Source organism: Cynocephalus volans, chromosome 12, assembly GCF_027409185.1.
Source record: "Cynocephalus volans isolate mCynVol1 chromosome 12, mCynVol1.pri, whole genome shotgun sequence".
NCBI lineage: Eukaryota > Metazoa > Chordata > Mammalia > Dermoptera > Cynocephalidae > Cynocephalus > Cynocephalus volans.
The window spans coordinates 88,625,765-88,769,943 of record NC_084471.1 but is presented as its reverse complement, the minus strand read 5'-3'; the positions used below and the strand labels follow the sequence as shown (position 1 = coordinate 88,769,943).

The following is a 144,179-nucleotide window of genomic DNA, read 5'->3' as shown; positions in this document are numbered from 1 at the left end:
AAGTCATTTCTCTTCTCTAAATATCCTACTCAGATATCTCATCATTTGCATGGGTTTTAATACCATTTTAATTTTGATAACTCCAAAATGTTTATCTTCTATCTAGAGCTCGCTTCCAAGCTCCACGCTCACACACGGCATCTCTTATTGAAATAGGGTATCTGACAGAAATTTTAAACTTAAAATCCAAAATGAAATTCTTGATTTCCTCCTCAAACCTCTTCCCCCATCGTAAGCCCGGTCTACTCAGTGAAATTTAGACTAGTTCACCTTGTCTCATGGCATGGACTTAGGTTCAATTAATCTCACTTTTTCCATTCTTATCCCTCACCAAACTTATACAGTTTCCATCACCAAACCATTTTCAATTTGTTTCCCATTGTTAGGAGTACCATAGAAGCCAGGCCCATTATAGCAGCAATCATCATCTTACTAAGACATAAAATTTGTCTGATGTCACTCCACTGCCTCAGTGTCTTCCCATAGCTCTTGGAATAAAATCCAAAGCTTTTATCTCTGAGGTCCTGTGCACCTCCCCAGTGCCAACTCATACTGCCCAACTCTTACTCAGTATGCACCGACTCTCTAGTATCCCAGTTTTTTTTATGTACCAAGTCCTCTTCCTGCAAATGTTTCAAATGGCTTTCCTCTGCCTGCTACGCTCTCATCCTTTCAGCTTCAGGCTAAATATCAACTCTTTGGAGATGTCCTTGCCAACCTGTCTATTTAAAATAGGTCTCTTTATTTTCTATCTTAAACACCCTTTCCCTTCACTTTATAACAATTACATTGACTGTAATTGTTTTCCCTATTTGTCTGTTTGTTTTTGGTATCTGTCTCCTTCACCACAACATAAGTTCCAATTTGTATATTAGATAAGTCCTGACCGTCGTGTTTATTATTATATTCCTGAAGATTAACAGGGCCTAGCATATAGTAGGTACTCAAAAATATCTATTGATTGATTACAAGCATCACAACAGACGTCAAGTTCATATGTATATAAGGAAGAAAGAGAAAAGCACATAAATGTGTAATTATCCACACTCATCCAGTGAGATAGTGGCTATGCCGTAAGTACCTGTTCATGTAAAAATAATACAGTGTGTGATAACATACATACCAGACACCCTCTCTTATCTACTGTGGGATTTGTTTAAGGGATGATCTCCAAAGTTCATCTTTATGTCCATAACACCAAAAAAGTGTTTCAAACGTTGTCAACCTCGTCAAAGGGATTAATTAATCGGGACCCGATAATGTGTGGCATTATAGTAAGAGCTCAATTATATATTTTTTAATAAATTTTTATAAATCATATTTTGAATGTTTATTTGAATTTTATTTTTTCATTCAATTGATTTCTTTTGGAAATGGCTTGCTTACTTCAAATTTTGGGCTTGGTGGGTTTGTATATGCACTTGTGTGCTATATGAGAGTGTGTGATCACTGTGTGATGTTAATTTACCAGTGTTCCTATTTCCCATGATGCTACTTTCTTTGGGGTATGAAAATTATTCCAAGTGACTTTCAGACAACCTCCCACCATAATCGATAAAAAGGAAAAGTTTCTATTGCCACCAGCGAATATATTTGCCTATGTCCTGTGCGATGTACTGTAACAGTGGCCAGGTCTCCAGCACCCAGCATTTCCAGGATCTCAATACTTATCCTGTCTGATTTCTGTGATGATTAATTTTATGTGTCAGTTTAGCTGGACCAGATATTTGGTCAAACATTATTCCAGATGTTTCAATTAAAGTATTTTTATAGGAGATGAACATTTAAATCGGTAGACTTTGAGTAAAGCAGTTTACCCTCCACAATCTGGGTGGGCCTCATCCAATCAGTTGAAGGCCTGAATAGAAAAAAACTGACCTCCTCCAGACAAGAGGTGGTTCTGCCAGCCGACTGCCTTTGGGTGTGCACTGCAGCATCAGTTCTTCTCTGGGTCTTTTGGACTTGCCAAGCCTCTACAATCACATCTGCCAATTTCTTAAAATAAGTCTCTGTCTATATATACATCCTATTGGTTCTTTCTCTCCAGGGAACCCTGACTAATACAATTTCTGTCACCAAACGATTTTCAATTTGTTTCCCATTTTTAAGAATATCATAGAAGCCACTAACAAGACTATCTCATTTTTCCTACTTGAAAACTCACTCGAAACACTCACAAAGAGTAAGAATAACTGTAATTTGGGTAAGTGGAAGGACTCCTTTCTCTGTGGTGGAGCTTGTTACATTAGTCTCTATGACCTGGAGACACACCCTTGTCACCCTATTCGCCAACTCAAAGGCATTGGATTCTGTAAGTGATATCATAACAGAAAGCTCGGCAATGCACGTTCTCCTCTCCGTTCCATTCCTCTATTGACTGGACTTATTGACTTTGGCCAGGTCAAGAGCTTTTCATTGCTTTGGTTTCCCCATCTGTTTGTGTAATGCTTATTTCTCTGATACTTTGAACTCCTTCTGTAAGCAGGTGCCCCAGAAGAGCAATTGGTCTATTGATCTGGTCCTAGGCTCCAAGAAAGACTCCGCTTAACATGTCTGAACCCATTACCGTGCTTTGTCACACATTAAAAGGCTGGAGATTACCAGAAGTATTTGGTTTGGGTTGTTCTTTGAAAGATATGACTGTACCCACAAATATGCACAGAATACTCGTTGAGGACTCTTGAACCACAAAGGCAAGTCCTTCTTTCTTCTGGCCACAGTCTTTGATGGTGATGAAGAATGTGTTTACTCAAATGCACAAAAGAGAAACCTGGTTTGCTCTGTTTTAGCAACAGATTAGGATTTTCAAAGAAATACTGGCAATGTAGGTCATTTTTTTGAAGAAGCTTTGAAGCCATGCTGAAATCTTATCAGCATGTCAAGATTTAAAAACTCCCACCTGTACATCTCTCTCCCTAGCACTCTTCTGAGCAGCTGCCCCTGCCTCCTTTGTTGATTACGTGTGAACAGAAACGTAGCATACACTCAGCTCTAGGCACTAGAAACCACCGTAAGCCATTTCTATCTCCTACAGCCTATCTGGTAGGCAGATTCAAAGCACCCATGAATTCCTAGGGATATATTATAATACATATTATGTGATTAAATTGTGCTGGCTCACCTGCAATGGATTTGTACTCGCTCTCTCTTAGAGCCCCCATTTTTCCAGCAGTAATCTTCCCAAAGGGAAGATCTGCTCACTGGGCTCTTTTTAAAAGGCGTGCAAATCTCCACACCACAACCATTTAATGCCACAAACGTGATTGTAAAGAGAGCACACAGAATGAAAATATTGTATTTTCAGCATTCATCCACAGAAGGCTTATGTATAATATACCCATTGCAGGCGGGTCTGGTGTGTATGTTCATTTGTTAAGAAAACACATCAAATTACTTCATATATAATACCTTATTTAGGTCAAAAGTCAGCTGTATTAGTCCATTTCTGTTGCTTACAACACAATACCTGACTTGGTGATTTATAAGAAAAAAAAATTTATTGCTTACAGTTTCAGACGCTGGAAGTCCAAAGTCCAGGGAACACATCTGGTGAAGGCTTTCTTTGGTGGTGACTTCAGTGACGGCAGGGTATCACGTTGCCAAATGGTGGAGCAGAGAGAGAGATTCTCACATCCTCTCCTTTTGAAGCCCTCAGAATCATGCCCCTGACCACCATTATTAATCCATTCACTACAGTGTGGTCCTACAATCTAATCACCTCTTTAAGGCCCCACCTTTCAATTACCGTAATAAGATTCCCCACCCTCAAAAGTTACAGTGGGAATTAAGCTTCTAGTATATGAACTTTGTGGAACACAGTTCAATCAACCCACAGCATCAGCCAAAAAGTAAGTTGTGAAGAAGAGGCGCTGCAGAGAAAACTCTGCCTCCCTTTTACTTTTGACCATCACAGCTTTGTCTCTTGAAGGTAATTTCTATATGAACCAACCCATAAACTAGTTTTTATAATAACAGCTCAGCCCATGTAGGATGATTACATTTTAAGGCACTCTTAGAATATGCTATCATATTTTAACTGTAGAGCCTTCTTTGAGCTGAACAGGATTCCTCTTAACCTCCCTACCTGCATCCAACCCAAACTTCAGATGGGCGTAATCTGCAGGCTGCTGAATTTCAGCACAGTCCCCATCATACTAAAACCAGAGAACTGAATCCAGAGAAGCAGACAGCAGAACTCGTGGACAACGAAGTGAAGTCACACCTCTGATCTAACTTAATGCTTACATATATTTTCAAAGGGAAAACTTTGAGCAAGCACAACATAGAATTTACTTCCTGGCCCACACTGCAACACTCTCCTGGAAAGCTGAAGCAAAACCTTTTTAACAAATAACACCCAAGAAGAACTCGCTGCAGAAGTGTTATTTTCCCAGCTCAATGTCACAATTATTTAGTGTGTTGAACACTATATGTCTTTTAATTTCCTATAATCCCTACCCATAGTATGATGTGGAATTCCATTTCTTCTATTTTAAAAGGGATGAAGTCATCCAGGGTGGAAACTATGACCTGATTGAAAGTAGTGAAATGCTGCTATGTCTCAGACTGGGCTCTGGCACATGGAGAAGTATAAATTAAACTCTTCTGCAGACATTTGATCTCTTGCTATGAAAAGGGATATTGTGTTTCCTCTGTTTAACAGTATTCTCTGTCCACTGTGAAAAGAAGCCTGTTTGCTTAAAAAAGTGTGGCATATTTTTTCCACTATGAGTGGCATTGCAAATGAAATCACAGCATGCACCAAATATAGTTCCAATAGTCTATGTGAATTGTACATCTATGAACAGAAGCCAACGTTGAAATTGTAGTCTCTTAATATGAGATGAATAATTTAATAATAAGATGACTGATCACAACCACATCTCTGGATGCTGACTGGCAGCTTTTGTTGAGAACCCACCTGCAGACAGCACAGTGAAAAGCGAGTTAAGCAGAAACAGTCGTGCCTTCTAATTACAGTCCATCTTGCTGCACACCAGAGGCTGCCCACACACAAAGTTAGGATATCGCCGTTACTGATGGGACATTATTCTGAAAGTACATGCACACTTTATCAATTGAGCAGAAACATTCTCTTCCATTTCCGTCCACAGATTGTATGTGTTTTATTAAAATCCTAAGAATTCTTTCTGAAAAAATATAGACTCTGACAATTTTATGATAGCATACTATGAAAGTTACCCTACAATAAACCCTTCATTAATATCTAGCATGATGTAGGTACTGTGTTGACAGAATTAACCAAGGATATCATCTTTGAGGAAAAACTCTAGCAAAGGTTTTCAAACTCTGTTCTGCCCATTCCTTTGTATTTATTTAAAGCCTACAGCACCTGGTATTCCCAGGTGGTCTCCCATCCAAGCACTAACTAGGCCCGACTCTTCTGGCTTAGCTTTTGAGATCAGAAGGGACTGGGCGTGTTCAGGGTGCTATGGCCATAGGCTGTTCTATATACTCTGTGGAGGTGTTTTAGGAGTCACCAAAATATCATTTTTCATACAGCATCAACTCCTTGTTGTCCTAATGCCTCCAACTCTCCTCTCCTATCACAGGGAGGCTGGTGAATTAGGAAGGTGCTCATTTAGCTGATTTTTGCTGGCCAGAGCTGGGAAGACCCCGTGGACCACCCTTCTCCCAACCCCCAGCCTCTGCTGAAAACGTAGCTGCTCCTAACTTGTTTCTATATTGGGGTTTTGGAAAAAGTGTTTGGCTGTTACAAAAATAGTTTGAAAACCATTGCTGAAAAGAGTGGGTTTTTTGTGCCTTAAATGAGTTTTGTTGTTTAATGGCTTAAGTGGAGACATGGTGTGGGTGAAGAAAATCAGATGGCAGGTGCCACAGACCCAAACGATGACTTTTATTGTCATAAGCAGGCAATAAAGTGTCTTTGGAAGAAACAAAGGATTTATTTTTCTTAAATAAAGCACCAATAACAAATTTATTTCACTTTGTAATGAAAGGAAAATATTATAGCCTGACCCACAATTTTTTTTACCCTAAGCTAATTGGCAGTACTTACTTTAGTAAAATAATCTGGAGACCCAATAAAAAATTTGGCACAGTTGCTTTTTATATTGCCATCATTTCTTCTACTAAAATGTCTTGCAAAACTATAGAATGTGTAACCCCCACTATTTCCTCATTATTTCGATGTTCAGTAAGTTTTGTATTATACTGTTCCATTTAAAGCTTAATAATATATAGTGAACTGAAGAATGTTGTTTCACTCTGTTCACTCAATCATTTTTGCAGTGTTTCTCAAAGTTCCCCTAAGATGAGGAACACCTAAAGCCCTTGACAAAAACAGATTCCTGGGCCCCAAAACAGACCCTCTGAACCAAAATTTACAGCGGACATATCTGGCGACCTAGAAAGCACCCAGAATGATTCTTATCCTCATAGAAGTGGTGAAAACAATGAGACAAAAGTAAATCAAATCCAGATTCAACTAATATACCAATTTCCCCTTCTACCCTATATACATTTCTCCCATTGTAGAGTGATGATTCAACTCGAGAGGTTAAAAACTTGGAGACTTAGCAAATGCACACAACTGTCCTGCCAATCCACTAGACTAGCTGAAGTGATCAGTTTGGGATGAAAAGTTAAATATTTTACTTCTGAGTGACATACCAGATATATAAAGAAAGTGTGTTTTTCCAATATATGTAACTGCAAGAGCATTTGCTTCACCCAAATGTCCCCTTCCTCGTAATGCATTTTAAAGGGAAAATAACTGCCAGAATATGGCAGCTGAGATTGGAGAGGCCAGGTTGTGTTTATTCAGTTTTGAAAACTTTCATTGCATATTTTAAAATTACCTCTATTACCCTGGGGGATGCTTTTGAGTTTCCTTTAAACTCCCAAGGCTACCACCTCCAGACACCAAGGAACTGGAGTTATCACATATTTACCCTTTTTGAAATTCTTCAATAATATGATTGGTGTGTGTCTTCATGCATGACGAATGACTTCTTTTAACAAATAATGCATTAACTTTCCATGAAAAGTGCAATATTGAGTATCTGGTGAATTCAAAGAGTATAGACAATGAAGTGAGGATTGGCAGGTCAAGAAAATATATATTACCGGCTTGATAAAATTCACTTTGGGACCCTAAATGCACAACCGGCCAGTTAATCGCTTTGGAGCTTGGCCTTTGCAGACTGGCCAGCTATATCTGCCTCCCTACCCCTCAAAGCCCTTCAAAGGCTCACAGTCTCCTGCAGGATCTAGTCCAAACTACTTAGCATGGCGTGGGAGGGGCTCTGTGGATCCAGCTATCTCCTTCTTTATCTTCTTTCAGTCCTAAACTACATTTGGTGATTCAGCAACAGGAGCCTCTTGTAGCTTCTTGTACAGATCCCGATATTTCCCAACCTTTGCTGGTGTAATCACCTCTACCGGAATTCCTACTCTAGCCCTTGCCTTTGGGACTCAGCTTAGGGCTCGTGTACTCCAAGAAGGTGGCCTTCCTCTGTACTCCATCTTTGTCATTAAAATCATCAAGTCATGACATCGTCCAAGCTCTAAAATGTGAGCTCCAGGACTAAGGAGCAGAGAAGGGAGAGGGTTTATTGGCCTCTGTACCTGCAACGCCTAGCACAGAGCCTGGCCTAGGAAAGGTTCTCAGAAAGATGGTTATTGACTAAAAAAATGGTAATTCATCCTGAGAGTGTTTGCAAGTAGTTAAAATGATGAGACCCGATTACGCCTCTCAGTATTACTTTTCTGTTGTCTCATGTCCTTCAAAAACGACCACAGTCATTTCTTATTATGAAAGCCTTGGAAAGAAAGCCAGCAGTACAAAAAACACTCCACTTGCTTTTGATGGAATACATTTGTTTGGTATGCAATGTGATTCTTTTTCTGCCTGTTAACGTGTACATTTAAAAAATTAGTTGCACCTTTTCCCTTTAGAGGTACTTGGTAACCATGTTGTTTCAGACACAAAGGCCTATAGAGCAATACCCACTGCCCTGTGAATGGGGCCTTTGTTCTCAGTGCTGTTTTTGTAGGAAATGGTTGCTATTTAGGTCTCCAAGAGGGAATATAAAAACTATGCTCACCTAATCAAACAGACCAGTAAATACAGCAGTTAATCTGACAACTTCAAATTCCTGAGTTGCATTTTGAGAAACAATTTAACACCAACAATCATTTAAAGCTTGTGTAAATCATAAGCCTTTGGTTACTAAGAGGTTTATTGTATTTTATTCCATTTCATTTTATTAATTACTACAAATGCCTGGTTCTAAATCATAATTTAGCATGGTGATTTCTCATTGGTGGAAAAGAAAAGAAATCACATTGGAAAATATACCATTAAAGCACAAAAATAAAACATGTCATCCAGATGTCAAAGAGAAGAGGGAAACTGCATGGGTGAATACATGAAAGCAAAAGACCGCCCTATCACAGGGGGATGCTCTACAGAGAAATTGATCCTGAGGACAGGAGAAACCCGAGCGAAGGTCGCTGGTGTCCCCTTTCATTTCTTCAGATGGTTCCTTCAAACTCATCTGCCCAGTGGCTGTGGAATAAAAAGCAATACCTGTTTGTTCAAGTTATTAACAGTCTTACCATGCCCTCACCAAGGCCCCTGGAAGGTTCAGTCACCACTTGAGGAACAAAAGCAGAGCAACAATTCACGTGTGAAAACAAAATCCACCTGGTTCTTAAATGCAATATATAATCATACCTTAATCTCAAACAAAAACAGCCAAGAGATCTCTTTGTTTTAGGTGTGGGATATAAACATCACCATTCAGATCCTACCTGTTTGATTATAATTCCAATAGCCTCTTAAAACTTTGTCCTCACAATGTATCAGGGAGCCGGGTCCGGTATGTACAGAACATGTATTTAAAACACTATCTGAACTATTCCTTCCCTTTTGAAGGAAAAAAAAACCTGAGCATTTCTAGTTTTTAAAGGAGCCATTGTCACTTCTGGTAGAATGTTTATTTTACTGTCTCCTGCACAGCGGAGGGCATTTCACGTATAAAGAGTGATTATAGAGCACTGGGACAATTTGAATACTCTAATCAATGCTAGTTAAAGTAGGAATAAATAAACTGTTTATAGCACCAGGGTTCCCACCTTTCATGGAAATTATTGTTAATAAATTGAATCAATAGTCTTAAAACAATAAATTATGATGCCCTTTGTTTTACTAAGCCCTTCTCACAGTGTGTTAAAAAGCAAGGGCTTTATAAATATTGCAACAGGCCAGGAGGTGGTTTTTAACCAAGTCTTTGTATGTGGTTGGTTATGCGAGAGATTGGACTATAAAAGTTAAAAGTGTGTATTAGGTAGGGAGGGGGATGGATTTTAACATGAGTAGACACTAAAATAATAATAATAATAATAATAATTAATAATAATAATAATAATACCTTTACTGCTTAAAGTGGCTGAGCAAGGAATTTGGATTCTTTTTCTCATTAACCATCCCCGCTTGGGGTCATTTGATTTTACTCTTCAGTTGTTTCAGAATTGTTACTTATTAAGAGCAAATTTATTACAAATCAAAGAAAAGGATTTTTAGTTGACACAGGCTGGAGGCTGATTGTCCAGAAGGAATAGTTGTCCTCAATATTTTTCTCCTGCCGGAGGAGCAGAAGTCACTCTGCGAGTCGGTGGAGACAGTGGCTGCCAGAAACTGTACAAGTTTGATGCCTTAAAAGATGATGATGGTGGGGACCATGAGCAAAGTGAAGAAAACAGCACAGATGACAAGAAGGAAAAAACGGAGCAAGACAGGAGTCAGAGCAGCGGCAAGAGGAAGGCTGTTGTCCCTGGACCAGCCGAGCATCCCCTGCAGTGCAACTACACTTTCTGGTACTCCAGGAGGACCCCCGACGTCCCACCAGCTGTCCCAGCTGCCTATGAACAGAATATTAAGCAGACTGGCACCTTTGCCTCTGCAGAGCAGCTCTGGAGGTTTTATAGTCACATGGTACGTCGCAGGGACCTGACAGGCCACAGTGACTTCCATCTCTTCAAAGAAGGAATTAAACCCATGTGGGAGGATGATGCAAAAAGCATGATAGCAGGTGGATTATTTGGCAGCAGAAGGGCTTGGCCTCCGTGTGCTGGAAGAATCTCATCCTGGCCATGCTGGGGGAACGGTCCATGGTTGGGGAGGAGATCTGTGGGGCTCTGGTTTCTGTCTGCTTTCAGGAGGACATTGTTGCAATACGGACTATGATAGCCAGCAACCCAGCAACCACAGCCCGAATCCGGGATCCCCTTCAGCGAGTGCTTAAGCTACCCCCCAACACCATTATGGAACACAAAACTCACACTGCCAACATCAAAATACCAGGCAGTCTGGGCCCCCAGAAGCTCATTTTTCAAAACCTCTGAAAAGCTCCATTGAATGTGCCATGACCCTCTCCCTCATCCAAAGGAGTGGCACCATCATTGAAACTGGTGTCTTGCTCTGTTGGCATGCTACCTGGAAGATCCTCTGTCCTGAGCAAGAGGAATTGGAAGAGCATTTTATGTTTTGACAACAGGCTGACACACAGCACTTATAACAGCTACTGAGATCACTTAAATGTTGCTAAACTAAAAAAAAAAAAAAATTCTCCTAGCCCTGTTCCCATGTTTAATATGTTCACCACCAAAATCCTTAGGGAAAACAAAACTCCCAGACTCATTTTAAATTTTGAACCTCCTACTATCCTGACTTAGTGAGGATAAGATAAAATGCCTAAAACATTGTCTGGCACATGCATGACTCTAAATAAAATATAACGTTCCCTCTCTGGGGCCATCTTGGAACTGCTTCTCCACCCCCCACACAAGTTTAACAGGTCATGAGAATTGTATCTTTAAAATCTTTATTAGTTTTCTCATTATGTTTTTACCTTTCATAGCTATCAAAGTATCTTTGGGGTACTTATTCATCCTGTTACAAAACTGTACCCAAATGCAAACTCTCTGGCTTTAAAAAATAAAATATAATGGGGAAAAGTGCACATTTGGGGTAATATCTGCAGATGAGACATTACTGTAGAAGCAATGTCCCAGAAGCACCTAATATCCAAAGCTTTCTGTGTAGATTAAGCTCCTCTAATGGCTCTGCAGCTACTATATACAATTATCTGCTCACTAACAGCATCCCTTAAAACAGACATAAGGGATCTTTGAAACTGAGCTCTGCATACCTTAATTACGGAACCAATTTGGGACACTATTTGTTCCAACATTTTTTAAAGGCCTTCCCTAGATTATAAGAACACATCTAACTCAGGATTCTTTTTTATGCTTGGAGACTACAGTCCTGAATGCAGGCCGTTGGAACGTCCCCCCAGAGTGCCGGCATTTTGCCACCACATTCTGCTGGGGGCTTTACAGTTTTTGTTATAGAACTGACCTAAAAGTACAAATATTATTCCCTGGAGCTAAACTTGTGACAGGAGTTTGTCCTCGTTGGGATCCAACTCTGAGTATGGGACTGTAATAATTTAGCTCCTGAAGGGCCCAGCAAGGAAACTAGAAACTGATAATTTATGGAATTTCCGTCCATCATTGATATAGGAGTGCTTTGAGAAACTCCCTGTGAGTTCAGCAAAATTTCAAGAAATCATCCTGGGATTCTGAAGAGTTCAAAAGATGTACTGGAACAAAGGCAGGAAAGGAGACTCAACATGTTTTGAACACCTACCACATGCCATAGGTGTTGCTAAATTAACCAAGTCCTCCTAGAGCTGAATAATTGGCAGGTAGCCTTAGTCTCATCCACATGTAAGAGATTGCTCCAGACAAGGAAATTCCTGGCCCCTGTTAATTTACTGGGAAGGCTCTAGCTAAGTTAATGATTTTATCTGGGTCCATGATTTCCCCCCCTGTAAATTCCCCCAAACAGCTCTAGAACCTCTGGAATCTGGCTGCAGGATAAGGAAGAACCATATACATGAGTGTTCATTACACTTAATCTCTAGGCAAGACTAATCAGGATTCCAAGCAGTCGGTGAGGACTGGCTATAATAAACATAGAAGGATGGCTACTATGTACAGACTGGCTACTATGTGCCAAGCTCTACCACAGGAAACTTATATATGATGTCATTTAGTTCTCACAACAGACTTTTGGGTAAAGTATTGTAGTCTCAATTTTAGAAATGAAGAACAGAGATTCAGAGTGGTTTAGGGACTTGCCCAAGGTAACACGGTGGTAGAGCCAGAAGTGGCAGATGTCACATCTAGGCCTTCCTACCTCCAAAGGTCATCCTTATGCCAATAGGCAATGGAGACAGACTTCCTCTAAAATTATTTTGTCACTTCAGTCTGTGTGTGTGTTCAGGGCATTGGCAAATTTCTTAGCATTATCTCTTACTCATATAAATTAATCCAAATTTTGCCCTCATGGCTATTCTACATTCTGAAATTCTCATAAAGAAAGAATCAATATCCATTATGTAGATACAGGATTCATAGATTTCAGCACATTCATTTAAATAGGAAGGCTCTATTGATTTAATGTTAGTGGGTCTATTACTATTAAAACTGATTATATTAATTGTATTCTACCAGCATTAGTCCTTTAATCATGGTGCTCTTCTACTTAGTGCTGATTAGAATGGATTCTTTTCTCACGCTACATAAGACACCCAAGCAACTTCTAGAAATGGGAGATCTTATTACATGGATATATATGCAAGAACTAAGACAGGAATCTTTGGGGAACCCAAGAACAGCCATGCATCTGGACTTCATAGAGATAAAAGCATAGTTTAAAAACAAGAAGGATCTAAGTCAGTGCTAGAAATTGAGTTATTTTGTCACTTCATGCTGTGAATACCAGGGTTTGATGCTCAGACCTCTCTTTCAGGACTGAGGTTCTTATCTCCTCGCCCCATCCCCCACTGAGTTTTGGCAGTAGTTCCTGATAGTTGAGACTTTCTCAATGAATTGCCTTTGGCCAAAGAGAGCCACCTTTGCCACAGGTTTTGCACCTTCTTAGGAAGCAGCCTACATACAAGGACTGGTCTACACCATTTACCGCACGTAGGCTGAACTTTGATGGGCCACAACTAGAGAACTCCCATTAGATCAGCTGAAGCTCTGTTACATCAGAATTCAGTCTCTTCCTCCACCTAATCCTGCTTACTTTTTTTCTTTGCAGCTAGTTTTCCAGAGAACTGTCCCCAGTAACCCTCCTGCACACAAATCTCTATCTGAGTCTGTTTCCAGAGAACCTGACCTAAGGCACCTCCTAAGGCACATAAGTTTATCAAAGACACCATAAGTCACTCAATCCTTTTCTGTCCTTGTTTCACCTGTTCTTGTCATTACCAACCAAATTTGTCACCCATGACCAAATAAATGCCTTTTCTTTACTATCTCATGGCTTCTATTTTTGATTGCTTTTGCATACACATAACTTTAGTTTTCTCTTGGCCATTCATGGTCTTCCCACCAACAATCTTCTTAGGCAGTTTTTGTGCCTAAAGACACATGTCATGTGCTACTGGCGGTACTACAGGTTTGGTTAATTTTAGTTCCAGTATCTATCCTTGGTCTATCTAGATGAAAGACGGAGGAGGTCTCCATCTTTAAAACACGGCCACGTCTGCTGAAGAAAAAGCTCAAGGCATCTCAGCAGCGGAGCTGTGAGTGTGACAACTTCTTTTAGAAGGAGAGGTGGGCTTGGCCGGCACTATGACTAGCCTGTCATTCATGACTCAAATCTAACTATAACCAATACATGAGTGATACCTAGGAATTCAATCAACAAACATTTATTGAGCACCTGTTAATTAGACTCTATTTTAGGTAAGGAAATAGAGCAGTAAACAAAATGACAAAAACTCCTGCCCTCATGGAATTTACATTTTAGTGTGAGACACAGAAAAAAAGATGAATAATTGAAATTCCAAGAAAACAACAATCTTAATAAATTTATACCTGTTCCCTAGCAAAACTTTCTTCCAGATCCTCAAACAGAAAGGCCAGGCAAGCTAACCTTTCGCCTCCTTTCTCTCTTCAGCCTCTCCTGTGGTATTAGTGAGCACTGAAATGGCCAGGGAGATAGAAGGACAAAGGGAAGAATCCAAAGACTTAAATAATCCACTTCCTTAATAAAGTTAGCTTTACAGATGAGCAATAAAAATCTCAGCCTGAGAGAGAATTCTTTTTCCTCTCTTCAGACTGTTATATCCAATCATTTACAATTTTTAACATTTACATAGCATTTTTATGTTTTAGGAAGGATTCCCATTTAATCGTTCATTTAGTCTCTCATTCAGCTAACGTTTATTACTTAATTATGTATGCCAGCTCATACATCATCTTTTCTCTTCCAAATGCAACTCTGAGAGGAGAGTAAATATTGTTAGCATACCCATTTACTAGATGAGGTTGGAGGGAAAACAAAGCCCAGAGGTAGACAACAAACCAAATAGAAAAACCTAGGCTTTACAGACAAGCAGACTCAAGTTTGTTTCTATATATATATGTCTTTAGGAATATCCTTGCACTTGCAAAAAAAAATTTTTTGAGATGGCTTACAACAGTACGTGAAATACAATAAGGTTAAAAAACGGATTGAAAGAAATTTCATGAAGACAATAGGAGTAGAATGGAAAAATGAGAATAGATAACAAATAAAAAACCGGATATATGTGTTAACTATGTTAACAAGATCTTTCATAATTGCTAAGGTTGAACCTCAAATTTTTTATGAGCTTTGTGGCTGTTGGGGAGAAAATGGAAACAGAAAAAATCATGATGTTTTTTCAATGAATAAATTGCAAGGGGGGGGATGAAATAGAAGTAGAATTTACGGATTAAAGAGAATTAAGAGACACATCATTCTACTGCCACATGTGCGTCCTATTGGATCTTGACGCAAACAAGCCAACTGTAAAAAAGCAATTTATGAAACAATTTGGAAAAACATTAACTGGTTTTTTTATATTAAGAAACTGCTAATTGCTCTAGGTGTTATATGTTATTGTGTTTATGTTTTTAAAAGAGACATTATCTTTAAGATACACATTGAATTATTTACAGTTAAACTGAAAAAAGAAAAACACACTATATGTAAGAATCCTGTCACCCACATATTAGTTTTGTGACTTTGGGCCAATTATGTCACTTTTTCCTTCTACAAACTGGGGAAATACAATATATTGCTCAGAGTTGTTGTGAAGATAAAATGGGATATGTACAGTCGATCTTCATTATTTATGGATTCCCTGTTTGCAAATTCCCCTTCTTGCCAAAACTTATTTGTAACCCCAAAATCAATACTTTCAGGGCCTTTGTGGTCATTGACAGACATGCACATAGTGGCAAAAAAATTCAGTCACCTGACATGCATGTTTCCAGCTGTGGTTGAGCCGGGTGACACTCTGCCTCTTGTTCCAGCTCTCCTATGGTAAACAAATGTCCTTTTCATTGTGAATTTAGTGCCATATTTTTTCCATTTTTGTGCTTTTTGTTGGTGATTTCACTGTTTATAATACACCCAAATATAGCACTGAAGTGCTGTCTAGTGGTCCTAAGCACAAAAAGGCTGTAATATGCTTTACTGAGAAAATGTGTCAGATAAGCTTTGTTCAGGTGTGAGTTATAGTGCTATTGGCCGTGAGTTCAGTGTTAATGAATCAGCAATGTACATTAAATAAGGTGTCTTTAAACAGTAGCACGCATAAGACAAGGTTAGGTATTGATCAGTTAACAAAAACGTTGTGACCAGGAGCTTGCAGGAACCTAACCCTGTATTTCCCGCTAGGAACAATGATTCAGTATTTGCTCTTTCAGTGTTCACAGCAACTTTATAAAATATACCTAGTGTGAATAACAAGAGTCAACTACAGAAAAGGCTTAGGCTAACACCTTCCTTAGAGCACATACTCAACAAACATATTTACTTCTGCCCTAAAGAGATAGAGAGCAAACTCAAGCTGCCTCCTTCAGACTCATCTCCTGGGCTCTTTAGTCTTGCGATAGCTCCCTAGACTGCGAATAAATTGGATTGTGTGTAGCCCACTATTTGATCAAACAGACCTTCATCTGAACATAAGTTTTCCATCTTGCAGACAATTTTTGTTTCTCTTGGGTAATCCTGGCTCACAGAAAATGCACTGGACTTGGAATTAGAGAGGCTGAGTCAGGCTTCTGATCTTCTTATGAGCTGTATGATCCACAGTCGTGTCTCAAGCACTGAGGACTACTCAGCGATAACTCCATAAAAGAAAATATAATAAGACTTCAAGTTCTATAGTGAGATCTAAAAGAGAGAGATTAGTATAATCTGGAGAAGCTGAGGGAAGGCTTAAGGGAACAGATGAAAAACAAGTTTGAAGCTACCTTCTCTTCTTCTGGCCTCACTGAGTGCAGCCTGTTCCCACTAACCCTGGAAAATTCCTAGGCAAGTTGCATATCTCCCACTATGATTTCCAAATAAGCATGTATTTCTGGGCTTCCAAATGGATTTGCCTGGACTACTCAACACTACAAGGAAGAGCATGTTTCCTGGGGCATCAGTTTTACTAGAATGTTCATTAAGAAAAATAAATTAAAATAAAATTTTTTCAAAAATTCTACATAGGAGGATGAAGTACATTCTTTTGGTGTCCACAGTGTATCTGCAACAGTGAAGGGCAGTTCTCATACAAGCCAACACTATCCTAGTCTGAGTGCCCACTGCATCTCTCAACTTTTCTGTCTCAAGCCCTTTCCCAAAGCCTCAGGAGCTGTGTGTAGGGCAGACCCAGAAATGCAAGAGAGCTGATGCCCCCAGGGACTATCCACAAGTAATGAGGGAGAAGCTCCTCAGCTCCATGTCCAGAGGAACAACTCTGAGAAGCAATACACATGGTTCCTCAAAGGGGTGAACCGCCTTTTCCTACAACAGTAAGCAGCTCAGTAATGCACACTTTATTGGGTTTCCCTCCTTCCTGTCTCACTCTCCCTACTCTCTCACCTTCCAAATAAACTACACATATGCAACTTTTTGTCTCAGACCCTGCTTCTGGGCTGAGGGGAAGCCATTTGGTCTGAAGAATGAACTTGAGCTGCATTTGCACAGCACTTTATGTAAGACTAAAGAAACCCAATTGTCTGTTTAAGACATTGAACTGCAACAGTTACATGATTGACTTGAAAGTGCAACTGTCCTGTGTTAAGAAGAAAAAGATGTCTGCATCTGGGCCAGTGACAACTGAGCTGCTGCTGGAGGCCCCCCGGGCACCTGAACTGGGATGGTGGGGGCCAAGGGCCTCAGCCATGCCCCCAGGTATCCCCATCCAGTTCCACGAAGGAGCCAGCCATGGGCCAGTCCTTCCCCCTCCCTTCTTCCCCCCTCCCCAAATCCACTGCAACAACATATTAGAATGTAAATAATAATGATGATAAATAAATAATTTTTTTTAAAAAGCACAATTTTCATGTATTAAGAAGAAAAAGATGTCAAAAAATTTCTCTCTTGTGGTAGCTACTTTGACCCATGCTTCTAAACTCCAATCTATTCTTCTCTCTGGTTAAGATTCTTGAGTAAAAAAACATAATTCTTGTCTTAATAATCAATATGCCCCACTCACATGACAAGTCAGGAGGTGACTATAATTGAATGCCACTGCCAAGCTCTACAAAGCTGCATTTCAGCAGGTGGAGCTTAGAGCATGTTAAGTGTTTAGACTACTTCGTTATCTCACTATGAGGCTCAAGAGGAACCAGGTTACAAGGACAGTCTTCCCTGCTTCTCAGGCAAAAGGACATGGAAGTTTGATGCAGTAACCTGGATAACTGTGGCCAGATGAGTCACATTAACATAAAATCAACTTCCTTTCAAAGGATCATTTGACCCCACAAATCTGATTTTAAAAAAGTGTTATGCTCAAGAGTATGTTGTTGGTCTGCTCTGGAGGATCTCAGGAGCCACTGCTTTAAAAACTACCATCACAATCAGGCTTTTCCTAAAGATAAAAATTACTCATCCAAATGGGGTAAATATATGTATTTGGACACTATTTCCCTTACTCATCATTTTCCTCGGGAAAGATGTGTTTATACCCAGTGTTTACACATTGTTGCTGCTATTTCAAAGTGAAACTGAAGAAAGGACTGAGTGAAAGGAAATTAGCAGCTGCTTTTTAACTTTTCTAAAAAATGGACAAATAAGATTGTATGTATTTACCATGTACAATATGATGTTTTGATGTGTATATACACTGTAGAATGACTAAATCTAGGTAATTAACATATGCATCACCTCCCATCGTTATCATTTTTGTAGTGAAAACACTTGATATCCACTCAGAATTTTTCAAGAACACATTATAAACTATAGTCACCATGTTGTACAATAGATCTCTAGGACTTATTCCTCCTACCTAATTGTGATTTCTAACTTTTAATCACAGGATAGAATTTCAGCTCATACCTATGAAGCTATTCCCCAGGATGCCCTGTGCCAGATTGTTGGAATCATCATCCTTCAATTAATCTTATGATCTGCATTGCATAAATCAGGGTCTACGCTAGGTTTTACAAGACAGATGTAAGCACTGACTTTGGCATGAAGATCTAGATTGTTTTTGCCCCATTTAAGTTCAAAAAAAGCTGTACTGTTTGTATAAGATTTCCATCCTCATCCTCCCTGGGTTGGATTTTGTTCTGTTTGGAGAGGCATGACAAATAAACAAAGCCCTCTATCAAAAGCAATGAGGAAGTAACAGTTTACAATATATTCTCTTTTAAAAATGTAACATGATTACTTTTATTCCTTATATGGCCAGTGATGTATCCACCCCTGCATCCTTGAATGTGGAGGACTCAGCAGTGAAATCAGATTGACCCCCTGCTGCTGAGATCAGGCAACAAACTGAGCAAGTTTATGAACATATTATTTGTGCTCTGCAAGTTTGCTGTAAATGAGTGCTAGATTGTTTTTGTCCCCTCCTCTTTTAAAATAGAGCCTGGACCCAAGCACTACTATTCAATGACAAGAAAAAGCACAGCCATACTGCTGCTATTCATCCATCAGTTCCTTCCAGCATGCCCTGATGTTATAAGGTGAAAAGTGTGATTCTTCTCAAACCTGGAAGATGGAATAGACATGGTGACACAGTAAACCCTACTGAACCGTACCTCTCCTTTGTTCTATCAGTTTGAATCCATCACCAGAAACCAGGTGTCCTTGGCATCAACTATAAGTAACTGGCCCAGGAAGAAGTATATACATAGTTTTGACTTTATTTTTCCTTCTTTGAAATGAAGGAGAAGCAACCAGAATCTCGGTGTTAATGCAGAAATGTGTCATTTATACTGATAGACACCTGACCATAAGTGCTTTTCTTTGTGAGTGAAAGTGGTTTGAAAATGGTAATGGTCCATGCAAATGTACTATTTTGATTCTGGAATTTTTCACTGCTTGTTGGTAGTCATGCATTAAAGTTTCTTGCAAGCCGACTTGATGTGAATTGGTATGTAGTTGATACCTTCCACATATCACCCACTGCTAAAATGCAGTATGGAGTTTTCCAGGCCAATCCACTGAGGGAGCAGTGAGACTATGCAGTCCTGGGGCATGGTGACAGATGGTGTGGCCTAAATTTAACACAGAATTGAATAAGAAGTATATTCTAATGTAACTCATTCATTGATAAAACATTTACTCACCACCTATTATGTGATCCGCTCTCTGTAAGCCCTGGGTATTCAAAGTAACTGAGATAACCTATTCTTTAAAAACTCATAGTCTAGTGAGGAAGGCAGGTAAATAGTTATAATCAGAGAGATAAGGGCTGATATAGGGTGTACAAAAGCTAGAAATATGGATGATGGATGATGAGGGAGTTGCATTTTATAGTTCCATGAGAAAATGAACTTGTCATTGCTTCAAATCCACATGGCTTTCCATGGAAATATATTCTCAGTAAATTAAGAGAATTCAATAAGGATTTCTACTTTTTTAGACTCTGATGCCCTAGTGTAGGGAAGAAAAGGGAAATGATAGATTTTCACTCACACGCCTGCCTGATGGGCTATTATCATGGTCAGCGTCAACTCTACAGCATAACTCACAATTCTTATCTCCACAGCCGCAAGCAGGGCTCTGAATGCTCACACGGGGAAGTGGACAGATGATGGAGATCTCGTTCTAACAGGAATGTAGGAAAGATGAACTTTCTATTGCTTTAGATTTATTCTACTTTGTTGGCAATTTCTAAGAAGGATGCTCTGTAGTCTCCTTAAAAAGCCTCCTATGCAGAAAGACAGCATTTGAGAAAGAATAGAAGAGAGAGGAAGGAAGGAAGAAAGGGTGGGAGGAAGGCAGGCAGGCAGGCAAGATAGTATTGTATTTAGAATGAGAGAAAAATTTTTTTTCTACTGCATAAAATAACTACAAGTCACACAACATCAATTAACATAGGAAGTAAAGAAATGTTATGGGGGAAGCTAGCCCAGTCTATTTTATCACTTTACAGTCATCTATTGTCTAGTATAGTGGGTCAATTCTCACCTTGCCTGCCTGTCTACCCATTAGCAAAAGTTGTGTCTTAATTTTTCTGTGACAAATTCTGGAGTGTGGAGCTTGGTAGACTCACTGGAAAATGACTGGATCTTTGGAGGCAAAGGCTCAATAACCACCACATATAATTCTCCCACTTGTAGAGTTCAGTTCACAGGAAATGGTGAAAGTCATTACATTCACTTGAACTCTTGGTAAGGACTAAGGAGGTCTAAAAACTGTCTCTTAAAAGCCCTTTCAGAAGGGAGAACAGCCAATTGTGTCTTGGGTCCAGGCTCTGAGTACACCTTCCTTCTTAGACATGATCCTAAATCATAGCAGTTCTTTATTGTAATCAAGGGGGGAAAAAAAGAAGAAAAAGAAAAAAATAAAGAAAAAGAAAAGGGCATTAACATGCTCTAAGAAGGGAGAGATTAACTCTATTGAAATAAGAGACAGGTTTCTTTTCTTTACTAAATGTATATTGAATGTTTCTTAAGACATGCAGTTTGCTGCAACTCTGTCACAGTGAGGAATTAATACAGTTGTTAAGCACATCAAATAAATTTTTCTCGTGGAGAGAAATCATAGAAGAGGAGAATTGTTAGGAAACTATTTTGGAAGCTTACACTGAATTGAAGTCATTCGTTATTGCTGTGCAGAGTTAAATAATGAAATTTAAAATGGTAACCATTCTTCAGTATTTTCATTAAATTGATATCTTGTTTTGGAATGTTATTTCTAATTAGAATAATAGTGACATTTAATCATTCATTCAATGGATATTTATTGAGGACCCACTATGTGCAAGGCACTGTTCTAGGCTCCGGGGAGAAAACAGTGAACCAAGTCCCCACCTTCCTAGATGGAGTCTACATTTCAGTAGGGAAAGACAACCAATGTATAAAAAAATAATTGTGTAAGATGATTTCAAGTACATGTAAGAGCTAAGAAGATAATAAAATACAGTAATGGGATAGAAAATGATTGAGTCGGTGTCGAGAGTGGGGACCACTTTGACGTGGACAAAGGAGAACTCTCTGAGCTGAGACAAGAATGATAAAAAGGAGGGAGACGTGCAAAGAAACAGGGACGAGTACTCCAGGCAGAGGGAAAGCAGCACGAAGGGCGGAGGCCGTTCATACACAGGAGCATCAGGGTATGTTTTGTACAGCTCTTCATAGCTTGGAGTTCTTTCATGTGTGTTGTTTTAATCCTTGCAACAATCCTGGAATAAGGGCATTACAGGTAATATTATTGTCACTTTACAAATGATAAGTCACACACCCAGGGGAGGATCACAGGAGGTCTTCTGATGCCTGTGCTTCCCAGTACATCACGATGCTCCTCTATGTTTCACTGATTATGAAAGGTATATGAATCGTCCGATTGGGTGGCCTGATGTGATGATTAGCTCCATTTTTTGGCTTGCTTTGGTGTAATGTAGTGGATGAAGCTTGAGTTCTGAGTCCAACAGACCTTTATTTGAATTCCTGAGCCACCTCAGTTACATATGACACCTTCCTACCATAGATGAATTGTTCAGTCTCCTATTAAAGCCAAACCTTCCTCTTGGACCTCTGACACTTGGAACACTCTAGCCTACTCGAGGACACCACTGCAGAAATTCTCTGCTCTCTCCTGCATCCTTAAATTTTCTCTCTCTGCCGGACCATCTCATCAGCCCATTAACATGCTGTTATTTCCCCCACCTAAAATAACATTCTCCTGACCCCATATCTCTTGTGATTAGAATGACATTTCTTTGCTCTTCTTTCTATTAATACTTCCCAAAGGCTTATTTGTACTTATTGTCACCAAAGTGTTTCTTCCTATTCTCCATATTTCCAGCTGATCAGGAAAAAAACCTGGCATAAGCTTTCACTCTCTCTCACACAGCCCTTATTTAATCTGGAAGGAAATCCTATTGGCTCTACATTTAAAAGATATCCAGAATCCAAATACTTCTCACCATCTCTATATCTACCGCTCTGGTCCAAGCTACCATCACTTCTCATCTGGATTACCAAATAGCCTCCTAATGGGCCTATCTGCTTGTACAGTTTATGCTTAATACAGCAGTCAGAAGGATCCTTTTCAAAAGTAAGCCAGATCATATCATTCCTCTGCTCAAAACTCCATAGTGGCTCTCATCTACCTGAGAGTTTAATCAAAGTCCTTACAATGGCCCATGAGGTCCATGTGATCTGGCCCCTCAGGCCCCTTTGACTTTATTTCCTCTTTTCCTCCCCTCATTCAATCAGCTCTACCTATGTGGGCTATCCCCTGATTCTTCTGCTAGAATGTAAGTTCCATGAAAGCAGGGATATTTATCAGTTTGCTTCACTCATGTAACTCAAGTACCTGGAACCGTGTCTGGCACACAGTCAGCATTCAACATCTTTCATTGAATGAATAGATCATACCTATCTAACATAAAGTTAATGCATATTTGCATGCTTTTCATTTAATCCAGTTAGTGTATAAAATTCTACCAGATCATTACCAGAGGCCAGGGGTGGGTGGGGGAGGAGAAGTAGTGGACTAACAGGTACACAACTATGCTATCTCCCCTAAGTGAATCATCATGCAATATGCACACGTATTGAAACGAAACACTGTACCCCACAAATATGTACAAGTAGATGTTTAAAAAAATTCTACTAGGCCACATCACAATCTTAATTACTGACAATAGTTCTTCCTTAAATAAATAAAGATGCCAGGTGTAAAACTCCACTTAGCTACCTATTGGATAGACTTTGCCATTTACTAGTATCTCGCATATATGAAAAAGCTGCTCCATTGGCAGCTACCTTAGTTTAAGTATCCAATCTCCACATCAAGGGAAATATCATTTGCTTCTTCAGATTATTGGTTCACCACAATTTAAAAGCCTACAAATGGTTAGGAAATAACCTTAAAATAAGCAATTTACTCCTTTCCAAACAGAATCAAGTCTACTATTGAGTTTCTTTTTGGATCAATGAAAGTTGTCATGAGATTATACACTACCTTTTAACTCCTTCATATAACATAGAAAATGATAACAAATAAAATTTTCCTTTTAAATGTTTTGTGTCTTAGTAATTGGGCCAGAACCTTCTCTGGATTAATTAAGAATCTTTCCATACACATCAGAAGTAATAACAGAAATAAGGGTGCTCGTATAGAACCATGACAGAGGAAGAAAATAATGCACCTTAAATAAATGAAAAAATGAATAAAGTAAAACATTTTAAGCAACAAATTACATCTCTAACTTTGATTTTTAAAAATTATTGTATTGAAGTTTCCTAATCACTTCTTTTAACTCTACAATCAAAAACTGCTATGGCGATTTTTTGGGGTTGTGTTTGCCTAACATTCCTGAACTGAGTTCAAAGTACAAGCATTTCCCTATACCTCCTGCCATTCACATATCTAAGATAAAATCAAATAAACTTATTCTCAGAATGTATTTTACACTCTTCCAAAGTTCTTTTCCATGGAACTCTCAGAACTTTGGAATCTGGTTATTAGTCCTGATCCTTCTCTCCCTTTTTTTCTCCCTTGAAGAAGAAATCAGTAAGGAGATTACAAATCCTGGACTCAATCCTGCTGACTTCTGCAGCCATTTGAGACAGAGCACAATATTCAAACACGAGTGGGTGCAGGCTGTCTTATCTGGTCTCTCCGTGCAGAGTTTGTTTTGCTTTGTTTTAAGGAGCAGAATTCTCGATTTTTCCACAAAGCTCTACAGAGGCTGTTAAAATTGGTGACCGAAGAAAATCTCAAACTGATTGCCAAAGAACTAATTGGCCCATTTTTTGGATTATCTAGTCTTAATTCATTTCATTTTAGTTGAGTCCTACAGACATTTATTCACCATCTACCTTGCAGGCACAGTACCAGGCAGTAGACAAACAGGACACGGCCTTGCTTACAAGACAAGAGGTGCAATGGCAGAAATAAGTACAGGGTACTTTGAAATACAAATGAGGTTCTTCCTGGGAGTCAGGGAAAATTTTCTGGACAAAATCATACCCGGGCCAAATTTTCAATACAAGTGAAGCATAAGGTGGGCAAAAGTATGTGGAAAGGGCATTCACAAATTCCATTGATCTGTTTTTACCAATTTGGTAAAAAGAAAAAAAAAACAAAGGAGGAAGGCTGACACCTAGTATCTGAAAGGAGAGTGGATTATCTATGCATCTTAGTTTATTCTTGGTTCGTTCACCTTTGCTGAGTTAACTCTGGCTAAGCTGTAGTCCCACACTGAATATGCTTGATTTATTTTGCTTCCCGTGGTACAAACAACTTCGTAAAAGAAGGGGGAAAAAAATTAGTTGTCCTGGTCTGAATTTTAAAAGTAAAATTAATATATTCTGGATTAAGTTGGAATAAAATTACATTTTAACACAGTTAAAAGATATTCTTTTTAATAATCAGGTAAAAATTTTTGAATGATCCTGTGCGATTTTTCAAAGAAGTATTTTAAAAAGAATTTTGTTTACCAATATCAGAAAAAAAAAACAACTAACGTCTTTTAAAAGGAGGACTGTATTCCAGTTTCTTTAATCCTTTGTTAGTTTATCCTCCTTAATGCACTCACTATGTCTGTTTCTATAACATATGGGATCTTATACATTAAAGCAAAGCTGTGTTTATTAAAAAAAAAACAAAAAAACTGCTAATTTTAAATTCCAGTTCTTATTCCATGTATGTTATGCTCTGTTATAAAAAAGTTACAAATCATTCTATTTCGCCCAAATTTCACCCTACAGAAGTCTCTTTATTAAAAAAATGAGAGTTAATGAATAGAAAAGTAGGACTACTGTTTATATGGCTGCAAATATCACTGGGGAAATATTTCGTGTTTACATTTTGTTGAACTATTTATAGTGGGGACACATACTACAGTAAAGCCCTCTTTTCCCCATATAATGAATATCTTTGTGCCTGAATTCTATATACTTACACAGTTTACATTTTTATCCAGTCTGACCACATTTCATTCCACATTACTTTGTCCTCCAAGCCCAGCTATATTATAGCAACACCTTCTGGCAGAACAGAGACATTGAAAATCTAGATAAATAAAACAGGGCTTGCCTAACAGTGTTCTAAATCATTAGCAGGGAACATAGACTATGTTTAGCTATTTAACAAATCTTGCATATTGCATTAGGTTCTTTTTTACCCCCACCGTTTATAAGCAGCTGAGTTTCTCTGAATTAATTGCCACCACCTATCGCTGTATTTTATCTGTATTTAAGCTATTTAGCCTGGTGTACTCATACACTCTGTATAAACCTTCTGAATCTTCTAAAATAGTTCTTGCCTGAAGTGCAGTACCAGTAAGTGAAATTTGGAGTCCCTCTGCTGGTCATTTAACTCAGTTTTAAATGAGACTTGATTTTTTCATAGTCACCAGCCTCCCTCATTTGCCCTCTTATCTCTGCAACCCCCACAACCCTGCTTCACTCCTACCCTCACCACACACAATTTCTCACCCCAATCCCATGAAGTGTGTGAGTACAACGTGAAAAATTTCCATAAATTCTGAATATTTGGTTGTGAGAGCATTTTGCCCATGACACTGAATTTCCAATAAAATGCTCTCACATTCATGACACTGTTGAGAACTAAAACTATTGCCAGTTTCCTGATTCCTCAATTGGAAATAACAGCTCTTCCTTTATTAAGCAGAATTTAGAAATTAATTTTAATTTCTAAAGCATATCTTTCTTCATGTGCATGGTCCTTAATAACGTGTATTTCTTGTCAGTCACATGATTTGGCCTCTTTAAACATTTCTTTAATTTCATTAATTCAAGAGTACAAGTAGAAAATCGTTGTGCTCAGAATAAATGGTGACTTGGAGTGGTCACTATGCAAATGTGCCATCTTTCCCTTGGTTCCTTTTTCTACCTATATAGGAGAGAAGTTTTGGGGGAGCTGGTCCGTGTGTGACAGAGGAAGCTTTCAAATAAAGTCTTAAATTGTGCTTCAAGGAGATTAACAAATTGTTTACCTAGACGGATATGAGATGTCTCCTTTCTGTCATTATCTGTGGATGTAGTCGGTGGTCTCAGAATTTCGGCACATTCAATGTTCAGCCCCCATGAATTTGTGGTTTGTCTGCGTGGATATATATCATTGCCTTCACTCTCAGTTGAAAGATATTCATCCTTCTGGGATGTTTGCTTTTATTCAGAAAATGAGTGTATTTAATGTACTGTTTAGAACAGGAAAAGGATGAGGGTAGTGATTGCATTCACATTGAGATCATCGAGTGCTGCTAAATCTTTCCAAACACATCACTCCCTGGATGCCCAATGCATGGTCTTTCCCTCGTATTATAATGTGTTTGCTTGAGTATCAAAATGCCACAATCTACAACATTAATTATCAAACCCAAGATACCAACCACCCCTTTTAAATGAGATGAAGAGAACTGAGTAGAGATCTGTGGCTGAAAATAATATTATCATAGCTCAAATGAGGCTTTTAAACATTATGCTAATCAAATATTAAAAATCTACATATACACATACTTTATATTATTTAAAAATAGTCAAACAGATGTAACCTTGTCCGCTAGGAGCTAAATATAGATAATATTGCATTTGGTGAAAGTTGGCACTAATAAGAAAACATAGTGAAAAATGTGCAAAAAAAAGAAAATGTGAATGCCACCTTTTGCTGCCTTTTCTCAAGTGTTGTACCACACCCCCTGTGAAAAGCAAACAGCAGCATAACTTCTTTTGCAGACATCTTCTCCCTGTAGTTTCTAATATCCAATTCACTTTCATATGCTGTCTGGCTTCAGGGTGTCCAGTGTTTTTGAAGGGGAGTTGTAGTTCACATTTTAATATTTTTAAGAGATGTAAGCAATTCGATACAGCAAACAGAAAATAGGTTTCATTGTTCTCTGGGTTTTTAATAAGTAGTTACTTTTGAATGATAGCAACAAAATTTCCAGTTTCCTATCCCCCATCACTATTCGGATGCAGGTTTTCTGAATCTGTAACAATGTAGACTTTCCTGAATAACTGTGTCAGCTGTTGTCATATGCTCCTAATTATTCTAAATTAGAGGATCTGGCTGACAACACTGAAAACATGGATGCTTAGCACCATCTATTGTTCAAGAACAAAACAACTGTATGGTAGCTAAAGGAGAAAGTCATTCTAGAGGTAGGACTTTTAAGGGGAGGGTTTGTATTAGTTTTCTATTGCTGCTATAACGAAGTATCACAAACTTTGTCACTTAAAACAACACACGTTTATTATCTTTGGGTTCAGTAGGTTAGAAGTCTGCAATGGGTCTCACTGGGCTAAAATCAAGGTATCAGCAGGACAGCATTCTTTCCTAGGGTACAATGTTTCCTTGCCTCTTCTCGTCTGCAAAGGACCCAGCTTTGAGAGGCTACCACATTCCTGGGGTCATAGCCCCTCTTCCTTCATCTTCAAAGCCAGCCATATTGCACCTCTCTGACCGTTCACTCATCATCACTTCTCCCTCTGATTCTGACCTTAGCTGGGAAAGGTTCTGTGCTTTTAAGGATTCACGTGTTAAGGTAGACCTCACCACACAACCTATCCAGGATAATGTCCCCGTCTCAAGACCCTTATTCTTAATGATATCTGCAAAGTCCATGTAAAGTAATATATTCACAGGTTCCAGGGATTAGGACACAGATATCTTTGGGGGGCTATTTTCTGCCTACCTTAGGAGATGAGAGTTAGAGAGCATTCATTAAAAACTTTATCCAAATATCCAAACTGTAAGATCTTGACTTGGTGGAGTCAGCATGTTGGCAGCAGTATATTATCATTACATTGGGGACAGGAAAGAAGAAGCCTACATTTTAGCAATTGCAACATTGGTCATTTTTATCATTTTTCTTCTTATGAACTTGGGCTATAATTTGTTAATTTTCTCTCATGATTGCATATTATATAAGTATTCTTAAAATGGCCACCTCTTAAGAACCTCCCAATTAATATTGCTTTGGGGATGGATCAGTTCTTATTTTTTCCTATCTTCAAAACACCCAATCTCTGTCCCTCACCCTGCCCACCCTTCTACTTGGTGACCAATGCACATGCTCACACACACAGATGTGCATGCGCACACACGCATGTGCCTACACACATCTACCTGTACTCTTACATTAAAGAAATGTCAGTATTTTCTAACGCTTGATTTCTGTGCTACTGAGGGGATCAGCTTTGAATGTTTCTTTTAGAACATATAGATACCTTTGCCACCTACCCTACAACACTAAAATGCTGTTTGTGATTATTCTTATTTCTTTTCTATAGTAATGCTTTTCATATGTTGTTGATAGACAATTTTGATGACCGGTACTTAGCATCCAGTTTTATTGCATTTACAGTAGCAATACGGACATGTGAGCTGCTGGACTCTCAGACTGCTGCTGGACTCTCAGACTGCTGCTGGCATTTCATGAGTCATCTAGAAGAAGGAGGAAAGGACAGGTGCTAGAGTAATGCCCAACAGACTTGCTTCCCATTAAGCCCAGTCCCTCTTCTGGCCAGAAGACACTGGGAGCAATTGGAAAGAAGAGGCAGCTTTTGGCTAACAACATAGTTCATGATTTACAACCTACACCCATCACTTTAAGATCTCTGGAAGAGAGGAAATCCCTAGAGAATAGTTTTTGCTGGCCACATTCTCTCTGGCATGTGTTTGATGTTTTTCAGTGATTGATGGGAAGACTGGACATTTTAGATAATTTCTCAAATTTGGCACTGAGAGTTTGAAAGGGCTTGAAAATGAATGTCAGCTGTTCAAGGTCCATCAAATCTTTCTTCTCAAAATAACTGGAAAGTGTATAAAGATGATCATTTGTAAATCATGTTCACAGCCATGTAACTTGATAATAATACCAACACTGTGGGACAGATATCATTTTACAGTTGGAGAAATCAATGTTCAAATCTAATTGACCAGGATTCTGAAAAAGCATACTTGTTGAAAAGGATATGGAGGAATGATCACTATTATATATCGTTGGTGTGAGAAGAAATCAATCCAACTTTTAAGAAGGGAAGTGTCAAAATGTCCTACAGTAAGTCTTTGATCCAAAATTTCCACTTTAAAATAAGATACTCTAAGGAAAAGTTTAGGAATGTGAACAAAAATGGAAATAAGGTGGTTCATCTCAGAGTTGTTTAAAACAGCAATGAATTGGAAATAACCTATGACAGAAACTGCTGGTATTCAGCCAGATCTGTTTCCCCAGATTCCTGGACACATTGTTTAACTACATTTCCCAGCCTCTTCTGCCGTCAGAGATGACCATGGGACTGTGTTCTGGGAAATGGAATGTGGGAAGAAGTGATACAAACAAATTCCAGTTCTAGTCCTTAAATACCTCCTGTGTAATCCTCCGTGCTGTATAACTCTGATGTTGGTGAGTTACAGAGAATCCCACAAAGAAACCCAAAGCCCTGGATGATGACAAAACTACTAGATGAAAGAAACCTGGACCCTCCTCTGGAATGACCATATGGAAGACAGTCTTTGACCAGAAACATACACATTATGCTTCGTGCGAGCAAGAGATAAACTTTTACTGGATTAAAGCACCAAGATTTTAGTCTTTGCCCAGTACACCAGCTACAGTCAACCCTAATACAAAATTTAAGTGTCCAATGATAGAGAAATTAGCCAAATAAACTTAAGTGAATTTCTTGCAACATAGGCTTTCTTTGGATGAGTTATTGATCACAATCTGGGCAGTAGTCAAACAAGAATAGATATAAAAGTGCGTGTTTTCATTTTTCTTTATCATCATTAATTTTAATTCCAGGCAACTAAATGGTTGCACTACCCATGTGTGGTTAAGTTGGGGTCATTCTGCTTTACATCTCTGTTTTTTGATGCTATAAGAAGTAGCAAAAAAAAAAAAAAAAAAAAAAGGAAAATCACCTGTAATCAAATCCTTTAAAAATCAGATAACACATACTGATCAGTGATTTGCCATGGAATCATAGGATTGGAAAGTTTAGATGAATTAAAGATTGGTTGAGCCGATCTCCAAAATGGTTTCTATTTTTGTCACATTATTCAATCAGAGTCATCCATTCCTTCATTCTACACCTTCAATTATGGACACTCAACGAACAGAATAAAAAGCAACTCAAGGTTTTGTGTCTTTCTGTTTCTTTTACAGAGCTAATAACAAAGATAAAAAGAGGAGAGTAAGCAGACAAGCCTAACGTTTACCGAATGCCCATTAATGAGGCCCTGGGTATAGCCCATCTGTGCATGTTATTTTATTTAATCTTCATAACAACTCATTGTGCCCATTTTCAGAAGACCCAAAGCTCAGAGAGTTGCAATAATTCATATATTTTCCCAGCTCAGATATCTGCCAAAGTGACAGAGGCAGAGCTTACCCCACCAGGGCATGCCACCTTCTGAACCTCTAAAGAAGGAAATAGGAAAAGGCAGATGATCAAAGAGATTTGGCTGGTGATTGGTGAGCTGACTTTTGCAATTCGTTTTACTGAAGGACTGGGCAATATAGCATCATGGTAGGCACCTGGCCTCTAAAGTTAGACTGCTGTGGTTTCGATCCAACCTCCTCTATGTCTCAGCAGTATAGCCTTGTGAAGTTTTCCTAACATCTCCAGCCTTGGCCTCTTCATCTGTATAATGGGATAATAAATGATAGCTATATCATACAGTCATGTTGAAGATGGTTTGAGATGATGCCCATAAAGTACTTTGGACAGTGATCACAGAGAGTGGGTAGAAGGCATTGGGTTTTGAGCACAGAGAAGGGGAGTGAAGCAATGGCTGCCCTAGGTGAGAAGTTACAACACTTCAGGGTGCTTGCAGTCTTCTCAGGGACATGTTAACAGTCATGAAGTCATATAAACACAAGGGTATTTCCAAAAGTTTGTGGAAAATTAGAGGTAAAACATAGTGTGAATCTTTCTGTGAACTTTTAAAAGTACCCTTGTACATATCAACGTATAGTCTTAAAATAGTATATATTTTATTTCATGTCCATATCATTTTCACCAGGCAAAAATTCTGAAACCTTCTGTGCCTTCTAATGAACATAATATTGTAACTGTGTGCTTTGAATGGTACATCTGAGAATCATTAGAAATTTGCCCTAAGTAATGTCCACGCTCATTCCCTAGACACTCCCTAGTAAGTTCCCTAGACTAACAACATGGAATCCTAGGGGTGCAGTTTATAATCGTTGAACACAGAAAAAAAAAATGCCTGATCATTCCATTAAATGCAGAAACCATTAATTTAGCATAGTGATTGCAGCTTCCAAATATGCCTGAATCAGACTTTGAATCTTATATTAAACAAATTAAGTACATCACTCCTGTTTTCCCCGAACATATTAATGTAAACAACAAACACAAAGAAGGTCCTATAGATATATAGAAATCTGTTCGATGAAAAGCTAAGAAGTTTTTTTTCAGTGTTCCTGTTTTGTAATTATTGTTTATTACTGCGTGCAATGATTGCAGTGCTGAGAAAAAAGTAAAGGACGGTATGTCTAATGGAAGGTATTTCCAGCTCAATTCCAGTTGACTATGAGAATCAGGAGGAGATGGGATGCAAAAATTATTTCACAATGGAAAGAAGTATCCTGATGAGCTGGAAAATAAAAGTGTTTGAAACTTTGTGGTGCTGCTGAGGAATTAGACAAGAAAATGTAAGGTTGAAGGGAGCTATTAGATTAGAGGATGGTCGTGGTAAAAACCAAAATGAAAACAAGCAGTGGAACTCTTATCAAATAAAATCTAGTGGAACCCCAATGTATAGATAAGATAAAAGACGGAGCTGCTCTTCCTGAAGTAGGGTATGCAGAACCTCATCTAATAGACCACAGTTTGGAGATCAGTGCCTACCTGAATACACAATACATTCCTGGGTTGCTTGTTAAAATGCAGATGCCTGGATCCCAACGCCAGAGATTCAGATTCCGTCACTCTGATGTGGGATACGGGAATGTTTATTACTGAAATATCCTCTAGAAAATGGGATGGATAATGAGGTTTGGGAAGAGCTAATAAAGCAACTCAGTGCAAGTCTTTTAAGCTCAAGCAGTTGAATAAATTCTGCAAATAATGTACCCTCTTCAGGTATTTAACAAGGCAAAGCTGTGTTACAGGTCGATGTGACTGACAAGAAAAGATAGATTTGTTGTTCTCTTTAGCCTTAAAAGAATAATAGAGGCAATGGGAAAGGTTAAAGTTACACAGTTAAGGGATGACCAAAGCTTAGCCTGAGGATCTGGCAACGATGAGAAGAAAATACAGGTGCATGAAAGAGCAACCCAGCCTCACCTCCAGCACGTAACAGTCTCTGCAAAGAGTGTCGAAAAGCTCAGGCTCCGCAGTTGATTCCCGAGCTTAAATTCATGATCTTCCACGTAGCTGTTTGACCTTGGATGAGTCATTTCATGGTTTAGCCCCATTTTCCTTCCCTATAAAAAGAGGCAAATAATAGTACTTACTCTGTTAGATTGTTTTGAGAATTACATGAGTTAAATTGCTACTAGGCACATGAAGCTCTCAACAAACTCTCAAATGACTATACCTTCATGGGCTAAAGTCAGAATGTCCGGGTTTGAATCACAGCAACTCCACTTATGGGCTATAAAACCTTGGATAAGTTTTAATGCTTTTGTGTTTCAGTTTCTTTATGTGTAAAATGGGGATAAATAAGTGAGTTAAATATAAAAGAACCCCAAAAAACACCTGGCACACAGTGCTCCCTCAGTAAGTGTTTACTCTAATGCTTATTCTTTCAAAATGAAAAATAGCAGGAAACTGAAGATAGTTCTGCAATTTCTTGCTCAAGAAGTAGAATCATCTTTGTCTTTATTGTGTTATATTTGAGTAGCTGTTGGTGTTGTCAATTAAAGAGAACATGGGGTCATGACTGGATGACAGATTGCTGCAGATGCTGTCTGTGGGCGCCCACCCCAAACTTTTAGGGAAATGAAGACAAAGTGGGGGAATAAAGAGGGAAAGACTGCTGCAGAGTTGAAAGCTTCATGTGTTTGGGGAACTGTAGCAGCCACCGAGGTGTGCTGCGCAGATCGCAATTGAAGAATTTGCCATTCAGCTACAAAGAGCCCATTTAGCTGATAGCCTCTGGCTTCAGCACCTTTGGGCTCACAATCAGCTTTTGATTCTAGACCATTCTCTTTCTGGACAACCCCCAAGAAAAGACTGAGCACAGCTGGGGTACCAGGGCTTGATCGATCCTCCCCAGTGCAAGACTGCTCTCAGGGGAAATCTTAGCTCCAGAGCACCCCATTGGAGTGGCTGAGACTTTGTCAGACTTCATGATGGTCTGAAGCTCTGCCTGTCCAATTCCAACCCTTCCCCCTTTCATGGGAATTACTCCCCACCCCAAACTACTTATATTCTTAAATTCACCTAAGTATCTACTTCCTGGAAGATCTATTTTGCAGTTGTCTTCATTAACAGATGGAAATCAGGACAAGAGCTATTTATCAAATTGGGTATTTATAAAACTAAAATGGATCAATTCAATGTGGTTATTTACATTCGTCAAAATGTGAATGTGATTGCTTTTCAAATAATTTATTATTTCTCTAAGGATACTACAATTGGCACATGAATCAGTGTTCTGTAGTCTGTTACAAAAGTTCAGGGTAGTGGGTATCCAGCTTGCGTCTATACATATAAAGTGAAATTTATAGCGGTATAGTCCACCCCTCCAGTTCAACCACCGATTCATGTAAATTATCTTGGGATGGAATTGGTCATGAAAATTAGCAGCTTCTTTAAAGCTAAGCAGAATAAATAGCCATATGATGGTAGAAGGAACATATTATATAAATACAGAAATTAGTCTATCTGTTGAGGTAAGTCAGGATTGAGTTAAGAAAACAGAAGTCACTCCATATTGTTTCAAACAGAAAGGTTTCTAGTACTGTCCATTAGAAGTTTACAATACCCGTGGGAGGACTGAGAGAGCAGAGATCAGGACTGCAGCTCTCAGGACACAAGGAAGACAGGGATTACAAGGAAGCTTCCACCAGCAACCATCGGCCACATAGAACCACAGTGGGCAACTCCCCGGGGAACCCCAGAAGCCCAAGGAGGCCACCATGGATGACCTCAGCTGCCACTGGAGAATAATGGTGCTCCCGCTCTACACCTTTCCAACCTTATATAAATGTTTATCATTGGGCAGAATATAACCCAGAAACATATTGGAAAGAGATTTTGAGAATTGCATGTCTAGAGTTTTCCTCTGTAGAGAAGACAGGGGTGATGCTGAGTTGCTAACAGACAATGTGGGGTCGGGGCGCCTGTCGCCCTTGTCTTCTGACCCTGCTTACTCACCCACCTTATTCTCTCCTGCTGCTGGTTTCTGCCAGGCTATTCAGAATCCGGCATCTGCCATGGGCAAATATTTGCACTTTGTCCACCTACCACAAATATGAACACCACAGCAGTCTGGCAAGAATACAACTGAAAAGCAAGAACTATCATATTGTTTCAAAAGTTGTTTACTACTTGATTTCTGTGAAGATGACCTGATTTCTCTCTGGGCTCATAAGCACGTAGTAATTTCCTTAGTTGACTTACACTCCATTATTTTACTCTTCTCAGGCAAAGAGAGGTCCATTTGGAGAAAATGTTATAGCAACGTTGCCTTGGGCCACCTCAAATGGGAGTTGATGGTTCCTTAACCATGTTTAATTTGTAACTTAACTCACTCCTCTATGCCCTACCCACGACATCCCATCATCACACAAATACACACCAAAACTTTTAGAAATGAGAGAGACATTATTATTCCATAAGGTTTTTAAAATAAGTACAGATCCTTATCTCTTCCTGGGTTCATATTCTAAAATAAAATGGAGTTAGGATTAAATTGATACCTTATCCCTTTTGGAAGAAGACTGTTGTACTTACTGATACGTGGTATGATGGTACTGTGTACATTTTAGAAATATAATCAGGAACTAATAAAGCCAAGCTAAATTTCTACTTCAAGTAGTTAATTGGCAATTAAGACCTCTTGGGAAATGCCAAATTTCCTGTAGACATTTTAGAGTGTAGACATAAATAATGAAACCATAAAAAAGGGTGAGCTAAACCATGTCAGTATTAAAAAACAATTTCAAATACATTTATGGACACTTATACAAAGTGTCCATATAAAAATTTTACAAGATATATGTCTTCCTAAACTTGTTTTCACTAAATATTTAAAAAATAGAAGACACTTCCAGAAACTTGTGCATGTGGAGCCTGGATACTAAAACTACCAACAAAAATTACAATGTTTTTGGAGATGTCTCATATTTCTACAACTCATTTAAAAGATTTAATAACAACTTTAAAATGTTTTAAAAGCTGCATAATAAAACAATAAAAGAGAACACACCTATCTTGAAAACCAGCTACTGAAAGGGGGATTCAGAGAATGTAATTCTTATTTGTGAGCAATGGAGAGTGTATGTTCATTTTTAAATGTTTAACTTCTTACAAGAGAAACTGCACATCCTTCAACCAAAATCAAGGAATACGACTCCTGTGCGTTTAATCATTGTTTGCTTCAAAGGACATTGGTGATGGCATTTTCATTGGTCACGTTGTCCTTGTTTCCACCCCAAAGGTTAAGCACTATCGAATCAGTTGAGAAGTATAGTTACATGATTTTAGAATTTGCTTTTTCCCCTTCTTTTTCTACTAGTGTAGTGACGTCATGCAACTTGGTATCTATATCATCAAAATTTAGTTTAAAAATAATCAAATCTTGACTCCTGTAAGTAATTTATTTATGATACAGTATTTCAATTTTAAATGAATTCTCATTTATTTTTATATCAATTGGGGCAATGGCTATGACATAGCAATGAACAAATTTAGCATTTCTTGGTATAACCAAAAAAGAATCCCTAATCTTTTTGTAACAGCCAAATGGGTCCTATTTATCTTCCTCCAGAAATTAATCAATGCTCCTGGTTTTTAGCTGAAATATTTCTAAAACTTCTTCATGATTTGATTACTCATAAAAAATCTTAAACAAAATTAAGGCTGTTTGAGGACAGAGATCATGTATGTATGATCTTTGGGCTTGTTCAATACCTGGTATACAATGGCTACTCAAAAGAGAGTCAAAAAAATAGTACAGACCTTAGAAGATACACAGAAAGAAGAATGCTGAAGAGAGGATATTTTAATTTTCATTAATTTCCATATATCTCAAACACTCTTAGTGAAAATCCATTAGAGAAAATATTTTCTTTTTGAAGTATTTGTCCACAAAACATTACAAAACTTGTGGCTGTGGTCATTAGCCAAGCCTTCTGTGCAAGAATTTAATCTCTCATTTTGCATGGAAGTAAATAGTAATTAGGTTAACACCTAAACACAGCCTAAACTAAGGAGAAACAGAAGTACCTTGTCTTCAAAATCCATCAGCCATCTTTTCCAAACATTCTTTCACACATTTGGTCCCACCTTTTATTGCCCATTATTTTGTTTCTCCTCTGCCCATCCTGACATCCATTTGTTCTTCTCATCACCTACATGTTGCATGTGACAGTCTGCTGTGCTCCCTGGCTTACTGTGGAGAATTTCACATGGAACAGTATCTGGTAGTCAGATGTTCAGTTCTTTTGTGTGTCAGTCACCTCTCATTGTAACCTAGAATGAAGGAAATTAATTTCAACCAACATGAACGTATATAATCACATTGATAAACCAGAAGATTTTCTGAACTTCTCTGCACTTCCCAAAGGAGGAAAAAAATATGCATTTACATTAAACTAGAAGTTAGTTAATTTACATTAAACTATATTCAACCCACCAAGTACAATCATATCAGTTATTTCCAGGCCCACATTAGGGTTGTAAAGTCGATATTGATACATACGAGAAATAAGTTCAACAAGACTTTTAATATTGCTAAGATAATCAGAAATCTCTGGAAAGTTATCTGTCCAGACACTTCTAAACTACAGCTGTAAATCCACATAATTTAGGAAGCATTTCCAAGTTAATCCTACTCATTCTTAACAAACTAACTTTCTGACTTTTCCCATACAAAATCATAACTTTCTTGAGGCAAGTATACCATTTTCTCTTTAGTAGACTGTAAGAATTCTCAGAGACTTGCTCTCAAGAACCAGAACTTTGGGCCGACCCCGTGGCTCACTCGGGAGAGTACGGCGCTGGGAGCGCAGCAGCGCTCCAGCCTCCGGTTCGGATCCTCCGGTCCGGTGAGCTCACTGGCTGAGCACAGTGCGGACGACGGCAAGCCAAGGGTTGCAATCCCCTTACCGGTCACAAAAAAGACAAAAAAAAAAAAAAAGAACCAGAACTTTAAAGATAAAAAGGACATCGAGGGAAATCACTGATTGGAAGGCATGAAAACTTAGCATGAACAACGTTCCTTTGTATTGGATAGAAACAAGTCAGACCTCAAAGGTAATTTAAGATAGGAAGAAAGGCCTGTAGATGGCTTTCTGAAGGTAAAAAGTGATTGTGTCTACCTCAAAAAACAAAAATCTGTGCAAAGACTGATGTAAAGAATAACCTGCATTGATCCTGGCAGCCGAAATCAATGAGGACATCTCTGATCACTGCAGACAAGTTTTAGACATTTAGTAAAACGAGTATGAGCTGGAAAGTACATTCTATCTGGGAATGTATGCTACAGGTACACAAGCAATGAAAATTCAATTATCTCAGAAAATCCAAAATAAGGACAAGATAAAAGTGAAAATACAGGGGTTGCCTACTGTTGGGAAAATAGAATAATTTAATCAGGCCCCTTTGCCTTAGGTCAGGTTGGGGGTGGTGCGGTGCATTCTTTGTAAGCAAGTTGTGTGTGGGTGGAGTTAGTGCACATGGGTGACACCACAACTTGGCTGGCGTTTACTGTCTCAGGTGGCCACCACACACAGAGCCATGCTCTCTGACCTGTGGCTTCCAAGAAATTGTTTGCCGGGTGCCTAGCTCATAGACCTGACTGTGAGGGGTCTGCTGACCCAGCCTGGTGTGTGAAGGGTTTGTAACCCAGTCTGTGAATGGGTTTGAGGAGTCTGTGAGCTCCAGACCCTGCCCTAGCTCTATAATTGGTGTAGTCAGCAGGATTATGGGCAGGTAAAAGAGCTCAACAATTGACCCAGTCGGCAGGATTACGGACAAGTAAAAGAGCATGACAGCTGGTGTAGTCAGCAGGATTCTGAGCAGGTACAGGAGCCAAAAGCCCTTGGAAGAAGGAGGAAATGTGGCTACTTTTGAATATGCTGTGCCCTGTGGCCACTTTCCTGTTGACTGGAATCTGGTTACTGCTCACTATGCTGCAAACTCATTGAGATTTGTGACAGAAAGCAGAGTTGTTGGAAGCATGGATAAATGTTCTGGAGGATGACATGCAGCGACTGGCCACTCCCTCCTCTCACACCAGGGAAGACGACCGACCCAGTGGTGAATTGAGGGAAACTGTGCGTCTTCAGGCACGACCTGTTGTGCATGAGAAATTGAGATACAAGCAGCCTCTGGGACCAGATGGACAACTGGTGGGTGATCCACAGGTGACCGAGTTCACCACCTGTGTCCCGTATACCCAGGTTGAACTGGCTGACTTGAGGAGACAGTTCAGGCAGAAACATGGGGAGACCTTGGCTGCTTGGCTGCTGTGGTTATGGGACCTAGGGGTGGATAGTGTAATGTGCTCTGGTGAGGAGGTGGAGAAATTGGCCTCCGTTACCATATACCTGTCCCTGAGGCAGTGGCTACAGAATAGCCACAGATATGCACAAGGGCGAGGTAATCACTCCTTGATGGACTGGGTGAATGCAGCTGCCTGAACCATGTGGCAAATGCTGGAGAAATGCCCAAGACTGTGAGTAAATGGCAAACATATGTGGAGTTGGTCCAAATCATTCAGGAGCTGGGGATACAGCAGTCCGTGTTTAATGTGAATACCTGTGGCCCAGATGATGAAAACTTTACAGGCAGCATGAGAGACATAGTGCTGTGAAATGCCCCATCTATGTCCTTTGGGTCACCGATGGCCATACTGGCCCCATACATTGGTCGTCCTATACATGAGGGAACAGCCATGATAGACAGCTTGGGTGAAGTAGAGGATAGCAGATAAGCAAAGGGGGTCTGAAAGGTGGCTAAGACCAAACCCCCAAGAAATGCTCGGGATTTTATTCCAAAGGGACCAAGCAAGACTAGCCATAAGCAGATGCGGTTTGACTTGCTTGCAGCAGGGGTTGATAAAAAGAACATTGACCGGCAGCCAAATACAGTCCTGTTTGCCTTGTGGCAGCAATTGCGCCCTGAATAGTGTTTTTTACCAAATGTCTAGAAACAGGTAGCAAGGTACGCTTAGTGGATTTAAAGGACTTTTTGGTTGCTCCTGAGGAGGTGGATGAACTCTTCCATTCTGATTAGGAAGCAGGCCAAGGTACTTGTCTTCTGGAGGCAGGAGAGGACCAGAGGCCTCATGCTGAATTGGCAATGTATTGGTCAAGGACAAATGTACGGTGTGTTTTGCCATTGGTGGATACACGTGCAGAATGTAGCCTGATATATGGCAATCCAGATAAGTTTCCAGAGGCCACAGTTCATGTATGGCAATGACACAGCTTTGACCTCAGTAGTATGTCCTCCTTAGCCATTGGGCATAGGAAGATTACCTCCTCATGTATATAATGTATATATATCCCCAGTAGCTGAATACATCTTGGGTATGGATGTACTTTATGGTTTGCACCTGCAAAAAACAGTTGGAGAGTTTCAGCTGCAAATACCAACAGTAAAGCCTGTGTTATGAAGATATGCTAAACATGACCCACAGGTGTTACCCAAGCCAAGACATGTAGTTAATGCAAAGCAGTATCACCTACCAGGAGGACATGCAGAGATAAGTGCTACTATATTGGAATTAGAAAAAGTTGGCATTATTTGTCTGGCACAGAGCCCATTTAATGCTCCAGTATGGCCAGTGAAAAAGCTTGATGGTATCTGGAGAATGACTGTAGATAATTGAGAACTGAACAAAGTAGTACCTCCTTTGCATGCAGCTGTGCCTTCAGTTCATGACTTGATGGATCTGCTGATGACTCAGCTGGGGACTTATCATTATGTATTGGACCTTACAAATGCTTTTTTCTCTATTCCAATCTTGGCTGATAGCCAAGATCAGTTTGCCTTCAGCTGGGAAGAAAGACAGTGGACCTTTCAAGTATTGCCCCAAGGTTATCTGCATAGCCCAACCATCTGTCATGGTTTGGTGGCTGGGGACCTAGCCAAGTGGAGTAGGCCCAGCATGATTACAATGTCTCACTACATTGATGATGTGTTACTAACCTCTAATTCTCTTACAGATTTAATCTAGGCAGTTCCAATGCTGCTAAGTCATTTGGGACAATGTGGGTGGGCTGTGAACACAGCCAAAGTGTCAGGACCTGGGCTGTCAGTCAAATTCCTAGGAGTGGTCTTGTCAGGTAAGACAAGAGTCATCCCAGAAGCTTTCATAGATAAGATACAGGCATACCCTTGACCCACAATGGTAGCTTAGCTACAGACATATTTGGGACTTTTGGGGTACTGGAGAGCTTTTTTACCCCATATGGCCCAAATGGCACACCCACTATATACATTAACAAAGAAAGGAGCCCTCTGGGATTGGACTGAGGAAGTAGAACAAGCTTATCAGGCTACAAAATGGGCAATACAGCAAGTACAAGCTTTACAAGTGGCCAACTCCACTAAGCCATTTGAGTTAGACATACATATAACCCAGGAGGGGTTAAGATGGGATTTGTGGCAGAGACAGGACCAATTCTGCATGCCTGTAGGATTCTGGTCTCAGCTCTAGAAGGGTGCTGAAGTGAATTATACCCTAATAGAAAAGCAGTTAGCAGCTGTGTATTCTGCCTTGATAGCCACTGAAGCTATCACAGGAACTGCCAAAGTCCTAGTAAGGAAGACATACCCCATAATAGGTTGGCTGTGCACATGGGCAACCAGCCCTAAAATGGGTGTTGCTTAGACTCCCACTTTGTCTAAATGGGGAGCATATACAGAACAAAGAAGCACTGTGTCAATGAGTCCTCTGTCCAAAGAGTTACAAACCATGCTAGGCCCAGTAGAGGTTGTGGAGGAAACTTTGACACAACCGTTACCCACACCTTTCCACGAGGGACAGGGACCTATCACAGAACAAGCTTGGTATACAGATGGCTCTAGCATGGGAACTTCAGCATCGTGGATAGCGGTTGCTGTCTAGCCCTTAACAGGCACCATGTGGTATGAAAATGGTACAGGGCAAAGCAGTCAATGGGCTGAACTGAGAGCAGTATGGATGGTGATAAAAAATGAGCCTGGGCCATTAACCACCTGTACTGACAGCTGGGTTGTGTATAAAGATTTAACCCTTTGGATCTCTACTTGGAAATATACATGGTGGATGGTAGGCCACCGACCCCTGTGGAGACAAGCCATGTGGCAAGAGTTATGGGAATTGGGACATGAGAAAGAAGTAACTCTTTTCCATGTCACAGGACACTTCCCCTTAGCCAATCTAGGAAATGATGAAGCCGATGGCTTGGCTAAGGTAAGATGGCTGGAGAAAGCCCCAACTACTGCTGCAGTCCAGTGGTTACATCAACAAATGCAGCATACTGGCAGTAAAACCATGTGGATGGCGGCTCAAAGATGGGCCCTACTTATAAAATGGGAAGATGTAGTGAATGCTTGTCATGCTTGTCCAATGTGTGCTCAAGAGAGTCCACACCCCCAGTGGATGCCCCATACAGATGGGCAAATAACTCGAGGAAGGGTGCCCCTGACTTGATGGGAAGTAGACTCTGTTGGACCACTGCCAAGGTCAGAGAATTTCAGATACATCTTCACTGCTGTTAACATGGCTACTGGTCTGTTTGTATGGCTTTGCAAGACCTCAGACCAGGTAAACACTGTGAAGGCATTGAATAGCCTTACTGCCATGTATGGCCAGCCTGCAGTTATAGAGAGTGATAATGGAACCCACTTTACTGGACATGGGGTTCAGAGATGGGCCTCCCAGTTGTCCATTCAGTGGAAGTTACATGTGTCATATCATCCCCAGACAGCGGGAATGATTGAAGGGTACAATGGTCTTTTAAAAAAGGGACTAAGGCTATCTGCTCAACCCCCATCCCTGAAGGGGTGGACACGACGTTTATGGCCGACAGTCAGAATTCTAAATGAGAGAATTTAGAGGTCCACAAGGGCGGACCCTCTGCAGTGGAAACTCTGTTGCATAGGGCTGCAGCACCTATACAGTTACAAACCACTACTAAAGATAAGCTTTTGAAGCCAGGATATGGCAAGAAAGGAAATATTCTCTTACCGGCCCCAACCTGTTTGCAACAGGGACAAACAGTACAATGGGAATGGCCTTCAAGAATAAAAACCCTCCATATATGCTGGGTAGGTCTAATAGGGCCTTGGGGGAAAGGATTAGAGGAAGACTTGCAAATTTCACCTTGGGTGACAAATACCTGGCCTCCTCGAGTAAAGGTAACATGGCCTGGAAGAGATGAGCACTCTATTCCAAAGGGCACAATTGTATTATCATTATGGCCAATTATGAGTTCCCCATACTGTTACATGTAGAACCTACAGATCCCACAGTGTTGGCAGATAAAGTATGGTATCGTAAGCCAGGTAAGATACCTATTCCTGCAACCATCCTTACTCAGGATGGCAAACTGGCATGTATCTTACCAGAGGGTTGAGAACTTCCCCTATTGGTACCAATAACTCTTCTGTCTTTCACCCATACTGTTCTGGCTGTAGGCACTGCACCAGAGTTGCATGATCGATGTGTCGGTCTACTGAATATGCATTGAACCGCCCATCAGTATGACTGCAGGATTCCCATGGAGGATCACACCAATGGTGACTACTAACCAGACATATGTGGCTAATAGTTAAAAGGACAGAACTGCAAGCCTTAAGGCATATTGAATGGACAATAGGTTATGTACATGTAAGGGTCATTTATCCTCACTAAGGGAACATCTCGGAAGATTCTGAATGCGTAGATTGTATGGCAAGGGACCCTGAAGGGGTGGATTGTTGGGAAAATGGAATAATTTAATCAGACCCCCCTTGCCTTAGGTCAGGTTGGGGGTGATGCAGTGCATTCTTTGTAAGCAAGTTGTGTGTGGATGGAGTTAGTGCTCGTGGGTGGCGCCATGACTTGGCTGGCGTTTACTGCCTCGGGTGGCTGCCGTGCAGCCATGCTCTCCAACCTATGGCTTCCAAGGACCTGTTTGCCAGTTACCTAGCTCATAGACCTGCATGTGAGGGATCTGGGGACCCAGCCTGGCACGTGAAGGGTTTGTGACCCAGTCTGTGAACGGGCTTGAGGGTTCTGTGAGCTCCAGACCCAGCCCTAGCTCTACACCTGGAAAGGCTGCAGAGTGAAACATAAATTTAAACTCATATGGAGGAAGGTACAAAACCTGTACTCCATGAAAGCATTCATCTTGTTCCCCATGCTAAAGAATGCAGGTCCCTCCACTACAGGACTGATTTTGTCTGAGAACAGACTTTGCTCTTTGAGGAGAATAAAATTACTCTTTTACCTTTAAAAAAAGTCCAAAATATTGAGCTGTAAGGTAAACTGTAGTATTACCTAACGCGTCCTCAGTTTTTAGGAATTTACATCTAAAATCAAGCTAAACTAATGTAGTAAAAGTGACACTTAACGAAAAAAAAAAACAACACCTAATAATGCTCACGTTTGACTATGTAATGAACAAAGACTAAATGAGACCTGGCAGTTCAACTAATGCCATTAAAGGGTCAATAGTAAACACAGAGACAAACTGGCCCACATTTTTAAAATTATAAATGAACACTCTACTAGGTATAACTATCTATCTATCTACCTATCTATCTAAAAATACATTTTATACTACTCAGCCATAACAAAGAATGAAATTGTGCCATTTTCAGCAACATGGATGAGTCTGGAGAAAATTATGTTAAGTGAAATAAGCCAGACAGGAAAGAGAAATGCTGCATGTTCTCACTTATAACTGGGTGCAAAAAAGGGAAAGAAAGAGAGAGAGAAAAAGAGAGAAAGAAAGAAAAGACCTAAACAATTCCTTGAACTTTCAAAATACTAGAGATAGGGGTGGGGGTTGGGGGAGGGCGAGAAGGATTTGGGAAGGGATAGGTTGGGTAAAGGGCGTAAAGAAAAATCACGATTTGTAATAATAATATGCTTTTAATAAATAATATTAAAATAAAATAAAATTTAATAGAAGAAAACAAAGCAAAATAAAACAAAAAATAAAAATACATTTTAATCCAAGTGTTTAGTTTCTAAGCAATACTAAAGAAGGGTGTGTGTGTGTGTGTGTGTGTGTGTGTGTAGATGCAGGGAAGGCCTCAAATTGAGTGCCCTAAATTAGAGGATCAGAGAAAGCTCTAGTTATCCCCCTTACTTTCAACTTCCAGAGAGACATATTTTTCTCAGCATAACTGATGCTGGTACTATGTTAGAGAGTTTATCAAAAATTCTTAATGTAGTTGTAATGCAGCTGACTGAATGTACTTGCAAATTCCACCTTTTCCATCTCTGAGAGTAAAGTTTCATATCTGTTTATTTATAGGTAAAATGATAATTTTATTTATTGGAAAATAAAAGCCTTCAAGCTTCAGTAGGTTTTAAGAAAAAGTAAGCTAATATTTACCAAAACAGCCTTAATTTTATGCCAGGGAAAATTTAAATATGGGGAAAGCTAAACCAACTGGAACATTTCAAGTTGAGAAGAGTAGTTGGAGAGATAGAAATTATCATTTTTAAGCAGATATTAGATGTAATTATTCTCCTGGGTATTATTCTGGACTAACAATAAGTCGATTCATAGAAAATGGAATATGAGGTGATAGAGTTTGGATGTGTTGTCCCCCCAAAACTCATGTGGAAATCTGATCCCCAATGTAGCAGTGCTGGGAGCTGTTTGAGTCAAGGGGGCAGATCCCTCATGAATGGATTAATGCTCTCCCTGGAGGGGGGGTGAGGGAATGAATTATCGCTCTATTAGTTCCCACCAGAGCTGGTTGTTTCAAAGACCCTGGCACTTCCTCTCTCTGTATCTCTCTCTCTCTCTCTCTCTCTCTCTCTCTCTCTCTCTCTCATCCTCTCAGCATGTCATCTGCTGTACCCACTTTCCACAGGCTGCCTGCCGCTTTCCACCATGAATAGAAGCAGCCTGAGGCCCATGCCAGATGCAGGTGTCCCAGAATAGTAAGCCAAATAAACTTCTGTTCTTTATAAGTTACCTAGTCTCAGGTATTCTGTTATAGAAACACAAAATGGACTAATACAGAAGATATGGCTTGTTAACAAATCTCCTACCTCCCTTATCAGGTAAGCAGTAAAATAGTGAAGGCTAAACAATCAGCTAAACAAACCTCTCAGGGAAAAAAACACTTTAATTCATGAGACAATATTTTCATTGAAAAAAATAAGAAATAATCCAGAATGTATGAGTAAAGCTGCTGGAAAAAAAAAAAAAATACTAAGCAGGGGAAAATCTAAATTTGGTGGCTTTGGTTATGTGTATGTGATTCAACTGTTTACTTAGTCTATTGGAAATATTCCGTAAACGTTCAGAGCCATACGTGGGGATGGTACATGTTCTATCTAGATGATCTGCAAAGCACACATCTAAAAACAAATTTTATAATTTTAAGAATAAGAGAAGAAAAAAAATAGGAGTAGGAATACATATATTTATACTCAGTAAAAATTTCCCACAGGAGCTTATTCTCATAATATTTGAATTCAGAATATCTTTAAAAATTTGGTCTAACATAACAGTTCCAGGAATACCACAAGCATGTTCGTGCTGGCAACACTTCTGTCAGAAATGATGAAGGAGACAGAAGCCTGGTTGACAAAAGCTCTTTAGAGAAAATAAAAATGCGTATGTTATTACAATTCTTTGAAGCTGAGATAGAGTTCTTTATGTAAAACTTCTAAGCAATATGAGTATCTTCAGTAGGTAAAAAGGCGTTCCCCAAAATTTCACACCTGGAAATGCACTCATCATGTGCAAAAAACTAGAAAGTCAGACAATAAGGAAATTCCCAAGATACAGCTGTTTATGTGAACAAAGTGTTTTAAGAACAGAGACATTAAACGCCTCTGCTAAAGTCTAAAGGAAGCTGCCTAAAACATACAGGGCGTCACTGTGCTGAGCAATAGTTACTCGATCATTTTTCTTGCTGGAAATACAACAGTGGCATTTAAATGCAAGAAAACCAAATCCTCAGTAGAGCCGGTTGTTCCACTTTATATCTGGGTAGTTCATTTTGGAAGAAAGCATGTATATAACGTATGATTAACTAATTTCTTGTTGAGAATGTGTCCTATGGAGCCGGTGATCCTCTTACAGACATACTTTTTGTTTGCTGTATCTAAAGGCTTAGATCTTGGGCAAAATAATGGCCTGCTTTGGGTTATTGAGTCTCCCTGCTAGAAATTTTGAGCAGATATTGAGAATGTGATGGTTATAAGTCAAAAATGACAAGTCATGTAAGGAGATTTCCTAACAATTAGCTCTTTGTGGGTTTACATGGAGAATTGAGGCACTAAATTCATTTTTCCCCTTCTATAATCATAACACCTACATCATTCCCAACAAAAATGAGGGAAAAAGTTCCCCAGGAACATTTAATTCCCATTCCATATTCAAATTTCTCCAAGTTTTCCCAAAGGCCATGAAAACTGATTTTGACAGCTAGGTTGTGATGGATGACTCCATGGCTGTTTGTCATCTCTAATGCCCTTGTAAATCTTAGGCAACTTCTCCAACACAGCCTCTGGCTGCTGCTTTAATTGTTTTCAACTGGAATTTTTATTGAGATAGTATAGATTCACATGCAATTTTAAGAAATAATATGGTACAGAGAGATCCTGCCTGTACTTTACCCACTATGTTAGTCCATTTTTGTGTTGCTATAACAGAATGCCTGAGACTGGGTAACTTATAAAGAACAGAGGTTTATTTGGCTCACAATTCTGGGACAACTGCATCTGGCACAGGCCTCAGGCTGCTTCTACTCATGGTGGAAAGCGGCAGGCAGCCTGTGGAAAGTGGGTACAAGCAGATGACATGCCAAGAGGATGAGTGAGAGAGAGAGAGAAAGAGAGAGAGAGAGGAAGTGCCAGGGTCTTTGAAACAACCAGCTCTTGTGGGAACTAATAGAGCGAGAACTCACTCACCGCCCCCCTCCCCCAGGGAGAGCATCAATCCATTCATGAGGGATCCGCCCCCATGACTCAAACAGCTCCCAACACTACCACATTGGGGATCAGATTTCTTCATAAGTTCTGGGAGGACAATACATCCAAACTCCATCACCCACTTTCCCCCAGTGGTAACATTTTGCAAAACCATAGCATACTATCACAACAAGAATATTGACATTGCTACAACCAATTCATATTATTCAGATTTTCCTAGTTTTATTTGTGCTCGTGTATGTGTATTTAGTTCTATGCCTATATATTCATTTTGGGTAATAATAATTACAGCTAAAATGTAGAGACCTGCTGTCTGCCTGGCACTGTTCTAAGTTCTTTATACATATCATCTCATGTAATACCTCATGCGTTAAGTAATAATATTATCCCCATCTTATAGAAGAGAGAGGCTAAATGACTTGGGGGTGGAAGAGCAGTCTTGCAGCAGGGCCAATTCATGTAACTGCGACTGCCACACCCCACATTTCTCATAATTTCAGAGCACCTCTTGGTATAAGATGCAACCTTGTGGAGCTGGACTGTATCCCCAGGGGAATGAGGATGGAAGCCCCCTTCTAAAATAGCTATAAAAGTCAATGACTCCTACAGGGGAAATTTAGGGTGGTGAAATTACTCTATGTGATACTATAATGCTGGATGCATGACATTAAGCATTTGTCAAAACCCATAAAATCAGGCAACACAAAAAGTGAACCCTAATGTAAACTAAATCCCTTATGGACTTCAGTTAATAATAGTACATCAATATCGGTTCATCAATCCTAATAAATGTACCACACCATCTCAAAATGTTCGTAATAGAGGAATCTGGAGGGGGTGAATAGATGGGGACGCTGAACTGTCTATTAGATTTTTCTATAAGCCCTAAAACAGCTCTAAAAACAAAAGACTATTAATTAAAAATTTTTTTCTTAAAAAGTTAATGGCTCTTTCAGGCCAACCAACAAAGTAACTAAAAATACTTCCAATCTTTGGAAATCTTCAAACTTTGATCACTCAGCATTTATATTTCGCCAGCTGCTTTGCATTATCTCAAGGGACAGGAAAATAGTGACAAAAATTCAGGCACTTAGAGGGTGCCCTGGGGATGTGTATGGCTTTTTTCCTTTCACATCTTCCTCTGATTTTGCACTGACCTCAGCAGCTGAGCAGAAGCAGGACAGGCAAAGTGTCTGTATCTCATCCATTTCAGGCCCTGTGGAATTTGAACTTACGCTTACTGCGTAGTCACTAGAACCTTAAATCTTAAATGTCAAAACATTCCTCAAGACAGAGAAAGGATTTCAACATGGTTTTCCAAAATCTCTTTTCCGTACTCTTTTTGGCAGCTCTGAGAGAAAATTTTGCTACTGCTTTAAAAAAATATTGTTTTTATGTTCCCATGGAAATTCACAAAGGAATATTGTATTTAATTTCTACCACAAGCAGAAACAATTATTTCTGATGGAAATAATTTTGGACATGAATATCATGGAAAATATTGACAAAACTTTTACATTAGGTAAAAAATTCATCCTGCACCTCAGGAGTATTGTAGACCCAGAGCAAGCAGGAAAATTGCCAACAGCTACCCACTGTGGAACTGGTTCCTTTGAAAAACATGCTATGCTCCCAGGCAAATTGTACGACCACATATCATCATATAAAATCAGAGAGACAAATTAATCTTAGCAGCTATTTGGGGGAAGATATCAGAACATGCCTCACCCTCCTTCACCCCAAAACACAATCCAAATTTTTTTTTTTTTTTTTTGTCTTTTTGTCTTTTTTGTGACCGGCCGCACCACGCTCAGCCAGTGAGCGCACCGGCCATCCCTATATAGGATCTGAACCCGCGGAGGGAGAGCTGCTGCGCTCCCAGCACTGCACTCTCCCAAGTGCGCCACAGGGTCGGCCCACAATCCAATATTAACTCATAATCTTTTTCATTGGCTTTGGTAACTGTACCCTTTGATGACAATCTATGAATATGCATAAAGCCTTTAGGCACTTTTATTGCCATTTCATCCAATTAACAGATAATTAAAAATGCTATGTATGAGTACCTTTCCCCCTTCCCTTTCATCACTGAAGGGTGCACAGTGCTGCAAGGGTGTTGTACAGGAAGCAGTCCACACCAACAGCAGGTCTCAGGAGTATCAGAAGCAAACAAACCCCGTCTCCTTCCATCTCACTGAGTCCTGTTCACTTTGTGACTTGATGCTCTAGGTTTGGATTTTAATAATCTGTTCTTCTCCTTTAACTAGTTCACTCATTGTTAATGGACTAGTTATGAGATGTTTCCAAAGTTTCAGTGTGTTGCTAGAGTCATTTGCATGTAGAGTGTCATAGGGAGATTCTTTTTTAGAGCACACAACGAGTAAATCCTACTTACAGCTAAGTAGGTGGGGAGATCCATTTATAGATATTGTAACTAGCCTTTTTCATAGTCTTTAAGAGGAGTAAATGTGCACACCCAGCCTCCAGAAGTACTATTTGACACTGTAACCAGTGACTTTTTGGTTAAAACTTATTCCCTGTTTAAATTGCTCGTTCCTTCAATAAATTTCCATAACTAACCTCTCATTCTGTTTCTTCCTATCTGCCTTTTAAGATAATGCCTCTGGCACAGAAGTCACACAAGTTGTGTGCCTACAGTGTTTTTTAGGACTGTTGGAGTTAGCCCAACACAGACAGGGTTAACCTGGTTGAGCCTGCAGACTCTCTATAGAAACTACATGAAGGTCCTATGGGTGACCTTTAGATGTCAGGGGGCCAAAAACTCCACCTCCAGATCCTGCTAACGTTGCCATATTCTAAACATTCAGAAGCATGCAAATGGCCTGTGCTTGCACAGATTGCTGAAGTTCTTCCTCAAACCCTTAAACCAATCATGATCCCTCACACCTCCTATCACCTCTAACCACTTCCTCATAAATATCCTTTTTTTCCCATTGCTGACAAAGCAGATTTGAGATATATTTCTCCCATCTTCTCACTTGACTGCCTTGTGAATAAATGTTTTTCTTTTCACAGAGACTGGTACTTCAATGTGTGGCTTTCTGTTGCATGCAGGCAAATGAACTCCATTTGGTTTGGGGACAATAGCATAATCAAACAAATATATTTTAAAGGATTTCTTTTTTCTATACCAACCAAGATAGGCCATGTTAATCCATCATAATGAACAACCCTCAAATCTCAATGACTCCACATATGTTTTTTTCTCATTCATGCAACATGTCCAACATAAATCAGCAGTGATCTCTGCTTAACTTAGCCACTCATAGACCCAAAATATCAGAGGCTTCATTTAACTAATGATTCTATGATCACTGAAGCAGGGAAAAGGAAATTTGTAGTTGAGCACTGCCAATTAACTGCCTACATTTGGAGGTGACCTATGTCACCTCCACTTTTATTTTATTGGTCAAAGCAAGTCATTGGCCAAGTCTAATTTCAAGGGGGCAAAAAATCACAATCTAAACAGGGCCCTAGAAGAAGGAAAACCAGAATATTTGTAAATATCTCTAATTATTACCATACTGTCTCTTCCCTGTGATTGACTCATAGGAGTTTAATAATGCAATGTAATTTGGTGAAGTTTGAGAATTTAGCATGGAGTGTTTCAACTATATGTGAGTGGCTCTAAAGATCTTGATAAGGTCTAATGTCATGGGGAAGGTAGATATGTAGCTCATGTGTTAGCCTTGTGGTTCTCTACTTGTCACATTTACTGTAACTCGAGGAAGGTGGTAAAATGGTATCTCTTCTGAGCATACTTAGTTGGTCCTTATGAAAACATTTTATTGTTGTAGGAAGTAAGAAAATTTTTCTCTCCCTCTGAAGATTTGGCATGTTTCCACTTGTAAATTAATCAGAATCTGTTGACTTTGCAGAAACCAGGTTATAAACTTCGCATTAGCCCCAAGAATTAACATATTTTTAACCTGCTTTCAACCTTGTTTTCTCCTTTGTAATTAATTTTAAATAATTGCATTATATTTCTTCTTTTTATAAACTACCTCAAGCCCTTTTGTGAATAAAATGGAGTGTGAATTAGAAATAGGAATTGAAAAAAAAATTGTCACTTTGTTAAAAACAATAGTTTTTCCAGTTGTGACACTGTACGATAATAATGCAAGATATTATCACTGGGGGAAACTGAGTGAGGAATATACATGATCTCTGTGTATTATTTCTCACAACTGCATGTGAATCTATAATTATCTCAAGAAAAAAGGGTTTTCTTAAAAAAAAAAAATCTACAATAGCCCCCCAAAGAGGGTTAAAACTGCTAGTGCTGGTGCTAGAAATCTCTTTAAAAGACATGAAAAATGCCAAGATTCTCTTCCAAACTGATAATTTAATTAAAAAATTTCCAATTTACCATGCAAAAGAAATCATTGTGGCTAAAACTTGGGACAACAGTCAAGAGACATTTTCATGAATTAGTAAGAAAATGGCAAAAGATTTATACATAAAGAAAGGTGGCTTGCTTTTTTCTATCTCTCTCTCTCTTTCTTTTTTCTTTCTTTCTTCTCTCTTTTCCTTCCTTCCATCTTTTCAAAAAATTTTTATTGAACTCCTGCTACTGCTGAAGCCTATGGTAAGTCAGTAAGACAAAAAGGTGTCTGCCCACATAGTGCTTATATTTTAATAAAGGTGATGGTAAATAAGCAAATAAATAAAACAGTTGCAATTGTGATGTGCTCTGAAGAAGACTAAGAGTGTGCTGAGATGGGCATAATGGCATGAGGTGCCACTCTAGACAAGGTGGTCAAGAAGAACTCTCTGTGGACATGAAGGTGGAGAAATGACCAAGGTTATGAAGAGCAGGATGGGATCATTCCAAGCAGAAGGAACAGTGTGTGCGAAAAGCCTTGCAGGGAGGTGGGTCTGAGTGCATTTGAGAACCAGGAAGTTGCCAGTATGGCTGGCATGTGGTTAGCAAGGAAAAGGCATGAGGGGACATTGAAAACATCGTAGGCAAAATCCAGACCAGTAACTCCAAGTGTTGTTATAGGTGACGGTCAGCTAAGTTTGACATGGGTATTTGTAAGAAAATAATCTGAGTGATTCATTTTCAGAAATGACTTGTCTGAGGGTGCTTTATTGAGATGGTAATTAGTTCCTAGCCCCTTTTGTTTTCTTCATTTTCCCAGAGGGTCTCTGAATAGATAAAGCTCTCCTGGAGATGGTAATTAGTTACTGGCCCCCATTGTTTTCTTCCTTCCCTGGTGTTTCTCCCTTCACAGGGCTTAGGTAGGCCTTTTTTGTGGGCTTGTCCTGAGCCCCCAGACAAAGAATTCCTTGCAAGGCGGTAATAAATTTTAGCCGTCATTCAGGAAGATTGTGCACCCTGCAGTACTCAGCCAATGAGGAAGAGGGGGGAGGGACTTGAGTACTAGGAAGTAAATTGCTCGCTCCAGCCCTTTTCCATGTGCCTGCCCTTCAGACACCCGAATGCTGTAAGGCCATAATTAAAGTCTCACTTTGCTGTACCTTGGGTCTCTGTGTCCATCCTTTGGCATTGGATGGGTCAGGGCATTTCTCACAGTACTGATGTTTGTTTTAAATTAATAAATTCATTATCGAACTAATGGAACTTAAAGTAGTTACTCTTTGTCTCTCTGCTGTCTATATCATTGTCATTGCCATTTTCTTCCATATTCAATTTCCAGTAAGAAAGTTAATGAACATAGAGGTTACACAGATACAAAATGGGAAAGAAAAGTCAGAATTAGAGGCTGTTGTTAGAGCCCTACATATGTAAATAAAGCACCACCAACAGGGAAACTCCACCTGGTTGCTGTACACAGGATAGAATGTAAGTATGTTATGATTCTCAGAGCCAGGTATTACCACTGGGAAGGACTCTCTGCTCCTCATGTTTTTTCCATCTGCCAAAATTTATTGCTTTATTAGAGATGAGGTTGAATACAATATCCCTTGCAGGGGTAACACTGTGACTTACATTTCACATTAAAGATTAAATGATTATCCTGGAAAAAGGTTATCTCCTAGGGGTAGGGAGGGGATTACACTAGATGAAAAGATATCCAGAGAATTAAACTTTAACGGTAACATCTTACTTATTATAGTTGTGAGTTGGATGCATGGATGATGGAAGTATGACTCTTCCTAGTGTTTTGGACTTTGTATATGTTTCTCTCCACTGTCCTGGTCCACAGTCTGAATGGTGAGAGAAGCTGGGAGCTCTGGGAGGCTTTAAGAGAATAGGCACAAAAGTTAAAGAGAGAAAATGAGGCACAAAGAGGAGATCATAGGATTTCTCCAAGAGAAGCAAGGATTATTGGCAAATGAATAATAATTTATTGTACGGAAGGAAGTTACATAGGGAAAACTAGATTTTCTTCAGTTTGTAGGCATCTGTCTGTAGGTAGAATATGAAAATGTTTTTGTTGGATTTACACTTCAGGGAAAACAAATCTTAATGTTTTAGACATTAGAATGATCTCCTGAAAGGGCCAGTTGCATGAATCTGTTGCCCAGCTATAATTAAAAAGGAAGGAATTCCTCATATCTGTGCTGGTTTAGATGCAGTCCATCCTGATGTAAGAATTACTTGCAGTCTTCAATAGAACAAGGAGCTACGATTCTGACTCGTAGTTGAGTTTAGGAACTAAACTCAACTGACTCGACTCTTAGCACCCTAATTTCAGGCGCTAGGAAACCTACTACACTCATAAGTGGGGAAGGATAACTCATGAGACCACTTGGGCAGAGAACTGCTGCTGAGGTACCTCGTTAAGAGGGTTCAAGTCCCTCAGGTTATCAGCCAACCAACTGTCATTGGCAGAGAACTTACTTTAATATGAAAGGAAACACTTATCTAGCTTAGTATTCCAAGAAATTTAAGAACAGCTGCAACTTGGCTGGAACTCTTGTTTATCTTTTTAATTGTGTATATATGCCCAGAGGCTCTACAATGGCTCTAAATATAAAGAATAAATTGTGTGCAGGAATTCAGTAATTAAGAGTCTCCTGCTATTTCCTGTGTGGTAATATTCACAGACCACCACGATAATACACTCACAAGAGGCTGAGATACAAAGGAAGTGCCAGGAGAAAGCTCAGAAGAAATGAGCAATTTAGCAGTAATATTTCATAATCAAACCTGCCATATGTTGAGTTCTTAGCAAATTCAAGGCTACCTGGAGTATGATCATATAAAGTCACTTCAATTTTAGAACTCACTCCTTTACTTATAAAATTAATTCTGTTTTTCAAATAAATCTTGTTTCTAACCCTACACCAGTTTCGCAGTAGTCCCTCCATTTGATGTGGCTCTTTTAAACTGAGTTTTTTGATCGGCACTTGTTCAAATGCAGATTCTGATTTAGTAGGTCTGGAGAGGGTCTGAGATTCTGCACCTCTAAAAAGCGCCCAGGGGTTGCTGATGCTGCTGGTCTGGTAACAGTGCTTTGAGTATAAGGTTTTAGAGAACTTCAAAACTAGGCCAACAGGTACAATTTTAGATTTTAGAAGACACTCTATATAATAATAATAGCAAATGAAATAAAATAAAATTCAGACAACAGGAAGCTAGGATGATTTTCAAAGCTAAATGGTTATATCTCTTTGAGCCAAGGGGGAGCTCTTGCAAGTTGAGACCTCGAGAGCAAGCTGGCAGACAGAGCAGTGCAGACCAGCCAGGCAGGCCAGAGGAAGGAGGGATCAGCCCAAATCACCATGTCCAAGGGGTTATGGTAAACTCAGGTCTACTCAAGGCCATTTTCAGTGTCTAAGAGTTACAGACCAGTTGAGGGTGTCCAGCAATAACCTTAATTGAGCAAGAGGTAATGACTTTATTCCAAAGGTGTCAATCTAGATTGAAATTAGACCTGTCTACATCCCATCTGGGTTGGAAGAGACAAAGCCCAGGCTTGAGGAGATGTTGGAAGAGACAAAGCCCAGGCTTGAGGAGGTGGTTGGGCCCTGGTAAATGGGCTGAGGCTCTGAGCATGGTGTCTATTACAGAGAAGAACTATACCTGGGCAGAAATCCAGTCAATCAGATGGCTGGACACGCAGGCTGGGGGCTAGGGAGAAAGCTCTAGCTTAGTGAAATCCAGGGGCTCATCCAAGAGACACCAGATGCTGAGATCAGGGCAGCAAAGCTAATCTCATGCCCTTGAACCTCAGCTGTTAATTCACAGCAGGCCTGTTTCCAATTAACTCATGAATTGGGTGAGATTGAACCTACAAATCCGAAGTCTTCAATACTTGGAGTTAAGTGTTGTTTAGAGAAAGAAGGTGTGGGCTTGCCAAATATTTTGTGCCTGTTAGATGTTAGGCACTATGCTGGGTGCTTAATACATACCACTCATGCACGATTAAAGAATTTTGTCCTGGGAAGACAGGAAAATGAGTTAGATGTAATCCTTTGAAGAATTACTAGTATAGTGGGAGAGGCAAACATTGACATCAATAATTACAAGTTCTCGTAGTCACCTAGATGACTGTGGGAAATGGAATAAAAGTAAATGGAAGGGAAATATGAAAGCAAAACTATCTGTGGACTTCGCATCCTCGACTGTGAATGCAAGCCATTCAAATCAGTGATTAGCAAGAACAATTATTAAACAGTATCAGGAGGACTATTGCTATTAAAGAAAGTTTGCATTAAACTAGGGGTAAAATACTCTTGTAGAAAATGTGAACATTAACCTTGTGATCATGATAAAGGCAAGCCCAAGAGAAATACTGTTCCTTCTCGTAGAAAATTGATTACCTTTTCCTTCTGTGAGGACAACCAACTTGGTGAGCAGCTGTTGTTGATGATCTCTGTCCCCATCACTTAACCTTCTTAACCGCCTTCTAAATTGCCCCATCAAATCTCATTGAAGAAGCAGACTGATTTTCTTTATCTGGGAGTTGACAAAAGCTATCTTGCAAACTATAACTTTAATACATGTAGAACATAGGGAAATAAAAGTCCAAATTGACTGCAAAGCTGTTTCCTAAGTTCAGCACGGTAGTGGAGCACCCATAAGAATGGGATTGAACCTGGGTGTCACGTGGAGAAGTCAGCAGGGTCCGGATAACAACCCACGATGACTCCTGTAGCTGTAACACTTAGTAAAACTATGAAACTGGTTTTTATCATTCGGATGGCTGCTTACCTGATGACATCTTCCCATCTCTCAATTATACCAAAAAAGTTCTTTCTACTTTTGGCCACATTGCATTCTCAGAGGAGAGATTCAGGCCTGAACCACTAAACTAACAGTAATTTAAGGGGCATTGAATGGCTCAACATAGAAATATTTCCCTTACCGATGTCTGAAATTTGACTTGTTATGTCTGCCTTTGTTTTGTCAGTTTGGGTTGTGCAATGTTGCTAGTCCTGGAATTCTTTTACATAGTACTATATTTGCAATTAGCATAAACTATCACTGGTGCCACACACAATTAACAATTTTCTGAACTGCTAGGCATGCCTTACATTAGATACCTGAGTCAAAAGGGAATAATACAGCACATGATTTTCTTCCTTGGAGGAGGAAACCATCAGTAAGAATGTTGTTTGTTATTGTACTAGTCTGTACAGAAATCCTTCTATCATCTATCTATCTATCTATTTTAAGGAATTCAATCACCCAGTGATTGTGGAGGCTGGCAAGTCCAGAATCTGTAGGGCAAACTGACAGGTTGGAAATTCAGGTAAGAGTTGATATTGTACTGTTGAGTCTGAAATCTGCGAGGCAGGCCAGGCAGGCTGGGAACTCAGGCAGGATTTCTGTGTTGTGGTCTTAAAGCCAAATTTCTTCTTCTTTGTGAAATCTGTCTTTGCTCTTATGGCCTTCAACTGATTGGATGAGGCCCACCCACATTATGAAGGGAAATCTGTTTTCTTAGTGTAGTCATTTAAATATTAAATATTAGTCACATCTAAAAGATACCTTCACAGCAACATCTGGTGTTTGACCAAAATGGACGCCATAGCTTTGTCAGGTTGACACACAAAATTAACCATCACAGCTGTATTCATGTGGAACATGGGACTTAACTCACATTTCTAAAAACTAAAAATGTCTAACCATTGACTAATTTTTATCAGTCGCTGCTTGATCTAGTCCTGGTTTTCACCTCCAGGCTTGAATAGATCACACATTTCTAACTCACCCTAAGCAGTTTGAGGAACCTAAATTATGCCACTTGTCCTGTGTCAAGTGCCTGTGCTCTGGATCTAGAACTTTCACCCCCCATCCACCAGGTGGAGAGGGGCTGATCCCAGAAGCTTCTTCACACAGATCTCTTGTGAGATGCCCATTAGCTCCTCCCTGTCTTTGGGTTCATTAGTTTTAATAAAATCCAATCAGTCCACACTGTGCACAAGGACTGTTGTAAGCGCTTTATAAACACTAATTCATTAATCCTTATAGACTATGAGATTGATACTATTATGATCTCCATTTTTTTTTTCCCACCAATTTAGGAAACTTATTCAAGATCACAGGGTCAGCCGATGGCTCTTAACCATTCTGTTAATTATTAGGCTACCTGCATGTTTAAGAAAGGCGTTTTGTTACATCTTGGAAGAAGCCAGAAATTAAAGTGTGTACCCACCTCCACTTATCATTATCATGAATAAAATGAGAAATGTTTACTAGATTATGTAACTGTCTTTAAAACAAAAGCAGTTGAATCTCCTCTTTTTAATTTAATTGGGCCAGCTTAAAAAATTTGTGCATTGCATTTGGTATACAAATAATCAGCATGAATCTTTCAACTCTAAAATTTTTTCATAGGTTAACCTCATCAATTTTTCCCTATTGATTGGATTAGTGACAAAGATCTTTGGAGGCATGGCCATGAGTTTCAACCAACACTGTCCCTTTTTCATACAGACAATAGAGAACAAGCCCAGTGATTATTCTATACATAAGATGTGTCTATGCCTTGGCTGGGAGTTTTTTGGTTACAGAAATGCAATCCTCCAAGTTGTCGCCATTATAAATAAAATCAGGCTACAATAGCACATTTTACTTAAAAATAAGTTGTCATTATCTAAGGCACATATGATATGCCATGTATATGGAATTTGATTCTTGACTTGAAAAATATGTTTAAGATCACATTGAATCAGCTTAGCAGAAAAATAATTATAAAAGTTGAAATCTTTTTTTCCTTTTGGCTTCTTACTAAATTGATGTCGAAGGGGCACTTTCTACCCTGAAGGAGACCGCTGTCTCATCTGATAAATCATCTAAGCTCCAGTAAATGTATGCCATCACCCTCAGGAATGACAAGTCTCTCTTTGTCACGCTTATGGGAGTTGAGCAATGTCACTATACAAGAAGTAGTCTAATAACCTTCTCTCAGACCTTCCAAACTGCATGCAACTTCTTGAGAGGGATCTTGATTAAGGCCAGTGTTTTCACAGGTTAACAGGGTCTGGAGAAGAGGGTCACTGAGCATTCTGACACTTTTAAGTTCCATTTACAGTAACTTTTTGAAAATCCATAGGTTTTGCTGCACTTATAATCATTTGCCAAATAATAAAATGAATACAGAATATTTGATGTTCAGATTTATCTGCATTTGGCTTTATTCTCTCAAAGATAGGTGCTTTTGAAGGCAAAGTATACAAGGCCTGGCTTGACTAAAAGGGCACATTATTGATATTCTCTAGGTTTTGACCAAATGCCTTTCCCTTTAGTGTCTTTTATTCTACAGCTAGTGAACCACACACGGATGTGTGGCTCTGTCAATGAGGTAGATGCATTATGACAGCAAATGGAAAAGAGTTCATCTATTCCCCTTATTCTGTGCAAAACTCAAAAAACAAAGCTAAATTTTATCAAAGACAAACCCATACCCAGAAGAAAGAATAATTTTTAAATGCCCATTGTATTTCTTAACCAAATGTCTGAAAATATTTAAACTCTATCCAGTTTTATGGTTTCTGCTCTTTTTGGTGTATTCAATTCTCTTTCAATGTCATTTTGGTTTAAAACTAACACACCACATTTACATCTCCTGACCAAAAACCTTGGGACATCATAAAAAAGCTAATTAAGTATTATTATTTCATGCATCCAACAATGCTGATTTCATGAAACTGCACAAACAGGATTTCTTTAAGTTGCTTTATTGATGACAGAAACTGCAAAATTACAGATGTAATGAGGAACCTGCAAATAATAATGTATCTATTGCCAGCAAAATACAATTATTCCAGGTCCTTTCGACATACAAATATAGAGTTCTTCACACCAGATGGCTCTTGTATAACACAGCCATTTTAGAAAGTTTAATTGTGCTTCTACAAAACCTTTGAAGAATGAGGTAGTTTCCTTTACCTGCTGTGTTTTCCACATTTCCATTATTACATTTTTAGTGAGCTTAAATCCTCTTAACAAAACCTTTAAACAATCTTTCATGAAAGCCAAGCCTCATTTACAAAGTGTTTATTTCTTTCTACTTAGTTTTTCTTAAAGAGGACTTCAAGAATCACTATACAACTGTAGACATCTGAGACTTGCAGTGGCTGGCATTTATCATTACAATAGTAATCACACTCAGAGTCAGATGCAAGAGAACAGGTTCCCCAAATCTCATAGTTAGGTTGATATTCTGTCCCTATGTATAAGCTGATTTAAAAACCAGTTCCTCAAACTTCTTGTTTCCCCTCAGCCGCCATATCAAGCAGGCACAAATTCTTTGTTAAATATGTCAGGCTCCAGCTCCAAGTATTAGCTAACGGGGTTTACTGTGGGATCATTCACTGTTATAAGTCACCAGGAAAACACCTGCAGAATTTACAGATGTGTACAGCCTAGCTAGCTTCTTTTTAAGACCTGATTCAAAATCTCCCAATAGCCAGTCTTCAGAGAATTCCTGCACTGTTCAATACTTACCGGTGTAGTAGTAGAAACTGAGGCAGGTATGAGGGTATGTCAAAAAGTGCACAGAAAGATTCATATTATTTTTCAATTCTATTTTCCCAGGAACTTTTTGAAGTACCCTCGTATTTGCACTCCTTTCTTAACCCTGAGAATGACATTAATAAACCACATGAAACTAGTCTGAGGACAATGCAGCATATTGTTGCAAATTTTAGTTAAAAACTAAATATCCAACCAACTTCCAAATCAGTTAACCTTCACCAAGGAAAGAAGGGTGGTGGTAGATAGTATTTCTAAGGGAAAAAAAAGTCACGATCTACTCCTTGTTACTTATTCTTTTATTTGGCCTCAAGAAGTTTCATGAATCTTAGCATAAAATAGTTGTAGAAATGATACAATAGATCTTACAGACTACGCAATTATAAAATAAAGTCTCATCCAAATTGGTAGTAATCTAAAGTGGTTTCCATGTAACACAACCCTCAGATTATAACCTCAAGATTGTGGCCTAATTCTAATATCTGATGAACTAGTCACTATATTTAGTCACTTCCTAATGGCACTCTTTGTATTTGGCACCTGCATTGAAGGCTGAAGATCCCAATGCCCTGCAGAATAAGGAAAAAGCTTCTTTGGACAACACAGAATCAAGTTTGATTTTATTCCTCTATCATTCCTTTCTTTCTCAACCTCCACTTGTTCTTCCTCTGACATTTTCTTTCCTTAATTTTTTTCTCCATAATTCAAGAATGGGCAGCAAGGAACCTAGCCACTGTGGTAGTGGATGTGCAGATAAATCTGTCAGTGAAACTATATTTTAATTCATTCCTATACCACAGCTGACATGAGTTCTCACCAGCCCAACAGTGGGTTACTAAATAAAACAGTATGCAACTCAAGTTTCAGATATTGTTAATCGAGTCTACTGTGGTATGAAAAACATACTTTCAGACAGAAGATGACTTAAAACTTCAATACTTGCATCCAGCAGATTTTAAAGAGCACTTCAATTTCTAAGACTAAATATCATGCCTTTATCATTTCTTAAAGCAAATATGTTTACGTGTACCTGACCCCAGAAAATTATTTACCTACAAACACTACTATATCCCATTGATACATTTCATTATCAACCTCCCCTAAATAAATATCTGAGAAGTCTTTTATTATGGTATCTATGCTGAAGATGAAAAATAAATCACTGTCTTCTATCTCTACATTTAGAAGGGCTTTTTGGCAATGATAAGCATTAATCTCTTTGTAATACTTTAAGTGGCCTTTCTTATGTAAAACCTCAAACTGTGAAAAATCATAGTTTCATAAAAATTATTTTCTGAGTAGCTGGATCCATCATCTTCAAGCTAACAGTTTAAACAGCTTGACTCATAATAGACATTTTCTAGAAAAATTCATTGTAGGATCATTTTGTTTATTCAATATAATCTGGCTTTGAGTTTAAGATCAGCAAGAATGCTGTAATCTGCAGTATTAATTTCTTAGATGGACCAAGACAACTGAACATTGCTCCAAAGAATGCAGTCAACTAATGGACTAGGTTGGTAATTAGTAAACCAGAAGGAAGAAATTCACACCACATAGGCAGAGGCTGAATAACCCTAAAGAGTAACCTTACTAAGTAGTTTTGCACTAGAGGACAGGAAGGAATTTAAAAAGGATAAATTCCCAAAAATGAGATGAAATATTCACGGTGATTTCTTGATAAGAGATGTATTCTGGCCTTCCCTTCCTTATTATCTAACTATTAAACTTTATTTTTATATATAAAATTAGTTCAAGTCATAGAACAACAACTCCAGAGGGTAATGTCTATGTGCCATTTCTTTGCAAAACTAACTTCCTAATCTATTGCTGGTTTTGCTAGATGCATATTTGTGTGTCCTCAATTAACATTTATTAAACTAACATTAATCTCCATGATTTCTGTCACTTAATATGTGATGCTTACTGAAAAGCTGGTACCTTTGCCTTCTTTTCAGGGGGAGATATCTAGAAAACAGATATGAATAAATTCTACTTGTGACAAAACAAAGTGATACCTGTTATAAAACATCCACTAATATTACTCGTTAGCATTACTATTTATAACTTAAGTTTTTACATATCCACATAAGATAGTGAGTTTCATTTTGGTAGTAATGAATCTAGAGTATTTATAGCGATATCCAGTGTGGGGTGTTTTTGGCAGCTGGCCAGTAGTAGGAATCGAACCCTTGACATTAGTGTCAGAAGGCTGTGTTCTAACCAAGTGAGCTAACTGGCCAGCCCACAAATCCACATAAGAAGAATCCATGTTACAAGGAAGAGTTCTTTGATCATATTTAAAATCAGGACTTGAAATAAGGGGTTTCTCTAAGCCCTGTCTAAGTCCTTTGCCTTAGTACACTTACTGAATATTTATTGCTCTAAATACTTTAGAAAATATCACTCATTCAAAGGGAACAAATATTGTGGTTTTCTGCTGAAGATACATGTTTCCCAATCATAAGAGTAAACCAAACATACAATTTTTAAAAAAAGGAAACAGAGTACAGTGATTGAACACTGAGTGGGATGGGGGAAAATAAATAAGCTTATTTTGGCAGCTGTTTTCATAGTACAACTCCCCTAAAGCAGAACTGAAACTGCAGCTTTAATAAAAAGCTCCTACAATTCTTTTGACTAAGATATACTCATTAATTGCCTTCAAGTACCCGAGAGTGCTTGGATTTGAGGCAAGCAAGAACAATTGTTTAGGTACAATTTTATCAAGGAACAAAAATAAGATGGTGAAGAATTTTATAACCCAGGGTGTATAATGTAGGTTTCCCATGTCTTCAGGAGAGCTGACACCACGTCATCATGCAGCTGGTGTGACATACTGTGCTTTCTTGCTGCAGCTTCTCTCTGATCTTTTTTTATCTTATATCCGTCTTTTGAGAAAAGAAGAATAGAGGATGCTTACCAGATAGAAAAAACATGATTTCCTAACAAGTTTTCTCAGTCATTTATTTCTCTTTCCCTTTCCCTTTTCCTCTGTGCTTTTGAAAGCAAAGGCTAAAGCAGGTATTATCCATTCCTGCTAGCTGCATTATACTAAAGAGCATGGTACACATCCCTGACGTTGACTCTTCTTTTGGTATATCATGAGTTGAATCCTTAATAAATGACAGCAACAAAGAAAATTTCTAACACCAAATCTTTTTAGGTTTTGTCTATGTCTGAATACTTCACTTGAAAATCTTGATTTATGCTGATGTGTTTTGGAAAAAGCTGACAAACTTGGTCTGAAATGTAAAAACTGAAAAAAGTGGGAGGAAGAGAACATGCAAAATAAGTTAATCATTATTATTTTAAGTGCCATCAGTTCAGTTTATATTCAGGCACATGTGAATTGCTGAATCTCATTTGATCAATCCAATTAAACATTAAATAATTGCAGCCAATTATGCAAATATCAGCGACAATATTAATTTGTTGATCTTTTTGAGCAGATTAGCCTCACATGTTTCTAATGCTAAGACTATCTTATGCCTTAAATGATCAATTAGTGTTGCGATAACTAAGTCTTGAAGAATGGATAATTGCCTAGTTATTAGCGGCACTCTTGCTGTATTAATCCACTGCAATTAAACATGGTGCACAAGGAAAAAAGATGTGCAGATGTTCCTTTTAAATCTACTTAACAAGTTAGTGTCAAGGTCAATTTCTTGTCCTATTACTTAAACCAGAATGGCAGATTGTGTTCTCTGTATTAGGAGACAGTTTTTAAAACTGTATATCTTTAAGTTTTCACTGAATCTGGTGGAAAGGGCTTAAAAATGCTCTTAAGGTTTTATGAAAGAAATCATAAAAACATAATGTGCTCTAACTTTCACAATGGCCATGTGTTGCCATACTAAATCTAGAGATGCAAAGTATAAAATGTTATTTGTGGCAAAGAAGGGATTTCCATTTCTCACAGGAATCAGAGGCTAGGTATTACCTGTTACTTGAAAATTTAAATTACCTGAAAGTCTTTTCTAAACTACTGTATTAATAATGAGGGCAAAGGATTTAGCCAAGGAAGCAGCACACCCTTAAAATGATACTTGGTGAATGTGTGCAGGAGATAGATAAGAGCACTTAATGCCTGAAAAGAACAGACTAACCCAAGATTTCAGATCACCAATTAAAAGGCCCCTAAAAGATATTTTTAACATTCCTTTTCATCTTATACTTCTCTAATTTTCATCTTACCATTCCTGTCTAAAAAAGAGCCTATGGCTAAAAGTTTTGGAAAAGAGTCGCAGCCCATTTGCTATGTGTTGTTAAATGCCTTAAGGACCTTTTTCCAATGCATCAAACTTTTAGAATGGTTTTTTTTTTTTCCCTTGCTCTGAAAAGAGAATGAAATATGATCAGCAAGATGAAAGTTATCAGGACCGAGGGAAACTAAAATACAATGTCTGAGAGTTGACCTTCCAAGGATAAATGTTTTCTTTCTTTCTTTTTTTTTTTTTTTTTTAAAGATGACTGGTAAGGGGATCTTAACCCTTGGCTTGGTGTTGTCAGCACCACACTCAGCCAGTGAGTGAACCGGCCATCCCTATACAGGATCCAAACCCATGGCCTTGGTGTTACCAGCACCGCACTCTCCCGAGTGAGCCACGGGCCGGCCCCAGGATAAATGTTTTCTATCAAGATTTGGCTTTCTCCTAGATACAATTTTAATTCACAGCTCCTAAACAAGTAAAGTATCATCTATAATTGCTCTCCCTGTACCCTAATCATGTGCTCATCCAGTCCTGATTCATGAGAAAGAGCACATACAAAAACAGTATAAAATCCAGAGTATAACTTTTTGCTGCCAAAATAATAATAATAATTTATTTTGCGTTTAACTCTTAACATTTGTTTCCATTTAGTTGGTTATAATATCATGACTTTTCTCTCAAGCAATATCTTCAACTCCAAGACAGTCTTCAAATATGAAATGATTCCTCCAACTAACTATGCCTCTGATATCTCTAATAACTTAGCCCATAAAAAATAAAGACAATAAGAGGTAAATATACACAACGTCACAATCAATCACAAATTCTAATAGAGATTTCACAGTACTGAAACAAAGAAGGTACACTTCTATAGAAGCTAAATGTTCACTCAAAGCATTTACTGAGTACCTACTATATGCCAGGCCTTGGGGATACAAAGATCTAGAAGGCACGAGACCCTCAGTTACAGTACAATGTGGAAAGAACTACGGTGGAAACGTGCTCAGGTCTTACTGATGTATAAGGCAGGAAGAAGGAAGATATCTACCTTAATACGGACTTAGGGGACCTGCCAAAAAACAGGACAGGAGGAAATCTAGTTTTTCAAAGTCTTGATTTAAGAAAAACAAAAACATGTGTCACATGAAATGTTTAAGATGTTTCGCAGGAAATGTTACTGATGAAATTTACCCAAATCAGCTTGCAAACAAACAAACAAAAATCTCATTTGGTTGAGGAGCAAAACATGACATACTAAAGAATAAACAAACACTTTTGTATCTGAATAAAATACTAAGGGAGGCACTCTAATTACTGAGAAAAATTCTATGTTATATGGCTTATGGTGTTATTTTTCTAGGAAAAGTAAGGTAAGCTACTACTACCAAGTTGACAAAATACTGCTTGATGATTGCAATTCATTTTCTCTGGCATGAGGAAACAATCCCCCTTGTAACACACTGATAATACAAACTACATTATGCACAACTAATAACAGGTAACCAGAGAAATCTATCATAATTCAAATCCAGCAGCACACAGATGATATCCTGTATTTTTCATTCAGGATAATATGATTGTCCAGTTGCTCTCTTCTCTTCCATACTACAAAAGAAATAATAAAACATGTTTCAGTATAAAAGCTAACAGTGCAGGAATAGCTTATAAATAAACTTAACACTGCCAAGGTTATAACAGAAGGTTCACTTCTGTTTTGAACATTATAAGCACATTCACATTAAAAAGTAGATTTGAGAGAAAGAAGGAAGGGAAGAAGAGGGGAGGGCAGAGACACCTTGCAAAAATAAAAGCATACATAGGGAGATTTTTAAAGAAACAAATACCTGGATAGAATTTAACCAAATACCTGGAGAGAATCACAAATTTTATAACTATTACTAGACTCAATTCATAGGTAGTGCAGGTACTTTATATATTTAAGTACCTGCCTTTTCTTCACAATTTCTATATTTCTCTTTTGCTTTCCAAATGAAGTAACTGAGTTAAATTGTTTAGCTATTGTTCTCTTTATTTTAAAGAAGTGATGCTCAAAATGTATTCCCCAGACCACTAGCATCAGCTTCAGCATCACCTGGCAACATGTTAGAAATGCAAATTCACAGGCTCCACCTTAACCTGAATCAGAAACTTAACAGATATATATAGATATATCTATATTTTTTAAATTGACAAGCCCAATCAATCTTAACAGAGATGCTGTTCTCTAAATCAAAGATGCTTGTGCTATGTTAGCATCCCAATTTTCTTTTTCTTTCAAAAGTTATGTAACTGTATCATAATCCGAATTTGATTTTTGCATCAACAAATAATTTGCTTTAAAAGAAAACCCGAATTTAATATTTAAAACTGAATTAAATGAAACATAAAAATAGCCCATATGTCAGAAGTTGAAAGTTCTATATTCATTCATTCAGTCAGTGATTCATTTAACAATCACCTGTATTTAAATAAGCTCTCACCTGTGAAGCAATTACTGCATGCCAACGCCACTGTGACAAGATTTTACAGATTTAAATTACTTCACTGAAACCTCACAGTAACTTGAGATAGTAGGTGCCATTATCAATCCCATTTTATGGATGAGAAAACTGAGTATTAGAGAGAATACATAACTTGCTCAAGGTTGCAATTAGCAAATGGAAGAGCCCAGACCCTAGCCAAGGTCTCTCTCACACCAAATTCCAATTCTTGACGACCATCAGACTGCCCTCCACACGTTCACATAGCTGTGTGTGGAGACACTGTCTTGAAATCAACCCTGAGTATGAGGCCATTAAATCTGTCACACTAGGTGTTTGTCTAAATCACTCAAACTATGTCCCTTTACACATGAACTGGTTCTTTCAGTCCTATACAACTTTCAGTTTAAATAGAAAACCTCAGAATTTCCAAATTAGAAAGAACTTTAAAGACAATATAAAATGTCAGGGATAAGCCAGATAAAGTGGGGTTCTGGATTTTATTTCTTTACTTCAGAACAATTCCACTGTTATCCATTTTGAATATTGGGATTCCAGGAAAGATTTCCTTAGAAGACAGTTCTGCTGCTTAAAAATCAAGTGTAAAGAATAATGAATTTTATTTTATTTTTTTATGGAACGCTTCATGAATTTGCATGTCATGCTTGCACAGGGGCCATGCTAATCTTCCCTGTATCGTTCCAATTTTAGTATACGTGCTGCCAAAGTGAGCACTGAATCATGCATTTTAATCTAAGCTTCTTATTTCACATATAGGGATACTAAGGCTCTAGGCTGCTCTTAATCACAAGCATAGTTCTCTAGCCTCTGTCCAGTGTTATGTCTCCTATACTACATTGCACATGCACTGTTTTCCTCTTAATGAGTTTGAAAGACCTCAGAGAGCAGAATCTATCAAATTGGTAAAAATACTGGGAGCCAAGAATGGTCTACCTACCACCTTGTGGTTTAAATGAAAAGGAGAATGAAGGAAGCCAAATGACTATAAATTACTTGCTTAATCCTCATCAAAGAGTTGCCTCGAGTATAGCCTCCTGCTATTGACTCTATTGCTTCGTGACAAATGTTGAATGAAAAATTTTCAAATTCTGCCTAATTTATGTCTTATGTCACCATGACTTAAGGAAAGAACAAAATATGTTTATTTCCTGTATTTAGATTCCCATTCATATAAGGCACTTTTGCCATTAATAACAATTGAGTGTCGGTGCAGTGACATTTTAGCAGATCTACAGAATTGTGATTCATGACTACCATCACTTCAACTTGAATCTCATCAGTTAAAGTAAATTTACTTTCAATTAGTTGTTTCAGTTTTATGAATGATCGAAAATCAATTTTCCTTACAATGACAGTCATAGGCTGTATCACTCTACAAACATGCATAACATGTATTAAGTTTTACCCCTCTCATTTTGCAATTCACGCTTTTATGTAAAGTCATAGCATTCTGAGATGCATCCAAGAAATGTGAAATTATAGGTAGGTAATTCATAATGCCTAGACCTAGACGTTTAGCAATCAAACTGTTCATTTTTGGCTGATGGATAATTCAATTTAATTTTTTAAGGAAAAATAATACTAAGTAGAGATGGCCAGTTTTAACAGAGATAGAAATTATATATTCTTCCTGTAAGAGTAGGTGTCCACAGATGAAGGAGAAAGAGAGAAACATGACTGCAAGGGCTAGGATGTCATTCTACTGTTGTTAGTGTCATTACAAACCCACAGCAGCAGGCTCACACCTTCAACATTTGGCAGGTTCACCGTAAGTCACACTCACTTAGCTTTGTTCTCTGGAATCGGAGATGGGGCCAAGGCACTGTGGCAAATCGGGCTATGCCTGTAGGATGGCATTTTGTGCCTATGTGGAAGACTAACAGTGTGATGGGCAAAATTTTAATCTTTTGCAAGTTCCAGTTAGAACACTAAAGCAAAACATGACTAACGACAAATTCGTTTCTTCACATTCCAGATGCATATGGCAAATAACTTGATATGGCCTTTGCTAAGTGCCTTTTACATTCAGCAGGAGTCTCTTGGCAACACAAAGGACAACCTGCATGTCATATGCTCACTGTCTACATTGCCAATAAAAATATAATCGGTGCTGCCCACCAGGTCACTATCTGTCGTTGTTGCTCTAGACCCTACTGAAGAGCTCTGCAAAGCTTTGTAATCCTGTCACTTGGAGAAGGATGTCCTGGGAACAAGAGGTTGGGAAGCTGGTCAAGGGTCTGAGCCACCAAGGCAATCTGGAGATATGAAATTCACGTGCACACAAAGAGGACATCTCAGGAAGCTGGCAGGGAAAGAGGGGGCGAGGCCTTTAACTTCTCTGGTTACTAATGAAGCAGTTCCATTGAAAACAAGAAAAACACAATCTTCACTAATCTGTCACTGGAGCTGACAAAGCTGAACGCACTAGTGAGAAAATAGATTTTTTATTCTATCTGGTGACCTGCAATCCATACATATCCTACTTCCGTCCCACTCGAGCTTTCCATTTCCTCAACTGCTTAAGTCATCTTACCTCCAGGTCTTTGCAATTGCTACTTCTCTCTTTCTGGAACCTCAATAGCAGCGATGCTAGTTACTCATACAAGCTACCCTTGATACATAAGACCTAGGCTCCAGCTTTTTTCTGATTATGACAACAGTCTCAATGTGTATCTCATTTGGGAAAAATCTAAGTCAGGTTCTTTCAAGGATTTTTTTGGAAAAATAATTTGACATTATTCAAGACCTTCCTCCCATCTCCTCTCAGAATGTATTAACATATAAGAGCAATATATTTTTTGCTCTTTAGTATTTGTTTGGTCCCTCACTCACCCACTCATGTCTTTATTCATTCATTCAAGAAACGTCACTGTGTGCATACCATGCCCTAGGCCCTGCAGAGAACCCAGTGGTATAAAAAGAGAACAAAAATTCCGATAGTCAATAGCCCTAGAAGAGGGACGAGTGTGTGAGTAATTATCACTAATTTAATGCCTTTATGTGACCATCCCCAACACTATGGAAACTGGAGGAAGAAGTAGCATTTAAGTGGGTGAATGTGTATCTGGACGCAGGGAAAGGGATGTTGATCAAGAGAGATTTTTATAGGTTCCAAAAGGAGATGAGTCTTGAAGGATAACCAAAATCTTATCAGGTGAGCAAATTGCGGGAGGAGATGCAGCCAGGACAGAAGGCATCAGACAGCAGAGCTAATTTGGAGGAGAGGACCCCAAATGGTGGGAGCAAAGGTGAACATGATGATGAGCGACTGGAACAGCACAGAGTCACAGGAGAGAAAAGAAAACAGACAACACAGCCAAGGATCTCCAAGATTACGTTCGGTTAAATATGAACACAAGTGTGTTTTACTTTGTTGCTTAAAAAAAGGGGAAAAAAAAGAAGGAAAAAAAGATAGAAACTTTCATTTGAAATGTTCCCCTCCTAGGAGGTATTTATAGAGTAATCTAAGACCCAGAGAGCTATATGGATAATTAGCTAAATGAGATGAATGCTTAACCTCAGAGATGGACTCACACACAGAAATTAAAATGAAAGTCAAATCTGCGGTTAAGAAGGAATTTCCCCCCGAGGTCATACTGGCAAGAATCTTGAAGGTTCTTTTGGTGGTGGTTGTTCCCCTCTTCAATTTACCAGAGCACTTTGTAGGAAACACCCATGTTTACGTGTAATGCCAAAAGAAGTCAAATGTAAAACATGATACAGTTAGTTCTATGCTTTTTCCTCAGTAATTACTTAAATTATTTTTCTTGGAGAGAAACGGACAATGTAGTAGCTTGGCTGACAGCACCAATTTGCCATCTTGTAAGAGAATAATTTTGAGACTTTAGGTTCCATGTGCACAGGCAAAAAATAATTGAAGAAGAAAAGCGCAGTCTTAGATTCTGAATGGTTCGTGCTTTGTCACTTAGCAATTTGTAGCAGATTGGGTGCTTCTGATGTGTGGTTAAGTGGAAATCACTGGATTAGCTCACGTCTGCTGTGATTGCATCCCTTTGTTTCTTTGTTCAGTATGGAGTTCTGAATGCAACAATATTTTTCGTGTTACTATCATAGTACTACTATCTAGTACCTAGGGGGAAAAGAGAAATTAATTTCTTCTTAGCCACAAACACTAAGTTATATAGAGAATATATAAAGTTAGAGTTTGGAAAAGCTGGATTTTTTAATCATACTTTGCTTCGCATGTCTCTTTGATTTTGAAACTTTTGTTCATGGTCTCACACTTACAACACTGCATATTTGCTTTGTCCTTTTATATCAATATGCCTCCGCTTCTTTAACTTTTTCATCTTTTTCTTCACTGCAATATGACCAGCACCTGGTACAACCTCTGACTCACTGTTTGCACTCAACATGTGTATTTGTTGAATGAATTCATCAAGAACATTACCTTTAGTTACATACTTTTGGCTTCTATGATCTTACTTTAAAAAATGCTCTTTCAGAGAACGTTAGTAATGGCTTCCTATCTTGCCCAAAATTATGCGTCTGGGCTTCTCTTTTACTTAATCCTCTCAGGTTCTTTTTTTTAAAATTTTTTTTTAAAATTTTATTTTGTCGATATACATTGTAGCTGATTATTGCTCCCCATCACCAAAACCTCCCTCCCTTCTCCCTCCCCCCTCCCGCCCAACAATGTCCTTTCTGTTTGCTTGTCATATCAACTTCAAATAATTGTGGTTGTTATATCTTCTTCCCCCCTCCTGTTTGTGTGTGTGTGTGTGTGTGTGTGTGTGTGTGTGTGTGTGTGTGTGTGTGAATTTATATAGTAATTTTTAGCTCCCACCAATCAGTGAGAACATGTGGTATTTCTCTTTCTGTGCCTGACTTGTTTCACTTAATATAATTCTCTCAAGGTCCATCCATGTTGTTGCAAATGGCAGTATTTCATTCGTTTTTATAGCTGAGTAGTATTCCATTGTATAGATGTACCACATTTTCCGTATCCAGTCCTCTCAGGTTCTAACACATCTTTTGTCACCATCTCAAGGTTAATGAGTTACATTTCTGCTTTGGCCTCCTAATTTTTCCTTTCTTAGTCAAAACCTCATGATTAAGTCTGCTGAACACCTCTACTTAAATCTTTCTTCCAATTTCAATTTTTCTCTCAGCCTAGTGGATACTGTTTTCTGCCAATCCTTAACAACCAAATCAAGTAACTTTAAATGTTCTTATTTCATATAATCCCCAAAAGGTAACCCTGAAATCTGGCTTTGTGTATTAATTGCTATAGAATGTACAATTTGTTTGAGAAAATTCTGTATGATTTGTTCAAGAGAATTTTCTAACGTGATCTTTCTTTCTTATATGACCAAATTTGTCCTCTTAAAAATCTCTAAACTCTTATTTTGGATAAAGGCTTTCATACTCTAGCCAATTTTGTTGTTGTTCTATTTATGTTCTTTACTTGAGCAAAACTGTAAGAATTTATTATCTTCATATTTACTCAGGCAACTCAAAAAAATAAAAATGCCTGAACCATCCACGCAGAAATTTTTATCAGCTAAATTACTTTCAATTGTTTCTGTGTACAAAGGTAGAAAACAACTCTGAGTAAATTTTATTTCTTCCAATGTTGAGATATGCCTTTATGTAGCTTACTGAAAATTCTTATGGAAAACCTTTGTTAAACAGTGGAAGTAAGGCAGCTCATTGATTCAAAAACCACATTCTTTCCTTTTAATACTACAAATTTTGTATAAGAATTGCTGTCTTTAAAAAATACCAATTTTATCACTATCTAAGGACTTCAATTGCTTTCTAGAGGCCTGCTGCTTTCCCAACCAATGCTAAACTTTACTTAGTTTTATAATTCGGTACCATCTGACATGACCCAAACTATCAAATTTTATTTGACATTTCAATATGAGTCTCAATCCCTGTTGTATATTTTCAGTAACTAGCAATGATGGTATCTGGGCTCAACAAAATTTTCCAAAAACTTGTGAAATGTTTGCATTTTTCTAAGCGGCCCAGTATCATCTCGTATTTGATATGCTTGCTTACCTGCCTGATGAGACATTACTGTAGGTTGTTGCTCAGAAAAAATAGGCAAAACAAAATTAGCACTATGAAAAAAATAGGTGTGCATACCTTTTAACCCAACAATTACAATCCCAGGGATTTATCCTAAGGAACAAATCAATTTTTTCATCACGGTGAAAAAATTTCCAACGTAAGTTTTCAATAATGCAACTTCTTTAAAAAGTTATGGTACCTCAATATACTGAAATTCAATTGAATTTTATAAATGATATTAAGAAAACTATTTATTGATATGAAAGAGCAAAGAGTTTATTAAGTGAAAAAAGCAGGTAACAAAACTATGTATAATATAATCCCATTTTGTTTAAAAAAATAAATAAATAACTACCTAAAAGTATACAAATGCTTACAAATATTGAAGGTTAAGACATCAAAAATTAACAGCGGTTATATCTCAGTGATGAAATCACAGGTAATTTTCTTCCTGTGCTTTCTTCTACTTTAAAGTTTGTTCTTTTTCACATAGGTATGTTATACTTTTTAATGAGATTTAAAGAGGTTATAAAAATGTATAGATTTTTTCAAATGTTAAAATAGAATAAAATAAAATGTTAAGCAATTTGGAGTCCCCGACAACATTTATTTTCCTTCTTTCCTTCCTTCTTTCTTTCTCTCTTTTAAACATGTATTTTCTCTTCCATTTCTGCCTTGCTCCTGTCCACACATACTATCATTTGTCATACTTAAATTTAACTTACTGATCTCAAATTGTAATATTTACTCTCTTCTCTCCACTGAAATATGATTTGGTTCTGAGCACTGACTGAAATGAGGTAACAATCTGTATGAAAGAAGCCCTTACCTGGATATCAGTCAATTTGTTCAAGATACGGCGTGCAAGCTTAGGACCATTCTCCATAGTTGGAATGTGTATGTTCTATGAAAGAAAAAGAAATGAGCTAATCTGAGGATATTCATGTATATAGTGATAACAGGTGAGACACTGGGCAATCCTACTATGGTAAGGTGACCCCACTGAAATAGGAATAGCATTATAACCTCCTGATTATACACATTAGGTCATGCCAAAGACTCTTTCCTATTCCGAATTTGAATAAAAACTAACCAGCCAATGATAGGTTGTTCACTGCCTCTCAACTGATTTTAGGGCACAACTGTTTTATATGCCAGTTTTCAGGCTGTTTGAGAAACCAAAGGGAAGCTAGGGGTACCTAAAATAGTGGCTAAACTTAAAGAACTTCAAGAAACTTAAAGAATTTCTTCCAAGATTCAGAGAATCTGTAAGGATGAATGACTGTCCTCTACATCTGACCCTCTGGCAGGAAATGAGAATGCAAAGATATCTGGCCACAAAAAAAGCACGTCATTTCAGGGGCACGAATTAAAGCAAGTCTGTGCCTTCACAAAAGGGGCTTGTAAACCTAACTCTGATCCAAGCTAAACCTCCAGGGTCCACAACCTCCACAATATTGGAGAGCATGATTAAATTTATGGTTGAAAAATGTCATGCCCCTAATTTGTATATGATTCATGCCCACTCATGCCTTACTGGCATGTAGGCTTTTGATAGTTTGATTTTAGTAGATAAGACTGTGCTCTCAAGCACTTTCCTTATTATGATGTTTAGTATAATAGGATAATAAGATGTACCTTTTGGCTGTAAATGCTTCCTAAAGTAAAGCCATTAAAAATACGTTAATCTTTATAAACTTCTTATTTCTCAAGGTGAAATAATAATTACACTTAAAAAAAAAAATCTGACCTAGGGGCCAGCCCGTGGCTCACTCGGGAGAGTGTGGTGCTGATAACACCAAGGTCACGGGTTCGGATCCTATATAGGGATGGCCGGTTCACTCACTGGCTGAGTGTGGTGCTAACAACACCAAGCCAAGGGTTAAGATCCCCTTACTGGTCATCTTTTTTAAATAAATAGATAGATAGATAGATAGATAGATAGATAGATAGATAGATAGATAGATAGATAGATAGATAGATAGATAGATAAAAATTTTTTTAAAAATCTCACCTAAGAGATACTACCATAACAAAATACAAAACAGTTGCTTTATAACCAGTGTAAGTATTGATATAAAATAGAATAATTCTTCTCCCATGAAACAATCAATCTGTACATGGAATTATGTCAAAAGCCATCCCTTAAAAGCAAGTTCTAAATTCACAAGCAGTGAAGCAGCCACCGTTAAAGTCAGCAGAAAAATCAATCTGATCAGCTGAGGAAAAATAATTGTAATGTAGAACTTAACCAGTAGAAAATGTATTTAATAAGAGTAATTTAAGCCAATTCACATTGTAAGAACAACGCCCACATGCCTTTAAGTTATAAAGTTAGATGCTGATGTTAATCATAACTATTAAAGCTTTGTTATAAAGAGAAAAGCAAAAAAAAAAAAAAAAAAAAAAGATAAGAAAACAGAACTACTACACCACACATAAAATCAGACTGATTTACTAAGAGAAGAACACTTCTTTCAACCAAATCTTTGAATTCCTTTTGGAAGATTTTGGTAAATGCACCATGTTTGCCAAACCAAAATGTTTTGTAAAGTGGTCTACTTAATAATAACAATACCAGCAGTGACAGTAATCAATGAAGATGATCGTTCAAAAGCACTTTCCATGACTATTCGCCATTCCTAACCCAGTAGTTTGGAAGTACTGCAGGAAACCAGACACTGACGGTTGTAAAGCCTTCCTTAGTGAGCTGGTAGAAAAAGAGGTAAGCGTAGAAGTCTTGGCACAACTCCAGTCAATCACCGAATTAGGGTAAGGCAGATATGACACTTTGTTTAAGAACGAAATTGACTTCCTGCTGTGTTTGGGCTTATACAAAATCACTGGAAATATGATAGTAATATGCTAATATGGTTTATCTAGACAAACTGTCCCAGTTAATGTAACTCCAAAAACCCTTTGCATCCTGGGTGCAACTAGAATTGCATTCACACATTTAAAAATTAATTAAATTATAGGCAAATGTTTGGAAATGGCAGGAAGTAAAGAAATACTCCTCCTACCTTGCCTTTGTACAGTATATCAGAAACTGGGCAAACAACGCAGGCTGTACCAGAGCCAAACATCTCCCTCACTCTGCTCCCCTCCAGGGCAGTTGTCAAGTCGTCCATGGTGAGGTACCTCTCTGACACCTTAAATTCACCCTGTTTAGAAGAGAAAAAATAAAAAGCAGTGCTTATCTTTCTACTTTACATTCTGATTGAACTCAGATAATGTCATAATCATCCTTCAAGGGAAAAGTGGAAGGGGCACGCCTTCTTACTGGTGAACACAATGAGGTGTTACGAAACCTACATCAAGGTCACAACATTTATAAATGAGATTATCAGAATATAAAATATAAGATTATTACAAGATACATGGTATATTTTAACAAATGTGTACTTTTTTGCCTTTTATTTCTTGTCATGGATAAAGTTCCACAAAATGATACATACTGAGGGCTCCTTAATGCATGCTCCAGGATAACAGTGTCTTAAACTCTATTATAAAGGAGAACAATATGTCATATCCTATCAATAATTATAGCTGCCATTTATTGAGTACCCATTATAAGACAAGTTCTGTAACTCTAAGGTAGGTATTATCATCCCATTTTACAGATGAGGACTAAGGCTCAGGGAGGTTGAGTGGCATCGCCAAGGCCACATAATTAGTCAATGGCAGAAACTGGATTTGAGCCCAGGTCTGATCTCACTGGCTCCACATCTGGCCTTCTCTCTACTGTGTCTTTAATGAAATAAAAAACATAGATTGAGTTGAAATATACGAATGACTCAGTATTTTAAAAAATTGAATGTATATTTGAACTTTATCAAAGAAATTACAATGTATATATTTTTTTCTTCCTAATTCACCATCAGTTGACGTCACAGTGATAACCCTCTTCCTTCTCTCTTAGTATCGTATTCCATTGAGTTTCCTCATGGAATTAGTGCTACAACCTCATTAACTACTGCGATGACTTCTGCAGAGCTGTTTGAATATCTTATTTGCTCAAAAATAGGAAATGGAAAAAAAATAACTAATGCTTTTAAGCTATCTGTTTAAACTATGTTTGAATGTTCATTCTTTAATCGGTTTAATTCTCTCATTCTTTTAGTGGTTAAAGTTCAAAGTTTGTCAACAGGCTATTAGAATTAAGGGCAACAAAGAATAGATGAGCTAAGAAAAAAAATAAGATGAGAATATTTTTTAAAACCAACAAATCCACAATGGATAAAAGTAAAAATTAAAACTCTTGGCAAGATTCAAAATCCTAGAAGAATGCAGCATGCTGTAAGTAGATTTGGAAAGATAGGAAAATATGTCTGCAACAGAAGTATGGCTCAAGTTTCAATTTATCTCAGTCTACAATTGCAAAGGTAAATAAATAAATAAATAAATTCCAGAAAAATATCAGCCAGGTTAATTTAAAACAAGCTGAGTTCTGAATTCTGGAAAAAGGGGGGAAAAAAAAACTCAAAAAACCTCTCTTGTAAATGAACAGAATTGTTTTTCCTCTGCTCACCCCTACTTATCTTTGGACAATTTCCTCTGTCTGGCAAGTAGTGGTTACCCCCCACATGCCTCTTGGCATTTTATGTCTCACTGTTTTAAAATAGCTTTTAAAATAAATTATAGCTAAGGAATCAAGAAAAAACTTCCTCCATAATAACCTATTTTTCATGCTAGCAAATCATTAGTGCGAGAAAGCATTCCCACTTGCAACTTGTCATCAAACCTTCTGTACTTGGTTGATTTTTTTTCTTTAATAAAACAAAAATTACTGAGCTTCAAAAATATATCTTTCCAACTGCAAACATATTTAGGACAGGGCAAGCTGTTTGAAATTATACCAACAGTTTGTAAATGTCATGCCCAATGTGCCAGCCAGCATGTGGCAGTTGGGTCTTGTCTACTTCAGGGTTTTGTAGAATTATTTATAGCACATTTCCTCCATTTTCTAAGCCTTTTCCAGAGAAAGTATGCTACTTCTCTCCTAGATAACGTGTGTGTTTCTAAACATTTGTCCTATTAATACTGTTTGACCACAGCATGCTCAAAGCCTTTTCATGTTCTTTGGAGGCCATTTTAACACATGGGTCAAAAGTTCCATCCAAGAACCTTTGCCAAGGAAACCAACTCATTCAATATTCATCTTGAATATGTTATGTTATTTCCAAAACCAAATAGCTTAATATGCTTGCCTGTGTCACGCAGATTTGAAAGTCTACAGAAAACAATTTTACGTTTACTTGAGTGTTTTGATTTTAAAATAAGCATATATATTAATTTGGGAGGACCGGGGCAGGAAGGAGGGAGAAAGAAGGCAGTCAAACCAATAATGTTATGTTAGTAGACAATTATATGTCAGTAAAATTCTTTAATCTCTATGACAAGCATGGTTACACGGGAATAAATAGGAGAAAGGAAGAACTAAGTATCACTGCTATTTGGAAACAAACTTAGTCTTGAAAAGTTAAGGACTGGCTGAATGGAAGCACACAAAGTATAAACCAGATAAGCTGGCAGGAGATACCTTGTATATAGATGGAGCCAAGAACTAGAATACTTCTTCACTAGGACGTCTTGCTAAACTGGTTTCTCTCTGCCCTCCCTATAAACAATACTTATTTGATAGTCTTGCCAAGACCCGTCCTTCTAGAAGAGTTCTTTTCACTCAAGTTCAGCAAAAAGATTAGAGATTAGATTAAAGATTAGATAACTTTGGTTGGAACCACAGGATGTCATTTCAACATTAGACTGGGCTTATTTCGATTACTTCGTGTTTCAGGCTTATGGGAGCTGTTCATGTCAGAGGCACCCACCCACTCGTGTGCCAGGTCCAGTATGCACTGCCGCGTCACTCCTGGGAGAATGATGCCATCTAGCGGAGGAGTTGCCAGTTCTTCTTCTGTCAATCAGAAAGTGAAATATTTTCAAACTTTAACTATATTAGGCATGCCTTCTATCAACAGCCATCTTAAAAAACCATTTCTCACCACTTGGCTTTAGTAATAAACATAAAGAAAATGCTCTGTATTGTCAAATTTCCCAAATCTCTCATATCAAGTCACACTTCACGTAGATCTTTATTTTAAAAAACAAGAAAAAAGAAAGAGAGAAAACTACTCAAATAATCATCTTCAGATTATCTGTAACCATTAAAATCATGAGATGGTTTTCCACTGACAAATAGTAAGAGTTATAGAATATTCTAAAGAGAAATATTCTGAAGTTGAATTTACCTAAGGAGATACAGCTGATTGGTTAGTAATTAGAATAAAGCACATAGGGTCTTACTCAGGAACACTGGGCATTACCAGACCTTCTAAGAACACTGTGCAGTGTGCACGCTTGTTCAGGCTGGTCACTGCTTCCACGCTGCCCCTTGAGAAGTCAAGCATCAAGTATGGAGACACTGACTTTGCCCTCTGAGATTCAAATGTAATGAACTCAGGGTGAGCTCAAGCATGTATATGGCATGGCTTAAAAAAAAAGTCCAAAAACAAAACTGCAAGGCCGAGCTAGTGGTCTACTGCCAGGTGGCCGCAGGCCCCCAACCTCCTGTGAGGGCTGGCATGACAATCTGTCTGTAGGTGTCAGGTGTGGTCCGTGAACTGCACCAGTTCTCCTTACAAAAGGCTTTCTCCGGGACTCCATGTTTCCCTTTCCTCCCCACCTTTGCCACCCAGGAATCTGAATCTAGTAAAAAATTCAAACCTCACATCATCACCTTATAAAGATGCTGACTCATAACAGATGACATGTTGCCCATCACGTGTCTGCAGAGATATGCTTGAAAGGATCACCAGGTAGTAAAAGCTGCGAAGAAATCTCACTAGTGTTTCTGAGCTCCCTCAGGCGACTTTATGCAGCTAAAAAGAAGTTTAGAACTCACCTAATTCAATCCTTATTTTACTGAAGAAGAAACTGAGGACCTATAAACATAAGTGGCATGCCAAGGTTGGTGACACTGGGGAAAAACCAGGACCACAGCTCAAGTTGCTTGACACTGAGGCCACCGCCCTCTCCCTCAGTACACAGTGGTTCTGGGCTTGCCTGCTCTGCTGTGGTTACATCAGTCATGCCCAAAAAGCACTGTCTGGAAGACTGAAACTCCACATTCATCCCAGTAACCCCAAAAGCCAGCATCGTGCCTGGCCCAGACTGGTATGTAATAAATGTTGTTTTTGAACAAAAAATGAATGAATAAATGCTCTTCGCTAGGATATGCAGTATGGTTTTTTTTTTTTTTTTTTTTTAAGTTTGTTTCTGAAAATCATCTGTTGAAAATTGCTTTCTGGAAAGAAGAAAATTTGTTCTTGGCAATGTTCTTAGGGCTACTTTTTGTCATGTTTAGAAGTGTTGATCTCAAAATAAACATGTGTTTTGCCATAGCTAGCTAGCTAGATACATAAATGTATGAATGTATATGTGTGTATTATATATATGTACACACACACACGCACACTTTCAATGCCCCCAAACTAGACCTTTTCTAAAGCTTGCTGAGCTCTAAAACTACATAAAATTAAATGAAAACAGCAGCCCCGCATGTGCAAATGCTGTTTTTGAAATCTATTTAACACCCAGAATTGTAACCACTAGCCCGAGGTCAAGGAACAGAACATCTGCTTCTCTGGTTGCCAGACAGAGATGATGACATGACAACATTTGGGTGAGAAATATTCATTTTCCTCTGCAACCACAAACATGCTTACAGGAGCCAGAACTAACTCCAGATTGGCCAACATGAGGAAAACAGAACCTACACACACAGCTTGTTTTTGACAGAGAAATCATTTTTAGGAGATGAGGAATTTAGAAGCAATAACAGCAGGATTCATCTGTGACTTCCCAAAGTCAAGCACTCATGGAAACCTGGAATATGGGTTTGCATAAATGCCCTAAATACCATCAGCACAATTATCCATTTATTCAACTAATATCTACTGAGTGCTGTTTATGTTCTGAGCTCTATGGAAACAGCAGTGAACAAAACTGATGTTAACTGCCTGCTCACTTTCAAATAGGCAGCGGCAAGCAATTATGGTGTTAAATGGTACGTAAGACTACAGAGGTGTATTAAAAAAAAAAAAAAAAAAGAGGGAAGGCCAAGGGGGGACAGCTGGGGAGTTATAGGGGAGGAAATTTATAATTTTGATTAAAGGCTCAAGGAAAGCCATACTGAGAATGGGATTCGTGAGCAAAGACTTGGAGAACGTGAAACTGCAAACCAGGCAGACATCTGAAGAAGGGGCTGCAAGCAGAGTCAGTAGAGGAGCCTGGCGGGCCCGAGGAGGCTCACGGGGCCTGGGTGGGCTGAGCGACATCAATGTTCACTGCTATGATCGTGCACATGGGAAGATGGCAGGTTATCACTGCAAGAACTCTGCTTCTACCTCCTATGAAGAAAGTCTGTGAAAATCAGTATTTGGCTGATTTTCAACTCATTATTCTTTGTATTTTCCAAAAGCCACATGGTATAAGTCAAACTTATTACAGAGTTGCTTCGATGTCTTTTTTTTTTTTAGCCAAAGGTTATTCCTGACATTCCACTGCCTTCTCTCACTGTACTGTTCACTACTCCATTTCCTTTTTCCTCATTTCAGATCTTATTTGATGCATTAGGTGAAGCCCCCCCAAACTGAAGGACCCCTTAAAACTAAAGCTATCTTGGGCAACCATAATCTAAATAGCAACTCTTAAGGTCTGTGTATTTTGCAAGAGGCAGAAGACAAATTCGCTCATTTCTATTCTGACCTTTAAAAGCCATGGTGGAAATTTTCCATAATGACTGTTTGGATGAGAAACAATTTTTCACCAGGACAGTAGCTCTGATTCAGACTGAGTTTAAATCCTGACATCTCCCATCCATAAATAATAATGGTCCCACTTCTGAATGACGTGACTGTTTTTGTTTTGGGTTATATGGGTTGGTTTGGGGGAGAGGGTAGGAGTAGGCAGGTAGGAAGAGTTGAACCAGTCTATTCCCTTCTAAGTGCAGAGTCAAACACTGGCTATCATCTTTCACGCACAGCTTTTGATATAGGTCATAAATTATAACTCAAATTTAGAAATCACAAACATTCCAGTATAAACTTTGTTTTTAAATAGTGCCAAGTACAAACAGCAAGAATGGAAGAGTGAGCAGGATCTGTATCTGGCTTTTTATATGCCAAGGATGACCACTGGCCAAGCCCGGGACAAGGTGTTCCCACCACACTTTCTATTTATTCTACCCCTGACTGGAACATAAGACTCAACTCATGAATCTCCACCACCAATTCTCAAATTAGTCCACTGCTCTGAATCCAGCCACATCTGAATCACCATTTTCCTCTTTTTGTAGCCAAATAACATAAGAGCAACACGGGGGCTTTCTGTAGCTGCTTTTCAATTTAAAAAAAAAAAAATTTAATTGAAACCAATATTGAGGCTTCATAAGTATTTAGACACATCATTTTACATTTCTAGTCTCTATACTTGCTACTGTGAAATGAACAGCTGAAGACTATAAACAAGCCTAAAAATATGGTTCTAAATTTTGTATGACTACCAAAATTCCTTTTCTTCTTTTTTTGGGCAGCTGGCCAGTATGGGGATCCGAACCCTGAACTTTTGTGTTATCGACACCACACTCTAACCAACTGAGCCAACTGGCCAACCTCCTGTATGGCTATCAAAATTCTAATGAAAATAAATTCACATCTGTCCCCCCACCACACGCACACCATCACTGGCCATTTAATTCAATACCATATGTATTGCCAACTGAACCCCCTTTGGTCTCTGCCAACAAATTTTAAAAAGAATAGCAAAACAAAGGTAATAAGCATTCAGAATATTATTATAAAGGTAGTGAAGAAGTTCTGATTTCTTCTTTTTTAGGCAGGGGTGAGGGTAACTGTCCGGTATGGGGATGTGAATTCTTGACCTTGGTATTTTCAGCACCACACTCTCCCAAGTGAGCTAGCTGGCTAGCCCCGAAATGTACTGATTTCTATAATAAATATGCAATAGTAGTCTTGAATGAACCAAGATCTAGGTACGATCCCAAAATACAGAGATTCGTCTTTAAAAACAGTGTACTTTAATCAAATTGAATCTGGAGGGCTTCTGACATATTATCAAAATAAGCAGAAAGAGGGCTGAGCCCGTGGCGCACTCGGTAGCGTGCTGCGCTAGCAGCGCGGCGACGCTCCCGCCGCCGCGGGTTCAGATCCTATATAAGGATGATCGGTGCACTCCCTGGCTGAGCGCCGGTCACCGGAAAAAAAAAAAAAATAAGCAGAAAGAGCAAAAATTCTTAAAAGAATGATAGCAAGAGAGTACACTAAATTCCATACTAGTAGAATTGGTAGACCGTGTCTATAGCTATAGCATTTTATACACAGTTTGTGGTGAATGACCACTGAACTGACCTGAGACCTAGCTGCACACACAAGCTGTACAGAAAGGGGAAATGCAGCCCCTTAAGTCAACATCTCAATAATTAGTACATCTAGAGGCAAAAAACAAAACAGTACCCTTATAACTTCTTTAAACTGAAACGCGGGTCTACTTAGCACAAGCCCAGTAATTCTCAGCCTTTGGAATTGTGCTCCCGACTCCCTGGATCTAAGTTTCTATTTCTTGTCTTTCCAGTCCCATCGAAAATGATTAAAAAACAGCACACAGCTATTTGAGTGGGTTACCTCCGTCTTCATTTATCCAGTAAAGAAAAAGATTCATAGTTCCAACTTCAGTTATCTGGTTATCCTTTCCATAGAGCCACAGAACTTGCTGGCACCCGTTATCCATTGCTTCGCACTGGGCAAAAAGAGATGAGCCGTAATTCCTTTTAAGAAAGAGGGAACACACTGATTACGAACATACTTCATCCCGACCTCCCCATCTTCTACACCCTAATATCCTCAGGTCTTAATTCACATTGTGATATAGTCAATGTACTATGTTCTTAATATACATACACTCTCTAGTTAACTGCTTAACCTTAACAGAAAACTTGTTAGAGAACTTAAGTGATCTAACTGCATTCATCTGAGAGAGAACAAAGCAAAATCTTGGAATCTTAACTTGAAAAGTAATGACAGGAGAACACAGGTAAATAGCCAAGTTCACAAGAACAGTTAAAAGTTATTTTTCCTCACACCAAGCAATTTTACATGAACTGTTTCATTTAAACCTCACAGCAATACTATGAGTAACCACTCTCATTATACCCACTGTTCAGATGAGAAACTGAGGCTTGGACAGGTAACTTGTATCAAGTTTACAGCAATTTAAGTAGAGCACCAAATCTGTGCTCTCTTATCTGGAAATTTCCCCCATGCACCACATCATTTTATTTATTATTTAATTTTTTGAAACATAATTGACTGTACATACCTGAGGAACACAGCACTGAATGCAATATATGATGCTCAAATCAAGATAATTAGTATATTCAACATTCCACAATGTAATCACTTTTGTAGTCGTTTATCAATTTCTCTGAGACTTTTTAATACAGCCAAAAAACACCTAATGCCCAATGTCTAAATTACCCAAAAGGTGGGAAAAATGTTAAAAATCCCGATTCTGACTAAAAAAGTATTTCAAAAGCTCATTTTTCTCAATGCACATTATTCATCCCTGATTATTTAAAAATCAAAGAAACACAACATATCTTCAGGGAATGACAATTTAGTAATATTTTAAATTTATTATCTTTTATTTAAACTTAAGTGGGAAAATTAGTTAGTATACTACAAAATACAGATGCATGTTTTAGATAGAACATGAGAATCCCCAAGTATTTACTTGAGAGTGCTTGCTGCCTCCCTACACCTCCAGTCATGTAATTCACTTTCCTTGGCTTTCCGAGGACATTAGCAAAAAGTAACGTTTGTTTGAGAAGCAATCAAAAAAACAACTAAAACTAGTACAAAGCGTTAATGTAATCGCCCCTAAAATACCCACTTAGGCCTCTTAAACTATTTCTTTTACATCCAGGTAGGATTAAAATTTGTAGTGCTCCCTAAATAAAAGCATAAATTAAGCATGAGCACCATATTAATAGTGATACCTGCCATTTTCATCCACACAGCCTCCCTTCCCACTATATTCCCTTTATAAAAACGTGGCCCTTCCTATGGAGCCAAGTCATTCTGCTTAGATTGACAATCACAGCCTCATGCCCTGCCACAGTTGAATTAAAGGGTGGGCATGTCACCTAAGCTACTCATATGATTCCTTCTTCGGGCTCATTCACTCACTCACTTTAATGTATGCAACCTGAAAGACAGGTACTTTCTCCCTTCTGGGGTTGCTTACTTGGTGTGGTGTAAGCTCCACCCTTCACAGAAGAAAGCACCTTAAGTAGGAGAGCCCTAGGACAACACATAGGCAGAAGTGATGACAAGAAGGATGAGGGGGAAGAGGCAGGTGGAGTGGCGAGTAGAGTTGCAAGGGCACAAGAAACCTGGCAATAATAATCTCAGTCCCTGGCAAGTCCACTGCTACCATCCTAGTCACAAGGGCAGTCAATGCCTTCTCCACTTAAGATTGTTTCGGGTTGGTTGTCTGACTTGCAACTGAAAGAATACTAACAGCTAAATATTCTAGAAAGCTGTGGAAAACAGACATTATCCTATGTCTGTTGCAACTGGGGCATGAAGAGATTGACTCACACCAATGTAATGTTAAGATTCATTACAACACCCTGACGCATAAACTTCAAAACACAGATGACAAAATGTAAAGTTTTGGTCAATCAGGAGATGATACAAGTCTGGTATCTAGACAGAATGTTTTTATTTGTTTAATGACTGTAAAAAGTTAGGTCATCCTTATTCAAAGCTGATGGTAAATAGATGATAACTGAGTTAATTGTGAACGCCTTCTAAGAATGACTATAAACCAGACTGCAGGGGAGTTCAGTGCAAAGATCCTGGATTTGAGGTTGGCAGGCCTGGGTGCAGCTCTTGCACTTCTATGACATTCTATGGGTTTGGACAAATGCATAATGACATGTTGTCCACCATGACGGCAGTTAGATTTTTAAAGCCAGGTCTTTCTGACTTCAAAGCTTGCACTCTTAAGTGCAGAATGAGAATGCAAGGAAAAGAGAAAAACAGTAAAAGAGAGAGAGGGATAATTGTGAGTGTGTGTGTGTGTGTGTGTGTGTGTGAGAGAGACAAGAACAGAGAGAGTCAGAGAAGACTGATTTATTCCAAATAAACTAAGAAATTGCCTGGGACTGTGATGAAAGACCTTCATCTATTCCGAGCTTCTCAAGTTTGGCTGCATGTTCAAAAATCTTGATGCTCAGTCTATGCCCTAGACCAAAGAAGCCTGAATCTCTACAGGTGGGAACCAGGTATCAGTACTTGGTAAAGCTCCCAGGTGATTTCAATGTGCAAGCAAGGCAAGGCCCATCATGCTAGAACTGTCCTTCAGCTGTATGCCATTGTACCATTAATCACACAGGTCTGAACTGCACAGGTCCACTAATACGAAGATTTTTTTCAACCAGTCATGGATAGAAAATACAGTATTCGCAGAAGGCAGAACATCAGAAGGAGAGCTGACTTTTCATATTCACAGGGCCGACTGCTGACCTTGAGCATCTGTGGATTTTGGTATACTCGGGAGTCCTAGATCCAGTCCCCCTCGCATACCGCGGGATGACTGTATTACTTCTCTCACGTATGTATATTTAGAAATAAGAGGATAACCCTATCTCTAATGGCTTCACAATTAGTGGAATAATTGTAGAATTTTTAAAAATGCTTCTCTCCCTTCCTCAGACTCACTTAAATGGAAAGTAGGAGGTCCCTGAGCTTATGAGAACCAATAGTTATTTAATAGTATCAACTGACTACAGGGGTCCTAAAAAGTGCTGGGAGGATATTTGTTGACTTAATTAGGTTAAGAAAGGGCATAATAATAATGCACCAATCTAAAGTTGCCTCCAAACGTCTTTGGACTAAATAGGATGATATTAAGGGCACAATCGTTTGTTTCCCTTGTACTGTCCAGGCTGGAAGCATAGAAGTAGACTTGGAACTTTTTGGAGATGACAGGCATATAGGTTAAAAATTCATTCTTTTGGTTACTGCCTTCCCTTTTGCCATTTTTGCTTTTATTTATGAACTCCAGTATTCTCTTCTCTAGTCTCTTCCTCTCCTAACACACTTCAAGTCAACTTCTATTGACCACGGTCCACCTGAACGTAGTGAGTCAAAGAATTCATTTTTTTAATAATAGGCTTTCTTTTTTAGAGCACTTGTAGATGTACAGAAAAATTGAGCAGAAAGTACAGAGAGGAGCCATATGCCTCTTTCCAACCCCCCTCTCAGTTTCTCCCATTATTATCACCTTGCCTGGATGTGGTGCACAAGTCCATAATTTACATTAGGTTTTGCTCTGTGTTGTACAAAAAGCATTAATTTTTAATTGCCTTATAGTGATCATGTATTCTGTGATACTGCATTATATCAACCTTTACACAATAAATTACAACCTGCCCAAATACCAGTTAATAAAGATTTCCCTGGGCCGGCCCCCTGGCTCACTTGGGAGAGTGTGGCACTGGTAGCGCTGAGGCCGCAGTTTCGGATCCTATATAGGGGTGGCCGGTGCGCTCACTGGCTGAGTGTGGTGCGGACAACACCATGCCAAGGGTTGCAATCCCCTTACTAGTCCCCCCCCCCCCCAAAAAAAAAAAATTCCCTGAAATTCCTATGTCCCCATGTTATATTTACCCTAGGCAAGTAGGGGGAGCTAGAAAGCAAGATTTAAGAAAAGGAACCGTTTTCCTTGTTATTTCTCATCAAGATTGTTACTTTACTGTCCCGTGCACCCAAGAGAAGTTTTAACAAAGTACTGCAGATGTTGTGCAGTGGTGCACACACACATATTCTGTAAAGAAGTCTGAACAGCAAAAAAAGAAATCAAGACAGTAAACAAAAGGAGCTTTCAACCTGGCTAGCCTAGGACATGGGAAGGAGTGCTCTACACCAGAAGGAAAATACAGTGACTTCATAGTTTAATGGACTTTATTAGGATTTCTCTACCCATTGAGGGAATGCAGTTGCTGAAGCTGCCAACAGGGATGTTGGGACATAGAATTTTATAACAATTCTGTTTTGGAAGTGGGGGTTGGGAGGGAGGAGAGAAAGGAAATTTAGCAAGACTACAGAAGGGTCAAAGCCAGCAGTCACCGCTCCCTAACATCCCAGCAGCACGTCATTCAACTCTCCCTCCTTCCTGAATCTGCATGTTGTAGCAGGGCCCACAGGACTGCCACTGAGTCATCCCCAGGACTGTCGCTGCCCTGGCTATGTGATGCACATCACCACTTGACACAGACAAAGAAAGAGCCCACACTGCTTAATCCAGTTATTCTTGCTCACCCACAGAGGTAATCCAAATTCATGGCCAAGCCCACCCCTGAAATTGTCCAACACTTTTCAAATGCTCTTTTACATCCTGCCAGCTACATATGGCCTATGAGACTGGCCTGATGGAGCCAGAGCAGGGCTGTCCCTCAGCCAGTTGGCAGCAGGTGTGGCAATGAAGACAGCACACTTCAGTGAAGCAGGCACCTTCCCCAGACAGGACTCCTTAGAGCCAACTGAGAGCCTCGGCCCCAGGACCAGATGGTCTTTAATGCCAACCAGCAGCCTGCAGCCAAGGAGGACCAGAGTCCAGGGCAGTTCATTCAAAGCTCTGGTTTAATTCCTGATTTAGTTACTTCGGTTCTTGCCTATGCATGACATGCAATGTTTCTCCCTTATAACGGGCCACATCCTTTAAACAACGAGCACATTTAAAACCCTGAAAACAGGAAACAGACATGAGCATTAAAGTCTGAATATTATCCTAAGTACTCATATTGAAGTGAAATGGTAATTACTGCATGGTCGTGAAGGAGTCTCTCCTATAAACAGACACAGATTTACTTACCCTCCCATCTTGCAGTCCCCAGTTCCACCTTCCCAGGCTCTTACATACTTTGGATTAGCCCACAGAGACACAGGATTAAAGGTTCCACTTGAAAAGTAAGGTCCCACTGGGCTCAAGATTACAAAGAGCAGAGCTTTGGTAGGCTTCTTGACTCCAAGAGAAGGCTGCAATAAAGTAAAAGTACACGCATCTGTAATTTAAAATGTAGACACAGTCCTAAAGTCTAGAATAGATCCATAACTATCTCCCACAAGGGGCCATCCAATCAAAGTCACACAAAGCCTAACAGTGTTTTAAGAAAAAAAAAAAAGAAAAAAAACATACATATGCATAGAGAACAAAGTATTTACATTTCATTTTGCTTTGCTTTCTGAGTTATGTTTTTAGAGATAAAGTGAATTTGTCAATTTTTTTGTTTGTTCTTATTTGTTAGTAGGATTTTTAGAGGGGAAGCATATTTTTAATAACTAGCTATATAACACCTATCCAGGTAGCACTGGTTGGGAATTGAGAAAAGGAAGAACCCAGTGTTAGTCTTTGGAGGTAAAATATAATATTAGCTTCTCTAAAGTGCCCTTCTGTTTCACACCTAGTGACTGTGTCAGGACACACCAGGGCCTCCTGCAGCTGGTGGGCATAGGGAGTTCGCCATTACCACACCTGACTGTGCCAGGTGGCAAAGAGCAAGAGTGCCGCCTCTTGCTCTTGCGGTAAAGACATCAAACAGGATAAATACCTTCAAAAAGGTAGGGGACAAATGACTCAGGAACTTGTGTGACAAATAACGAAGACAGAAGACAGCCTTTCCACAAACAGTAGAAAATCATAAGCCAGCAATCCAAATTCCTCTAGCACGAAAATAGTTATAAGTAATTAGGATCAGGTGTTTTTTAAGAAAGGAAATTGAGAGAATGAAAGCTTGTTTTTTTCTGTTTGGCTGGTACAGGGATCAAACCCTGCACCTTGGTGTTATCAGCTCCATGCTCTTAACCAACTGAGCTAACTGGCCAGCCCCCAAGAGAGACTGAAAGTTTTGAGGCCTATGTTTTATAAAGGCAAAAAAGGTCACTGAGTTGTTCTGTGCAATTCAAGACTACAGGAAATAAGAAAACAAGTCAGGACTATCATGTTAAGTCTCAGGATATGTAATCTGCTTGTGTCCAATCTATTTAGCACCGGGCCTGCCTGGATGGGGGCAGGTATCCATCATGCACAGAATGAGAATAATAAAGGAGGAGATTCAATTCCAGCTCATTTTGTGGCTTCTTAATTTTTGTTGAAACTGGCTGAAAGTGGACTTTGGGATATTTTTATTTGAATTTTCAATTATACCTCTTCCTAATACCCATTGCCTGCTGTCCCTTGCCCACCACTTAACACCCAGATTATCAAAAATCAGGTAGGTAAAATATTCATGGGCATAAAAAAATGTGTTTATGTGCACACCGATATTGTCTGAAAAGCACACTACCATCAGGTAACAGGAAGAGGATTCCATCAGCATTTCACGGGACATGCAGACCGAGCAGGGTCTGAGAGGCCACAGAGCAGACCAGTGATGGATGATCGAGTTACAGAAATCAGTCAGCAAGCACAACAGGTTTTGGTTTTTTGCTTGCTTGTTCCTTAACGGGGGCTGAGTATTAAAGGATCACTCTTCTTCCAATGAAGGATGAAGAGCCTTAACGCTTCATTTGCCTTTTTTGGTTTCATTGTTTGGGAGGGAAAATCTCAGCAAAATATACAAATCTGTCTTCCTTCCCAGCTTTGATAAAATCTGACTACTTTATCTCCTAGCTACTTTATCTGTAGCTATCAGTCAAGAAAGGACCATGATACCCTTATTTCATGGGTGCTGAAGCTCATTATTTTAGATTTTTATGGACCCTTGTAAGAAGAAATAAGAGCAGCTTGTCAACATAATTTAGAGATACAATATACTGGACATAGTCTCAATAATTTTCCTAGCTTCTAAGTTTCTAAATAGAATAGATTATTTGTTAACAAGCTAATAGCATTTTATTAGCTATCACATGAATGCCTGGGACTTTTCTCACTCAGGACTCATGTATTTTACACAACCTGCATTGTACTCAAAGAAGTAACAATAACTCATCATCATGGAAAATTTTTCCTGAGATAAATTTCACTTTGTTCATTTCCTTTTCGTGATTTCAATTAACAGGTAAACCTGCATTTGTTCCACTAGGTGGTGGTACAGAAAGCACAAATGGAAAACAGAAGCAATAATTCTATACATTAAATCTATTTCTAGAAAAAAACCCTGATAAACCCTTAAGTAATACCATTTTTCTTAGCAAGCAGGTAAATTATAGACTAGAATGTTTCAATGCTGAAAGAAAATGTGTTTGTGTGTACTGACACTTTATTTTCTGAAATTTAACCAAGGCCAACTCATGTTTTATAAGTACTTCAAATACTGGTGCTGATGTATCTTGATCACCTTCACCCTTCAATGCTTACTTATAGCAATTGTCTTCTTATAAAAAGAACTCTGTGACTTTTGTGAAACTGGTCACATTGCTTCAGGTCTGGGAACAAATAAATTATAGCTCTAGGCCCAAGGGAGGGTGTTTGGTGATTGGTCTACCCTCAGGAACCATTACTTGTTGCTTTGTTTTAATTCTCCCTTCTTTCTGAAGGAAAATTCTGAAAAGCAATTTAAATTGCATGCTGCTGTGAAGAGTACAGTCATGTGTTGCTTAACATTCTGAGAAATTCATCGTTAGGTGATTTCATCATTGTGCGAACATCACAGGAGTGTATTTACACCAACCTAGACGGTGATGCCTTCTACAACCCCCAGCTCCTTTATAATCTTACAGGACGGACCACCGTGGTATATGTGGTTCCATGGCTGACTGAAAAGTTGTTATTTGGCACAGGACTATATTTTATTATACAATACTAATCGAGTGACTGAACAAAATCCTATGATGACAAGGTCAAGCTTCTGATTGAATAAAGCAAAAATCACATAAATAAAGAGAAAATATGAGTTGTGCAGCTCATGAGTTGTGCAGGTCAGTTTCAAGAAGTCTTATTTCCTTATGAACATTTTGATTGATTTTTTATCCTTCTCTACTAGCACCTTGGGTTATTTAAATACATGAAAAACTGAAAGAGACTTTTCAAAAGCCCTGTGATAAATGAGGAATATAAAATCTCAGAGGCTGGCCCATGGCTCACTTGGGAGAGCGTGGTGCTGACAACACCAAGTCAAGGGTTAAGATCCCCTTATCGGTCATCTTTGGAAAAAAAAAAAAAAATTTGGATGCAAAGTTATAACTTCTCACAGCACACTGACTTTGAAGTTGAAATGCTGATGTATTAAAAAATTAAAAATTTTTTTTTCTTCATAGGCTATACCTGACAAATACATACATACATAGGTTGAGTATCTCTTATCTGAACTGCATGGGACCAGAAGTGTTCAGATTTTGGATTTCGTAATATTTGCGTATACATAATGAGAAATGTTGGGAATGGGACCCAAATCTAAACACAAAATTCACTTATGTTTCATATACTTCTTATATAAATGGACTGAAGGTAATTTCATATTGTATTTTTAATAATTTTGTGGATGAGGAAATCTGGGCATTCTCAGAAAAGACATATCACAGCTGAAGGAACTGGGTTTTTTTTTCCCTTGGGGACGCTGAATGAACTGTGTCGTGCACCTGCATTTTGACTGTGACCTGTCACATGAGGTCGTGCGGGAAATTTTGTCAGTGCTGAAAAAGTTTTGGATTTTGGAGCATTTTGGATTTCAGATTTTCGGATAAGGAATGCTCAGCCTATATAAGGTTATTAAATACAGTCATGTGCTACATAATGTTTCAGCCAATGACAGGCTACATAAATGATGGTGGTCCCATAAGATTATAATACCTTGTTTTTACTATATCTTTTCTATGTTTAGATATGTTTAGATACAAAAATACTTACCATTGTGCTGCAATTGCCTGAAGTATTCAGTACAGTAACATGCCACAAACGTTTGTAGCCTAGGAGCCACAGGCTACACCACACAGCCTAGGTATATAGCAGGCTATACCATCTAGTTTTGTAAAGTGCACTCAGTGATGTTCGCACAATGACAAAATGGCCTAATGACACTTTTCTCAGAACATACCCCCTTTGTTAGGCAATGCATGACTGTACATGCATATTTTTAAACAGAACCACAAGACACTTGGGTGTGATGGAAAATAAAGACATGTCAGTGAAAATTACCACTTGTATCTGAGTCAGTCATAAATTACTTTACAGAAAGGCAGGATTTCAGGAGTTATTTGAGTGATGATGGCACAAAGAGCTCAGTATGCTGAGAAAAGGATTACTAGTCTGTGTTTTAGCCTGGAGGCCAGAGAAGCACAGTGGTGTGTGGAGGCTTGAGAATAACTCTGCCCAGGCAAGGCAGATGAGAGACACAAGAATAAGATAGTTGGTAATAAAAAAGGAAAGTTTTTCAGAGAGCAGCATAATTTTTTTTTTAAATCCAAAGAGCAGCCTGATTAAAAAAAAACAAAAAACAAAGCTGGCTCCCGCTCTCACAGCCATTGCAGCACACTGAGCTCCATAGGGAGCGCCAGGGCAAGTGGGAGCCAGACGGGCACTGGGCGACTCTGTGCCTCGCTGAGGAAAAATAACTAAACACGGGCAAAGGAGATCCTAAGAAGCAGAGAGGCAAAATGTCATCATATGCATTCTTTGTGCAAACTTGTCGGGAGGAGTACAAGAAGAAGCACCCAGATGCTTCAGTCAACTTCTCAGAGTTTTCTAAGTGTTCAGAGAGGTGGAAGACCACGTCTGCTAAAGAGAAAGGAAAATTTGAAGACATGGCAAAGGTGGACAAGTCCTGTGATGAAACAGAAATGAAAACCTATATCTCTCCTAAAGGGGAAACAAAAAAGGAGTTCAAGGATCCCAATGCACCCAAGAGGCCTCCTTCGGCCTTTTTCTTGTTTAAAGAGAAAGGAAAATTTGAAGACATGGCAAAGGTGGACAAGTCCTGTGATGAAACAGAAATGAAAACCTATATCTCTCCTAAAGGGGAAACAAAAAAGGAGTTCAAGGATCCCAATGCACCCAAGAGGCCTCCTTCGGCCTTTTTCTTGTTCTGTTCTGAGTATCGCCCAAAAATCAAAGGAGGACATCCTGGCCTATCCTTTGGCGATGTTGCAAAGAAACTGGGAGAGATGTGGACACCACTGCTGCAGACGACACACAGCCTTATAAAAAGAAGGCTGCTCAGCTGAAGGAAAATATGAAAAGGATATTGCTGCACACCGAGCTAGAGGGAAGCCTGATGCAGCAAAAAAGGGAGGTGTCAAGGCTGAAAAAAGCAAGAAAAAGAAGGAAGAGGAGGAAGACGATGAGGAGGAAGAGGAAGACAAAGAAGATAAAGAGGAAGAGGAAGATGATGATGATGAATAAGTTGGTTCTAGCGCAGTTTTTTTTTTTCTTGTCTATAAAGCATTTAACGCCCCCTGTACACAACTCACTCCTTTTAAAGAAAAAAATTGAAATGTAAAAACAAAAACAACCCTGCGAGTTCTTTAAAAAGATTAAATAGTGAAAGGGAAAAATGGTAAAGAATATTGGAATAAGGGTGCTACAGGGAGAGAACCTCGCGGTCCACACGAGGCCTTGAACGTTGTGACGTTCACAAAGAGAAGAAACACCAAGTTCATGCAGTGTTTACGTAGGAAAACTAGTTGGGGTGGTGAGAGATTAGAAAATACTAACTCTCAATATTACACATTGCTTTTTGTCTTCCAAGATACTTCACAATCATTATATAATACAACAATCAAGGAAGAGCCTTAATTCCTATTTTTAAGTTGGGGAAACTGAGGCTCAAAACAATGATTTGGCCAAGGTTTCACAGTTACTAAGCTCTGGATCTTAATCCAGAGTTATTTGTACTATACCAAAGATTTTTTAAAAAATGAATGAAGCAACCAAGATTTCCTAAGCTGAATAAAATTCAAAATGGCGCCCAGCTTCCTTCCCCGGCAGCCTGTGTTCCTCACGCTCAGGCCAGACCGAGCCTCTCAGTTCCTCCTCACGTTTCCGCCCCACATGCTGAGCTGCACTACTCCATCTACCTGGAACACTCCTCTTTCCATCCTCCTCACCCCTTCTGAACTTGTTTCCCTAAAATTCACATGTTGAACTCCTAACGCCCAATGTAACTATATTTGGAGACACGGCCTTTAAAGACTTGATTAAGGCTAAATGAGGTCATAAGGGTGGGGCCCTAATCCAATAGGAATGGTGTGTTTACAAGAAGAGGGAAAGACACCAGAGGTCTCTTCCCCTGCCCCACACAAGGGAAAGGCCCTGTGAGGACACAGCCAGAAGGTGGCCATCTACAAACCAGGAAGAGAGGCCTTGCCAGAAACCATCCCTTGCTGGCATCTTGATCTTGGACTTCTAGCCTCCAGAACAGTGAGAAATACTGCTTCTTGCTAATCTGTAAACTCCATGAAGTGCAAGACTATTTCTGTTCCCCACACATAGCATTGTATATAGTTTATAACAGTTGTTTCCTAAATATTTGTGGAACGACTGTCCATCTTAATAAGAGGTTTATAGAAAAGGGCTGTGAAAACAACCTGGCTCTCTACCATACTTGAATTATTTTGACTAAAAAAAAAAAATCTGATACTAATCCTAACATGTGGCATTGATACCACAGCGAAAATGTTCCTTTGTCTCTTGCCTCATTTCCTTTAGTGCTGGCCTCTAGACTACAGATAATTGATACACATTCATTGAAAGAATATCATTGGGGATGTTAAGGTCTAGAATTTTCTGAGGCTTACTATGAAATGGGTAGACAATAGGTCCAGGTTTGTTTCTCAGCCCTGTTCAAAGTGAAAAATAGTATAAATTTAACACATGACAAAAAGAAGGCTCAGACCTGGCTGGCGGGTTAGCTTAACTGGTTAGAGTAAGATTAAGGGTTTGGATCTCTGTACAAGACAACCAAAAAACACCAAAAAAACCCAAAAAATCAAAAACACAAAAAGCAAAACACTTCTTCATTTGTGAAAGCAATGATAATGACTACTCACAGGCATAAAATTAGGGATTAAGGATTAAATCAGATACTATGTGGACAGCATCAGGGCCTGATCTTTTTTCAAGCACTCAACAAACAGTAATTGCTATTACTTTTTTTTCCTTTTTTTTTTTTTTGGCAGCTGGTTGGTACAGGGATCAAACCCCGGACCTTGGTATTATCAGTCCCATGCTCTAACCAACTGAGTTAACCAGACTGCCCGTTATTAAAGTTTTTATAAATAATAATTGATAACAGTAATACTGGTACAGTAAATAAATTTCCTTATGTACCAATACACAGAACATTAAGATGACTGCGAACACGATCACAGAACTACAGCCAACACTTAATGTTGGAATGGTGGAGAAGGAGCATTTGGTAAACAGACAAGGATTATTTACTGATGACCTAGGAAAACAGGTTGATAAATTTGAAATTAATCCTAGATAGAAATTTCAGCATGAGGGGCCGGCCTGTGGCTCACTTGGGAGAGTGCGGTGCTGATAGCACCAAGGCCATGGGTTCGGATCCCTATACAGGGATGGCCGGTGAGCTCACTTGTGAGAGCGTGGTGCTGACAACACCAAGTCAAGGGTTAAGATCCCCTTACCGGTCATCTTTATATAGAAAAAAAAAAAAAAGAAAGAAAGAAATTTTAGCATGGATTGTCAAACAAGTGGTCAATACTTGATAGGAAAGTACTCGAACATACCACCCTTAGAAAGCCATGCTCCATGTCCCTTTCAGAAATGACTCCAGGCTGCTGCCTGTTTTTTCAGTTGTACTGGAACATGCTTGTTCATTCGTGAGTTGTCTCTGGCTGCTTCTGCACTACACAAAGGCAGAGTTGAGTAGCTGGAGGGCACACAAAGCCACAAATATATATTATTTGGCCCATTACAGAAAAAGGCTCCTGGTACCTTCTCTAGATGACAGGAAAATGCTACAGGAGGGTTTCCACTGTACCAAGAATGACCTCAAAACCAGGGTTTCCTCACTGGCTCCTGACCTAGCCTCAGTGCTCAGGCCTTGACCTTGTGATTCCATCCAGTTTGGTTCAATATAAACTGGGCTGAGCACTGTGCTGGGCCTGGAATAGAGAGACAAATAAGAATGCACAGGTGCTCCATCTGAGATGAAGATGTGCCCGAAAGAGGCAAGTCCAACCCTAGTTTAGTAGCCGAGGAAGGGGATATTGAGTCGGGACTGAAAGATGTTGCACCCAAGGCAAGGGCCCACACAATGACACAGTAGTGTCTATGAAACAGCAGTGTGTGTGCGAGACTGCAAGCTAGACAGGGCAAGGCAGCGTGACCGGACGTCCCTCCACCTACTCAACTGTCACCACCCATCTACACTGTCACCCTCAGAAGTAGACCCATGATAGAAGGAGAGTGTGGGAAATCTTTTGAATATCCAAACAACCTTTCTTCTGGATAACTTCCATCAGCTCAGAAATATGCCATAGTATCTCCCACCTGAAGCACATATGTTGCCTTTCCCGTATGTCCCATTGTGGGTATGCACCCGCTGCTCTGCACCACTGTGGGAAGAATTCCCCACAAGATCTGTGCATACTCCCCATCATAACTTCCCCTCTTCTCTTTCTCTCTTGAATCCAGAACCTTCAGGCTTCCCCACCACCCTACTGAAATATGCTTATCGAGATCACCAAGGATAAGGATCACCACATTGCCATATCCAACAGGCAATTCTCAGGCCTCACTTCACTGGTCCTGGAGAAGGATCTACCACTGTCACCACGGCTTCCTCGTTCTTCACTTGGCTTCCAGCACACGAGGCTCTCTGGCACTTCTCTCTACCTTATGGGTTGCTACTTCCCAGACTCCTTCGCTGACTCCTCTTCATCTGCCTTTCTTCTAAATATTAGTCTGCCCCAGGAAGTAGTCCTTACTTTTTTCTCATCTCTATACACAGTTCTTCCCCTAAAGATGTCATCCAGGCCCTTAGCCTTAAAGGCATTTTTATGTATCACTAGACTAGACTGTATCACTTAAATTCCAAAGTCTCCCCTGAGTAATACCTGCATAACTAATCACCTATATGATATCACTGGATTAAGTGCCCGCATCTAAAACTCTTGATTGGAGCCATCATCATTCCAACAAACAAACACACACATAAAAAAACCTTCTCCCTTACTCTTCCCCATCCCAAGAAATGGTTACTATCCAGTTGCTATGGCCCAAAAGTAAAACTTGACATCTCTTTTCTCACACCCACATCTAATCTATTAGGCAAATTGTGTAAGCTGCAATAAATATCCTTCAATATGTCTTGATGTGTACTCGGGGACATGTCTATAGCATAAATTTCTTGAAGACAATCTATATTTTTAAGACTCCCAAATTTAATTTTCCTGCTTGTTTTAGTCCGTTCTGCGTTGCTATACCAGAAATACCTGAAACTGGGTAATTTATAAAGAAAAGAGGTTTATTTGGCTTACGATTCTGGGACAGCTGCATCTGGCATGGGCCTCAGGTTTCTTCTACTCATGGTGGAAAGTGGCAGGCAGCTGGCGGGTACAAGCAGATCACATGGCAAGAGGAAGCAAGAGAGAGAGAGAAGGTGCCAGGGTCTTTTTAAGCAACAAGCTCTCACGGGAACTAATAGAGCGAGAACTCACTCATTAATCCTCCCTCCCCCAGGGAGAGCATTAATCCATTCATGAGGGACCTGCCCCCATGACTCAATCAGTTTCCAACACTGCCACATTGGGGCTCAAATTTCCACGTGAGTTTTGGAGGGGACAACACATCCAAACTCCATCACTGCTTTATTCGATTTACTAGTAACAGTGCTTATACAACAATATAATGGTTGATCAATAGGAAACTGCTTATATAAATTATGTGACCATATTTCACAGATTCTAACGTGTCCATTTTTTTCACTTCTAACATGTCTGAAATTCAGACTCAGCAATTTACAGTGGTTTTGGTTAAGCAGCAGTCATGGCAAAGCTGTCATAGCTGTTCATACTGATGACACTTCCAATGGCCTATGGGCACTGGTGATAATATACATGTTGAGTTTCCCATGTTATGAAGATACACACAAAAATAAAAATGCCCATTACAAACCAAAGGGTGCAACTGATGGCAGGAGAAACTCCAGATTTCCTCAGAAAACACACATCCAGAGAAACAGGCTGATATGACTAATTCATGAATCTCAGGATTATTGGGAAAGTACTGTGTCATAGTTTGGCAATGTTTCTCCATCTCAGTGCATACAACAATGGTGCATCTTATAATTTATGACATCCTGTATTCAATTAAGTATAGTATATATATACAATGGAATACCCTGCGGCTAAGAAAATGGAAAAACATAGAGGCAGACCCATATGTACTAATACGAAAGGATCCCCAAGGCTAATTGTAAGTGAAAAAAAAAAAAAGTAATACAAATAAAATTGTTCAGAGGATTGCTGCTATTTATATTTTTAAAAAGGACCAGCTAGAGAGCCTTCATCTATGGAAAGTGGCACTGTAGTCAGTGAGAGAAAGATAGACCGTCCATGAATGTCAATGGGACAACTTGGTTTCCATATGGAGAAAAATGAAATTTTGAGTCCTCAACTTCACACAAAGTTCACTTCCACATGGATTTCATTTAAATGGAAAAAGCAAAACTTTAAAATGGAAGAATGACCTTGGAGTAAGGGAGAATTTCTTTAGACTGTATAACCTTAGTATAAGAAAGAATTTTTTTAAAATACATAAAAATCACAAAACATAAAGAAAAAATAAATTTAACAACATTAAAATTAAGTACTTCTGTTCGTCAGAAGACACCAGGAAGAGAAAACTAGACTGGAAAACTATTTGCAATATATTTATCTGACAAGGGATTCGCCACAGACTGGCAAGTTATTTGTGATACATATATCTGACCAAGGATTTATATCCAGAATACGTAAAGACTCAAAAATTTAAAATGACAAGCCAATTTTTTTAAAAATGGCAAAAGACTTGCAAAGGCACTTCAAGTGGATTTCTATAATCAGTGAACATGTGAAAAGGTGCTCAACATAATTTGCCCTCAGGAAAATGAAAAATTAAAACCACAGATAAAGCAAGACTGCATACATCAGCATGACTAAAATTAGTAAGACGATCCAGTGTTGGCAGGGGTGTGAGGCACGTGGAACTTCCATACATCACTGGTGGGAGAGCAGATTAGTATAAGCACTTTGGGAGAATGACTTCCAGTGGAGAGAGAGGCAATGAGAGTGGTGAATGAAGACAGAAGGGAATAAAAAACCAAGACAGGAAACTTACATGCACCATGATAATGAGTGGTAGGTACCAAAATTCCAAAGAGTAAAAAAAAGTCCCCTGGGACAATTGAAATGAGCAAGGGACAGCCTCAAGAGAGTGCCCATTAGGAGGAGTGGCCAGATAATAGGCTCATTAAACAGACTAAAAACAATGCACATAAGCTGTATCTCTAAAAATAGACTCAAGGTTTGAAGATACTAAAATGTTGTTAATATGAAATAGGCTAACAGTTATGCAAATGAAATTTAATACTTTTTATAGACAGTGGAATGGACATACATCAAATAGGACTGCAAAAGAACACATTAAAAGTTTGGATCACAGCCAAGTTAGTGATTATAAATTGCTGCTGTGCTAACTAGTCTGCAAATCTGTTCAGAAACTAATTGTGAAGGGAAAAGATGACAAGATGGATAGGCATAAGGGCTGGATGGTCAGCTCAGTTGGTTACAGCTCAGTGTTGATAACAGCTCAGTGTTGATAACACCAAGGTCAAGGTGTTACCAAGATCCCCACACTGGCCAGTTGCCAAAAAAAAAAAAAAAAGTGTATAAGCACAAGAAAATGCAGTGAATCAAGGGAATCCTTTCCATGGTAATCAGTATGACTACAGGAATTCAAAGTACAATATAAAGATTTTACAAGGTGATAAAAGGAAAGGAAAGTCATGTCAGTGAAATGTCCTTCAGCTTCCTGTAGACTGAACCAGAAATGGAGTGGACCATTTGGGGTTCACAAACCTGATCTCCAGCCTTTCTACTGCCCACTCACAAAATGGCAGCAGGATTTTAAAATGCAAGTTTTAATGAAAACTTCATACTGAAAGATTTCCAAGAACATTGCAAATGGGGAGGCTGCTGATGTGAGGTGAAAATGTCACTCTGTAGTATTCAATTGCATTATGTGTATCTGTTCTTTAACCAAATGCAGACTGCTTCTCTAGTCGAGTTCAACACCAGATATTTATTAAGGGACAATCCAAATGTAGGAGCATGAAGTTAATTGAATATGAGGAATTAACCAACTTCTGCATTAGCCAAGGTCAGCCTGCCTTTGAGTGCGGATGAAAAAAATCAAATCTGCTGGTAGTTTGCAGATCTGTGATGACAGCCTAGGATCTGATTAAAGGTGCTGGGGGGCTGACTCCTGACAGCCTGTAGGGCTGTCCCTAGCATCAGAGTGCACGCTTTTCAATGACACATTCTCAGACCCGGCATAATTTAGTATTGTCTTACTCCACCACCTCTCAAATGAAGAGAGTGGGATGAAATGGCACTGAGGTTCACTGAAAAAGTAGAAGGCTAAGAGCAATGATCAAACAGAATTTCAGTCTGTGGTTGTGCATATTTCTGCTATTGACTGTGGTCAAGCCACCTCTACACTTATCAGAATCACTAAGGAAATAAAGGCCTGTGCCTGTGTGTTCATGTGTGTGCATTCATCACTGTAATCAACAGGGAACGGTTGGATAAAATAGATGGTTTAAAGTCAGCCAAACCCAGCTTCTTCGGATGCTGGGTTGTTAGTATTGAATCTGACAGTCATAGTTTTAGCTTCTTGTCTGATGAAATGAAAATTTAGAAACCATTCTTGTAAGTGTTCTTTATTAAATACTATGATCTCAGATTTTTATTTTAATTTCTAATTGATACATAATGAGCAGTAGTTTGAAGCACTCCAGTTTTACTTTCTCTTTTATATTTTTTTAACAACCTATAAATAAATTCTTCAGAAGATATTGATGAAAATGATGCTAAAATCCTTTTCAAATACGAGAAATCTTTTGATAATGTGATTTTACCCTCCAATTTAAACTTTTTACAAGATGCTTATGCAAAATAACATCCAATAAAGTACACAGATTTAAATATACAATTCATGTTGGTAATTACTGTATATTAATTTATGTGTTTACATATTAATGCTTAGCATTGTGTTTAATAATGGGAAACTTAAAGAATTTTTTTTTTTTTTTTTTTCACATTTCTACTCACTGGTAGCCTGGTATTCTTTATTGGCAATCCCTAAAAGCTGGTTATATATTCATAGTTAATTAAACATGTTTCAATAATATACTCTTCTGTTTATTATAATCCTAAATCTAAAAGGAGTTTAGTAATGGATTTAATTATTAATCATATGAAAAACTGCACAAAATCATTGGTATAACAGGTACGTATCTATGAAGATAATTGAAAATGACGGGTGGTCAGTTAATTACATAACATGAAAAGAGGCAGCGTACCTTTTCATTCATTAAGTTGGTGGCAAAGCCACTCCTTAAATATATGCCAGCTACTGACTCTTATTGAGGGTAGAAAGCAATAGTTAATATTAGAATGCCATATCATGGCCCATGAAAGTGACCTAAACACCCTGCCCTAAGGATGAAGTTTAGCTTTCAAAGATGTAAATATTTCTACCTTGGTGCCAGCTTGTAAGTCCTGGAGTAAATAAAGCATTAAAGACTGCTACACATATATTTGATTCCTTAACAAGGCTTGGGATGGTGATTCTCTTGAAAGTGGCTAAGAAACCTCTGGAGGGTTTGTTAAATGCAGAGTCTCAGATCCCAGCTACATGACTTCTATTATTTGGATTGGGCTGGGGCCCAATACAAATGTGTCTCCTGTGGAATACTGAATGCTCTACATGCACAAGTGAGTACTGACCCAGAGAACAGAGACTGGACACATGTGATCAAGTAGGTGGTTATATCACTTAATAAATTACCCCAACATATATTTGTTCATTCAAAGAAATCAAAGTACCTTCTGGATATAAGACCCAGTTAATAAGTTAATCTAACCATGAAAAGGACATGAAAGAAAGCATGAAAGTCAGCCAGCAACAAAGACGAAAAAAATTACATAACGGACAAAGAAGTGAGCCTGCAATTATTCTGTGAAATAGTGATAGGGCAGAAGCCATCACAAAACCAAGTAACATAAAAAGACAAGCCAAAGCTAGTCATCCCTGATGAAAGTATCCCAGTGAGCCAGAAGCTTCCGGCAACAACCTTCCAACAAGTACTTCACATATTAAATGTAGCCACCATGAAAAGATAATGCATAATTACCAACATGACTTGTGTAACATCTGTGGGATGCACAAATATTTAAATCCATACATTTTATTCGATGTTACTTGTATTGTGTTCATTTCCGAATTAAAAGTGATCATTTTTTTCTGCCTAAACCATTAGTTCAAAAATGATAGTTGATATAAATATACCAAGCAAATATAAATAATGTTGAATCACCAAATGGTATTAGTTGTTTCCTTCAGTTCTTACCACACTACTTAGAAAGTAGATTTTTAAGAAATTGTTGATTTTGAAGTCCAAAGCATGATCAAGTATGTAAGTTGATAACAGTGTACTGAAAGAACCACTGGGTGGGGCTTTTGTGACAGAGGCTCTTGAATTTGGGTGAGCATCAGAATCACCAATCCGGATCTACGCAATCAGAATCTCTGAGGACTGGGTTCAATATTTGTATTTTATATAACACCTGGGTGATCCAAATGCAAAAAGTTGAGGACCTCCTAACAGAGACGATTATTATAACTACGGAATCAGATTTAAGATCTTGTCTATCTCTAGATCATAGGATTTCAGGGAGTATTAAAAAATTACGGAATTAGATATATTAGAAAACTACAGATCAATATCTTTTGTGAACACTGACACAAAAATTCTTAACACAATATTAGCAAACTAAACAGAGCAAGATATAAAATGGATTATTCACCATGATAAGTAGGATTTACATCAAGAATATAAGGTCCAAAAATGAATTAATATAATTCATTAATAAGGAAACAAAGGACAGAACCACATAATCATTTCAAGAGATTTAGAAAAAGCAATTGACAAAATCCAACATCCATTCATGACAGAAACTGTCAACAAAATATCTGAAGAATCAGGTCTTACACTGGGAAAGTATCTCACAATAACTGAAAGGTAGAGCTCTGAGATTAGTAACAATGTCTCAACCAACCTTAAAAGCTTCTTCTTCCTATCACAAAGTTAAAAAATAATATTAAAATATTCAATAACATGAAAATGCCAAAAACTTCAGGTGACTTTTAAAATTGTCCCAAATTCTTTAAAACTTATTAGGGAAACTGCAGTTCATGAAATTCATTATCGAGATTCTCAACAGTCTTTCAAAAGGCATCAAAGGACCATTTAGTTTATTCTGTGATCCTATATATTTCCCAACTTTTTGCTTTCATACAATCCAGTAGAAAACCTGGACAATAATCTAGCAGAGAACAGAATGGCTAGACTATAACAAAAGAGCTCTGTCTCACTCTCCCTATTCCTAAAAATCTCCATACACCCCACCACCTTCATCTGCCACCCACATTCCATCTCCTCCCATCAATTATCCCTCAATATCACCCACTTTCCGGAAGGCCACAGCTGCCTAGTAGATACAGAAGACAAGTGACACCATCTTTATACTTTAACATACTCATGCACTCAATGGCCTTGGCCACTCCAGGCATATCAAGTCCATGCCTTCTTTTGAAAGGGCCCCCAACAAAGAGCCTATGACCTACCAGGAGATCTTAAGGCCATGTCCTTTAAACCTGCCATTTCAGCTCTTCAAGTTCCTTCCCTTCACCTCCCACTGTGAACTTTATTTTCATCATTTTCTATGTGGGAACGGCACCCTCCACCCCCACTCCTTACCAAATAATCCCAAGAGTTCAGGAAAATGAAAATTAAAAGTAGCAGTTCTCCGTCCCCAGAATTTCAAAACCATTACCAATACCTTGGAGAAGTGCTGCCATGATGGGAGGCATTACACGTGTAAACTTAGGAAATAATGACTAGTCTTGATCGGAGAAGGCAAACAGCATCACTGTCTTCTCATTCATTTACTCTTGACGCACTGTCTACGGCTGCTTTAGTGCTACAAAGGGGGTGGCTGGTTACTTCACTTGATTAGAGCGTGGTGCTGATAACACCAAGGACCCCCATTCAGGCCAGCTGCCACAAAACAGAACAACACAGTACTACAATGGCAGAGCTGAGTAATTGTGACAAAACCACAGGGCCCACAAAACCTAAAATATTGACTATCTGGCCTTTTACAGGTAATGTTTGCTACCCCTAGTCTCAATAATCAGGAGAAAGGAGTCATTAATGATGCCATTGGGGGCTATTTCAAACTACATACTGGAAGTTTCAAACAAGAATAAATGATAACTTGCCCACCAAAGTACCCCAAAAATATAAAGTCAGTTTCCACCTCAGTTCCGATGAATGTAGGACGGATATACAGACTAGCAGATGTTGAATACGGGACCCATTCTTGATCCAATTTCACAAGCTGTTGAATACACTCTAAAAGTTCTTCCTTGTCAAATCCCTGAAAAAAATGAAAAATACAGTGCATGATGAAATTTTCTCCTAATGTGGCAATAACAAATAACTCTCGTGGAAGATTTCGGACTGTTAAAAAAGTAATAATAAAGCCAAACAAAAATATATATATATATATTTTTAAAAGATGACCGGTAAGGGGATCTTAACCCTTGACTTGGTGTTGTCAGCACCAGGCTCTCTCAAGTGAGCTAACCGGCCATCCCTATATGGGATCCGAACCCGTGGCCTTGGTGTTATCAGCACCACACTCTCCCGAGCGAGCCACGGGCCGGCCCTCAAACAAAAATATTTTTTCCTCCCCCAAATTGCAGTGGGATGATAAACTATCCATATGAGAAAGATAAGAAATTAGATCCCTATCTCTTACCATACCCCCAAATCAATTACAATTAGATTATATACTTAAATATGACAAAATATTAAGTTTTTTTAATTTAAAAAGATACAAAATACCTCTGTGGCCTTAAGATAGGAAAGGATTCTTAATGAATCAAAACACATATAAAGAAAAAAAAGATTGATAAAATTTGATTACTTAAAACTTAAGAACTTCTGTTCTTAAAAAGATATAAAAAGCAACAAACTAGGTGAAGTTACTGATAATCTATAACTAACAAAGGATCGTAACCGGTACACGTTAAGATATCCTGAAGATCATTAAGAAGAGACAGATAACCCAATGGGAAAACAGGCAAAAGCAAAAAGCAGTTTATTTCTAAGGAGAAAAGTTTTTCTAGAAACTAGATACTAGATGGGAAATAGTATGTAAAATAATTTAAGCAGTTTCCACTCACTTTCAGGGCAGAGAAACACACTTCCAGAGATCTGATGGGTTACCCAAGGTAGAAATGAGTGAGAAACAAGCATCTGAATACAGCTCATGACATCAGGATTTGCCTATTTAAATACTAACCTATAACAGCAATCATAGAGTAGTAATGTTACAGAAATTGGCATTGCCAGTCAAACAGGTGAACCCTGTATCACCTGCTTGGCGCCTAGAAATCAAAAAACTACCTGGGTCTAATTTCTTTCCCTGCCCCTTTTACCTGTGATGACCTTGGGCAAGTCATTTAACCTCTGTGGGCTGAGTTTTCTTCCCTGTACAAAGGCACTACTAAAATTTGCGGTAAATACCTTCTTGACAATGGCTTACTGCTATGACTGAACAGACAGGAAATGTGAAACCACCTAACAGTTTGTAGCAGAGTTGATGTCCAATATATGTGACTTCTCTTTCCACGTGGCCCCACTTTAAAGTTTTTCCTAGATCTGTCTGTAATGGGTAGAAGAGTTAAACTAGGATTTACCAAAGAATTTCCCTTCTGTTACCATATTTTGGCTTCTACAGGAGGTGGGTTACAAAAATAGGCAGAGGAAGGAGGAGCCTGGCAAAAAAGAGTAGTTTGAATTTAGCTGTCCCCAGGCTTCTTCAATGGACAGCTTGGGCTAAGTTCCTGAAGGTTAGATGTACAGAATATATAGAAGAAAGGAAAGACTTCTCTCAGTACAGAAAGATAACCTAGTCATGTCTCGAGGAATGGAAGCAATCTAAGTCCCTTCTTACCTAGATGTAAACCCAAGGGTCTAAATCTAACATACCTTATAATGAATTCTGCGCCATAACAAACAATGTTATGGCCCGGTTCCAATGACCATAAAAACATTTGGATATCCTTTTTTTCTTTCCCCCCAAAACTAAACTTGGGATAAAATATCAAAATAATTAAGTCACCGTATACCTGCTTATATCACAAAATATCCCCAAAATGCCTGTTCTGCCCACCACATTTTCCGTTTTCAATATTATAATTTCATGTGGTCTTTAAATTTTATTTTAGTTTGAGACATATTTTTCTTTCTTAGCCTTTCATCTCTCACATACACATTAATCAGAGAAATAGAATATTGTAGAATTGCCAAATGGTTTTGATTATTTTCTTGCATTTTTTACCCTACTAATTAAAATAGATCAGAATAACTTCAATGTTTTTACGGTTCATACTGAACATTGGCCTAATTATTCAGAAATTATCTGTTTGATGGTAAACTTACAGTAACTCATTACAGTAAAAGAAACACAAAACAAACTACTAAACTTACATACCGGCAAAGTTGCCCTCATTGCAGATCGGTACATTCTATCTAAGTTGAGGTTTGGCCGAAACAGTCGAATTTTATTATCTACTCCTCGAAATGCCTTCAATCCTTCAAATAACTGAAGATAAAAAAGAAATAAATCTTGGTGAGTAATGAAATGAAAACAATCCCTGTGTGTGAATGACTGACTTCCATGGGCGCTCATCTTATTCGTCAGGTAAAGCTGTTGACATGGGCCTCAACTTGAGATCATGACAGCTAGGAAAGCCAACAGTTGATGGGAGTGGTTGTAGTAACCAGGAAAAAAAGAAGTCCTTTTATTACCAAAATCTGGTGGGAATTCAGACTTATCCTTTGCTTAGCAGGAGCCACCTTGCTAAATCAAAACACCAACGGAGGTGGGAAGAAAACATCTCAGATAAATCACGCAACATGGGTTAACTGTCCAGACCATGGAGATTGAAACCAAAGGCTCTGCGCATCCTGCCCTACCCCCCAAAAGTACCCATGTATCCTTGCATTTAATCCGGCTCATTCAAATTCTGGATCGCAGATAATCCAGATGTGACCAGTGATGGTTCAGTACCCCAAATCGTAGAAACCAGGCAGCTCCAGGATGTACTATGTTAAAGCTGTATCACCTTCCTCAAACAAAGTGCCACACCAGATAAACTATGGAGCAGGGATAGACAAACCACTGAGTAGGGATTTGAAAAGATTTCGAAGTAGGTACATACTGATAAATACAGAGAAGAGAGAAAAGTCAATAATTTTAAAAACTTCAACCCAGGTTCTCTAAGTAACTGATAAAAAAAAACAAACAAGTTAAGGCTATGGAAGATTTGAACAACATGAACTACATACTTAACCTATGGAACATGCAGAACCCTACACATACCACTTACACACTACACATTCTTTTCACATTTTCCAACAAGATTAAGCCAGAAATCAAACCAAAAATATAATTAAAAAATATCCATATTTTAGAAAATAAATCCATTACCAAATGTTGGGAAAATGGAACAATTTGGTCAGGCTCCCCTCACCTCGAGACAGTTCAGGGTCATTCGGTAAACATTGCCTGGGTGGAGTACCTGTGCCTGCAAAGGCGGAGCCACTTTGGGTGGAGCCTCTGGCACCACCCTGTGAGGCCATGTTTTTGCAGACCTGCAGCTTCCAAAGACCATCTGGCTGGCTGCCTAGGTTATAGACCTGCGTGAAGGGGTCTGGTGACCCAGCCTGGTGTGGAGGGATCTGGTGACCCAGCCTGGCGTGTGAAGGGTTTGTGACCCAGTCTGTGAATGGGCTTGAGGGGTCTGGGAGCTCCAGACCCAGCCCTAGCTCAACCATTGGCCCAGTCGGTGCAGGATTACTGGGGCAGGTAAAAGAGCCGTGACAACTAGCATGGTAGCCTAGCTTCACAATTGGCGTCACGAACAGGATTAAGAGCTAGACAATTGATGCTGGGAGCAGGATTCGAGACATTAGCCTCACAGTAGCCCTTGTCATAGCCAGACACCAAATAAACCATGGGTTGGACTGGCTGGTTAGTTCAGTTGGTTAGAGCACAGCTTGTAACACCAAGGTCAAGGGTTTGGTTCCCTGTACTGGCCAGCCGCCAAAAAAATTTTAAAAATAAAATAAAATCAACCATGGGTCAAAGAGGAAAAATAATGGAAATTAGAAAATATGCTGAATGGAGTGATAACAAAAAGTAAGGCCTTTAGCGACTTATTGCCTAAAAGCTTACACAAAAAGAAAAAAAAAAAAATATATATATATATATATATATATATATATACACAAATCACGTCTTACAATTAAAAAGCACAAAATGTTGTATTTAAGTGCAAATAAATTATTTATTTATTAAATATAATAGGACTACACCTTCACTTAAAAGATAAAGTTGTCAGATTGAACTCAGCTGACATCTGAAACAAAAAGATATAGAAAACGATATATCACACAAATACTTTCTAAAATAAAGCTGGTGAGACTATTCATGGAGTTTGGACGTGCTGTCCCCTCCAAAACTCATGTGGAAATTTGATCTCCGGTGTGGCAGTGTTGGAAACTGATTGAGACTTGGGGCCGGATCCCTCATGAATGGATTAATGCTGTCCCTGGGGGAGGAGGGGTAGTGAGTGAGTTCTCACTCTATTAGTTCCCGTGAGACCTGATTGTTTAAAGGACCCTGGCACCTTCTCTCTCTCTCTCTCTCTCTCTCTCTCTCTCTCTCTCTCTCTCTCTCTCTCTCTCTCGCTTCCTCTCGCCATGTGATCTCCGGTAATTCTGTTATAGCAACACAAAACGGACTAAAACAACTATATTACTAATCCAAAACAAAATAGGCTTTAAGGCAAGAAGCATTATTGAGGATAAAGAAGGAAACTTCATAAGGTTCAATTTACTTCACAATTTTAAAATTGTACACTTAGAATGGCAATTATCAAAACATGAAAGATAAATATTGACAAGGATGCGGAGAAAAGGGAATCCTTATACACTGTGGTGGGAATATAAATAAGAACAGCTATTATGGAAAACTATGGAGGTTCCTCAAGAAACAAAAATAGAACTACTATATGATCCAACAATCGCACTTGTGGGTATATATCCAAAAGTCATGAATCAGGACGTCAAAGAGATATCTGCACTCCCATGTTCAATGCAGCATTATTCATAATAGCCAAGATAAAGAATCAACCTAAGACTCTATCAACAGATGAATGGATAAAGAAAATGCAGTATACATACACAACAGAATACTATTCAGCCTTAAAAAAGGAAATTCTGTCATTTGCAACAACATGGATGAAACTGGAGGACATCACATTAAGGGAAACAAGCCAAGCACGGAAAGACAAATACCCCATTACTTCACTCTTATATGTGGAATTTTAAGAAGTCAAACTCATAGTAGAGAGTAGAATGTTGATTACCAGAAGCTGGGGGTGGGGGTTTGGGAAACGCTGGACAAAGTATACAAAGTTTCAGTTAGACAAGAGGAATAATTTTTGTGATCTACTGCATAGCAGAGTGACTACAGTTAATAAGAATGCATTGTATATTTCAAAGTTGCTAAGAGTAAATCTCAAATGTTCTCTCCACAAAAAGATAAGTATGTGAGTGATGGATATATTAATTAGCTTGATTTAATCGTTCCACATTGTATACATATAACAAAACATCATATTGTACCCCATAAATATATACAGTTATATTTTATCCATGAAAATTAAAATAAAATAAAATAAAATTGTGCACATTTAATGACATAAGAGTATTTCCCCCCTTTACTTGGTTTCAGTTACCTACAGTAAACCATGGACAGAAAATAGTAAATGGAAAACTACAGAAACAAACAATTCATAAGTTTAAAACTGTGCACCATTCTATTCTGAGTAGTGTGATGAAATCTTGTGCCCTCCTGCTCCATATTGCCTGGGACGTGAATCACCCCTTTGTCTAGCTTATCCGTGCTGCAGACGCTCCCTGCCCATTAGCCACTTAGTGGCCGAGAGAGAGAGAAAGAGAGAGAGAGACCACAGTCATATAACTATTATTACACTATATTGTTATAACTGTTCTATTTTATTATTAGCTATTGTTGTTAATCTCTTACAATGCCTGGTTTACCAATTAAACTTTATTATAGGTATGAAAAAACATACATATATAGGGTTTAGTACTATCCCCAGTTTCAGGCATCCAGTAGGGTTCTTGGAACACATCTCCCACAGATACAGGAAGACTACTGTAGCTTCAAATATATGTAAAGATTATAAAACTCTTATTGAGTAATATACATATGAAATATACAAAAGGATAACACAATGTGACTAAGTTAGATTTATCCCAGGAACACAGGCTGATTTAACATTAAAAAATCAATTATTGTGATTCATTATATTAACAGCTTATGTTAAAAAAAAAACAATATGATCAACTCATTAGATGTAGTAAATGCATTTGATAAAACTGAACATTCGTTTATGATTTTTAAAAAGTTTCCAAGATTACTAAGAAAAAAAGAGAATCAAAATGGCAAAGGATATCTACAATAAACTTGCAGAAAACATTATACTTAATGATGAAATGTAAAAGCTTTCCTTTTCAAATCGAAGACATCACAAATTGCCTGTTGCACACTTTAACTGAATATTGTACAACCAAGTAAAATAAGGCAAGAATAATAAAATAAGACAAAAAGTTTGCTCAAGAGAAATTAAACTGTCATAGGTCATGAAACACAGATGATATGACTAAATACATAGAAATCCAGAAAAAATGGCAAATACTCTGAAACTATTTGTTTAGGCAAGGTGGCCAGATGAAAAATTATATTCCAATGTAATAAAAACAGTTAAAAAATAAAAACACAAACAAAAATAAATAAATAAAAACACTATTTACAATAAAATTAAAAGATGGGAATACTTAGAAGGGGGAAAAAAACTAACAAAAATGAAAGACCCATAAGAAAAATACAATACTTCACCAAGTTATTAAAGACTTATGTGAATGTGGAAAGCAATCTCATTTCATGGGTTGAAAGCCTCAATATTAGGAAAATATTGATTTTTCCCCAGATTGATTTATATGTTCAATGTAATTCAAATAAAAATCTCAACAAGGCATTTTATTTTCTTTTAACAAACTGAATGAAAAAAGCTGATTGACTTGATAAACTGAATCTAAACATTATATGGAAAAGAAAATGACCAAGAACACCCGACATGCTCTTAAAGAACAATGTAGGACTTGTCCTAGCAGATATCAGAATCTTTCCAATGAGTGAGATATTAAGACAGTGTGGCATTTGTGCTGATAGACAAGCAAAACAATAGAAGAGAACAGAGATCCAGACAGACAAGTCAATGGAATAAAGATAGAGAATCATGCATACCTGACAGAGGTGGCCTGACGGATTAGAGGGAAAAGAACAGTCTGCTTAAATGGTGTTGGGAAACTGGATATCCACAGGGAGGGAAAAATAAATTGAACCCATACTTCATATGTATTAGTCTGTTTTTGTTGCTTATTACAAAATACATGGAACTGGGTAATTTATAAGAAAATGAAATTTGTTGCTTACAGTTTCGGAGGCTGGGAAATCCAAAGTCCATATGGTGGTGGCAACAGTGACCTGGGGGTCTTATATTGCAAGATGGTAGAAGCAGAGAGAGCAGAGAGAGAGCTTCTCATTCACTCTCTTTTTAAAGACTTACAATCACGCCCCTGACCACCATTTTTAATCCATTAACTACTGCACGGTCCCACAACCTAATCACCTCTTCAAGATTCCACATTACAATGATCATAATAGGATTTCCCACCCTCTTTACAGTCACAGTAATGGCTAAGTTTCGAATACACAATATTTGGAGGACACAATTCAAGCTTTAATGAGTTTTGGGGGGACATAATTCAATCCACTACATCATAACAAAAATCAGCTTCTAGGATGAAAGACTTAACTGTGAATGACAAAATCAATAATACAGGATGCTTCACAATCGAGGGGTAGGAAAAAAGTCTTTAAAGAAGATACAGAAAATACAAAACATAAAGCAAACACTGACAAACTCAACTGCTTTTAATTCAAATGTTTTTCTTGTTGCTGTAGATTAGATGGTCCCTCAACCACACTGAAGCTTAAATCCCCACTGTAACTGTTAGGGGTGGGAAATCCTATTACAGTAATTGAAAATGTGGGGTCTTGAAGAGGTGATTGGACTTTAGGACAATGCTGTACTGAATGGATTAAAAACGGTGGTCAGGGATGTGGTTTGGAGGGCTTTAAAAGGAGAGTGAATGAGGAGGTTAGTCTCTGTGCTCTGCCATTTCACAGTGTGATACCCTGCCATCACTGTTGTCACCAGCAAATGTGTTCCCTGGACTTTGGACTTCCCAGCCTCCAAAAGTGTAAGCAATACATTTCATTTTCTTCATAAATCACCCAGTTCTGTGTATTTTGTTAGAAGCAACAGAAACAGACTAATATACTTATCAAAAAACTATAGAATAAAAAGACAGAATGTGGAAGAAAATATTCAAAATGAATATAACTGATAAAGGATCCATATCCAAAATACATAAAGTGCTTCTACTAATCAAAAAGAAAGACAGCACAATAGAAAAGTAAGTAAAAGACTTGAATAAGCAGGCACTTCAAATCAGATATCCAATTAACCAATAAACACATGAAAGATATTCAACCGCTTTGGAGAAGTAGAAAATAATATTACAGTAAGATGCTGTTATACTGCATTGGCTATAATTTCAAAAGCTGCCTATACTAAGAGTTAGCAAGGTTGTGAAACAATAGAAACACTTGTTCGTGGCTGGTGGGCATAAACATTGGTAAAACCACTATGGAAAATAGTTTCCCCTTTCTTCTAAAATTGTATATCCTATGACCAGCAGCACCATTCCTAAGTATATCCTTAAGCAGTGTTTTGGTCTCAAGTGTTTTGGTCTCAGGACGACTTTAAAAATTGTAACGGCTTAGGGCCGGATAGCTCAGTTAGTGAGAGCACTGTGCTGATAACAACAAGGTATGGGGTTCAATCCCTGTACCAGCCAGCAAAGGGAAAAAAAAAAAAAAATTATAAAGGCCTCAAAGAGCTTTTATTCTAACGATTACTCTAACAATATTTACCATATCAGAAATAGGAAGTGTGAAATTTTAAATTTATTTATTTATTAACAATAATAAACCATGATGTTAATATATTTTAATAAAAAATAACTATATCTTCAAAAGAATTAGCAATAAGTATGGCACTATTTTAAATTATTTCAAATCTTTAATGTTTGGCTTGAAAGAAGACAACTGGATTCTCATATCTGCTTCTGCATTCAATCTCTTGCAATATGTTGTTTTGGCTACAGTACATAACGCAAGCCCAAGCTCACACAGACATGCAGTTGAGAAAGAGAGAAATATTTTTGATAGTCTTTTCAGATAATTATGGACATTCTTCTTTGATACCACTCCAAAGCTTGACTAGCGGTGGTTCCTTAAAGGTTAGTCGCAATGTGGAATCGGACACCATATCAATGAAGTTTTCATACTATTAATTTATTAAAATCCATCGATCTATCAGCTGGGGTTCAACCAGAGAAGGAAAACCATAGGAGGTATATATAATATTACCATATTTATTATAAGCAAGTCTGAGGTCCCCAGGACAGACAACCAGGAAAGGAAGTGTCACAAGCAGGCTGGCACCACAAGGCATGAGCTGTGGCTTACCTGCGCTTGACAGTCCAGAAAAAATGTGAAGAGGAAACAAAGAGTTCAACTGCAGGTCTGGCTGCTGTTTGGAATCTCTAACCTCAGGGAAGTCCCCAGATCAGGTTCACCCAAAATAATCTCCCTTTAACTTTAAATCTGCTGATTAGGGATTTTAATCATATCTGCAAAATTCCTTCACGACAGCACCTAGATTAGTGTTCAATTAAATCACAGAGAAGGCGTGCGCACGTAGCACAGAGGCCACTGCTCTCTTCTGTCCTCCAGCACTCACCAGAGAATATCCTTGTAATCACTCACCAGAAGGAGACAAAAAATAGAATTCTGAGGCCTGCGCTTCAGATTAGCCAACTTGATACATCAAAAAGTCATCATAGTCTGTCTTGCACTTTGAATGAATCTGCCCATGCTTAAATTTGTCACATCATGCAATGGTCATTTGGAAAACATTAGCTCGAAAAGCTGCACAGTTCTTCCAAAGGTTGACACCTTTTTGTACTGCTAATATCACCACAAATATCATCAGAAAGCTCTTTAATAGCTGAAAATGGTCGAGCTCACAGAGGTGGATACAAGTTTTCCTAAATTGTAATTTTCTGCAGCCAGTTTTGCTCACAAACTTAATACAATCACACAATCACTTTTCCTTGAGACAACTATGCAGAAGTACCTTATGCGCAATTACTATTTTGTCACAGAGAACATTAAACAACATTTACTCAAGAGTCAAGATTTAATAAAATTAATAATTGTAACTGCTTCATCAAGAACATTCTTTTAAGCCATCAATAGATGACAGTAGAGAATATAATGTCCAACCAGCAGAGGATGGCCATAGGAGTCTGACCTAGTGCAAATGTCCACACAGTGAAAAAGAAAAGTAATGTCTCACTACTACTGTGAAGAGTTTTAACCTTGATGATCTCTTCAAAGGGTCTCAGGGGAGCCTAGGGGTCTGTGGACCAAACTTTGAGAACTGCTAGAGAAACTCTTACACAAATACACCAGCATACAGGTATAGGAATGTTCACACACCCCTCTCCTCCTCTCCCTCCCCTTGCACAAGGTCTCAGCCAAACCCCTGGTGACCACATCAAGTCCAGTGACAGCCCACCCACCACCACCACCACCACAAGCCCCCTGCACTCCTGAGCCAGGTTCAGGGGAGCCAAGGGCCTCAGCCAGCCCCCCTCCCTCCACAACCAGGCCAGTGAAGGACCCTGTGGGCTATTCCTGCCCCCACCCCAACCTCGGTCCCCCTACCCCCTTTTGCCCTCCCCCTCCCACTGCCCCACAACATTTAAGAATGTAAAAACATAATAATAATAATTAATTAGTTAATTCAAAAAAAATAACGTTCACAGAAGGAAACAACACAAATGCCCCTGAACAAGACTGGGTATATTCACATAATGGAACACTGCTGCTATAAGTAACACATAAACGTGGTACCTACCACCTTCAGACTCGGGCCACCAGGGCCTCTTCCCCGAGCCCCACACTTTAAAGGGCCTCTCACCTCTGCCTTCCTCCAGCTGTGAACTTCTCCTTGGGGCAAGCAGTCAGTAGGGCCAAGGGGACATGGCCACCTGGACCCTGAGTCTCCTTTCTAGACAGAATCCAAATTCCCTAGAACTCCCTGCCAAACAGCCCTGATTCCATTTTCAGGACCTGAATGGTCTCCTCAGGTTTATCCTCCCACGAGCGTGGGTATCTGTCAACGTGTGTGCAATGCCCTTTGTAGAACAGGACAGAAAGAGAGAGGGTGGACCATGAGGTCTCTGTTTGTACTTATGTCCTAAGCCCCACAAATGTTAGGGTTGGTCCTGCCTAGATAGATCTTACACAATACTGAGCTCAAAGAGCAGGAGTGTGTGCACACACATAAAACATAATTACATTTGCGAAAAAAGGCAAAACTATAATGTTAAAGATCCATACACTCCATGAAGAAAAGCAAAGAAAGGTTATTACAAAAATAAGGATTATGTTTACCAGAAGAAAGATGCAGCGTTTGTGATCTGAATGAGACACATGAGGGCTTCTGCGATGTTCAAAATGTTCTATTTCTTTTCCTGGATGGTAACCATATGAGCATTCATTTATTAGTATTCAATAATGTGGAGTATACATAAAGCAAATGTATTTCACAGGGCCTGGTTCTCAAAGCCTTGCAGTTTCAAATGTTAACCTTGCAAAAGACAAGAAATTTTCCCCAGGCTATAGTCTCTGTTGCAAGATAAAGAATTGTAACACAGCAAGGTTGCTGGCTCAAAGACAGAAAAGTCACTGATTTATATGTAAAAATACTGGGAAATTGCTGTAAGAAGAGAATGTTTGCTAAAATCAAGTTATTGTTGGTGGATTGACTTAACTTCTTGCAAACTGCATTATGGAATGTCACCTTGCTTGTTTCACTGAATATTACCAGCTTCTATTGTCAAACTTGTTAAACTACACTTAGCAAAACCCCACTTGATGAAGTTTGGATGTGTTGTCCCCTCCAAAAGTCATGTGGAAATCTGATCTCCAATATGACAGTGTTGGAAACTGATTGAGTCATGGGGGTGGACTCCTCATGAATGGATTAATGCTCTCCCTGGGGGAGGAGGGGTAGTGAGTGAGTTCTCGCTCTATTAGTTCCCACAAGAGCTGATTGTTTTTCTGGCTCTCTCTCTCCTCTCTCTCTCTCTCTCTCTCTCTCTCTCTCTCTCTATATATATATATATATATATATATATATATATATATATATATACCTGCCAGCTGCCTGCCACTTTCTGCCACGAGTAGAAGCAGCCTGAGGCCCATGCCAGATGCAGCTGTCTCAGAATCGTAAGCCAAATAAACCTCTTTTCCTTATAAATTACCCAGTCTCAGGTTCTGTTATAGCAACACAAAACGAACTAATACACCACCTGTGTTCTCTTCCTGTAACTTCCCAGTCTGGAGAATAAATGCAGGAAGAGAACCCCAATTCGTGGTTAATTTCCAAAATGGAAAGAATGCCTCTCTTTTGAGGGTTCTAGGAGATTAACCCTTTTCAGGCCTGTGAAATTTTAGTGCCCAATCTGCCACTCACAGAAAACCAAATGCATCTACTATCTCTCCCCATCTATCACTGATACATATCAGTCTGTATTTTCCAAAAGTAGCCACAAAATATTCCCAGTCCCACATGCTCTTGCAGAACTCTGACATTCCTCAATAATAGGTGGAGTGATTGTCCCCTCCATTTGAACTTGGGCAAGTCTTTTGACCACCATGACTTTTGAGTTTCCCAGCCCAGGTGCCAGACATGTGAGTTAGGAAGGCTTTGAGCTGACTTCAACCCCAGCCACTGACAGCAACCACATGAGAAACCCCAAGGTAAAACCACTTAGCCATCCTAGTCAGCTCTCAGGAATGTGAAAGATAATAATAAAATGATGGTTGTTTTAAGACATTTATTTTGTTACACAGAGATAGACAACTATGCAATGCATGACCTAGTAGTTCTCAATACAAAACATTTCTTGTATTTTTATTGTAAGTGGAACACTAATCTAGAGAAGATTTTGATTTTTAACAAAGGATAACACTAATTTGAGATTTTCTTCTAAACTACCCTAATCACAAAAATCTAAATTGGTAAAACTAATCAAACTAGCATTCCAAATCATTTAAACAGTTTTCCAAAGAGTTTTCATAATCCAATGGCCACCAAAACCTTTTCTAACTTTCAAAAACGACATTAATCCCTCCTCATTTAATTCATGTAGGTCAGTTGTTCTCAAAATGTGGTCCGTGGAACAGCAGAATTAGCATGACCTGGAAGCTTGTTAGAAATCAGAAGCTCTGGGGCTGGAGCCTGTGCCCTAGGCTTGGCCCTATTCCTTCTTTCAAATGTAAAAGTACTTTATTCATTTGCTCTTCATTACACCCTGTGACATGGTGAGGGCTGGCATGAATAATGAAAGACCTCATTCCAGTTGACACAGTTAAGAGACAGAGCTGGGGATGGGAACTCAGACTCTTAAGCTCAACATTTTGTGGGTACACATGGGCAGTGAATGTTTCAAAGATTACTTAAATTTATAATTTTGAACAAGTTAATTGGACAAGCCTCCTAGTAATTTTATTATATATGTTTAAGAGTGGTATAACAGGCAGTAGGAGCTCCACACTGGAGTCCTGGCTCCAGCCTTACTGCTGTGTAATCCTGGGCAAGAATCAACATTTCTGAACCTGCTTCTATAAGGGGTATTCAGAAAGTTCACGGAAAGATTTGTATTATCCTTCAATTAGATTTTTCCAAAAACTTTTTGAAGTACCCTTGTAAAACAGATGATACTGCTGCTTCAGGGTTAATCATAGCTAACAATTGGGCTCTCTCTGTGCATGTGGCACGCGCTCTATATGCTTAAATAAATTACCTTAGTTATACTTACAAGAACACAGTACAGTAGATATTATCACTACCCCGATTATACAGAATAAAAAAATTACAGCACAAATCATTACATATACTAAGTCAGGGAGCTCCCTAAGGAGTAACAGACAGAATTTGAGCCCAGGAAGTCTGACTCCAGAATGTTCATGCCTAGCCACATGCTTTCTCACTTACAATAATTAAATGAGATGACCCAAATAAGGTATTTAGTACAGGGCATACTGCAGGAATTCAATAAACCAAAGTAGTTATTTAACATTATAGCTATTAATATTTTACTATTACCATCTCTTAGTCCCTTAATAGGTAGACCATTGCTTATTTTCAGAACCTAAAATCTGGGAAAGATGTCCAACACGTTAAAAAGGACTAAAATAAAACGGAGGATCAAGGAAATGGGGAGTATATCGTGTATTTGGTTAACTGTGTATCCTGAGAAAAACCAGGGAAATAATTCTCTAAACATTTTATGCTTATAATTACTCCAACTCATGCCTGAAGGAGGACATTTAATTACATGTCCCTTTAATATGCATAACTACACATTACTGCTGGCCATAAAAACACGCAGTTAGCTTTAAAATCTAATCATAATATTATATTCAATGACCCCTTCTGAATCATTAGATGATCTCAAACATTAGAACAGAGGTGACTTAGTAAAATATTAAGTGTACTAGCTTTATGTTTGCTAATTTTCCTACCAACTGTCTTTTCTCTTTGCTCGAAATGATTTTTTATTAACTCAGAAAATTCAAGATTAAGTGAAAAATTAGTTCTTAAGATTTATCCTCAATCCAGCTCTCTACAGGATACATTTTAAAAACATTTACAACATCCGCTAGTAAATATAATAAAGCCCATACTAACCCAAAAGCTGTTTTAACAGGGGGAGAGAACTACTCAGTACCTACAGTGGATATAAGCACGTCCCCATCACTAATTCCCATGTACTTACTTCCACTGCGTAGTGTAAAGCCGAGGAGCCAGGATGCAATGACAGGTTTTGAAGAGGCTTGATATGAGGTTTCTCCCATCCAAACTCTGAAGACCACTCCACTGTCAACATGTGATCCGTGAACACAGTTCCGAAAACGAGAGAATTTGGATCTGGTTTTTCCTTTAAAATGGTGGCTGGCGTGATTATTAGATCTTTAGCCTGGGGAAGAAAAATCAGTACCATGAAAAAAAATAACTGAAAATCCACTGGCTACATGATACAGAGGGCCAAAAGTAAAATCACTTGACTTCTAAATGTTTAACACTGTATGAGCAAAGAAATTCCGCCCGTGGCTCACTTGGGAGAGTGCGGTGCTGATAACACCAAGGCCACGGGTTCGGATCCCTATATGGGGATGGCTGGTTGGCTCACTTGGGAGAGTGTGGTGCTGACAACACCAAGTCAAGGGTTAAGATCCCTTACTGGTCATCTTTAAAAAAAAAAAAAAAAAAAAAAGAATTCAGCTGTTTGTTCAAAAATCTCTGCAATGTACACTGACTAATAGAGTATCAGAACCAAATTTCAGTGAACTTTAGAAAAAGGAACAAAATAGCAGATGGGGTGAAATGATGCAAAAAAAAGAACACATCCCTTCTTCACTCATGTGAGCATTTGGGAAAGATGAAAGGGGTGTGTTCCATAATAAAACAGCAAAACTCATGATGATGTATTAAACTAAATAGTGGCATTAAAGACTGAACCTCTACTTGGCAATAGCTATGCTCCAGCTCCCCCAAAGAATTCTTGGCACGAGTCTTCAAAATCCCCTGGACCGACCGTAGGAGAAATGGACAAAGTGAAGCAGATGTTATCCTCTTTGAAAACAGAGAAATAGAGGATGAACGCTAAGACATAAATCCTCTGTTCTGTGTTGAGGAAACAGTGAACAAAGGACCTCTTATTCAAAGAAATATAAATAAGAGTAATAGGGAAAAACTTCACACGGCAGCACTTCACAGACTCTCCAGAGAGCCAGTTTGCCCATTACAAACGACCAAGCGTGTAGGCACGGAAACTGCACGCATACCACTGCTGACTTGACTACAGCTGAATGATGCTGATGGAAAAGACATGGGAAGGAGCTTTCTGACCAGTTGAAAACCAGTATTAACCAGGGACAGGTCCAACCTGTTAACAGGCTGTAAGTAATGTCAAATTCCACTTTTAATACATAAATTTACTCATTTCCCCCAAAATCAAATACAGAACTTCAGTTTATATCATCAGCTCTCATTATTTTTTAGTGACTAATTACTTCTAATTAATTCACTGCCTTCTAGCTACCTTAGTCATTTGATACATTATAAATGATAATCAGTTTAATTTTTAGAATAACATTCAGGCTGGAAAACATATTCCAAAACAACCAGAAAGCTCACATTACAATGAAGCATAGGACATTAGGGACAACATATTACTGTAATGTTCAGGCTAATCTAGTAATGCTACTTTGTAATATGCCAGTAAAATGAAAATTTGGAAGGTTGACTTTCTTCTACCACTATTTAATCTAAGTAAATAAGTTAACTTAAAACCTCCTCCTAAGTGCAATAAATTTCTTGAAAGGGATATATTCCAGTTAAATTGTATTGAGCTTTGAATCCCATTTCTCTCCCATTATCCTCTAGACTAGGTAGGGGGTCAGGCAAATGTCACCTACAGGCGAAACGCGGCCAGCTGTCCTGTTTTGTAACTACAAGTTTTATTGGAATTCAGTCACGCATTCTTTTACCTTTAATAGTGGCAGAGTCCACTAGTTGTGACAGAAAGCTGGTGGCCCCCAAGCCTAAAATATTTATTATCTGGCCCTATTAACAAGTGTGCTGACCGCTGCTGTAGATGGTTTAGATAAGAACCCCAGCTAGAGTACTGGCGGTTAAATCTCCAACCCTAGCACAGTGCCTGGCACACAGAACAGTAAAGGTTTTCTTAAATACTGATAGTGTCTGGCTGATATCAGATGTACTCCCCCCATGTGCGATAAACTAACTCCTAGAAGATGGCCAGGATTTAAAGTGAGTGTTTAAAAATGCTACCACAAACTTTTTATCACATGAATAGGTTCACAGTATTCCTACACAACGAAGCACTTGTGATTCTGCTTTAGTTAGTTTTTAATAGATGGGGAGAATCCTGAGCTACGAAAAATCTGAAACCATATCAATATAGTAAGACAAACTGCTGCAGACAGGATGCCCCTCCACCCCTAACCTCACTGAGGCTTAATCCCCACTGTAACTGTTAAGGGTGGGAAATCCTATTATGGTGATTGAAAGGTGGGGCTACGGGGAGGTGATCAGATTGTAGGACCACGCTGTAGTGAATGGATTAATAATGGTGGTCAGGTGTGTGGTTCTGAGGGCTTTAAAAACAGAGTGAATAAAGATGTTAGTCTCTGCTCTCTCTGCTCCACCATTTTGACAATGCGATAGATACTCTGCCTTCACTGTCACTACCACCAAGGCCTTCACCACATGTGTTCCCTGGATTTTGGACTTCCCAGCCTCAGAAACTGTAAGCAATAAATTTTGTTTTCTTTATAAAATATCCAGTTTCTTGTATTTTGTTATAAGCAACAGAAACAAACTACTAGAGAAAATTGGTACCAAAGAAGTGGGGTGTTGGTTATAACAAATACTTGAAAATGTGAAAATGGCTTTGGAACTAGGTGTTGAGGAGAGGCTAGAGGAATTTGGAGGAACAGGCTAAAAAGCCTACCTGCTGGTGAAAGTTTAGAAGGCAAGAAAACAAGGGAAAGTTTGGAATGTTTTAGAGATTGGTTAAATTGTGATGACCAGAATGCTGATAGAAATATGGACTATAAAGTCCATCCTGAGAAGGTCTCAGATAGAAATAAGAAGGAGCTATTTGGAAACTGGGGCAAAGATTAACCTTGCTATGAAGTGGCAAGGAACTTGGCTGCATTGTGTCCATGTTCAATAGTATTTGGCAGAAGAAATTTCTAAGCAGCAAAGCATTAAAGAAGCTGCATGGCTACTTATAACAGCCTATGCCAAGTTATGGTGGCAAAGGCATGACATTAAGCCAGAATTTAAAAGGGAAGCAGAGTGTAAAGATCTGGAAAATTTGTACCTGGCCTTGTGGTAGAGAAGCAGAGAGCATTTTCAGAAGAAAAATGCAGTGCTGCTAAGATTAGTACAAAAGAAAGGGATTATCAAGAGAAGGGGGAAAAGGCCCTGATTGCAGAAGCCTCTGGCGCCAACTCTTCCATTACAGGCCCAGAGGCTTAGGGAGACAGAATGGTCTTGGGGAACAGGCCTGAGGCACCCTCCACAGGTTCGCTGCCCAGGGCCACCTCAGGAAGCTGCTTCCAGCACCAGCATTCCAGCTGCTTCACCTGCTCCAGCCATGGCTGAATTGGCCCCAAGTGTGGCTGGACCTGGCTTGTATTTGGAAAATATAAGCCCAAAGCCTTGACAGCGTCCACGTGATGTTAAGTTTGCAGGCTCACAGAATGCCAGAGCTGGGAAGGTTTGGTAGCCTCCACCTCGATTTCAAAGGATGTACAGAAAAGTCTGGGGCCCAGGAAGAGATCTGTCACAGGGGTGGAGTCACCACATAGAGCCTTTGCTAGAGCAAGGCTGAGTGGAAATGTGAGATCAGAGTTGCAGCAGAGAAACCCCACCAAAGTAATGCCTAGTGGAGCCCTGGGAACAGGACCGCCATGGAGACCCCAGACCTGTAGAGTTACCAGCCATGCAACACCAGCCTGCAAGAGCTGAAGCATCACCTGAGACCAGGAAAGCCATAGGAGCAGAGTTGCCCCAGGACTTGGGGACCCAACCCCCACACCAGCACACAGAGGACATTGAACATGGAGTCAAGGTACATGATTCGCCAGCTGTACGATTCAATGCAAGCCCTGTTGGGTTCTGGACTTGTTTGGGACTTGTTACACCTTTCTTTTGGCCTAGTTCTCCCTTTGGTAACAGGAATATGTACCCTATGCTTGCCCCACCATTGTATCTTGGAAGTGGATAACTTGTTTTTGATTTCACAGATGGGACTTAGAACTTCAGAGTTGAAACAAGTTAAGACTTTGCGGATGGAATGAATGTACTTGTGTGTGAAACAGACATGAGTTTCGGGGGTCAGGGGCAGAATGCTGTACAGATTGGAGGCCCCCCCAACCTCACTGAGGCTTAATCCCCCTCTAATTGTTGAGGGTGGGAAATCCTATTATGGTAATTGAAAGGTGGGGCCATGGAGAGGTAATCAGATTATAGGACCATGCTGTAGTGAATGGACTAATAATGGTGGTTAGGGGTGTGGTTCTGAGGGCTTTAAAAAGAGAGTGAATGAGGAGGTGAGCTTCTCTGTTCTGTCTGCTCCGCCATTTTTGCAATGTGATACCCTGCTATCACTGAGGTCACCACCAAAGAGAAAGTCCTTCACCACATGTGTTCCCTGGACTTCGGACTTCCAGCCTCAGAAACTGTTAAGAAATTAATTTTGTTTTCTTTCTAACTTATCCAGTTCCAGGTATTTTGTTATAAGCACTAAGCAACAGAAACAGACTAATACACAAACATAATGCAAATTTCCTTCTATTAAGAATACTGGTAAAAGTTTCTTAGTAAAAGGGGAGGGTAGTAAGACAAAACATGAGGGTGGTTGTAAAAATGGAGAGAGTGGGCAGAATGGGAGAGCTTTTCAACTTGCTGAATTCTGTATTCATCATAAATACTGCGGACAACAGACCTTGCTTTTTTTTGTCAATGTCAGAATCAATTTGCATGGTTCTTCAAAAGTAACACAAAAGCTCACCCTGTCAGCTGCTATTTCTATCATTAATTAATTGTACCCCCAAACATGAAGCTTACTACACATGATCTATCTTTATGGCTTTCTAAGCTCATCAATAATTCTTCCTACCATGAAATGGACAAGCAATAGGATCTATTCAACTTTACTTCAATGACAACCCACGTAAGAATAGTTTAAAAACAAGATTATGGCTTTGCCTTTTATCAAACAACTGTAGGGTGGGTTTTTTTTCCCCCTTCCCTTGTTCCTCTAACTTTCTTCCTTGTCTGCTTTATTATTCTTAGTATTTTGTCTTTTTATTCACTCAGTGAACACTGACTGCACCAGCATCGTTGGTTGCTCAGGCACTGCACTAAGTAAACAGGATGTAGCAAGATGCATACGGCTCTGGCCTTCCTTCTTGGACAAGCTCACTGTCAACCATGGACAGGCAGTAGCTCTTATAGCAAGTATTCATTCATTCAACCTAATATTTTTCAAGTTACTACGTGCCTGTACTGCTACAGGTCCTAAGGAATATCAGGGAACAAAACAAGAAAAGTTCTAGTGAGGGGAAACAGTATAAAGAAATACAGAAAGAGAAAGCTTATCCTAGATGGGTTAGTGAAAGCCTCCCTGATGAGGTGGCATTTGAGCAGAGGCTTGCATGGAAAAGAAGGTAGACCATGTAGATATCTAGGGGCAAAATATTTCAGGCAGAGGAAACAAGTGCAAAGGTTCTGAGGTAGGAACATGCTTGGCATGTTCAAGAAAGAGCAAAGAGCCCAGTATGGCAGAAAAGGAGGAAATGTGGAGAAGGTGGAATAGTATGATAGAGTCAAGGCATTGCAGCTACTGGAAACAGGGAAAGGATGGGCCAAGATAGCCAGTTACTCCATTATATACTGATCCACATTCCAGTTCTCCTTGAGCTCTGGCTCTGTGCAGCTGAGATTGTATCCGCTCTTCCTTCTTTTCCCAGGAATCTTTACCATAGGCTGCTGGCAATTAAAGTAAGTCCAGTTCACCTCTCTATTCCAGGCAATTTGAAGGAGACATTGAGGAAAAATACTAGAGGCATAGCTACCATGTCTTAATTTTTTGCTGTTTTCAAACTATTAGGAGCAAAGCAGAAAGAAGCAAGATACGTTAACCAGTGATAAAATACAAGCATCTGAGCAATGCTGAATCTCCACACTTCCCCCTCTGCATCAGTGATTCTCCACCCTGGCTCTTCAAGTTGATAAGATCTTTGAGCGTGAGAGTGTGGTGTGGTTTTCAACCTTGACTGCACCATTAGAATCAGGACAACAACAAAACAAAAAAAGAAAACATGTACCTTGCCTTACCCCCGAGGTTCTTGTTCAGTTCTGGAACAGGATCTAGATTAGTATTTTTAAAAAACCTCCACAGTTGAATCCAATATAGTAGCCAAGGTTGAGATGATCATGGCCTAGTATATACAATTTTTAGTTTTCTAAACCTTCTTAAAACCTCTAGGACCACCCATAGTGACCCACTGGCCCAGAGAGATAAAGTTAGATATGCGGTTTCCTAATGATATGAATAGTAACGCTCTAACTTTCTGATTTGTACATAAGGGTTGCCCTATGTCCAGTTTTTCAAAGTAATGCACAATGGGATAGCTTCAGAATTTCATCAAGAATTTCCTTTATTTGAAAAAATTTCTGCAACTCTGAAAACTGGGGGAAAAAAACAAACAGCTTTTAAACTGAGCTCAAAAAAAATTACCTAAGAATACTAAAATAACTCAGTGATACAGTTGAATGAAGTTCAAAAATAAACAAATGATAGTAACTGAAGGTGTGTGACTGGTTTTGAGTAGATCTGAAATACAGTTCTAAGGGAAAAAATTATTGACAAAACATAAAATAAACAAATTTATAAACAGTGTTCGTTTAAAAACCATTTTCTTTTTTTACATTTCCTTTCCTAAGATGGATAAAAATAACAGTATTTGTAAGATGATACTTTCTCCTGCATAATTAATCTGCCTCTTTAAGATGGTCCAGGTTCTCTCATGACTTCAAAGTCAGGATGTTTCACATCATATGCTTGTGGAAGAATTTGGAATGCCACAATGACGGAAATGACAAGAAATATTCACAAGAGCAGGGCATATTAAAAAAACAACTTCCTAACGCAAAGTTTGTGGTTGGGTAATCATTTGCTCTGAAACAGGGAAGCCCATGGCAGAAGAGATTAATGTGGCTGAAAGCACCTGAGCACTGTACCAGCCCGCACTCGGTCATCTGCAGCTCAGCATGCGGTAGCACGCTTGTACTTGCCTGCACTGACTGGCCACAACACTTAAACTGTTCAAAGATCAACTCTACATTATAACTGTATCAGAAATTTAATAACTGTCCTACAATAGGTTCTTGTGCTTTTTTCTTACTCTGTTTGGAAAGCCTTAGGTGCTAAGTTCATTATCTTTTAGAGATACCCTTTTGAAAATCTAATAAAGAGTAAGACAAAGAGAACTACAGATTTGGAACATCACATTCTGTGGAGATATGAAAAGCAGGGACAACTGGAACAAACAGATGGTTGACCTCTTTCAAACAGAGAAAAATCCATAAAAGATTCCCTAGGATAGGATAATAAGGAGTCTCACTGCTGGGCCCTGTTAGAAAACTGCATCCTCACTTTAACATGACCATGTCGAAATAGGTGCGGGGGCAGCAATATGAAAACTACCCACGAGGGACCCCCTGAAGCAACATAAAAGTTATAAATGGAGTAGCTTAAGAAAGAGGTCAAATGCAAAGACGGTCCTGTAATATCACCATTTTTCTCCTCCAAATTATCAATAACATTTTATATTTGCCTCATCATATATGTGCTGTGAATACATCCACCCTTACGAGTCACGCTTTAACATGTAAATACACAAGTGTCAATGGATACCCCCTCTTTAACCAAAACCTAATATACAGAAATCTAAATTAACAAATAAAAAGATTATTTAATTAGGAATTAATCCTTTACTTTGCAAAGACTTCTATGTATAAAAGTATAAAGGTCCTTCAGGAACAATTTTATTTACCTATTTCCTTGGAAGAATTTACTTACTGTATAAGATGAACCTTAGAGATTGTGAAGTAGGAGTCTTTTACCTCGTTCTTTTTAAGGACCCATATCTCAATAAGTTAAAGTCCTCAAATGTATTAGAACTTAGTCTTCATAGATTAGCAGAGTAGATCTGCTATAGGATTATAGAGGATATTATTTTTAAAACGCCAGAAATAATACAGACAAAATTCACAAATTTACTTTAGTAAGAGATCTGCTATATTCTACTATATTAAAAAAAAAAAAAAAAAACCCTGGCAAGCAGAGACCTTATCTTGAATTTCTCTTTGGAATTAACGAGTCAAGTTTCACTCCCTCTCTGAACTCTGCCAGGGATGGGAGATCATTAGAACACTCTGCTATGGATGACAAATGACAGTGACTGAAACAGGCAGGAGAGCAGAACCCTGCATGGTTGGGGAATGGTGGATGACAATTTATAGAGAAAATAACAATACATCTTGCATTTGTATTATTATGATTTTCAAAGTACTTTATCGTACTTGCTCCTCACTGAATTAAGAGATGACTTAATGATTCAGACAGAAAAGAAGGAAATGCAACACTTTCCCAGTAAAGTGTTATGAGCTGCTTAAAGAGAAAAATCACAATCCATTAAACGTAGTTAAGATTTACACTAAACTTCACAAGCAGACAAGCATCTAGGTTAATATTCACAAATAGACTATTTTCCAAGAAAAATTTATGATTCATGAAATAAAATAAGCAATTAACTGCTAAGTAATTTTTGATGTGATGAATGGACTATCGTTCCCCAAATGACATTTTCCCCCCGAGACTGGAATTTAAAATGCATGACAACATACATAAACTCCTGTATAACCCACACAGCAAAAATTCCCGCAAATCTCAACAAAAAATAGATTTACTCAGTTGAATGTTGTTTCAGACACAACATCTGGCAAACACTTACCTTAAAGGCCTCCACCACCTCTTTTGATCCTCCTCCCCTACATTCTGCGGAGCATCCGTTACTGCAGTCCTTAAAAAAGAATTAAACCGCCATTAAGTAAAGCCAGGTGAGTCACTAGGGCCTGGGGTAATCAATGTGACTCACCATTACACCGTGGGCTCCACTCTGGTAGCCAGGCACACACGAAAACGAGGATCAGACAATCAAACGCCCAGGCACCAGCCCCAAACAAGAGCGTCCTGGGAGTGCGGTCCTTCAAGTCCCACCCTGCCCGAGGTCGTGGCTGTTTTTGTCCTCGCCCGCTGGCTTAGGAAAGACTAGTTAAATTCTAGGTCAGCCCTACAGAGCCAGGGTTCACCAGCAAAGAACAAGAAGGCAATTGTCTCCCTTATATCCGAGTAAATAATCTAGACTACGGTTTTAAGCCATTTATAGAAAAATCCCCTGGGCCCGCTCAGCCTCGTGGTCCTGTCAATCACTGGCACACAATGGCAAGCCTGAAAAAGGAATGGGGACGGTGTGAACGATTTTCTCCCAGGGAAGGGTCCTCCCGATGCCGGAGCATCCACACCAAACCCCACACCTTAAGGACAAAACCTCATAGAATTAAGGGGTAATTTAAAATATAAAGACACAGGGGAGCGGGGCTCACTGGGAAAAGGTGAGGACATTAAAAAAAAAAAAAAAAAAAAAAAAAAAAAACCTACTGTGCTAAATCACTACGGGAGGGAGGGAAGAACGGGATCCAAGGAGACAGAAGGCTGCGCTCAAAATATTTTGGGGTGGCGAATGCAACGCAGGATGTGACTGTGGATCCTGGCAGCCCGGAGAGGACGCTCCCGCCACCTCCCTCCAAGCGACTTCCATGGCGACCCTCACGTTCCCCTCACGCGTCGCGCTCCGGGGCGGGTCACCCAGCGGGGTTTTAGACCTGACCGAGGGGGACCTCGCCGAGGCGGAGTCTGCAGGGATAGAACAAGGGACGCCTCGGGCTGCGAGGCCAAGGGGGACGGTGCAGCCAACGGCAGCAATGCGCCCGGAGGCCCCCGGGCTTCCGAGACCTGGGTTCCAATCCGCCCCCTTCCGCAGTCGGCCGAGGTCTGCGTACCTGGTGGGCGAGGGCCGCGGCGGCGCGGGGCGGGCTGGCCATGGGGAGGCTGCGGGGGCGCGGGGCTGCGGGAGGCGGCGGCGGCGGCAGTACTGAGCGCGCGGCTGCACGCGAAAGCCGGCGGCGCGCCTCGGCCCCGGCCCCTGCGCACGGGCCGCGCGGCGTGGGGTGCCACGACCCCGGGCCGCGCGCCAGGGCCCGGCGCAGGGAACGACGCAGCACCTCCAGCATCCCGAGGGGAGGAGCCTCCACTGGTCTCGGTCCCTCCCGGTCTGCAGACGCCAAAACTAAAGCCGTTGTCCCTGCCACCGAGGTCTCGTGCGGTGGCCCGAGATGCGCGCCGCGAGCGAGCGCCTTTCCAAGTGCGGACTTTTCTCGAGCATCCTTATTTACTTACCCTCTGAGTGAACCGCCCGGACGGCCCTCGGGCAAGGCGAAGGAAGCCTCAGGGGAATTAGATTAGCGCAGCTTTTCCATCGCCTCCAGATCAAACTGACGAAAGGCAGTTTCTGCCCTCTGGAGTTTGCAGCTGGAGATTGGCAATAATACGTCGGCTTTTGTCCGCCAGCGACCCCCATGTGCAAACTGAAGGGGGAGAGCGTGAATCCGGTTTTTGGATTTCTTTGCACCGCCTACCCAAGTCGGATTTATAACTCCGGTAGTAACGGGGTTACCGGGCTCGCACTGCCATGAACTGTTTCTGCCCACAGATCTCGCTGCCACTCATCGTTTTCAGGCAAAACAACATCAAGAGCTCCCGGTCACACTGTTTTGATAGTTTTCTGATGTGGACTCGTGATAGCAATATTTAGAAAGAGGACTGGGAAACTGACATTAGAAACAGTACCCGGTTTAGACAAGGAAACGGAAGCTGGAATAGCTATTGTCTCCTCAGCTGTGTTCTCCCAGGGCAACGTCAGGCTAAATTATGAGCCTTCTTGGTTTTCAAATTAATAGGAAGTGGTGACTGGGGCTGACTCGATCTTAGAAAGGAGGGAAGGGTAGTTTATTCTGGGTGAAAGCGGTTAAATCCAGTCTGGTTTTAGAACTGATTTCATAGAGCGAGGGACAATACAGCTCTAATCTTATCAACTCAGAAAACCTTCATTTCTCCCTTCCTCCCACCCCTTTTTACAAGGCGTAGAAAAACCTTCTGTGCTGGGGTGGGTTACCAAGCTCCAAAGACCAAAGGGCCCAGATAGGTCACGTGCCACCATAAAGTGGCAAGTGTCCTCGGAAACCCAGTCTTTTTTTGTCTCTTTTTAAATAAGTTTAAAATCTAATTAAAAAAAAAAAAAAGTAGAAGCTATGTAAAGCCTAAGGTGCTACTTTTTAGAGCTGGTGCTGATAACACCAAGGCCCAGGTTTCCATCCCAGCCACTGCCCCCCCCCCCAAAAAGGAAAAGAGACTGATAGTCAAAGAGTTATAAACACCCTATTTTCATTCAAAAGGCTGGTTTAAATGTCTGCACCATTCATTTAAAGCCTGTTGTTTTAAAGGTCAACACTACATAACCCCAAGTTTCTTGTTATTTTAAATGCTACCTGTAAAACCTCCCTTTTCAGTCAGTCGAGAAAACATATTTAATACAATGGTGTTATTAAAGAATTACTACAGTGCCACATACACCTTCCCTCCCATTCAGAGCCAAACGCTGTGAAAGTGCCATCTGCAATAACTGCTTCTATTTCCTACCCCTTCAAGTTACTATTATTTCACTTCTGTCCAATGAGTCTACCTAAAAGAGGTCCCTAATAACCTTTATTTTGCTTAACCGGATGGTTTTGCTACTTGTGCATTTTCATGGCTGCACCTACATGCTGATAACTCCCCAGTCTATATTCGGTCCACCTCTCTCCTGAGCAGTATGTACTTGCAGTCAAAACTCTGTCTAAAATATGCACTATGTATGTATGTATCATGTGTGAGGCACTGGAAAAGATGCTGAGGATGCTTGTGAGTATTGGTTAGAGCGTGGTGCTGACAACACCAAGGTCAAGGGTTTGGATCCCCCTACAGGCCAGCCACCAAAAAAAAAAAAAAAGAAAAGAAAAGAAAGAGGAAGAGCTGGAGGGACAAGTAGAGAGAAGGGGAGGGAGGTCGGTCTAGGATCAAAGTAGTGGGTAGGGAGGCGCCAAACACGTAGTGCCTCACAAGGAAAGTTAAAGAATAACTTTCAGAAGGTAGAAGCCTGACTGTCACACAAGTATGAAATGAACTAAATTACAGTTTATTTAACTCACTTAAGCAAGTTACCTGGCAGGTGTTAAAACTGGTACAAAGAGCAGACACATTTATAGGTCAGGAATATTGAAGTGAATTTACAAATGAAAACCAGCTCTTCCACAGCAGGAAGTGAATTAAACCCTGAACCTCAGAATTTATTTGCATGCCTACAGATAAAACCTATTTTGCATTTCTATCAGTTATCTGCAAAATAACTCAAAAACAATGAAATAATGTAAAACACAGTGAAAGGAAAGGCCCAAGGAATCATAATCAGATAACCTTAAAGGTTTTCTCTAAGCAATTCGTTATTTTCCACTGAAATATTCTACAAATTTCTCCCTACAGTAGGGTAATGTAATTTCTTTACTCAAAAGGTACTATTAATCAACTGAAGTAAACCAGACATATTAGTAACTCTACTTACTTGTCACATTAAAAGCTCTGACTCTAACAAGTTTTTAATTTCATTTAACCGAGGGGCAAGAAATCCCACTGAAGGGTTAAGGATTAGGTGGGGAATGCGGGAGTGGTGGCAGGACTGAAGTGTACTGGCTGCAGTTTAGAGACTGGAGGAGGATCTGGGTGGAGAGGACTGGGTTTTCAGGAAGCTATTACAGAACCCACTTATGAGATGATCCTATTAATAAGTTGGACTTGGCCGGCGGTGGTTGATACAGACAGAGAAACAACCAGATCTGAGCAATCTTTAGATATAATGGACCAGGAGGGACGAGGATGAGAGAAATGCCAAAAAAGGCTCCTTGGATTCTGGCTTGCTCATCTACTTGGGAAATTCACTAGGAAAAGTAGAACATTGATAGATGGTGTGGTCTGAGAGGATGAGCATGAGTCTTGTTTGGGGCATAGTGGGTTTTGAGGTGTCTCTAAGACTGGCTGTTAGAGATCTGCCTGTGAGAAGCTCAGAGGAGAGGTCTGGATTAGACTAAAACATCTGATGACGCGTTAGCATACACGTGGTAACTGAAGCTATGGGTGTGAATGAGTATCTCTGCACCACGGTTTTCTCATCTGTAAAATGAGACACCACCACTTCATGTTGGCCAGTGGCGTAGACATGTAACATACAGAGATTACTTAGAACCATGCTTCATGTGTCTTAATCCCTCACATGTAGGTAATGATCATCTATCCTAGATATAGGCTTCTTTCTCCACAGAACTGCTCTCCCTTACCCTGAGTCCTTCTACTTCCTTTTGCTCTATTCTCCTTCCTACTATTCCTTCTTTTTCTTTACCCAGCTATAATAAGGACTTTAAATGTGTATGACTGTTAAGAGATCAGACCAGTGCTTTCGAATAGGACTATTCTATATCTAGAATATGTAGAATCTGGGCTGGCCAGTTAGCTCAGTTGGTTAGAGCACATGTTATAACACCAAGGTCAATGGTTTGGATCCCCATACCGGCCAGCTGCCAAAAACAGAAAAAAAATATATTAGAATATGTAGAATCTTCTATATCTGCACTGGTTGCTACTAAGCAATTGTTTTTCACTTACATGAGGGTACTTTTAAACATTCATGGAAAATAGAATCAAAAGATAATATCTTTCCATAACTTTTTGAAGTACCCTCTTATGTAGCCCTGGGATTGGGGCATATTGATGACAAGAACGACATTACATGAGAGAAACCTTAAAAATATATATCTAGTATTTTAGAGGTTTCTTTAAAAATGAAGTTTGTAAAAACTAAGGCTCAATTTGGTTCAGAAAACAAACCTCACAGCTATTATCACATGCTTCCTGCTTGGTATTGGGAAGACAAAGATGGATGAGGCATGGTTCCTACCTGTTCTTAACACTGGCTCCACTCTTATCTTTCACCTTCTCCCCTAATACATCCTCCAGGCTGTCATCAGTGTTCACTCTGAAAAGCTTTTTCTAAACCCATCACTCCCCAACTTAATATTATAAAAGTATCTGGCCAGACCCAGCCAGATAGTCTGGGCACTTTGCGTTCACATTTTCTTATTTGTACTCAATTAAGCCCTCCCTTTCCTGCCCCCCCCCCACACACACCATAGGTTCTATTTTATAGATTTTCCGGGAGGTTAGCTAAATTTCCCAAGATCAAACAGCTATAGGTCAATCTGGCTACAAGTATGTGATCTTACCTACAATTCTGATTCATTCCAACGGCCCCCAACTGCCTAGAGTGGTGATCTACAAATTTTATAATTTTATAGTTGTAAGAATTTTGAGCATGTGTGGCAGACTATTTTCCAAAGATGGTGCAACATTATCTTCCATTGCATATGCTCTTCTGCTCAAGCCCATCACGAGGTGGAGTTTATTCTCCCTACCCTTTGTGGGTGGGCCCTATGACTGCTTTGACCAGTCAAATATGGCAGAAGTACAGAGGTAACTTTGTTCCAGTTCTAGCGTACACTTAAACTAGCCTGGCAGCTTCTGCTTTCCTCCTCTTGGAAGGCTCTTGGAAATCCACCACTCAGTCACCAGGCTGTCAGAAGCCCAAACCACATGGAAAGGCCGTGCACAGGCTCAATAGTCAACAGTCCCAGATAATGAGCTCCAGCCAACACCCAGCATCAACTGCCAGCCATGGGAGTGGACTGGCTGAAGCAGATGAATCCAGCCCCAGGTGACTGATTGAAGCCACAGAGACCCCAGGCAAAAATTACCCAACTGAGCCCAGACAATGTACAGCCCATGAGAAATAATCACAAATTTTATTGTCTTAAGCCACAGAGTTTTATGGTGGTTGGTTGTATAGCAATGTTAACTAAAACAGCATGCAAGCCTAACATATGGTTATTTAACTGTTTATTAAAATAACTTAATACATAATAAATCATGCACAAAAACAGGAATAAAAAATGAGATAAACATTAAATAATTAGTATTCTAAAATATCTTCTAATTATGGTTGTTTTCTTGTACCGCCCTTGGCTAAAGTCCTGATACACACAAGGGCCAAGTAATTATTAATGACAGTAGATATAAATCCCTCTTTTAAACAGCCTTTTTGATGATACCAAAATTTCATGGTCCACTGCTTGTCAGTTCTAATTAAATCATTGGTATTTTTATATCATAGTATGGCTAATGGAGAACATGTAATAAGAATTGGAAAAATATTAGCTGTCCTGAAAAATATGACAATTTTCCTTGTTTTTCACATTGCTAATATTTTATTCAAGTTTCATTCTTTTAATGTTTTGTGTTTGTTTTGTTTTGTTTGCAGAAAACCTTTTAAAGCCAGTTGTCCCTTTTACAAGGATTAGCAATTAACATGAGATGACATAATCTGTAAGTTTCCTTCACCAGGCTCCCATAAACAGCCACAAACCACAACCTGCCTGAAGGAAGCAAATGTGCAAAGCTGCACAGGTGACCCCTGGAACAGTGGCAATGTCCCTCCCCTCCCCTCAGGACACTGCTCAAAGTTTGTGACAGTGTGGCAGCATGACAAAAAGACTGCGCGGAGGGTGCCCTGTCAATCCATGTGAGCTAAACAAGTACAATTTAGTCTCTTCCCACATGCTGGAGGAACAAATAAATACAGTAGGTTCTTCTGACACCCCAGTGGACTCTATCACACATCGCAGGGTGCACACACTCCCTTGTGCTGGAAGACAAGTGCAGACTCCTGAGCTTAGTCTGAGGAGTCCTGCACTTTCTGGATCTGCCTGTCTCTTCCTTCCTTCCAAAAGGGGTGACAGATGGACAGAGAAACAGATACCTGAAGATTCTAGATAAAAAGATTAGGAATTTCATTTCATGTTTGGAAACAATTAACTTTATAATTTTGCATTTTACAGAAATAGAATCACATAACTTCTGAGAGAGAGAAATTAATCCTAATTAAATGAGATTGTTTTGTTTTGTTTTTTTTAAATCCCGGTATTATATCCTGGATTGCTTTAGAGAACATTGTGTTTTACACCAGTGCATTAAGTAGGTGCACAGCTTTTAAGAGTTCAGGTTAATCTACTTTGCAGAAATTAGCAACAGAAAGAAAAGGCACTGGGCCACAACCAAGGCAGATGTATTAAGTTATATTGATGATGGCTAAGTGCATTATTTACAGTAAAATCCACAACATACTCCCATTGAACTAATTTTAGTAAGTACTTGGTAAACATGAAAAAATAAGGAGTGGATGATGGTTGACAATGAGCAAAGATATGTACCAAAGGAAAAAATAGGTATTTTGGAATACAGTAATCTTTTGGCAAAAGTTAATAAAAGTGTTTTTCCTATGAATGTGATATATGTTCAAGAAAATGTAAAGTACTAACTTATCTCTAAGTCCATTCTGTTCTAAGATGTGCCTGTTCTCTACCAGGAGAGTAAACCTGGCACTCATCACCTCCTCTTTGAGACCCAAGTATGCAGCAGATGCAGACAGAGACAAGATAAGCAGGTCCGTCAGGCTTTCTCAGGGTGAAATTGCCAACGACATGCTTGGTCCCAGCAAGCTTTTCAGATACTCTCATTTCAATATGGAGAGACAAGGCCAAGCATCATGCCATGTGTCTGTAACCTGGATAAGACAGCGGCCTGCTACCTTCAACGTCCCTCAGTGGCTTTAATTCATAGACCAGAGTCAGAGAATGGAGAAGGTGAGGTCTTTAAACAAAGACTGTATTTTTTAAAATAAAAAAAGAGAAAGCCCAACAAAACTTCCTGTTTCTAACGCTGTATTCCACCCCAAGTGGGAGAGAAATAGCAGTTAGACAGACATGAAGCCTGACAGTGGGTTTATGGTGACTCAATTATAAGAGGTTTTATTATTATTATTATTATTATTATTATTATTATTATTTTTTTTTTTTTTAGCAGTTGGCCAGAACAGGGAACCAAACCCTTGACCTTTGTGTTAAAAGGCTGCACTTTAAACAACTGAGCTAACCGGCCAGCCCCCTAATTAGAAGTTTTATTGACACAATAATCTGAATTATCCATTTCTTTATACCCTGGCAGTTTTTGCACATTACTGGACAATTTGGAGTGAATGCAAGAAAGCTTTTCTTTTGCAAAGTGAGGGAAAGGCTGTTATGAAAGGGTAGGCAGGCAAAGAGAACTAGCAAGATGTTCCCTCCCCACCCCAACCCTCCTTTCCCCCCAACATCTTGCAGGCAAGGCTTGGGAATGACCTAAATAAAAGTTGAGGACCTGGAAATTGGTTTCCTTACCTGTCTGTCCTGTGTGTACCTCTTTGGAGTCTTCCTGAATCCCCAGGGGCATGTGTTCTGCAGGTGGAAGCTGCTAGTTTAACCTTACATTTAGTAGACGCTTGATTACTGCCCTGCCTGTTTATGTCTCAGTCTCTGCCTGTCTGGGCAGTGACTTCATTCTCTTTTGGTTTCCTGTGCTCAGTCTACAGTCAGGCAAAGTTGTGAGTCTCAATTAATACTTGCTGAATAAATTGATCGAATACATGAAACCAACATGTTTTTGTTTAAATTAAAAATTGATATAGATGAGCTCATATATTTTACACACACACACACACACACACACACAGAGGGGGAGAGAGAGAGCGAGCAGAAAATAGATACCCACATAACGTCAACTGTGTGGGGCACAAAAGAGTCAAAAATTGATTTTAAATGTGGCCACTTGTTCAGGTGTGTGTCATAGATCTATTGAACTTACGTACTAAACTGCCTTTATTTATTTACAAGATATTCTGCCTTTCTCCTTTAACTTCCATACGTTTCTGGATAGACAGTGAAATGTCCCTGGCACTTTTTCTGAATCTTATTAAGCCGTGAATGCTCAGTTCACTTGAAGATTTTGTTTTAAACTCTACCTCCATTATCTGGTTCATATCAAGGTCTAGCTCCATTACCTAGTACATAAACCTTGAGCAAATCACCTAATGACTATAAACCTTACTTTAATGTATGTAAATCTTTCCTACAGAGGTAAAAAGGAATTATGTAAGTAAGAGCATTTTGCAAACTACTGAACAGAATATTTCACAGGTATTTATTTGTTCTAACATACATTTATCAAGCTTATAGGTAGACCCTAGACTGTCTGGAGTGACATTGCCAGATTTGATTCCAGCAAAGCCACTTACTAGCTTTGCAAGCTTGATCTAGTTTCTTATCCTGTCTGTGCCTCAATTTCTCCATCTGTGAAATGATATTAGTAATAGAGTTTTTCTGAGGACTAAATGAGATAATTCACATAAAGCCTGTGCTGGCACCAGAGAGATCTCAATCTATGTTAAAGAGTCATATTGAGTCTGAAGGTCTTTTAAGATAATTTGGCATCTGTGAAAGCTGAATTATTTATAATTTTAGAGAAAAGAAAGGATCCGCAGAACTTCACCTGTCTATAATCTGAAGCTTATGGCACAGCTTAATTGGAGTCCCGTTGCACAGCTAAGTGGTGCTTGTACTGAGCTGCTCCATAAATCCCCTTGGCAAATTGACCACTCCACGTGGTCAGCACTTCTACCACTGTATTAGGAGGGCCACTGGCTTTTCAGCCTTTCCTAAGATTACTGGAGCTGCATGCAGGAAAACCAATTTTCCACTGGGGTTCCTTAAATGTTCAGACTGCAGTCCTTAAAACTTACTTCCTCCAAAAGTCTAGTTAATTTATTTCTCTAACTTTTAAAGCTTGGCATGGAATTTCTTTCTCACTAATAACAATGACTTACATTTTTCCCTTTGTAAATAAGCGCAACATGTGGCAATCTCAATATATCACAGGGGCTTTAATCTACAAAAATTTTGCCACAGATTGATTTTGAAATAGCGATTCACTTTGTGCATTTAAGTGTAATCAGTTTACAAAATATGAACAGATATTACTTTACAATAATAAAATTGTCTATTGTATAAAAATGTGTTCAACAGTAAAGAAATGTATTTCTCTTTACTAGTCTATCTTCTGACATAGAAAAAGATTAGTTGTAAAAGAGTGAGCATTGTGTGCCTGTATACGCTTATGCATGTTTTATGCCACACTGATTCCAGCTACTTCACCATCAGTAAAATACCTTGGTTGGTCATGACTTATGTCTGATCAAATCAAATATCCTATATCAGGTCTAAGTTCCAGTTCATCATCATACAGCTCTTTAAAGGAGGTAGCAGTGAAAACTAAGTAAAGTTTAGACATATGAAGTTGGGGAAAATATAAGAGAAAGGAAAGTAATGGGAAATAATTTGGGGAGGTAGTCTGAAGATCATTAAAGAATTTGTATACCAATAATTTATTCTATGGGCAAAGGTGAACATTTTCTAAGGTACTTGATTCAAGAAATTATATGAGATATCATTCAACAATGTACAGAATGGGTTTGAGCAGGAGGAACTGGAGAGTGAAGCCCTGTTGGGAGTGTATGCCAGTATTCTGGGGTGTACCCCAGAAAAAAGGAAGCAAACAATGAATGATGGATACTCTGAAGTCTCCACAACTGAAAACTGACTTGAGAGAAGACCAAGACAGAGTGAGAAGACCAATTTTCATTTTAAAGTCCCCACTGTCTCCCACGGTGATGTTTTCAGTATGTAAGCATTAATGGACAGTTACCAAGAATGCGAGGACTCTTTCCACATGAAACTGTTCTAGATCTGGAGCCACAGAGGCAAGAGTCAATGCTACCCTGGAATTTGGCCTTTAGCCAGTGTGATTTGTACTTTTCTTAAAAGTCAGTTTTCATTTGATATGGTGCTTGTGGTGTTGAGACATGTTACATACCAGCTGGTATGCATTCCTAGTGATCTGCGGTCTTGATCACAAGAGATACCGCATACCTTGGGGAATCTTTGTATTATTTAGTGAGACACTCAGCTGCATTTTCTCCACCTCAGGGCAGCCAAAGGACAAAATTTGCAAGAAAAATAATCATAGGGGGAGTGAAGATTTATGATGCCTCCTTGGTACATTTTGTTTTAAGAGCTTTCATTAAACACAACTTGATAAACTGTAAGATTCCTTTCTAAACCCATACCCTGTCTTTTCCTCACTTCTGTAATTTTCTGCAGTAGAATATGCAGTTCTTATGCTACAAATTGTCAGGTGCACATCAAAGAAAGCATGAAAAAAAAAGAAGAAAAAGAAAACTTCCCAAATTATTTCATTATTTGTTAGGTGAAAAACTCACACACACACACACACACACACACACACACACACACACACACACACACACACACACACACACACACACACACACTACAGTGAAAGAACTAGAGGTCCTCACAAGCTGGACTGCGAACGTGTTGTTCCCATCAAATGAGTCATCAAAGATTTAAGCGTTAATTTGAGCAGATGTGTCAGTATCACTTTGACAAAGACACTGGCACAAGATGTGTTTTATATGAACAGTTAACATATCTCATAATAACAACCACCCTCTACTGGATGCATCCTTCATAGGCCGTGAGTTTCCCACGCATTTCTCACATTTCACACTTGCGACAACAGTCTAAGGTACATATTATTATTGTAACAACCCATTTTACAGATGAGAAAATTGAAAGAGTTTTGATGATTTGTGAGAATGACTCACAGGACTCAGTACTCTTGGCTATGATTTATTGCAGAATAAAAAATCATGCAAGGCAAATCAGCAAAGGGAAAAGGCATGGGGGGCAAGGAAACCAGGCACGAGCTTTCGTGAGTCCTCTCCCAGCACAGTCACACAAGATGCACTTAATTCCTCCAGCAACAGGTTGTGACAACACGTGTGAAATGGTGTCTACCAGGGAAATCCCATTAAAGACTCAATGCCTAAGGTTTTTATTGGGGGCTGTTATGTAGGCACTCCTACATTGCACATACCAAAATTCCAGACTCCCAGAGGGAAGCAGATGTTCAGCAGAAACTACATTGTTTGTACAAATACTTTAGCCACAGTGAGCCATTCTTTTTTTTTGTCGTTTTTCGTGACCAGCACTCAGCCAGTGAGTGCACCGGTCATTCCTATATAGGATCCGAACCCGCGGCAGGAGCGTTACCACGCTCCCAGCGCCGCACTCTACCAAGTGCGCCATGGGCTCGGCCCAGTGAGCCATTCTTATCAGGAAATGGTGGGAACCCCCCCCAAAATCCAAGTTCCCAGACAGCAGCCCAGAGCCACCACACGAGCATGCCTTTCTAAGACTAGCAGTCTCAGGATGACGATGTGAATTTTTCTGCCCAGGCATAGATTGAGAAGCCTTTGTCAATTGTGGAGAAGCAGAGGACAGGGGCTGTCATTGAGGGCAAGGGACATGAAGCATTCAAGCACATTTCTTATGTTCACCTTAGAGATAACCAACCTGTATATCAGGAAGGTTGACTGCCATGACCAAAGTAACAGACCTGCAGAGAGGCAGGGCTGGTACCAGCACCAGGTCTTCAGACCACACAGGGCATGTAACAGATATTAAAGCAGTCTGCTCGGTCCATGCCCATCTCTGCCATCAGTGAAGATACTGATCAACTAATTTAATATTTATTCATATACTGTAAGATTTTATTATAGTCAGACAAAATAAAACAAACAAAATACAAGTTGATTTTTCACAGATAGCTTTTTGGTCCATATGATGGAATGATTAGAGCACGAGACATTTTCAATCAGTTATGTTAGTAACATACTTTCTCATTTCCTCTCTTTTCTAGACTGAGAAGACCATAATTGCCATTAATTTATTGAGAACTATTATCTTTGAGTAATTCTTTAAGAAAATAATAATAAATTACAATGAGAGGAGGCAGAGAAAGAGAAACCTCTTCCTTACACAAGAATGCCAGCTAATCAATGCCAAGAATGATATAATCAGATCAGTTGAGATGCTAACGTCATCAGATGAAAGGGTTCTGGAAAATGGGATATTGACACAATCTTACATCTCATGTCACAGATTATACACGAATTAAAAAGGAGAAAATGTCCCTTCACAAGGGAGAGAGATGGTGACCATCACCTTCACCAAGTGATTGAGCTCAACATGACTAACAGAAGTACCAGGGAATATTATGGGTCTCCTGGTGCAAGGCCATGAGGAGTACGCAACCTCACCTCAGTGGTATTCTTGCCAACAGGTTTAAAAAAAAAAATTAGACAAACCCAGAACGTGAAACATCCTACAAGACAATAGGCCTGAACTCTTCAAAACAGACAATGTCATAAAAAACAACAGCAGTAAAAAAAATACGGATATTGTTCTAGAGTAAAAGAGGCAACCATCAAGTGTAATGTGTAACAAAATAAAAGAAATACAAAGCTATAAAAGACATTTTGAGGTCAACTGGGGAAATTTATATATGAACTAGAAATGATGTGATCATAATGAATTAATATTAATGTTCTTAGATGGGCTATAGAGGACAATATTCCTAAGCCTCAAGCCCCCATTCCTTCCTGCAGCTCAAACTTCCATCAGTTAAGTCTCGTATTTTATGGGACTCCCATGCATATGCACATAATAAGTTTGTATGTCTTTTCTCCTGTTAATCTATCTACTGTCCATTTATTTCATAAACTCAATTATCAAATCTTCAGAGAGCAGAGAGAAAGTTTTGTCTCCCCTACCCTACCTTCTTTGTTCCACCTCTTCTCTACACCCTAGCTGTTGCTTCCAGATGCCTTAGGGTCATGTGTGGACCATGAACAAAAGGAAATGGAAAAGGTCTTATTTGTCTAGCATCATCATAAGCTGGCACTGCTCCATGTCAAATGTACAAATGCTGGCTTTTTGTTGCATCACGGGGCACTCGTGAATTCTTCCCAAATCCCCTTCCCCTCAACCCCATCTCCAGTGGAGACCTCTGCCCTGCAGTTCCCCACTGCAGTGATGCACACTGTCTCGCCTCTTGTGGATTCCCTTTCAGCCCTGGCTTTGGCATTATACCCTACACAGCCTCTGACAGCTGGGATCTCCTTGGCCCAGCAACCAGCCTTTGTGAAAAGGGTCCTTTTGAGGGGTTTCTAATGTGACTCTTTTTCACAGAGTCCAAATAGTTCATCGCATTTATGCCCCATCGAACT

The 144,179-nt window shown here is 39.1% G+C and overlaps 1 protein-coding gene, 1 non-coding gene and 2 pseudogenes across 10 annotated transcripts; 2 read left to right on the top strand and 2 right to left on the bottom strand.

Annotated features, from left to right (window-relative positions):
• The first annotated feature begins 8,845 nt into the window (after positions 1-8,845).
• Positions 8,846-10,416, top strand: LOC134391750 (eukaryotic translation initiation factor 4E type 2-like; annotated as a pseudogene).
• Positions 10,417-66,511: 56,095 nt separating this feature from the next.
• On the bottom strand, positions 66,512-131,004 carry BCAT1 (branched chain amino acid transaminase 1). 9 transcript variants are annotated; one of them, XM_063075143.1, is made up of 11 exons: positions 130,963-131,004; positions 129,855-129,923; positions 121,016-121,216; positions 108,366-108,476; positions 106,122-106,241; positions 89,449-89,612; positions 84,192-84,334; positions 79,320-79,405; positions 76,512-76,652; positions 74,318-74,392; positions 66,512-66,553 (listed from the first exon to the last, which is right to left on the bottom strand). In XM_063075143.1, exons 1-11 carry the CDS (start codon positions 131,002-131,004, stop codon positions 66,512-66,514), a joined length of 1,194 nt encoding a protein of 397 aa, XP_062931213.1. The 9 variants fall into 9 exon arrangements, with proteins under 9 accessions (XP_062931213.1, XP_062931214.1, XP_062931217.1 ...); XM_063075144.1 differs by having other exon boundaries at positions 79,320-79,402; XM_063075145.1 differs by lacking the exon at positions 66,512-66,553 and adding an exon at positions 69,314-69,325.
• Positions 68,057-68,163, bottom strand: LOC134361377 (U6 spliceosomal RNA). The gene has a single exon (XR_010021407.1). It is a non-coding gene; the product is annotated as a U6 spliceosomal RNA (small nuclear RNA).
• LOC134360948 (high mobility group protein B1-like) lies at positions 94,125-94,911 on the top strand (annotated as a pseudogene).
• Positions 131,005-144,179: the final 13,175 nt, after the last annotated feature.

Coding starts and splice junctions, on each gene's coding strand:
- BCAT1 (XM_063075143.1), bottom strand. CDS start 131,004: ATGGCCAGCCCGCCCCGCGCCGCCGCGGCCCTCGCCCACCAG. Junction 74,393..76,511: donor ATATACTGTACAAAGGCAAG/GTAGGAGGAGTA, acceptor TTTCTTTCATAG/AACATACACATTCCAACTAT. Junction 66,554..74,317: donor ACAAATTGACTGATATCCAG/GTAAGGGCTTCT, acceptor TTTCTTTTGTAG/TATGGAAGAGAAGAGAGCAA.